Source organism: Cheilinus undulatus, linkage group 20, assembly GCF_018320785.1.
Source record: "Cheilinus undulatus linkage group 20, ASM1832078v1, whole genome shotgun sequence".
NCBI lineage: Eukaryota > Metazoa > Chordata > Actinopteri > Labriformes > Labridae > Cheilinus > Cheilinus undulatus.
In genome coordinates, this window is record NC_054884.1 from 25387745 (window position 1) to 25521407 (window position 133663).

The 133663-nt window shown below is 40.2% G+C and overlaps 3 protein-coding genes across 4 annotated transcripts; 2 read left to right on the forward strand and 1 right to left on the reverse strand.

Moving 5' to 3' along the window:
• The first annotated feature begins 14146 nt into the window (after positions 1-14146).
• On the forward strand, positions 14147-98430 carry ctbp2l (C-terminal binding protein 2, like). The gene is made up of 9 exons (XM_041815601.1): positions 14147-15947; positions 62796-62950; positions 72981-73125; positions 76672-76878; positions 83965-84179; positions 85411-85541; positions 89625-89752; positions 90226-90343; positions 96681-98430. Exons 1-9 carry the CDS (start codon positions 14147-14149, stop codon positions 96859-96861), a joined length of 3081 nt encoding a protein of 1026 aa, XP_041671535.1. The 3' UTR covers positions 96862-98430.
• Positions 98431-102673: 4243 nt separating this feature from the next.
• zranb1a (zinc finger, RAN-binding domain containing 1a) lies at positions 102674-123463 on the reverse strand. 2 transcript variants are annotated; one of them, XM_041816441.1, is made up of 10 exons: positions 123341-123463; positions 121844-122699; positions 113059-113246; positions 111844-111997; positions 110879-110950; positions 110307-110505; positions 109152-109272; positions 106632-106761; positions 105238-105467; positions 102674-103462 (listed from the first exon to the last, which is right to left on the reverse strand). In XM_041816441.1, the coding sequence occupies exons 2-10, from the start codon at positions 122673-122675 to the stop codon at positions 103247-103249; spliced, it is 2142 nt and encodes a 713-aa protein (XP_041672375.1). In that variant the 5' UTR covers positions 122676-122699; positions 123341-123463; the 3' UTR covers positions 102674-103246. The 2 variants fall into 2 exon arrangements, with proteins under 2 accessions (XP_041672375.1, XP_041672374.1); XM_041816440.1 differs by having other exon boundaries at positions 123165-123445.
• Positions 123464-124931: 1468 nt separating this feature from the next.
• Positions 124932-128446, forward strand: hpdl (4-hydroxyphenylpyruvate dioxygenase-like). The gene is made up of 5 exons (XM_041816035.1): positions 124932-125626; positions 125709-125875; positions 125969-126120; positions 127486-127613; positions 127810-128446. The coding sequence occupies exons 1-5, from the start codon at positions 124932-124934 to the stop codon at positions 128009-128011; spliced, it is 1344 nt and encodes a 447-aa protein (XP_041671969.1). The 3' UTR covers positions 128012-128446.
• The last annotated feature ends 5217 nt before the right edge of the window (positions 128447-133663 follow it).

A 133663-nucleotide genomic window follows, 5' to 3' on the forward strand; every position in this document is an offset into this window, starting at 1 on the left:
TTTTACTAAGATATGCTCATTTGAATGTTAATTCTAGTTCCTGTTTGTTCTGAGTAAAACAGGCTCAAAGTTTCAGGACTTCTTCTACTTTCAGGCAGGCCGGGAGATGTGCGTGAGCAATAGGGCCACATTTACATAAAGTCCACCCAAACCAAGCTTCTGAATCGGACTGATGATGCTCATCAAAATATTCCCAAAGGAAATCCGGCGTCATCAAACTTGCCCTGTCGAGTGATCTTGAAGTTGTCCGAAGTCTGTTGATAATTCTTGCTGCTTCTTCATCGTCTCTTCTACTTTTCTTCGCTGCAGGGTGCATCTTGAGGCTTGTTGTTAAAGGTGATAACTAGCAGCTGTATACGTGCCGAGGGGGGTGACGTGTGAGCCATGCAGTGTTTGTTGTTGTCCATCTCAATGGGTGAAACTGGGAACAATGGCAGACTGAGTGGCCAATTATCACCCCGCAGTTTCGCTTTCCCCTCCCTTCAATATCCTTGCAGCAACTGCGAGAATAGAGCATTTTAAAACACAAAATTAATGCTTTTAAATATCACATTTGTGTTACTTTTTTCATCGAATGTCGGACTTGCATAAAATGAGAAAAAACGGAAAATGATCATTTTGAAGAAAACGACTTTGTATCCATTTTTCTCAACCACTGGAATGCCGACTTGCAGGAACTTTATCTGGCTTCAGTCATATATGATGAAAAACCTGTGCAAGAAACTGGTCTTTAGATTTGATTTTCAAAAATCAATCAATCAAAAATAGAAAATTATCATGTTTTACCCTCTGGGAGGGCACCCTAGTGCAGTGTTTCCCAACTATTTCCCCCCTGAAGCCCCCCTACATATACCTAAGAAAAGCTGAGCCTCCAAAGAGCCACACACAAAAAGAAAAAGTGATACATTACTGTCAAAAATCAACATCCATTTTAATGCTTTCATTGATAAAACCCTAAAAAAGACCTTTGCACATTTTTCTTTCATAAAAGTATGCTCACTTTTTTGCACTAGAGTAGGATAATGCCATGGTCATGTCTGCATGGTTGACATGTTTCTACCAACAGCAGCTGGTTGGCTTAGCTTAGCTTAGCTTGTGTTAGCACAAAGGCTTGGATGCAGCTAGCTTAGCTTTGTCCAAAGATCAACTTACCTCCAGTTCAAAGCTCATGGCTATGTTTTGGCCTGGATCAGTTGCCAGGCAACCAACAGAGACTTCAGGAAGTCACTGGTCCAAGCCAAGGAAAGGCTTACTTCATGTCATGCAACAACAACTCCACTCCAGCCCCCACTGACACTGTTAAAGTCTTTGCTTTTTAATAATTTTGATTCAAAATTGGTACAATAATAAACATGGCATAAATACTGTAGCTGATGATGATTTCTGTACTTATTTCAAGTATAGAAATTGGAAAGCTTTATAAACAAAAATGTTACAAGATAAAAAAAAAAGAGAAACACAAAACAAATCTTATGGAGTCTCTTAAATTCTTCTAATATGTAAAATGATTGTAATCATTAGGGATGCACAATACTGTATTTATGCCCATTTCCAAAATGCTGATATTTTCAAAGTAATGAGGAAAACCAAGTGTCTCCTACGAAGAGAGTGTGAGTTCAGTGCAGCTAAGAGAGGAGTAAGGAAGTAGACAGTCTAGTAGTTATTTTATGTATTAAAATGTTCAGGGCTGATGGTGGGCCTTCTTAAGTATGTGGCACCATAGGTAATCACCTATACCTGATGGTACAGTGGTGCATTCTGCCAATATTTAAGGCTGATATAAAATATAAACTGCCGATATATATGGCAAATATATGGGCTGTAAATATCTGCAGGAATTTTCATATCTGCTGATGTTGATAGTTAAATTTTTTAGCTATCTGTTGATAGTAATATCATGCTGAAATCTTGCCTCCCTAGTAGTGTGGCACAATTAGTCAAATGCAACGTTAATGTCAAGCTGTGCCATTACATAATTGCATAAAAGGCTGCAATTTTTTCATTCTTTAGTACTTGAAAGGTTTACAAAAATGCCTTTTAGGGCGATTTCACATTAGGCCCAGTTGTTTCGAACTGCGCCGCAGCGCGATTCGTCCCCCTTCCCCCACTGGCTTGCTTTCACACTAGCAACATCAAACCGTGCCTGGGCCCACTTGTGTATTTACTCGGTCTGAAACAGCAGGTGGCGGTATACACGTAGTTGGTTTACAACCCCGCAAAGGAGGAGAAAGAAGAAGAAGCTACCATGGCAACCACTGGGGTCATGACCTGAGGGAAGAGTGTTTTTGTTTTGACCTGGCAAAAGGTCCATCCTGCAGCCATGGATGATTTAAAATCACTTTTTAAGATTCCAGCAACTTCACTCTTTGTATCTGCGTATCTACGTGCAGCTCAGATGATTAAATGGGCTTTTTTGAGGTGAAAAGAGACTTTTATTGTCTTTGCACCTCCTCTGACTGACTCTAACTTGTGTTCATCTGTAAGGTGAGTCACAACAGATCATTTATTGACTAGATTCTGATGACTTCTACCCTTTATCGAGGAAAAAGTGAACAAACTGCCGTGCTGTTAAAAGAAGTTTCACTTTTACGATGTCATAAAGCTGATATGGCGCTCTGTCCCATATCCGGGCATGGTTGCATTCACATCTCATCCGAACCGAGCCCGAGTCCACTTGAATCGCGCCTGAGACCACCTCCCCAAGTGGGCCCGGGGCCGGGCATTCACACTACCAAAACGAACTGTACTTTGGGCTCAGGTGCACTCGGATGCGGGCCCCTAGTGTGAAAGCACCCTAAGTTTACAACAGTGCCACCGCTGCACTTGCAGAAGTGCGTTTATTTCAAAAAGGAAAAACTGTTATTTTTAGGAAAACATCATATAAGTATATAAGAGCCGCATTGTAAAAACATCAGGATTGTATTTTTTTATGCTTCTTAATATTTGGTAAAAAATACACTCTTCAAAACTAGCATTTTTCTTGATAACTAAACAAGAAGACTGATACCATAAGTGTATTATACCCTAAACACAATTACAATTACAAATGGGCAAGATAAAACAAAACAGATACAGAAAGACATGAATTGATGCTGAATGTCTGATCTGAATGTCTTTAAATGGTCTTTAAAGCAAAAATGAAACTGTTTCTCTGATCAAAGATCAAACTGACATTGCCATTCGTTGCTCTTTTCCCATTGACTCTCTCTCCTCTTCTTTCTCTCTCTCTTTCTGCAATCAATAACCAAATAATAATTCATCCTAATCATCAAGAACAGAGATTTTTCTTACATAGAACTCAAAGACTAGTCTTCTAAGGATTTATTTTTTTAGTCTTTATCATAGAGGAAAATTAATGAAATAATGTTTTTGCATTGGGCAATTCAAACTGCATGCTTTACTAGTGCCAATAAATTAATATAACTCATTGGCTTCCACGTCAACAAAAGGCTGCCTCTATCATAGGCTAAATATTTCAAACATGTCCAGCAATACCTTTAAAACAGTAGACTTCAGAATGGACAGTTTAAGTTTGATATAAATAGGCCCATCCAAAATCCATATTTTTGTGGGCCCATCCAAAGTTGTAATCCTGGCGCTGCGCCTGTTTATGTGAAGACTTTAATCTAGGGAAGCGTGCGGCCAGATGGCTAAACTCAGAAATTCTGATATCAAATTGACTGAGTCAACTAAACACATTTTTCTCATTTTTTAATAATCACAGGCCTGAAATTCCAGTCAAATAATCTTTCAAACTGTAATGAATCCTCCTGCCACTATAGCCACTGTAGCCTCAGTTTACCAGACATAAGCATGAGAAGCTTAGCAGTTAGCATGTCATAGGAACAGTGCCGTTCAAGGGTTTTTGAACTACAAAATGGAAATTAAGTTGTATGCATGTTTAGAGCTACAGTCACTTACAACCACTTAAAAGAAGTGACAAGTAACCTCATTAAACATGTCTGTGTATGTTCTCATTCATCCAGGTCATGGAAATCTGATTCTTCATTAAAAAGGGCAACTGGACTTGCTAGAGGTTCTTGAAGTTCTTGACTCTAGCAAGTCCAGTTGCCCTTTTAAAGAAGAATCGGATACTCATTAAACATGATATTAAAACGAAAGAGTCAGCCAGTGAAGGCTGGCAGAGCTATCTGCTAGCTTTAACCACACTATACTGAGCATGCATCACTCTGTGATAAATCTGACTGCTTTTTAAGCCCTTTCTCCCCTCTTGACTAGTCAGTTAAACACAGTTTTAAGGGGCATTAAGCTGAACAGGGAAATTGATGCCTGGGAACATCTAAGCCAAGCTAAACTGCAGGAATCTGCTCGCTATAATACAAACTTGAGAGTTGTTTTAGTCTTCTCATCAAACTCTTTTCAAAAAGCTTATTAATGATTGAAATGACTCATTTATTTGGACCACTTAATTTTACACCAATGTAACAGGATAATATCACAGCAATAAAAGTTAACTGTGAGCCCATAACAGATTAAATTGAATTATAACTCTAAGTCGAGGTCATATTTCATATCACAGGTGGGTCGTTCAGTGGAGGAAATCCTTCCTGATTAGAGCGGCGGTCCACATCCAGCTGTTGCGTTTGTGTGACTCAGACAGCTGAGGTAGTTAGTCACTCCTGAGGGAGCGACACTTTGTCTGCTCTGCTGGGCACGCGCTCAAAGCCCACAGGAGACGGTAACAGGTGTTGCTGTGATGCGTGCAGTGCTGCCTCGTGGCGAGCCTACCTGCAGACGTTCCTTCTGAAGCACATACACATTACACGCGCTCGCTCTCCAGATGGCCATCATACAGGATCAGTGAATCAGTCCTCTGGCGGCCATTGTGAGGGCGTGAAGAAAAAAAAACAGCTTGTGATTTGTGATTTGTTCACGAGCCAACGACCAGGCAAAGTTGTCCCACTGATTGCATGTAGCAGCGTGATAAGGCTGCCATGGCGATTGTCTCGGCGAGGAGAAAACACACATGAATAAAGCGCAGGTAAAATCCTCACAGGGCTTATTTGGCTACTGTCGGGAGTAACTCATCTTAATCCAGGTTCACACTTCAACCGAGGCCGCTGTTGGCAAACAGATACAGAGCAGATGACGCCGTGATTCGTGCTGTCTCCCTTCAATCTCTTTCAACTGAAAATCTGGGAATAAAACGTCTGCTGATACCACACTCTCTCTGCTGTGTCCAACGGAGCCTTTGCCTTTGTTTCGATTGTTTCCCCAACACTGAAAACAACTCTTCCCATCCAAGCCAGTTTCCAAGGTGTAAATTTGGATTTGCGTATCTTATATCGCCCGAATAGCTCGATCTGGCTGCTTAACGTTGGCATTTCTGACTGTGGGATCAGAAATGCAGTATCTAAGGAAGCCTGGTGGGTAGATGACAAGGCTGATTAAGCCATTAAAGTCCTTGATATGTGTTTAGCATAATCTGGCCTGTCTGCAAATAAGGTGGCGGGGAGCTGGTTGCGAAGGTTTCCATCAAAAGCTGTTAGTTAGCTCAATCAAAGCAGCTGCTGGGAAGCATCACCATTATGAGGAATAGAGGGGAGCCTTTTCTCTTTTACGTTTTTTTTTTCTTTGTGTATCTGTCTCTCTCTCTCAGGGGTGAAGAGATTCATTTCTGTCATGTGCAGCGATGACGAGTGATCTGCCATTTGAGCCCCAGGTCCTTTCATGTTCTCAGCTTAATTTGAGATGAACCAATGTTAATCATTCTGCAGAGACCGGGCAGAGTTGCTTAAAGGGAGGACCCTTTTTTCCCCGCTTGTTGCTAAGATTTTTGTTTTTTTTTTCTACTGTAATACTGTTTCCCCTCTGGGTCTGATTTGAGCCGTGCTAATCTAGTCAGATAATGTTTTAATCAACATCTGCATTTATTCATGTGCTGTTACACGAACACACATTATGGCTGCATAATTAGGAATCTCATTTATCTGTATTAGTCGCTAAACAAACAATGAAGTCGCTCGGTAGCCAATTGTTCTCTCTAATGATGATTATATTTGCTTATAACTGATACGTTCTTTAATTTTTGTTGCGTAAACTTTAAACTGGAGTTAAAACACTGGAGGATAAACAGGATAATCTCATTTTGATTGGCTCCGAGTCTTAACATGCTGTTGCTTAGAGGAAATGAGAACGAAACAACACAGATGGGGAAGTAAAACATCATGTCTGGTGAAATTAGAAATCTCAGGCAGGTGTCTCGTATAAAATGCAGCTCTGAATAAGGCCTGATTTATAAGTTTGAATTGTTTCATTGCAGATGATGTCACGGAGCAGCAGAGAACACCCTTGGGGGCAAAAGATGATTTCTACATAGAGGAACCCCCAAAACTGCCATTTTTTAAGCCGTTCATGTCTATTCATCCCTCCTGACCCCCAGTGGACACTCGGGACCACATGATTGCAGAGAACCTACTGTATTTCCTCTAATACAGACGGGGAGTCAACCTGCGCTCAGGCCCAATTTTACATCCAGGGTCGTGGTACACACAGGCAAAGAAGGGTCAACCTCCATTGATGGGCAGGGGTATTATAAAGGTTTACATGCTAATTTGTGTTCTCATTTAAAGCAGGGCAGCTTTCACAAGACCAGCTTTCTCAGGGTTAGTGAAGCCAGGTAACCATAAGTTACCAAAAATACCCTGGATATGCTGATCTGGCTTGCCGTACAGGCCTCGTGTCTGGTTCTGATTTTAGTCTGGTGTGGCTTGCCTTGGTCTGGTTTGGTTTATGGTTTGGTTGGTTTTCTCGTGTTTGGTTTTTATGGGGCATGGTTTGGTTTCTTCTGATGTGACTTGCTCTGAATGACTGAACGTTTTTATTTCAGTTACAGACAATAACAGACAAAACCAGCATCAAATCAGATCATTTTACATCAAATTTATCGATTAGTGCCGTAGAAGGAATAAGCCATAGCCGGTGGCTTATTTATGCCTACTCTCTACCATCCAAGGAATAAACTAGAAAATCAGCAGTACAAAGAAAAACTTAATACGTAATACTTTAAATCAGAACTTTTCAGCTGTCATTTCGGATCACATTATTTTACATTTCAAAATCCTTTTAAATCCCACCAGGGAGTTGGAAGATTCCAGTTCATCATTAAATCTGTTACATAACTGATACACATCTGTATTTAACATTTGTTCTCACCTTGCAAGTTTCGAACATTCACATTCCCCTAAGATTATAATCCCCCTAGTTTTAATAGATTTTGAATTTTATTCACCACACAAAACACAATTTCTAGTGTTTTCAAATATGTAATGTCCAGAAATTTTAATGTGGTAGGACCAACAAAAGGATGATCTTTTTTGGCAGTCTAAATTTATTTTATATGCCTTTCCCCAAATTTCTGTGCAGTGGGTCATATAAGGCATTCAATTATCAGTACAATATATGAAGGCAGCTCTTGTTTAGTACACCCTTGTTATATAAAGAACTGAAATAGACTCATAAACTCTTGCTGTTTCAGCATTGTTTAAATTTATTTTTACGTTGGAAACGACATAAATTTAGTTTTGCTTTTATTTAGTTACAGATCATTAAAATGCAAACCATTCATTTGACTTGATCAATTCTATTTCTACTGTTTTCTACAATTCCTTGATGTTCCCTCCAGAACCAAATACATTAGTTTCATCTGCAAAAATTACTAACTGTACAGATATATCCAAATAAATGATAATGATAATACATTTTAGCTGTAAAGCACTATGAATCAAAGGGCTGTGCATAGAAATGAAAAGAATTACCTCAGCCCACAGGAGGGCTGTGTGACTTTGAGAAGCCTGGAATGAAAAGTGTGTTTTTATGGGGGAAATAATAGAAGTAAATTTAATTTAATCATGGTAACAATATTTCTTATTAGTATAGGGAAATTATAGTTAAAAAGGTACACTAAAATGCATAGCTGTTCATCAAACGACAGGGGGGCCCTGTGTTATTTCCTGTCTTGGGTCCCAAAATCACTAACCGTGCCCCTGCTAGTGATAATCTAAGTATCACTCTCATGTAGGATGATTGAAACTATTGTTTTTGTACAACTTATATTGTATCACATGCAAAATTCAACTGGAATAGGCAGAAACCCCAATATCATGTTTTATAAGGGTGCTGTGATGTTGTTATTAACATGGTTAAATTTGACTTGGCTTATTTTATTAGATGAAAATGGAGAACATAGCTGTCTCTAGTTTGTAAAATAAGAAATGGAAGAGGACGTTGTGACCTTTGTAGAACTCTGCACTAACAACACTGGAGATGTACATAAATGCCATATAATATTTTTAGTATGTCATGCAATTACCCTCCTCTACATCTCCAGCGCTGTTGAACATATTGTAAAAGTGTCCTTTGGTTTAACTACACTCCATATCTTTTTTTTTTTTTTTTTTTTTTTTATCAGTGACGTGAAAGCAAATTACATTTTCAGCCCTCTCCTTTCTTCTCCCTCTCCTCTCACTCAGCTGCACACTCCTCGTCTCTCCAAAAAGCACGCGGGCTGTCGTCTCTCCCTTCTGTCTGCCCCATCTGTGATGCAGTATGGGCCACTGGCTTGATAATGATAGGCAGGCTGAGCGCAGGGCTGCGCACGAGGCAAAAACAGGGAACAAACCAACCTGTTAAGATGGGAGACAAAACTCGAATTCCTCCGAGTCTACCAGAGGTCTCGACTCGCTCATAAAAAAGGTTCGCTGTAGTGGCTCTCCCTCTCATTCCTCCCACCCATGTGAATGTGTGACACGCTGTATCATAACGTGCGGGGACGCGAGGTGGTAAAGAGGCGGAGGATGGTGGCTTGATAACACAACAGATGTGAACCCCTTTCCAAAGCCATCGGCCTAGAATTGGTACCATGTGTTTTTCCTTTCCTCCTTGCCCCCCCACCCACCCCTTCCTTGTGCTCCAGCGAGGAAAAGCCCAGAGGCTCGTTAAAACTTTAATATACTGTACAATCACAGTAATTGAGTAGAATTTTCAAGTTCTTCCAGTCATGCTTTTAATTTATGAAGTCCCCATGAAAGTTTAATGGATCAGCAGTTGTAGGGTTGCAGCTATCTAAATCATTCTGCAGCTATCTCTGCCTGCTCGGCCTGCCAAGTCCCCGCCGTTAGCGTCCTGTGCCCCAGAAAGATGGCCAGATTGCTCCAAAGGCACGACTGTTGCTGGACGTCTGTTGAACACATTGTACCTAGAGGTCTTTTACAGAGCCGTGTGATTGGCTGCGAGCTAGCAAGCAGAGTCTTGGCACAGATTCTGATGCTGTTGACCAAATATCCGCTGTGTAAGTTTGGCGTTTTGTTTCTTTTTCTGTTGTATTATTCATGCTAGCAAGTACAGAGTCCCTGTTGCTTGATGAGTGTAATATAGCATGCTCACTTAATTATGGAGCAGCTCTCGTGAGAGGCATATCATAGAAAGTAGACAAGATGAATATGGTTCCCCAGCTTCTCCTGCTTATGAATACTGGGAAATGCAGCAATTTGCATGGCTAGAGATATGATGCTCCATATCCCTGTTTCAGTTTTAGCAACGCGAGCGCGGCTGCACTTGAGATGTTTATTATTGTTATTAATATTTTGTCAGGAAGCGGGGATCTGAGTGACACTTGGGCCTGGAAGGGGCTTATTAAAAGAAGTTATTGTCGACGATCGCCGCAGAGAGATACAACACAGTGATTAATGGTGTGTTTTACAGCTGACAAAAAAGCGCAGGGAGACTCAGACCTGGGAGGACAGCGCTGAGAAATCACTGCAAGGAAATTGCTAGGTATGCTTTAGCTCTAATGAAAGACACCATCTTTCAGATGTGCATCATCCTGGACTGCCAGGGGCCATCGAGAAAATGAAAGTGTTCTGATTTATTTTTGTTTTGACCTACTTAATGTTCTCAAATTAGGGTGTTCCATTATGAAACAATCTGATTTCTGTTTTTTGATATTATATCATGATTGCATCACTTAGGCTCTAAAATGAAAACAAGCTTGTTATTGCATTTCCCTCCGTGACTTGACAGGTAGTGGCAACACCATAAAGAGACACTCTTCTGTAGCAGTCTCTTGTCACTCCTAAACTGTAATAAATTTAGCCCGTAGCAGTCACGCTGTCTCTGTGTCTCAGCTTCAGGAGCGCACCAAATAATGCAGCGAAAACTCCTCTTTCAACCTCCTGTTTCCAACAGGAATAACTCAGAGTATAAACAGGCCTGTAGCCATCTAGTTGTCACAGTCCAGTGCAGTCCAATCATAGCCTCTTCCTCTCCTGTCTCGTCCTATCCAACACTGTCTGTCTCAGAGGTGAAGTCAAAGCAGGCAGCCCACGCGTTATCAGCTTTTTTCCCATCACACACTTATCAAAGCGCCCTTTTCTTCTCCTCCTGTCGCCGCTTTTTTTTGTTTACATTGCTCTTGTCACGGCAAGTAAACACCTGCAGTTATCTCTCTGATGCCAGCGTTTCAGATAAGCTACATCTGGTCTATTGTGCATCTGGTGTTTGAGCGTAGCATGGTGAAAGCTTTGTGAGAGGAAATAAGACTCAACTGGTAAAGGTGTCTGAAGGCTGTTTCAGTTTATGGACTTATTATGACAGTGTTCAATTAAAATGAGTGGGTGTCTGGAAGATGTTTGTTTAAAGGTATAGTGTGCAAAAGTGACAACAAGAGTAACATCTAAAGATCAGATCAGGCCGAAAAATGCAAATGCAACGAAACAATTAGAGAACATTACTGTGGACTGCTGGAGCTGTGTGAACAGAGTCAGCATCTCCTCTGCTGGACCTTGCCCCTTGTAGTACACCCCGAGATGGCCATCGGTTTCAGGCCTTGGACATCCGCAGCACTACCAGGGGCTCGTGGCAGCCCTTCTTCCCACCTGGACAGTACCCTAGGCTGAGCTTAGTTGCCACATCCACCCTTTACTCCTCCGTAAAGGTGTGAACTTTGATAATTTTCCACAGATTATTTTCCCATGCCCCTGGTAATACGTAAAGACATCTAGAGCACAGCAGAGGTTGTGTCAATTCTTCTTCCTGCCCAGTCTCAGGCAGCTTATTCGCTACATCTATGCCTTGCTTTAGCCTCAATTTTTACCAAAACCATGCCTTAAAATTTCTGCACAGTTCTGTATGTATTTTCTAACTTTTCACAGAAGAACTTCAGCATGATAAACACTTCTGTCCCCTTCTTCAGCTTTGCACATAAGCAGGAGGTGCTGCACTATACTGGCTGATACTTGAGAAATTCAAGGCTGTAGTAGCTAAATTATCCATGTAAAACATTTTTCTTCATAGGCGTCTTAGTAATAACAAGACTGAGCTCTCAAGGGAGGACAGAGGAATTGTTGATGATAAGTACACAGGAAAAAAACAGCAAATGTACTATAATGTCTGTCTTGTTGATATGCATTGATAGTGTAGTAATGTATGAAATTAATCACTTTAAATTGAGTGACTGTAGGAATGATTGCCAAGGAGTGATGCATTATCTCCTCTAGTTGCAGGGATGTGACCTGACAGGCTTCTAGAACATTGCAGAGAGGACTGCAACAAACAAGTCGTTGAATCTGTGGTCTGAAAACATTGATTAAATCGCGATATGGCCTGCTGCAATTCTCAAATTACTGAAGGTGCAACATCTCTTCAACCTTAAATGTGTTTGTAAAACAACTTTTTTTGCAGCAGAGATGTTATGCTCTTCATCATCATGATCATTCATAGTTTGTTTGTTTTTTTTTTTTTTTGAATAGTTGACAAAAATCCTACTTTCCTCATTTTGTACATTTTGCTTAACCAATATGAGAATGACTAAAAAAATGACCAAAGTTAATTGAGCCCTAGTCTGACTGGGCTTAACAGTCAGGTTCTAGATTGTTATGCACACTTCTGGCAAGCACTGCAACTTAAAAATTGTGTTATTGTTATTTTGTCCCTTCTGTGATACTGTAGAAACATGGACTTGAAGATGGCAAAGTCTGTGGAGGAGGACCATCCTTTTGTTTGAATAAAAGGCTTATTCTAAGTTAATAATAATAAAACATTTTTATTTTGCAGGTGATTACAAGCTTATTTAAAACATACTGTATACTGTATAATGTTCCTTTTGTACCTTTTTTTCTGCTAAATGCTATGAAGTATTACACTCTGATATGGTCAAACAAAAAATTACCATATATTTTTGACTTGGTCAAAAATGGTTACAGGTATTTTTCCTTTATGCTGTAATGCTTTTTTACTTAAGAAATCAATTAAAATGGTTACCTTTACAGTTACTTAAGGGTACTGTATTCACTTGAGGGAGCAAAAATATCTTTAGTATGCGGAAAAGAAGTATGAAAAAAACAAAATTTCATTTTTTTTGTTTAACTATTATCTGTTCGAGGAAAAACATGGCTGTTTTATTTTTGTGATTTGATTTTTTTATTGAATCCCTTGTATTAAGAGTACACAAAAAAATCCTCAAGTGTATGCAATATAGGGCTGAACGATTTGGAAAAATAATCTAATTGCGATTTTTTTCCCCCACTATTGTGATTGTGATCTGATATGCAATTATTGCTTAAGTACCTTGTTGTGTGTTTTTTACCAACAAACACAAGCAATAAATAATTCTATATTATAACCAACATAATATTAGATAAAACTGGAGCTGAATCATTTTGAAAAATAAATAATTGTGATGATTTTGACTCATATTGCAAATTGAATAGACATTGATGTATTGAAGGGAGTTATGTTTTTGTCATTCTCATATTTTATAAGAAACATACGAAAAAGCAGGATTATTGTAGACTATCTGGTATTTTGACACAAATTTCAGGTAAAGAAATATTGCAGCTTCTGCGATTTGAAAATTGCAGCGAGCTAAATTGCGATTTAATCTAATTTTCAATTAATTGCCCAGTCCTAATGCAATATGCTTTAGTACATTTGCTCAAAGCATTAAAAAATGATGTTGTGGCATAAAGACTAAAATATAGTTTTTTTCTTGTTTCCTGATAATCAGCTCTGTGTATGATCCTAATCCCGCTTTTTGTAGCAAGAAAATTGAATCTGTTTTGTGTGTTTTTCGCAAAGCTTCACGCTGTAAGTGATGTATGGAAGTATGAAAGAACAAAACAATTTATGCAGTGATGAGTGTTTGAGAGTGTTTATACAATATTGTATCTCCACTAATGTGAATCTGTTGTTGCCCAGTAGAGGAGGCTGCGAGTTCTCCATGATCCAAGTGGAGCGTCTCCTGGCCTCCTTCTAGTAGCCATCGGATTAAACCTGACCCTCATTAATACTTGTGTGAGCTGCCTTTCCAACCGCTCCCCCTCTGCCCCTGTCTCCAGAGACTCATTCAACAAGCCAGTCCCCAACTTCCCCTGGTCCCCCCTGGGAAGACCCACTCATGCTAGGAGGAATGCCGGCTGCACACAATTGAAGGTTCTGTAGTAGGAACTGAGGATTGTAAAAACTGTAGCTGCACAGTCCCTGAACACATTTGGTGGCCTCAGCAGCGTGCTGGCAGTGTGCACTATCTGGTTCAAGTGATGTCACAGGGGGCAGTGGATTTAAGCAGGTTTTAGTTTGACGCTAATCCCCTTGTGGCAAACGCTGTGGAGGAGAGGACCATCCCTGCCAATGGCGTGCGTCAACCCCATTGGATTATTCCGTCTCGTCCCCTCCTCCATTCTGTTGGCATTGTCAGGCATGTGTTTTTACCCCAATTTCTTTAACCGCGTGTAGTTTGGAATGTAAGCGTGATGGCCAGCACAAGCATGATCCCTGCAGTAGAAAGGAGTAGAGCCTCGCCTTAAAGGTGTGTTGTTTTTTCTCTGTTTGTGCTTTTCTATGTGTTTGTCATGATGTGCATCTCTCCTCGTGGATTTCTAATGTTTCCAGGGCTGAATTATTTAGATAGGCCACCAGTAGAGAGCTACATGATAGCACAGACTTAAGAGTGAAGGGAGGGGGAGATCTACAGCTGCAGATCAGGTAAAAGGGTACCTCATGCCTCACCTTTTCTCCTCTCCTCTCCGCTCCTCCCTTTTGATTGGGGGTGAGTGTAACAGGAGAGTTGAAACACAATACCCAGCTCTATTTTCTGCCTTTATAGCTGGCGGACTTTTTGTCTTCACTCATGCCTAATACAAGTGAGCAGTCGCATTTTGGAGGCTCTCTGGGCCAGCACGGTCCTGAATGGACAGAGGTCCAGACCAACAGGATTGCAGGTCGCTGTCACTACTGTGGCAACCTAGCAGGGCGCAGGAATTCTTTACCAGGAGGAGACGGCAGAGTTTGGTTTTCCCATCACTTAGATCTTGGTGGGAAACAGGATCCAGGGTCCCTGTATAGCCAGATCCAGCAGGACCAGCATGTGCTAAGGAAGAACTCAGTCCCTGATCTAAGCAGCAGTCTCTACCTCAGGGAAGTGATGGCAGGAAGGGCTTCTGTACCACCTCAGGATTACTACTTGGCAGACGCTACCCTCTCTGGTGAAGATTCTGGGTTTTATAGGGATAACCAACACCTGCTCAACAGATCAGCCCAGCATTATGGGCCTAGCACCGAAGGGGGGAGGCCTACCTGGGATCAAGGACAAGGAAGGGCCACACCTTCCGTGCTGGCTTCCGCCTCAACACCTACCCCCGCACCTCCTCCACCTCCACCTCCTCCTCCCCCGCCTCCTCCGCCCCCTCCTCCCCCTCCCGTTCATGAGCTGAGCCGTTTGTACAGAGAAACTCTGGCATCTAAGATGATCCCAGACGTCCAGCGTATTGGTGGCAGATCTCCGTCTCCTGCGGTCTACGGGGTCCAGCCCCCTCTTCCTATTTACGCTGCTGAGCCTTCAACTCTCACTGCGCGCCAGGCTTATAACAACATCAACAACTTATCTCTGGACACCTGCCCGCCAGCTGCCACCAATTCAGCGGTGGATCCAGCTTCTCAGGGAATGGACGGATTTCCCCCTCGTGCTTACGGAGCTGTCGCTTCCCAGAGGCTACCTTATGACCCAAACTATGATCCCAGCTCAGCCATGATTGCTGCCACAGCTGGAATGCCCTCTGGTTTGCCTCATCATCATCCCAGTGCTGCAGACCCCAAAAGAATGGTGGACCCTGCCTTTTTGGCTTTCCTACGGGCTGAAGGTTTAGCTGAGAGTACTATCACTCTCCTGCTTCAACATGGCTTTGATTCCACTCCAACGCTTGGAATGATGGAGGACCATGATGTCCGCTCTGTAGCCCCTAACCTGGCCCAGGCTCGTATTTTGTCCCGTGTTGTGCTTAGTTGCAAGGCAGGTGCGCCTGCCGCACGTGCCCGATCCAACAGCTTCAGCCACCGTAACGATCTTTACATGCAGCCTCAAGGTTTGACCATGGACCCCGGGCTCATGCAGCAACCTCCCACCACTATCCAGACCGTATCCCCAAGGATGGGAGAGTTTCTTGGTAGAAGACCCAGCAGTGCTCCCTCCCAACACCTCTTGGAGACCACCACCTTCCCAGGAGCACGGCCCCTGGGGGCTGGAGCTTTCCCAGTTAGTCCAGGAGCATATGGTGGTGCTATGACTCAAGGAAGACCCCTCTCCATGTATAATGCCCACACCGGTCTTGCTATGTCTGCTCTTGGACAACAGCCTCCTCCTGCTCCAGGAACCCCTGGAGCAGCGCCCAAAACCTTCTCTGGCTCCTATTCTCCAATGGAGTTGATGAAGAGAGCCCCCAACCTTCCTCCAGCATCACCGGTAGCAGCATCGAGCCCCCTTCACAGCCCCCAACTTCTCCGGAAGGGGATTAATGCTGCCCCTGAGAGCACCATTGTTCCTGCAACGTCGACATCTACTCTCCAAGTCCAAAACCTTAACAACAACAAGCTGGTCGGACGTCGCACTGGTCCACCTGTCATAGTCTCAACAATGGCCACCACACCTGACACAAGTAAACCTCCAATTTCTCACCCATTTCTTCAAAACCTCTCTGCTATCATCATTATTATTTATCTTTTTATAGATTAGATTAATATTATGATTTAATTCTGTATTTGATTAATCAAGTGCTACAAAAATTCCCTCTGACAGCCCTTTTGAATGGAGGAGTAGCATGTAAGATGCTTCTGACAAGTTAAGCAGCTTAGCGCTGAGAGTTTTTCCTTTCTTTTAATTATGCAACTGTTTATACGTGAATTTCAACATAGTTGTGTCATTTGCCAGAGGGGATCCTGTCTCATCACTGAGATGAAATATTTTGAAATACTTCTTTCTAGCAGCAACACTATTAGTTATTGAGGTCAGCCTATTTTTGAGTGCTTCTTGTATTTAGTTTTACGGTCAGAATAATTGGGGAGCAACAGTGTGCTTTTGAAGTCATTCTTGAGCTTTTCAAGGTTTCTTCTACGTGCTTTCATTTGACAGAAATTAAAAAATAATTCCGTATTATCTTTGCAAAAATAGCTGAAAAATAGAGTTAGTTGCTTTTAATTTAGGACACTTATTCAGCTTTTTTGAGCTATAAAGAGTTTTTACATTAAAAAAAACTCATATCTATCTTGTCTATAGTTTGTTAAAGTTATTTACTTGATTCAGAGTGGCTGTCATTCTATTTTACACTGTACTCTCTCCTAATCAGGGGCTTAACTACGTCAAAGCCAGTTATACTAATTGGATGTTTGTTGGTGACAACTAATGGGTGGCTGTTTTTTATAGGAACCCTGTTGTCACTTGAAATTCAGGTTGCAATCTGGTTTTGCTAAAGGTTTGTTTGTTTCATATTGTACTTTTTTGGTGAAAATTATGTACAGATATAACATTGATATTGGTCAGTAGTTTGGCCCTGTTGACAAGCTTTGCAAATAATGAGGCACGATATATCAGTAGCCAGTGTCTATCTGTTGTGTGTTTATTTTGACTGCTATTTTCATATTTAAACATTGTCTCAATGATGGGGATGTTCAGTGCCCCGGATTTATATTGTATTCATCCCCTGACTTATGCTTTTCAATAACCTTTTCTCAGAGTTGCTTCGAGTTTTCTTTTGTCTTCATGGTGTAATGGTAGCCACTGATACTGATTAACCAGTGACTGGACTGTCCAGACTCAGGTGTCTTTATACTAAAATCAGTAAATGTGAGAATACTTACACCACTTGTCTGGACCTCTGTTGAATAACGCCAGTCACTCTAAAGGGGTGAATGTTTTTGCAATCACTTATTTTATTTCATTAGTTTGCTCACATTTTAGTCATTTCTACTCTTTATAGTTTATCTAGTCATCGTCAACAAAGTAAAAAAATATATTTTCATCCAGTTTTAGTTGATACCTATCAGTCTTTCAGTCAAAGCTTTATTACTTTTAATTTTTTAAGTAACCTAGTGCCAGTCATACATGTATGTTTTCTATACACTGCCACACCCAGGATCCCCGTTTTCTACAGCTGAGAAGCAAAGGAGCTAGAAGCATACATTGTGTTTTGACAGTTTGATTCGCAGTGGAGAATAATATAGATTTTGAATGCCCAAAAAATTAGGCTTTGGACTCATTTTAGTCTCTTTAATGAAAACTTTACTTACTTTTCATCAGTTTTTGTCACCAAATATTATTTTTTAGTTATTCTTACTTCTATCTGTCTTATAGATAGGTAGATAGATACCTTATGAATATAGTAAGTCATGCTATTAATTAATTAATCATTAATACTTTGAGTCTACAAAATTCACATTAGTGTCCAATTACTTTAATGCTAACATCTGATAAACTATCTGCTGATAAAAAGAGAAGATTCCTTACAGGCTGTAAGCTACAAAGCTACATTAGCTACATAGCTATGCAATTTAGCTTAGTTAGTTTTAGCAACGTGAACTTTAGCAACATAGGCTTTTGCAAGCTTTAGCAAATGTAGCTAAAGCTAACTTAGCTACTCGGATAACGTAGATAGGTAGTTTATGTAGCTGCTTTGTGAGTTAAGCTTTAGCTGTTATCTTTTTTCTTCAGTCTGTAATTTTTATTCAGGTTTTGCAAAAATACACGTAAAGCTACAGAGAAGATGGCTATGAAAACAGAAATATTGCCACAGATTTCAGCCATTTGTTGAAATACATGCATATAAAGAAAAAAAACTAATAGATGATGATGATTTTTTTAAAAAGCTCAGTTATCTACGCAGCGACATACCGCCGTTATCTATAGCTTAGTTGGTTTTAGTAAATCAAGCTATAGCAGTTTGATCTTTAAAAACATTAGCTCAAGAAAGCATAGCTGATGCTAACTTAGCTATGCATATAACTTGGATATGTAGCTTACTAGCAGCTCTGTGACCTTAGCTTTAGCTATGTTGCTCTTTTAGCTATGTAAGCTATGCTCTCTGAGTTAGAATGTTCGCTCTCCTCCTGCTCTTCCCAAACGCTTTCTTGGGAGGTTTCCCTGATGAATGTGAAACATATACCATGCATTAGATGTATTCAATGGTCTATCTGGATGTCAGTTTAATTTTTAATATGACTTCTAATAATGCAAGAGGTTTTTTGTATTCAGTGTGCCAAGAGAAGAAACCCTTTAGCAAGGCAGCACCAAAGTTTATTATCATACATTAAGGCTTTGATTCAGCTCTTAATGAATTGATATATTTCCCTGTTGACACTTGCTGATGAGCTTAGGGAAGAGTTAAATCCTTGAACCCTGCTTTTAGCCATGTAACTCTATGTCTTTCCTGCCTCTCTAATGGGTCCGTGGGCTGCTGCTCTCATTGTAAAGTAATGACTTCTACGAAGTGGCTCACCGCCATGTGTTGTCAAGGAAATAAGATGTAAGGTGTGAGATCGAGGGTAGGAGGAAGGAGCATTTGGGGGTGGGAGGGCAGGGTTGCACTTTTAGCACAACAAAATCATTTGCATGTAGCTGACATTTGTTGCTTCAGTAACTTCATCTGATAATGGCCCTCGCTGCCGATCAGAAAGCATACTTCTTAATTGTGTGTTGCTAGGCAACCCAGGTTTCATTGGTAATCAGAGATAGATAATCTTCATGTTTAAGGAAAGGAAACGAGCAGAGCCCTGTGTGCAGTGTTGCACATTTATTCTGTGCACTTGTTACCCTTTTTTACGTCCATTTTCAGTTTTGAGCTGAAGGAAATTGAGTGAAAAAAATAAGATGTTGCAGAGCACTTAATGAAAACATTACTCTAAGTCACTTTCACTTTCCCGCTCGCTCTCTCTCTGAACATCTCAAGAGATTGCTTCTCATTTTTGTGCAAAGGCTCAAGCACACGAGTAAAGAGGCTCTCCTTATTACATGCATGGTGTTGTATGTTCTAACATGCATATTGATGCAAAGTTGACACATCATTTCTTTTGCACCTTCTGAATAAATCGGTTGTTCCTTCAACACAAACCAGCTTTCTCTTATCATCTTACATCAAAGAGTAAGCCACTGACTGAATAATCTGCATTTCCATGTTGTTGAGATGGTATTTATTCTCAAAGTAGATTCTTGAGAGCTAAGATGTACTGCACCTATAAAAAGCAATCTGATTGTTCAATTAATCATGGCCAATGTAGTTTGGCTTTTTGAAAAAAAACATCATAAATGGCAAATTGTAAACAGATTTCTACAAAATAATGCCAATTAAACAAAAAATATGTAAGGTAAAATAAGTGACTGAATAAATATTCACCCCCTTTAAAGTGACTGACCTTATTCAACAGATGTCCAGTCACCTGTATCTGGAAGGTTCAGTCACTGATTAACCAGTATTCCTGGCTACCATTACACCATGAAGTCAACAGAACACTCCAAGCAACTCAGAGAAAAGGTTATTGAAAGGTATTAGTTGAGATTGGATAGAAAAAAAATCCAAGGTTTCAGTTTTCAAGCTTTATGGGAGAGTGGCAAAGAGAAAGCTATTGCTGAAGAAAACTCATTGAACCTTTACTTAGAGTTTGCAAAAGCCATGTGGGGGACTCCATGGTCAAGTTGGGTCTAATGAGACCAAAATGGTGGGTTTTTTTTTCTTTTTTTTTTAAGATTTATTTTTGGCCTTTTTGCCTTTATTGGATAGGACAGTGGATAGAGTCAGAAACAGGGAAGAGAGCGGGGAGAGACATGCAGGAAATAGTGCCACAGGCCGGATTTGAACCCTGGTCGCCTGCGTATATGGCGCGCGCCTTACCCACTCGACTACCGGCGCACCCAAAATGGTGCTTTTTGGCCGTCAGACAAGAGGCTATGTTCGGCAAACACTGCACATCACCTCAAACAAACCATCCCAACTGTGAAGCATGGTGGTGGCAGCATCATGCTGTGGGGATGCTGGGGAGGCAGCCGGCCCTGGAAGGCTTGTAAATGTGGGTAAAATGAATGTGGCAAAATACTTGAGGACAACCTTGTTCAGTCTGCAGGAGAACTACAGTTTGGAAGAAGATTTATTTAGCTGAAGCTACACAGAAATGGTTTAAAGACAACAAGGTGAAAGCTCTGGAGTAGCTGAGTCAAAGCTGAGACCTCAATCAAATAGAGAATTTCTGGACTTGAGACGGGCTGTTCATGCCTGATCCCTGTGCAACCTGGTACACTGAGCTGCAAAGAAAAATGGAGTAAAAGTTCAGTGTAGAGATGTGCAAGACTGAGACCTATCCACACAGACTCATTGCTTTGATTGCAGCCAAAGGTGCATCTACTTAATACTGACTTGAGGGGGGTGAATATTTATGCTGTCTTTTATTGTGGCATACATGCTTGTATTTTATTGCCATTACTTTGTAGAAATCTGTCTTTACTTCGGCATTAAAGAAGGTTTTTGTAGTTTTTTTTGTCAAACAAAGCTGGATTATATTGATCATGTTTGATTTATAAAATCAATAAAGAGTAAAACCTCCATGAGGGTGAGTACTTTTAATAGGAACTATAAGCATTTATTTATTTTAAAGGTGCAGGTGGGAGGGCCCTGTAGTCCTCTCTGCTGGGCGCTGTCTTGGTTGGCTAAAGCCATAAGTAGTGTTAATAATGGCATTAAACGGTCGAGTCGAGCTTAGTTGCAACAGTTCCCTTCCACTCAAAGTAGAGAGAGCGCCGTGCAGCACTCGCATTGGCCATGGAGTTGTCCATCAGTGGCATCCCACAGAGCACCACAGGTGGGTAAACCTAACTTCGATGTCACGTGAGGCAGAAGAGCCAACCCTGTTAGCTAGAGGTGTGATTGGTTAGCCGCCGTGCTTGTGTCCATGCTCAGTAGATTGATCAAGGTGGACACTTGCATGTCGTCTATAAATGCCAGCACGTGGTTTCTTTGTGGAGATAATCCAGGGAACATCTTCAGCTGTGCTTTTCTGGGCTGCAGAATTAGGAGTTGAAGTGTTGGGGGCAGGGCTTAGAGGAAGGAGGGTGACAAGAACTTGGCAGCAGCTCCCTTGTAGCCATATTGGATTGTCAGTTCACCTGTTTAAGTCTACTTTCTCTGGTTGTATCCACTCATTCTTGGCAGACCCCGTTTTTCCCCCTTTTTCTGACAGGAAGCCATCAGTGTTGCGGCTGACAGTTATGTAACCTTCGAGTGCATTGCTCCCATGGGGGCCTGAATGGGATTTTAATTTCCCCGGCCTGTATTTGGAAGGACATCCACGAGGATGCATGCCTAATGTGCTCTCAGCTGTCCTTGGCTAAACTGCTTTGTTCAGGTGTCTGACATTGATTTCAGTGTGTATGTTTGCCTGTTTTCCACCAGCTACTCGGGAAGAAAACATCCCCTTTGACACAGTTAGGGCCTTAATCTCTGAGACAGGACACCACCTATTTTTAAAACGTCTGTTTTTTTGCATCCAGCTCAGAGCGCCAAAGTTGTGTCTTGTGATATATGAACTTTTGTGCATGTTTTTGTATAGCACGGTGTACAATGCTGCAGCCCCCCACTATCCTGCCACAGATGTCCCTCTCTCAGCAGCAGGAAGTGTTTGTCTTCATCACAGACCGGCTGGATGTGACAGCAGGACATGGGGACATGACCTTAAATTTCCTCTATCTGTCTCTTTCTTCCTTTGACTAGCACTATTCACAGTGCATATGCGGTGCAGACATAGTATGAGGACAGTGATAGGATAATGATACTAATGCTTCATTTCCATATGGGGTATATACTACTAAACTGATGGTACCTCTTAAGGGTAAGCTAGGTCATCAGTGCTGTGCAAGAATGTCCAACACAACAACAATGGAGGACATCAAGGTGATAGTGCACCTGGTTCCTAGTCTGTAGCTTTTTGTCACAGGAAGGAGACAAGTCCAGAAATGTTTGCAAGTAGTGAGACAAAAACTGTTGAAAGACTGTTGAAAGTTGCAGGAGAATTTGGGAATTTATACAGCAGTGCAAAGCGGATTCTCAATACTTATTGTTGTGTTTAATCAAGGACTCTGTTCAACAAAAATGACACCTCATAAAGTGCATTTATTTTATGGAAAACCAACATTTTGTTTTCAATTAATTTCTCACAGTGAGTGAGAAATGCACTTACTTGTGTTCCCTGGAAGCAGTCCCAGGATGCGCATGCACTCTTGCGTCCCTTCCAGTGCAAACGCGCATTCTGGGATCCCTTCCAGCGCAAACGTTGAAGTGCCTTTTTAAGTGTAGTTCTCCCTCATGATGAGAAATTTATGAATGGAAACAAAACTTGTTCCATAAATGCGCCTTATGAGGTGATCATTTTGAACAGAGTCCTCAATTCAAAACAAGAAGTAGCAGTTGAGATCAGCAGAGCCAGTCTGTACTTGTCTTATTGTGTTGGTTGAGAGCACCCTGGTGTTGGATTTTTACATACTGTGTTTAGTGTAGGAAATAATCAGTGGAAATTTCCTTTACTGTGACTATTTTGGAGTCTTTGGCCTGTACCTTCTTCAGGTTTAATCCTGACTGTCTCACAAATATTGAAATTAGGACCCAAAGGCTACATGACAGTCATCATTTTGTGTTTGTTAAAACCCTTCCAGGCTGGCGTTGTTGTATACACCAATAAGTTACACAGATTATTAAAAGTTCAATTAAGTCTTGAACCATTAATTATAGCCTCTTTGTTTTTGCCTCCTGATTCTTGTTAAATCTCTAACAGGAGCATTTCTAATGAGCCTGGCACTCAGGTGGTTTTTCAGCGACTTTAAAGATAAAATCTTCACCAGTGGAGCCAATATTTAACATCTTTTAATCAATTTTTTACCCATTTTCAATCATTTTTTTTATAACTATCTTAATGCTAATGAATGCTATTGGCGCTTACCATTCATTTTTTGCAGCTAGCTTGAACTTAATGAATGCTAACGGCAGTTGCCAATAATTTTTTTGCCGTTTTAGATCCAAATAGTGCTCAGCTCCCATGAGATGCTCTCTGTTCACTGTGCTTGTTTAAGTCCAGGTGGTAGAGCAGGGAGAGCAATCCCATTAACCAGCGCTACAGACGGTCTATAAATGGCTACAGCCCTGGCTAGTTGCAGGCGGATGTGCCGCAGTTTGTGCATAAAATTTGACCAATATCCAAGGCCAGAATGTTCATAGTTAATTTTACAGGCATCACCAAGTTTTACTTTCAAACAAACTTATTCAAATACCAAATAATATTAAAAATGCAAGGACCTTCATCCTTGTAAGAAAGGCTCTTTGATCATTTTCAAGATCAAAAGGTTGAGATTTTAGAAAAACTTAACCTCAAAGAAAACCTGAGATCATAGCTGAAACATGGCTGACTGTTGGTGTAACCATTTATAAATTCTACAGCTCTTTCTGTGTTTTCCTTACATGATGTTAACACTACATTATAAAAAAGTGAAAGTGTAAACTTAAATTTCATAATCATCTTTTCTTTTAACTCAAATGTCCTGAAGTGAAGACACAGCCCAGTCCTACTATTTCCTGACTGTGCTGCGTATCGACCCTGTCCTCTCTTGTTGTTATTGATGCAGTAATGAGTTAAAGGTTCTTATTGTGGAGGACTAATGGCTTACATTACCTGTCTAGGAATAGGCTGAGAATTAGAGGAGTGAAATCCTACTAGCCATCTGTGTGTTTGTGCGTGTGGCATGGATCTGTGGCTTCGTGTTTGTGTGTTTTAGTGTGTGTGGAGGCTACTATTGAGGTGTCACGTGTCAGTGGGAGTGTGTGTCATCCTCTGTAATCCCTCTGATATGAATGAGTGGAAGCAGACAAGAGGTTTCAGATCACATGGCATTGGTCAGGGGTTATTATAAGGGAAGTAGCTGTTTGCTGGAGTAGTCAGTCATAACTTTATCTCTTGTTTAATATTGAATAATGCCACTTTTATTTAACAAAATCTTGTCTTACAATATAGAGGCCTTACGGGTGTGGATGTACCATAATGCTTCAGCTTATAAGGAACAAGAAGTTTGAGGAGTTTAAACCGAACCTACAGGTCTGCCTTAGCATAAGCATAAGAAGAAGACTTCAACTGATGTCAAGCCCATCCATAAGGGAGGATAAAGGGGAAAAGCCTTCCGGGGCCCAGTCAAATAGGGGGCCCATGGATGTGGAATATCATGAACCAATGTAAAGTTAAGCTGTGATAACCATATTTGATATTTAATAATAACCACTTCTATCAAAGATGTAGTACAGTATAGCATTTTCAAAATGTAAACTCATTTTCCTAAAAGAGAATTACCTTTCTTTGGTAGTGTTAACAATGCAGATGTGCACATTAAACTAACCCATATGAAAGTATGGTCAGACTTTCAAGCGAAGCCATGGTGTGCACAAACGTCAGGATACCAGAGAATGAAGCAGAAGGAGCTAAAAGTGTCAAAACGGGTGGTAAAATGGTGAAAAGCAGTTAAAAATGGGTTAGAAGTGGGAAAAAATGTTGGACGTAAGTGGTGAAATGTTAAAGAATGGCAAAAAAAAGTTAATTGTGACAAAAAGAGGTTAAAAGGGGAGAGCAGCAAATAAAAGAGTGGAGGAGAAATGAAAAAAGTGGCAGAAGTGCAAAGTAAAAAGGTGAAGGGTGGTTAAAAAGTGGAGGGTTATAAGTACCAAAAATTGGCCAAAGGTGGTTTGAAACAAATGTGGGAAAATAGGCAGAAACAGTGATGAAAAGGGGTTAAAAAGTGACTTCAAAGCTTCAACCCTTGACTTGTACCTTCAATAATTGTTCTTAATGTTCATCAACATTTTTGTTGAAATCATCTGTTCACATTTAAATATTCAGCATCCTCCTCCCCTTAAAAAGATGTGTCTCATCCACTGAGCCTTGGCTAGTGGGTCCAGTGGGTTGTCGTCAGATTCAGTGTTTTTCAGTAATTCTGTTTTATTTATTTATTTATTTATTGTCCTAGTTGCCTTCCATATGTGTATTTTATTGAGGAAGTTGCATCAGGTCTTGATGGGTTCAGACTCCTGTACATCAGAGTTTTGACCTTTTTACCAGGTGCACATTTCTGACCCACTCAAGGAGGCTCTGCGACCTACATTTGGATCTAAACTCACCAATTCAGAAGCACAGCCTTAAACTTAGATAATTTTAGGGTCTGGACTGCACCGTTTGATTTAGTGTTTCTTATTTTATTCAAGCACTCTTGCAGGATTGTGTCAGGGAAACAACCTGAAAACTTCTTGTTTAATCAGGAAAATCAATTTTATTTTGAAAGTTTAAGCTCCATGAAATCAACAAAAATCCAAATATTGTCATCTCCATGTTAAAGCTCCTGTGAGGTCTTATATTAAATCAGACTAATTCTTACAGATGCATCTACATGACCTAAAAAAGAGATCAAGACCATCAGCAGCATGGTTGATTATCTTAAAGGGATATTTCATACTCCTTACATCATCCCTGCTGTGAGGTGGGTGTCAAACAAGGTGATTAACAGAGCCATGCATTTTTAAAAGCTTCATTGTGAAGACATTTGAAATAATAAAAGATGGTATAAAACAGTAAGAGGCACCACATTATCCACTGGGGTTGCCATAACTATCATAGTCCCTAAGTTTTATACAGGTGCTTCAGCTGTATGACGTGTTACGAGCTGAAACTCACCACTGTAATTTAAAGTTAAAAAGGAGCAGTTCTGGTGCGAGTATTTTTCTGATTTTCATGTGCAAATTGAAAATATTGAAAAGCATTTTGCTACTGCTCTGTCTAAACCTGTAATCACTGTGCCATTCCTGCTTATCTGTGCACAGCCCCTCTGTCATGTGTCTCAGTTTCCCGAGGAACCTGGTAAATGTTACATGAACTATCTGCTGCTCCATCTCCACTCGGCCTCTGTATTGTTTGTGTCTCAGGGGAAATAAAGCCAGGAAAATCTATTTTTCCACTGTGGTAGTTGTTTTTTTCTCTCTGAGGAAGGAAAAAAAAAAAAACAAGTAAAAGAAAAAAATATGTAGCAGAGCCCCGTCTCAGCTCCTTCCCCCTCCCTCACTGCTTTCTCATGGTTGATCTTTCCAAACCATTGGTTGTGTTCACAGAGGGATTAATGGTTCTGCGAAGCCAGCCAACCCATGGAGGGAACAGAGCCTTGAAGCGAATGAGGAACAGCTGGTCTCCTCCTGCTTGTGACAGCTTGAGTGTTTCAGTGTGTTTGGTGTGATGGTAGCAGCTGACCTCTGCACGGGGTCAGAGGTGTCACAGAAAGTGGACCTTCAGTCGTCGTGTTTCCTTTTATTTAGTAGGCTACTGCTAATTTCACTGTTAATTGGGCTGCAACATGTTGGAGTTTGCAACAGCTGAATCTGTTTGATAGCATGAGTTAACACTGTTTTAATAACTGTTTTTATGAGGTGTGGCTGTTTACATTTTTATTAGGTCTGAATTGTCAATAAATCTTTCTGAATTTCTTAAAATCATTTCAGAGGAGCTCGGTCTGTCGTATACTCAAAGTTTCCAAGGCAGTGGAAACTAGAGTGCTGAATCAGTCCTCTTATTTGAGAACAAGAGGGAAAAAAGGGGAACAAGGTTTGATTAATTGATTGTACATTATTTATGTGTCATGCACAAAAAGGGCCCGATTTTCTCGGGTTATAAGACACCAAAAATACCATTACAGTGTTCCAAAAAAACCTCAATTCATCACAAGCCATTATAAAGTTGCATGATCCTCCCTCTGCTCCGTATTAAACAGTACATTCTGCTTTTTCTCCCAGGTTTGCAGATGTAATCTGCTATTTAAAGACTCCTTTTCTGAAGCAAAACTCACGTTTTTCATAATCATTCAACCAGAACGTCAGCATTAATCAAAGACATTTTCCTAAAAAGTGCATCACTTAAATGACCAAAGGTTGACAGTAAAACAGAAAATGTTGTTGTAACTTTCTAAAAGAGTCCGTAATATAGATGGCAGTCAGAGCTTAGACCCATGACTTGACAAAGACTCGTTTGAGTCAAAACACATTGATATCCATTTTTAATAAAGGAATTTTATCACATCAGTGCCTCAGATTCTCAGTTCTGACTGCCATCTATACTCTGGACCACTGTTAATTTTGTCTGTGACTGTGACTAAAAATGTGACTGTGACAAAACTGTGACTAAAAATGTTCGTCAACAGCCTTTTTTTCCATGACGAAAACTAGACTAACAAAATTAGATATTTGATGACTAAAACTAGACTAAAATGTAATGTAGTTTTCGTCGGACATTGAAAATCCATGATATTTCTCCTCTGTGGGGGAATCGGTCAAAATAAAATGCAGCTGTAGGTGTTCTGTCTCTCAGCTGGAGAGAGCAGGGACCCCAGGTTTGGCAAAGTGCAGAGAACACACTACCATGATTTGGTATCAGATTAAGGCAAGAAAATAATTACTTGGACTAAAAGTAAAGACTAAAATGTAGAAATTACCAAAATGTGAAAAAAACTAAAAGACATTTCATCCAAAGACTAGGACTGAAATTAAAAATAGCTGCCAAAATTAACACTGCTGTGAACTGTTTTTGAAAGTTAACAGGCAAGTTAACTTAATATCCTTGTCCTCTTATCCTGAAGAGCAGCTGATCCTGGCTACAAAGTTTTGGATACTTTTGACCCCATGTAGCGCTCACCCACCTGTTTTTCTACAAAAATACAAAATAAACTAAAAAAGCTTATTTGAAAGTTTGATTTGGACACAGGTTGAGCTTCTGAGAAGCAAAAGCAGGCTGCAGTCTTGGTAAATGCATCATTGCACACATGCTGGCTTTTTCACTACATGGTAAGGATAAAGTGAAAGTTTGATTTTAAAAAAGAGAACTCGCTTGTGTGTGGATTCACAGGACTTTGGGACTGACGGCAACCACACTGAGCTACATCCTCCTTGACATTTGGTAGGACATGTAAAGCCAATCATATAGCCGTGCTTGGATCATAAGGTGGTGCTTTCATGTGCTCCTTTGGATTTCAGTGTTTTCAACTAAACGTTTGTGTACCAGATAGCCCAATTACACACACGCTCCTTGTTGGTGGGGACAATTTAATGTAGTTGCCTCGTCATATAGAGGTAATGGCAATGATCTGAGTCTGTGCTTTATGCAGATAAAAATGTTTTTTTTTTTGTTGTGTGTTTGTTTTCAGAAGAAATACACTTTAAGTTTCAGTATGTGTTTCTTCTAGGGATGGGCAATTAGTTGAGTTTTATTCTCAATGACAATTTTGGATCCCCACAATAATAAAAACCTCTCTAATCCATAGATTTTTTCATAACTCGTGTGGTAAATGGAGCACATCCTTGTTTCTTCAGGATAGTGTGTGCCCTGCCCCCCCATCAAAATAGCTCTCACTTTAATTTAAGTGAGTGAGCAGAAGGAGCCACTGCTATGATTTTCTGTTAGTCTGGTTTTTATTAATTGGACCTGAAACAGTGCAAAATAACTGTAAGAATGTGTCAAACAGCTGTTGCTGCTTTATTTGAACTTCAAGCACAGATACAGATGTTATGAAGTCAGTGAGTATTCGTGTTTGATCACAGTGTCATTGTGGTTGGGATTTTTGCCATAATAGAGCAGCCCTAGTTTGTTTTGCATGCACTACTTATGGGAGCTTGTTGTTGTCTGAGTTCATATTTTTAGAGTTAATAGGTCCCACGTTTGTTTTTAAATGGCCAAAATTCTTCTGAAAAAGTCATAAATTCAAAACAAAGGAGGCAGATTTCCTTTCAAGTGGAGGATTTAAATGACACGGTTTGTTTTGCTTTGTGTCAGAGACAGCTGATGAGAATTTTGCTGCTAGCACCTCCACAAACCTAAAGTTCACAGCTTACTGCTAATAGCTTGTAAGGCCATCTAAATTTTATGTTTCGATGCTTTTTGACACCGCTGTGTAGTTAAACAATCCAATCTCTGTTACTGTATCACAGTGGTTCCCTAAGTGGCGGTCGGGACCTTCTTCGGTGTCGCGGGACACTAAGAGTGGGGTCACGTAATGCCTTCCAACAAATTTTTTATTTTATTTATTTTTTTCCCCAAGATTTTTTGTGGGGCATTTTATGCCTTTATTTATAGAGGACAGTGGATAGAGCCAGAAGCAGGGATGAGAGAGTGGGGGGTGACATGTGGGATGCTTACATGGGGCACGCCTTAACTACTAGACTCTCTGTCCATTTATTCCTTAACTGCTTAAAGGGACAGACTCTGGCACTGTTAATTTGGGGTTCCCAAGCTGAGAAATTTGGGTATTGAAAAGTGCTGAAGCTTTACAACAAACCATATCTATTTAACCCTCAGCAGGTAGAGGCACAGGTTTTAAAAAGCTAAGTAACTTTTAAACCACAAATTGTAACCTTTTACTTTTTTCTCCTCCAGAAGCCCTCAGTTTTGCTGTTTTAATGATGCTGTCCATTCCTTAATAGCCCTTCTAGAGGCTTCTATAGGGAGCCCGGAACTAGGGCGATTAAATACACAGCAGTACCTCTGATTTCAAATGTCTTTTTATCAATTTTTAATTCATTTGTCAGTCTATGCTGCTAGCAGCTAATGCTGTCTGCCATATTGTCTTTTTTTGTATCCCAGAATGCATTGTGACTAGCCTGGTACCACAAATGGCAGGCTGTTCTGTCATCATGTCATGTCAAACTGTGTGTATCATCCGAGAGGAGACGGCCTGAATAGCTCATAATGGAGAGAAAGAGAGACAGAGAGCCTGTGATGTGGCCCTCTGTGTCACTGCAGACAAGAACTGCTATAATTAATGGCACAAATAGAGCAGATACAAAGAAGTGCAGGGACTTTATTGTAAATATGTGAATATTTTTAAGACTTTTTATCAGAGTTATTATTATCTTTTTTTTTTTTTTTTTCTTTTTGCACTTTTTGGTCCCCAAGAGATGGGAGAACATTTTTGCGCAAAAAAAGTCTGTCATTATTGTTTACTGTAGGTCACACCTAAAAAATCAAGAGGCAACTGGCTGTAGACCTCTGTGGTGGGGCATTCGACCTCTACAATGGGGCAACTTCGACTGTGAGGTGTAAAGAGACATACATTACTCAAGCAGGAGCCAGAATGACTTACTGAATGATGTATATTTTCCACTGTCTTTTAGAGGATAGGATAAGTGGCTATTTTTCCCAACAGAAGAATTTTATGACAAAAAATCGTAAATTTCCCAAATCTTAATTTACACCACAAACTAAGGAAAACCCAAGGAGGGTTAGGGATAGGCCCCTAAGCCGTAAAGGTTAGGATTAGGATAAGGATTAGGAAGGGAGGACAAAAAGTGAGAGGCATCTGGCTGCAGACCACTATGGTGGGGTGACCTCCAAAGCCTTGGTAGGTTTTCCCTTAGTTTTTGGTGTTTAATTTTCAATTTTATTCTGCTCCTCCTTACCCTAATTCTAACCTTTAGAGTTTAGGGCCCTAACCCTAACCCTCTTTGTGTTTTCCATGGTTGGTGGTGTGTTAAATATGAATTTATCCCCCTTGGGGATTTTCGATTTTTATTCATACAATTCTGTTTTGAAAAATAGCCTCTGGCAGCGAGTGGAAATATACACCATTCTGGTTCCAGCTTGGGTCATGTATGTCACTTCCTTCCCCACGGCTGAGGTCGCCTTATTGTAGAGGTCTGCAGCTCTCATAGTCTCAAAGCTTTTTAAGCTTGGCTGTCCACCAAAAGGTTGACTTTGAGAGGAACCATCTGATTGAAATTTGCAGGGAAAGTATCTTAAATCTGATTTTGCTTGCAATAAATAATAATTAGAATAAAGAAATAACCCACTATTGGGTGGCTTGGACCTCCATTTTTGTTGCTGTGTTTTTAAAACAGGTATAATAATTTATTTATTTTTTTACGAGCATCAAATCAAAGTTTAAACTCCTGGTATCCTTACAACCCTGATAGCCTGGTGTTAGTGTTTGTGTTTGTGTACCTGAGACCCTTGTTGAGCATGTGTGCCGTCATCTTCTGATACTATGATTGTTGAGAAAAATCTTCCTGCTGTTTCAGGGGATCACATTGTCATGTTTATTCTACTAGTCTCCCTATCCTGGTCTGTTTTGTTTACAGAAAAGCAATGATAGCGCTTGCCGCTCGCTTGCTGTAAGAATGGCAGCACTTTGATATAATCTCCCCAATTATCCGTCGTCAGTTCTGCCGCGCATTATTTCGCTCTCCATGGCAGCTGGGGAGGAGATTGGTTTTGTGCACGTCTAACGGCAACAGCTGCATCCACTAAAAACAGACAACTACCTCTGCACACCTCCCTGGTCCGTCTTTTTTTGTGTGCGTCTCTCTCTCTCTCTCTCTCTCACACACACACTCAGTGGTGGGCAGGTCACCCTGAATTATTCATCAGTGTGAAATGAAAAAGCTCATGGATATTGAATATCCCCTCTGAAGTGGTGGCCAACCTTGTGTGTGTGTTTTTTTCTCCTTCTTCTTTTTTTCTGTGAGGCTGAAAAGAGTAAAGAGCGGCGGATCTCATTGCCAGGGTATTTCAAAGGTTAACCGATTGCTTTACCTCGCGCACATATTTACTTTCTTCATGGTCTGCGGCCAGGAAGGGAGGGGGAAAAGAAGAAGATGGAGATGAAAAGAATAGGAGTGAAAAGTAGAACTGTAACCTGTGTTCCTGTGGTTATTTCTCTCTCCTGTAGACGCTGCTGATTCGCCGTCCTCCCTGGTCGCATGTTGTGAGGCTTGTTCCTTCCTGGAACGAGTGCGATTGTGGATGTTTGTGGTCGTCCCGATCGACCGGTTGTCATTCGTTTCCCTCGCGGCCCACTGTGTTCCTCCATTGTCCTCATGCCTAGTCTTTTGTCCTGTGGTTTGATCTGCGGCCCGTGCTGCAAATCAATGCTACTGGGTGCCATTCACTCGGCGCGGCAGCCAGCGAACACAGCAGGGACTCTCAGAACGTTTCCCATGTGAGAACATATAAAACAGGCAGGCAGGATAAGGGGGAAAAATCCTTCAAGCTTCAGAGCTCTGTGTTGTTTTATGACGTCTTTAGGACATTTTAGTCGCATCAGAATATTTCTGTGTCATTAGCGTCTTTATTTGTCTAACGAGCACGCTCACGACGGTTTCCCTGAAGGGTAAAGACTTAAAAGAGCCTCAGTTATGCCAGAGAGCAAATTCTGAGATAATGAATAAATAAAATACCAAAAAACTACTCAAGGGGCGACCCCTCCTCCCCTGTTTTGTATGTTGAACATGTTAATAGGACAGTGTGTTTTATTAGCTCAATAATAACCAAGAGAACAGCGCTGCATTAACCTCAAGTCGCCCCCGTTGCTGATTATGTTCCCACTACCCTGTACCCTTTCAGTCTTTTCCAGTCCATTTTCCTCCATTCCCGATTTCTACTGCAGCACAGACAATTACTTAGGAATCCTTTTAGGAGTATTCCCAAGCTGTGTAAAGAGCAAATGTGCCTGCAGGAAGCAGTCAAAGGGTTTAACCAGCTAACCTTTTCCAAAAGTATTCTTAACACATCGGAATGACTGACAATCAGAGAGAGGGGAGGAACTTTTTTTTCCTATGAATGAAAAAGTCAATTTATTTCTTTTCCAGGAAACAGAGGGATTTTTTCTTCACTCATTTGAGAACATTTTGTTACTTATTGGTAATCTCACTTGAGCTTTAGTAAGAATGCATCAGTGTAGAGATGTTCTGATACCAGTATTTTCCTCACACTACTGATCCTGATAGACTTGGTTAATGGTCAAGACTGAGCTCCTCTCCTGTACTCCGGCCTTGTCGTTATGAATAGACTGGTGCATTGGCAGGCATAGTCACGAAAAGTCAGAGCTGCATTATAATCTGTAACAGTGGCTAATACCAGCACAGGGGTGGCTCTGGTAAAAGTTCTGACACTGGCAATGATACCGTGACTGGAATTGGCATTGGCACAGATTCAAATATAGCAGAGACACTGGTATAATGTGTTGTTAGAGATCCTGACATAGACACTGATACAAGCATTGATACCAATTCTGGCATAGATTCCAGTACTGATATTGCCACTGATACTGGCATTTACAATGGCACTGGAATTGAAACTGGTATTGACACAGATACTGGTACTGGTATTATTACACATGTACCAGTATTGGCATTGTTATAGATACTGATATTATAGTGGTATCAGTACTCGATACTTATGTATTGCTGTCATGAGGCAAAACCTTCCATCTCTAAACTCACCACTTTGCAGGGAATGAAAAAACTTTTTTTTTTTCAGATTAATTCTATTACTGAATGGTGCATAGTCACCATCTTTTTGACACTTTTTATTGATTTAGAATTCGTAAAACTGCCTGAAAGGAGAAAAGGGTGACCTATAGCACTGATTGTATCAAAGCCGTCCTCTGTGTCATGATTGGTCATTTAATTTCAAGAAAACCTTTGCAAACTGTCCAACTTTCAACGAAAAAGGTACTTATTTGCAACATTTAAGTCCTAGACCTCCATAAGTCAAACCTGCTTTGTGCAGGAGTTGGCTTTGAGTTATTTGTTGGGTAGCTCGCCCTCTGATACACCTGTATAATGAAAAAGATGTGTAGCAATTCTTCCATTATGATTGATAACTCAGCAAAACTGTATCAGTATTGGTATCTGTACCACGTTTGGTAACAATACCACAAACTAGAGATGCACCAGTTTTGAAAATACGGGCCAATGCAAATAAAAAATTAAAAGCTGATGCTGATGCCAAAGTTTTTTCAAGACTCCTTTTTGAGTAAGCCTCCCACTATAACATCGGTTACTCTGATGGTTGACCATGGATATGGATCCGAGTTTGTCCAACAGGTCATATCTTCTGCCCAAGAACTAATTTCTTCTCTAAATGCTCACATCAACTTGATACAACACAACAGTGTAATAACCATATTGCAAACATTACAGACTAAGCAACATTTCATGAAAAAAAATAGAGAAAAAGGTCAGAGGTCTGATCTTGGATTAAATTATGTATTGATCCATTTTAAAAGTAGCTACACGAACGGTGACTCACTTTAGCTTTATTAGCTCTAGCTAAAGCTAACATTGCTACGTCGATAATGTTGACACGTAGCTTACATAGCTGCTTTATGAGCTTAGCCTTAGCTACAAAGCTACGTTAGCTACCTAGCTACACAGCTTACGCACCTACATAAGCCATACTTGCTGCGTTAGATGTATACAAATAGTCGTTTTCCAACCGATTTTGTTACTGAAATGGATGCAAACATTGATCCTTATACTGGTAGACTCACTGATAGTGACACTGATACAGGAAGTGATAATGATCCTACTACAGTGTGTTGATACAGGCACAGGTACACACCAATCACGATACTGACACTGGCAAAAATACACATAACACTTTGATACTGACACTGATAACAGTGCTGGAATCCTGGCACAAATACCAAAATGGATATTGGATACAGGTATTGGTATCAGTCCTGACCTGGAAATACTGGAATTGATGGAGATGCTAATACAGATGTTGATGCAGATGCTCGTGTTAAACACTACTCGACCTTCAGGCAGGTAAACTTAGGCTTAAAGGCCAGTGCAAGGTAATTATATCTGTGTCAAAGGTTTTGGGTGTCATATCATGTGACCACATTACAAACTCCAGTTACAGTAACTTTGGGGTTATGGTGGGTTGTGAGGAATGGGTCTGCTTTCCCCAGGAAGTGTGAAATATCATCTGCCAATATGGAGTGAGGCTGGATAAGTAAGGGGTCAGACAGTTGAGAACAGGAGGTTATAATGATGAAAATGGTCATAACTCTTTAGCAAAGTGAGCTTTAAAAGGCTGTAAGTGGACACCTCCTGGTATCTGATGGCTGACAGGACCTCGTGACCCTGCTGTATTTATTGTAATAGAGCACAGCTGGGCTGCAGCTTCTTTGGGTTAATAGCCATGTGACAGCTTTGGGGTTGTGGGGGTAAATGTGTGCGCATGCATTTTATGTACCCGTGCGCTCTGCTGAGTGGTACGCAGGGGCCACACTTGGGAGGGTGGGACCCGCTGCTGTTCCTCTGCTCTCTCTGCCAGGCCAGATGGCTCCTGTCACCGAGGGAGGAGGAGGAGCGATGGAAGGAAAAGGAGGGGAAGGAGGGAGATCTGAGTCGCCCCTTAACAGCGCCAGAGTGGCCTGTCCCCAGAGTCCACACATCTGGAGACCACCTGCAGCTGGCTCAGGCCTCTTCCTCTATCCTCGTCCCTTTCCTTCTCGCAAACGCGCACTCTTTGCTCTGTTTTTCCAGATGGGGGAGGCGGCGGGGGTGTGTTTGGTCAGACTGTGATTTGTGCCCATATTTCAGCAAGGAGAAAGCAAATGAAGGAAGAAGTGATGGAGGTGGAGTGAAAGTATAGCAAAATATCATTTTATTTTATGGCCGCAGCAGCCTCCCAAAGTTGTGGCTTTTTGGCGCTTGTTATATTTCTTCTTTTATTCGTCCCTGAGTGAAAAAGCAGAGTGAGAATGTTTCGCTTTTCTTTCCTTTCACTGTTGCTGCAACTGATCCAGAGGCCACAGGGGGGCTGTTCCTGCCTGGAAAATAAAGCCTGCTTGCCCTCCATGGCTCCCCCCAAATAAAATACTCTCATTTGCATTCCCATGCTGTAATTTAGCCCTCCTCTTTTTCTTTCATTTTCTCTTTTTTTTCACTATCTCCCCGTCCCTCATCCCTGCATCTTTTCAGCCGTGGTCCTTGCGGTTCTGCAGGGATTGGAACGTGGGAGGGAAACAGAGGAGGGGAGGCAGAGAAAACAAAAGCATAGAGGCAGTGTTGACTCAGGGTTGTTATCTGGACCACTGCTGAGGGGGTGGGGGCTCTTGTGTGCATATGTGTGTGTTTCCACATACATGCCTGGGGGGGGGTTATTTACCCTGGCTGCTGCTGCCATGGCAGGTGCCTCTCTGTGGATAAACCTGGGCCTCCTAAATAAATATTCACAACGGGGAAATTAGACTTGCATCACCAAATATTACAATACTGCTGCTCCTTTTTTTCCTCTAAGTCTACTCACATTAATAGTGTCTAGCCGACTGAACATTGGCAATCTTGCCTGACTCTCCAGACTTTTCTAAGGTTATATGAACTATAGTTGTTTCTTTGGAAGTTTAAGCTTTAAATCTAACTTGTAGAGCAAACAAATATGACCTTTGGCTAACATAATACTGCATTATTTATAAATGTGCACAAGCCATAGAGATGGAATAGAGTTTGCTGCCTCTAAGGAAGCCTTTCCAGTAAGCAACTTTGGGCAATTTCAAGCTATAGCTCAGAATAAGTGGATGTTTTTGTGAAGTTAATACTTCTGTTTCTTGCATAAAAATAAATCCAAATACCATCACTCCAGTCACTTGTGCATTGTCAACAGACAGAGAACAGAACTTTGAAAATATAAAATATAAGTTTTTCTGCAAGAAACTCTCAATTTTACTCATCCCAGTATGCAAAGCTTATCTGACTACAAGGGCTATTAAGGTTGAAAATGCAGAGTAAGCGTATCAAGGTCAGATCGAGGCCACATGCTGTTCTTACCCAACAAACAGCTCTAAAATTTCCCTGCTGGTGCATCGATTCTGTGTCGTTTTGTTGAGCAGCAATCGTTGTGTTCAAATTTGCTCAAACAAATCACACCAAGGGTAGAAAATGTCCTGATTTAACCAAACATCAGAGGCTTAAATTGTCTATGTACTTTACATGCCTTAATTAGCGGAGTCAGAGGACGGTAAAACATGTCCTAGAGCAGACGTTTACTTGAATGATTGTATGTAACCCAGAAAAACCAGCAGGTTCCAGTACTCCCAGAAGTGAAAGCTGACAATCAGGGACGTTTAGCTTAATCTGAGTGATGTCATTGGTTTCTGAAACTGCCTTATGGTCTCAGTGGTAGTGGTCATCATGATGGAAATACTTTTCCAACCTAACCTTTGATTGATGTAGCAACAGGCAAAGAGCAAAGGGGGGCTTTAAGTCTTCTAGAAAAGCCAGAAATGTGCAAACCTGTTGAGCACAGACATCAATCAATCAATCAAGAGCTTTATTTGTTCCCAATGGGGTCGAATCAGTGTGCAAAATATGGGGAGCACAGGAGTAGACGAGACACATAAAACACATAAGAGACAAATTAAAACCCAACAAGGAAATTGATTCAGTAATCACATTGGGCTGTGCAAAAGTTTCCTGAGTAAGTGTGTTTTTTTAAAGACTCATGTTTTAGTACTGGATCAGCACATCGGATATCGGCAATATCATGCTTTCATAGGTTTCAACCTTTTCTGCCCAAGGCAGACCTGAAATCAAGCCAAAACCTCAAGGCACACCATGTCCATGTCCATTCATAATAGCCACAATGTTACAGTAACATAAGTTATTTTATAGTAGTAATTACTCATGGTTGCATAAATTTCAACAATACATCAAGACTTGCCTAAAGGCACACCAGTACGTCTGGCCATATCATTTGAGTAAAAACCATTTTTAAGTATGAGGTATTGGAAAAGTATCAAAACTTTTGACAACCTTAGTCCTTACAAGTAAAGAAATGCTCTTACAAGATCAAGACTGCTTTGAACCAGGCTGCAAACATGAATATCTGTGGTAAAAACTGACATTTTTATATGAAACATTTTTAAAGATATATTATTGAACCTTTTTGCCTTTATTGATAGAGGAAGAAAGTGGATAGAATCTGAAACAGACGAGAGAGTGAGAGAGAGAGGTGCAGGGAAGGAGCCACAGGTCGGACTTGAACCCCGCGTACATTGGGCACGACTTAACCACTAGACTATATGCGCCCCATTTAATAGAAACCTTAATGTAAATTCAGTGGCTTTTCCAGGCAGCTTCAAGTGGACACTAACAACTTTTGCACTTCACATTGGTTCCACAACAGAAATTATTTCCTTTTATATCACATGCGAAATAAAAAAAATATGAGTACAGAGAGACCAGTCACTCTCAAGGGTCTTGGTTTGGTTGGGCTGAGCATGAATGTGTTGGTTTTGTTGATGATGAAGCAGATGATGAATCGTGCTAAGGGGGAAAAGTAAGCTATCACTGAACCAAACAAAGGAGGCTGAAAAATGTCTTGACATATGAGTAAACCACATAGAAGATAAAGTAAACATGACTCACAGGGACCAGTTCTCTGGTAGAAATGAGGGCTGTTGGACGGATTCACAATCAGATCTATGAAAATGTATTTGTGCAGATATTTTTATTATATTTAAACCAGCAGTTTCAGATGAAAATAACTCTTTATGAAGAACATTAGCATTTAAGACGTGCTTTTGGCATGCTTGATACAAGATAAAGCGATCCTAATACACCACGAGAAAGAGGCTATGAATAGGGAAAATTCAAAGCAATAAAACTCAGCTATCAAAGCAGGTGGGGTTATTCTACAGGGTCTGTTTGCTCCTAAGCCGAACCCCCTGCTGACTGGAGTACAGCATCTGAAACAGACCCCTGAACCTCTGGTCTTAATGTGGTCAGTGGAAGCCTCGTCTCTTAACGGCAGGTTGGTCTCCCTCCACCATTCGCTTTCTTAAAATCCCTTTAAGTGCTTTAGGGGGATTTAACAAGCCTCTACATCCAGCGTCCTCTCAGCAGCAGAGTTCCAGCGCTCACAGGAAAAGGGCGCTTACAGTATAATTAGGCCGGTTAAAGAAGAGGGCTCCCTCTCAACGCTAAATCCACACGGGCTGTAAGGAGGTTCGGGGCCATTTGTCGGGTCCTCCAGAGCGTGACCGCCTGCTCTTGATGTCTCACTGTGCTAAAGGTCAGAGCTGTGAGGAGAAAGAGAGTGGAAAGTCTTTGGATTTGAAATAAAAAATGTATTTTTATGCTTCAAAAAGGAAAATGCATCAAAGGAAGATATGAACCATGGGTTTATTGCCTGTAAACATGGAACTGAAATGGTGTCAAGGATCATCATATTTCACTTTATTTACAGTTGTACTTTTTATGAAGAAAAACAGTGATTTTTCTTTTAGATGAGGTAGGATGGTTGAAAAACATATCAACATGTCGTTGTGGGTGTCAAAAGCGCCGAAGAAAAGGCAGAAAAGTTAAAAAGTGAATCCAAAATGAGAAAGGAAGAGAGGATAATAGAAATACGATGATCCCTCTCGTGCATCAGGTCGTGCAGCGATAAACGGGTGTTTGTTAGAGCTTCGAGGTGTGGTCGTGGCTTTGCTAAAGGCTGAACAGATGTAGCCTTCAGTGCTGGTTTACACCCAGCCCTGGCTGCTCTACATCTGAAAGAGGAGGTGAGTGTTTGTATGTGTGTGGGGGGACCTGCTGTGCCAATCTGTTCTCATTAGTGTTTACTCGCCCCCTCCAAACATGTAACGACACGCACGTCAACTGCTGGAGTCAGAGGAGTATAGCTGTTTGTTCACACCAGGCCTGTGGCTGCGCGAAACCATCCTCTCCAACCTGATGGCCTGCAGCCCTCATTAGCTCATGACAGGAAGAAATAGCTGAAGCTTGAAGGATTACATGAAAATCAATTGGGAGCGAGATCCTCCGGAAACTTTGCAAACTCGTAGTCGCAAGAATTCAACCAGTCCTTTTTGCTTTGAGGGGGCAGATCTCCTCAAATGCTGCACAAAATTGGTCAAAACTTTTTTTGTACTGAACAGTGAAATTATCTACAGAGGTCTGAGTAGACAGATGGGCTGCTGGAATAAAAATGCTAAACGCTAAATAAAGCAAGATTCATTTTAAGTAGGAGTGTCTGATAGGCCTTATGGCATTGCTTTCAGGGATGCTGCTGTCTTTATCTCAGCTTTTATTTCTCTTAACTTCCAGACATCTAATGACCAAAATCTATCAGATTTAGATTGTTAAAATAACCAAGATTTAGAAAGTGGCTCTGATTTGAGTAGAATTCAATAACTATTATCTGTTCTTACAGCAAAGCAACAATAAAAACGCACCCTATGTAGGCTTGTCTCCATACATAAGCACTTGAAACTATACCTTTGTGTCTTTTATATGTAGCAGCGTTTGGTTAAATATGACTGAAGATGAACTGTTTTCTAAAAGCTTCAAGACTGCAGATTTCTCCGCCTTAAACCCATAATCATTTTATGAATTTTTAAAGTGAACCTAAGAGCTGTTTGACTTCAACTGCTGTAATCACCGCTATCAGTCCTCTCACTTTTCATTATCATCTGAATGCTAATATTATAATATTCAGTCTTATATCAAACATTGCTACAACTCTGTATTTTTCAAATATTGCTACAATGATAACTGATATTATGGCCTTACCTATGAAAAAATGTAAAAGAGTCATGGCCAGGGACGCCAAAGATTAATATGATTTATTGTAGGATGCATGTTATTGGATTTAAGCTGATACTGATATTTAAATGTAGCTCAGACCTAAGGCTTATCTGTTCAAACAGCCAATATTTACAGCTGATACAGGCAGATTTTATCACCAAGATTGGTTGTAAATATCGGCAGAAATTTTCTGATACCGGCAATTCACTTTTTAAGCTAATATCTGCCAAGAAGATATACCAATAATATTGTGCAACCCTAATTTATTTTTGTTGCTTTGATTTCTTTCAGTCTTTCTTCATTTCTCTTTTTGCTTTCTCTGCATCTTTATTGTTCTTTTTTCAGCTTTTCATTCTGTTTTTGCAGCCTGCATTGCCCTCTTCTCTCCCTCTGTATCGCCTTTTCTCCGTTTTTTGTCTGCATTTTCTTTTTCCTGCATCTTCCTCTTCTCTCTTATTGCATATCTCTATCCTATTTTTTTCTGCATCCCTCCTCTGTCTTTCTGCATCTCCCTCTTCTCTCTCTCTAAAACCACCTCTTCTTTACTGCCCTCTTCTCTGATTGTATTTTCCCCCTCTTTCTGTCTTCATTTTTCTTTAATTTTCTTTCTTTCTCTGCATCTTCCTTCTTCTCTTTTATTGCATCTCCTTCTGTTCTCTTTTTCTGCATCCTCCTCTTCTTTCTTACTGAATATCCCTCTTCTCTCTTATTGCATCTCCCTTTTCTCTTTTTTCTGCATCGCTCTTCTGTCATTCTGCATCTCTCTCTTCTCTCTAAAACTACCTCTTCTTCTTTTCTGCACTGCCTTCTTCTCTCTGATAGTATTTCCCTTCTCTCTTTGTATCTTTACTTTTCAGCTTTTCTTTAATTTTCTTAATTTTTCAGTATCTTCTGTCTTGTCTCATTGCAATTCCCTCTTCTCCCTTTCTGCACCTCCCATTTTTTTTTTACTGCATTTCCTTCTATTTTCTGCATCTTCCTCTTCACTTTTTCTGCATCTCCTTCTTCTCTCTTTCTGCATCTTTCTGTATCACCTGCTTTTCTGATAATGCACCCCCTGCTTCTCTCTTTTTGCATCTCCCTTTCCTCTTTTCTGTTTCTCCCCCTTCACTTTCTCTAGATCATCTTTGTTCTCTTTTTTTTCTGCACCCCCTCTTTGTTCTTACTGTATATCCCTCTTTTCTCTTTCAATATTGCATCTCTCTTCTCTTTCTCTGCATCTGCATTGCTCTCTATCTCTTGTCCTCTATCCTGTTAAAACTCACTTACAGCTTCGACAGACCGGTACAACACAATGATTTTGCTTGAGGTTTCTGCCTGTTTAAGGGAGATTTTCTTTGTCACTTACTCTGTTAATTTTTTTAGTTGTGTTGGAAGAAGCACAGAGGTGACGGATCTGAGGTAAAGCAAAAGTTTAGGGAGGTCATCATAATTCCAACAAGTGCAAACAAGCATATGACTCAGTTTTTTTTCTATGAACTGAACATCTTCACATAGTTCATTAGTTTTATCAGGCAGGCTCTTACTTAAAAGGAATGAAAACATGATGATTCAGCTAAAGTGGCATTTTTTTGTGCCAGCAACTCCAGTACCAGTTTCTAAAACAGTACAAGATTGCTGAGCTCTTTCCTTTCTTCTTCCTCTTTCTAAAAAAACTCCTTTGTGATCATAATTTTGTATTTTAATGTCTTATTTTTAGCTTAATGTTGGTCTTGATAATTTGTTCTAACTTCATAAAAACCTGCTGGATATTTAAATAGCACTCTATGAATAAACTCACATTGCCTTGCTGTAAAACTGCACCTTTGTTTGGGCAGTTATGTGTGGATTTTTGTTGCAAATTGATGCAAAAATAGATGCATGATTCATCATCTAAAATTTAGGTTCCAGGAGGATAGAGAAGCAGGGCAGCGGACTACTATTTGACCTTTTTGACCCATGGAGTTGGCAGCCATTAGTGCCCATTCACAGAAACTCAGGTGTTGTTTTGATACTCCTTCCCCTTATTCTCCGTAGAATATCCCTTACCTTACAGACTGCTGTGTTTTTTTTTTTTGCAAAGCTGTGATCTAACTCACTCTATATTAACATATTGCTGTCAGTCAGCCCCCCCCACATCCTGCACATCCTCTAATGTTATTGAAGAAAGAAAGATCAGAGGGGCAGGCGTATCCCCACACTGTACGTCTGGCCGGCTGGCAGGAAGTGGGGGCTGCTGCCTTTGATGGTCACACTCCCTCAGATGTGTCAGTGGTGCAGACGGCGGCTCGGCCGACATGCCGCGTCTCCTCTCGTTTTGGCTGAGACAAAACAGCGCTGATGGTCCCCTAAAGTGGATTCACGATCACGATGCAGAAACACAGAGAAGTGGCATCACACTGGGCTGTTCCACCTTTCCACTTTACTGTCAGTGATAATCGGCTGTGGCGTGTGACCGTGCTGACTCTTTGTCTATTGGTCTCGCTTGTCATGCAGCCCGTTAGGTGTGTGTGTTTGTGTGTGTTTTTGCATCGCCGTGCTCTGGCCGTGCTGCAGAATTGCAGGGAGGCTCCGGTTACATTGTTATTCTAAACAGGGGTGTTTTCATTCGCTCGTCCTCGCACTCGTTCAGCAGAGCGATCTGTCAGTTTGCTGCTGCCCCCCCTCCTCCTCCTCCTTCCCCCCCTCTTCTTCCCTCCAGGGACCAAACTGTGAACTTAACACACTCAGCTCTGATGACTTCCCTGATGGTGCGAAAAAAAACAGCCAAGTCTACAGCTGTAATGTTATTGCTGGAGCGGCTTGAATGTTGCATTGTTCTTCTGCTTTAAAATGTGTGTGTATGATAAATTCCCAGCAAGGGAGGGGAGAGTGAGAGAGTGTGTCACTGTTCCAATCTCTAACCTGCGAAATGCCGGAGTAGGGTGTGTAAAAAATAGAAGAACAGGAAAACCATGGGGGTGAGGTAGTGCTGGGCAATTAATCCAGTTTCTTTTTCAGTTACAATTTTGTAAAAACATACTGTACTGCATGCCATGGTCTACTTATTTCGCCCACAGGTTTGTTGTTTGTTAAATGTGTCAATGCTTGTTGTGATATTTTGACCATGAAAGTAATTCATTCGTCATTATTCTGTGTCATTATTTTTTTAGACTTAGTAGGGCTGTCTACATCAGTCGTGCTAATTGCAAGTCATGCACTTAAATAAGGTACACAATAGAGCTCAACAGTGTGGTTCCGGAAGTTAAATTCACGCTCATTTTCTCCATCGGGGATTTGGTTATCAGCATTTTGTCGGTAGGTAGACTTACCACGAGCTGACTGAGTGTGGAACAACGGTATGTGCCAAAAATACTACAATACCCACAATCCTGAAGTGTCACAGCAACTTCTGTGATTGGTGGAGTCTCTGTTAACCATAGAAATGCTCACCGTGCCCATGATTGAGGGCTGCAACAAGCCTTTCTGTATAAACTTCACATGTCTAAAAACTGTCTCACAAGTGACTCATCCTAAATCATCACAAAATACTGTTTTTTTTTTTTTTAAAGGTTGATTCAAATTAGATGCTAAAAAGTTGTTCAGGTTCTGGTCCATTGTGAACTGTAAAGCCATGACTTAAGTTCCTCATTCCAGCCATCATTTTCCTCTAACATTCCTTATAAGCAGACTCCATGTCCACTTACTTAGCTAGTTTTCATGCCTCATTTTTAAGAACTGTTTCTGCTTTATTCTCATGCTCTAGATCCTCATGGATGCGAATATTGATGACAACAATAAATTCCACAGTAGTATAAAGTAAAATAAAAGCAAAACTACAACACATTAGAACATTATCATTTAAAAATGTGAACACTACAATAACGCATTCATAAAAGGTACCGATTATGGTTTTAACAGCAAACAAAATGAATCATAATGGACTCTGGGATATGTAGTTCCTTCAGTCTTGTAAAATAAATATGCACACACCCTTGCACCTTTGACTTTACTTGATTTTTTTTTTAATGCAATTTTGCACCAAATCGAGTGTTTTAATTTCACAAGCTACCTGATTAGCTTCATTCATGCATTAAAACTGGTGTGGGGGTTTTACAAAATGTCTATGGGGGATTTGAAAGGTGAATTTTACTTCCGGAAGCAGAGCCACCGAAAAAGTAGACAGGCACTGTCAAGCTCTAATAGTGCACTGTTTTCTTAAAATTCTGCTGTTCTGTTGCTGTATCTCAGTCATGTTTTGTGCTGCTTTCTTATGATGGACCACAATTATTCTCTGCAGGTTGCACTCTCTGTTGTGACCTCTGAAACCAAACCCACTAGACTTTCAAAGCCTAGTAGAGATGTGCTTCTGAGTGCCAACAACCTCCACAGCTTACTTGTGGTTCGATAAAAACTGCACTGTATATGACAAATTTACAAAGCCTGTCAGCTTTTAGTTGTGATGTGATTAAGGTCCATTATTAGTGCATGCAGTTTTTAAACTACATTAATCACATGCATTATTGTCCTTTTCATAACACTTTGGTTAAGCCACTGTAGCGTCTCCCTGCAGCCACAGTGATGATAAATAAGTCCACCACTGCTCCTTAATGATTCATTTCACTTAAAAAAAAAAAAAAAAAAAACTCTCACACAGCTTCCAGGATGAGTCACAAGTCATCTGCACCCTCTGTTGTCAAACACTGACCTTATTACAGTTCCCTTATTTCCTTTTCAATCTATAAAAAGTCCCTTTTTCTGCGGTTAAATTCATGTTAAAAGCAGGTCTGTATCCAAACAGGAAGTCGACTACTCTTAGTTAAGACAGCAGAAAAATACAAAATGACAAAAACAGTTTTAAATGCATGATAGTGGCATTTTAAAATGGGATGAAAAGGATGTGATAGATTGTGATTAACTACAGAAATTATCAGATTCATCAAGATTAAAATTGTTATCTTTTTCACTCATTTCTATTCATTTATTGCTTGTTTCTCAGAGTGTTAAGAGTGTTTAAGTTCAATAAATGCATGCAATGCAGATTTTGCATAATCAATGATCAATCATGTTCAATAATCATGATCTGATTTTCAATCAAAATGATCGTTATATTGATTTTTGCCATACTCAGGCAGCTCTGGGCTGAGGGGGGTGACGCAGCAAGCAAATGAAGGCAAAGAGTGTTTGTTTGAGAGAGGAAGGGGGGAAAAAGGGGGCAGGCGTTCTTAAAACAGAGTGGAGTCCACATCAGAAATAAAACATGAAAAAAGGGGAGTAGAAGAAGAAGAAGGAGGAGTAGGAGGGAAAAAGGGAGGAGGGATTGTGCTGGAGTGTGTTGTGTGTGCGGATCCTATGAAGTGATCGCAGCCGGGGAGTAAATTGTGCGAGCTCAGAGAGCTCAGCGCTGCGTGTTCGAGCTGGCACTTTTGATTTAGACAGGATTTTTTTCCTGCCGCAAGATTTTTTTTTTTTTCCTGCCCCTCCTGGTTTATTAACAGCAAAGACAAAGGCAGGAGAAAAAGAGCAAAAGAGAGAGAGTGAAAAAGAGAGAGAGGGACGTGTGAATAGATGTTGTGCAGCTGACAGCAGTGGAAGCAGCAGAGAGAGAGTTTCCAGCCATCGCTGCCTTTTCTTCCTGGGAGATTTTTTTTTTCCTACATAAAAAGGGGGACAAAAGCGTCCCCCTCCCTCTCTCCACTTTCTCCAACCAGGCTACCATTCGATCACCAGCCTGCACGCCGCTGCGAGTGTGCACAGAAGGACGCCACGAGTGTATGGTGCTTTTCTTGCAGCCCCTCAAAGGCATGGACTGAAGATGATGCAGCCGGGAGCTTAGTGAGAGCTCAAAAAAAAAAAAAAAAAAAAAACTACCCCTCACCAACAGGGCCAGACCGAGAGGAGCAACTCCAGGGGAGGGGGGAGGGGGGTCGAAGGAAGGAGGAGAAGAGACAAGGGGGGTGTACCCTCCTTCTTGGATTATCGTGGAGGGTCTTCCACTTCTTTTTTTCATATTTTTTTGCTCCCCCCCTCTCCGCTTGCCTCAATCATCTTGTGTTTTTTGCGGCGATGTGTAGATTTTAAGCCGAAGAATGTGGAGGCAACATTTTCCAGGCAAGCAGCATGTTTCCTGTTTTCTTTTCTGGATGTCTAATAAAGTCTGGCATGTGGGAGGTGGGAGGGAGGGTGGGAGGGAGGTGAACAGGGAGGGGGGGTGGGTAGGGTGCTTGTGGGTGGGTGTGTTGTGTGGTCGCTAAGGTAGGGGCGAGTAGTTGTCATTTTTCCAGGTCTGTCCGAGCTGCACTGCTGCTGCCACTGCACTTGGCTCCTTGCTTTTTGTACTTCCTCTGCGTATTTTTGGGATCTGAGCGCGCTCCGTAGCTCGGGGCAACGCCGGAGAATAAAAGAGCGGGAAACAGAGAGAGAGAGGCAGAGGGGTGGGAGGTCAGTGCCATGGATGCTGTTGACACCCGCTTTTGTCCCGCGGTGGGGTGCAAGCCCGGCCCGCCCATGCACATACACATAGAGGGTACCATTTAAAAGCAGGCGTGCGCTCGTTTTCTTGGCAGGGGACGGGTTGGTGTGGCAGGCAGCCGGGTGGTGACAGGGGTGGGGCACTGGCAGTGCAGGACAAGTAGTCTTTGTGTGCTACTTTTTTGGGGGAAAGTGAAGGGCTGCCAACAAAGGGTGCTTACACCCGCTCCCCCTCCTCCCCCATTCTCCTCTGCTGCTACAACTCATGCAGTGACCTCGTGCTGTCACTGGCAGATGAAGCGTCTGTGTGCGTGTTTGTGGCAGGTTTTGTAGTAAAGTAGTAAATGAGTAATTCAGCCTCAGTAAAGTAGAAGTACGACTCTGGCAGGGCGCCACATGAGGAGGGAGGAAACTCCAGCAAGGAAAACAAAGTGTTGTTTGACCCAACGGCACATCTGTGCATTATGCCAAGTCCTCTCCGTTACTCCACAGTCAGAGCTGCTGGCGGTACGCCAAGGCCGAGTGTACGTGTGTGGGTTTCTATTCATTCGTTGCCACATCTATGCTTGTGCGTTCCTGTTGTGTACATGCAGATTTGTCTTTGCAGCTTGTGCCTCTAGCAGACACTTTTTGCATGCATGATTGCACAAATCAGTGCCCAAGTTTCATGGCACTTTGCTGAATCTGCTACCAGCGTAGAGTTATCATTTCAAGAACTGAAGTATATCTAGTCTTTCTGATATTTCTCCACCAAAAACTTAAACAAGATGCAATCAGCTAGCTCATGTCTCATGATAAAACATACCACCATTGCTTAACTGCCAAATACACGCAAATCTAAATAGTGTCGGCAAGCTTTTTTTCCCTATTCCGACAAATTATCTTTGGCCGAGCACAGATGCCAAATTGCAGGGAGCACATTAGCAACGCAGCAGCCAAGTTGGAGTTTGGGCTTTGGGCGAGTTATTTGGAGAATTATCATTAATTAGCTACAGCTGATATGATCAACTGCCAGGGCTGTTTCGAAACGGCAAAAATCAGCGTTCAGCAACTGAAACCCTGAGTGTTTTTTGCTAATAAACAGATTAAAGATAGATCTGTTGGTGAATTTTTCCATCAAAATGATGATTTGGAAGCTGTTCCAAAGTGAAACTACCCCTACCACAGATGAACAGGCCACCCTTTAATAATAACCCCCACTCTCCTGCACCCGCTCACTCCTGTGTGACTGGCTGCCTGCATTAACCAGAGGATGTGGGTCATGTTTCAGTGCTGCTCACAGTGGCACAGTAAATGGCTGTAACTGTCAGCGGTCAGCAGCAGCAGCGGCCTTGTTGTCAAGAAGACGCCACCTGCAAACAGCAGCTTGGGGTTGCTAGGTAACCGGTGGCAGAAGATGATGATAGTATTGTGTGTCTGGTCTCCCATTACCACTAAAGTGACTTCTCTCGCCATTTTTTCATGTCCTTTTTTCTGACCACAACACCGCCGCGTTTCCCTTCCTCTCTCCTTTCTTTCCCTTCTTTTCTTCACTGAGGCAACATAACACCAGCAGCAGAGGCCAGCGGTAGGAAGAAAACTCCCTACTCTCTTCCCCACATAATGGAAACTCTGGCCTCATCCTCCCCGTGCGGCGCTCTGCTGCATCCTACTGCCAGACTCTGACTAAGTGTTGCTGGCTCAGGAACCGCAGCATCCAGCCCAGGCCCAGTCCTGGTTCCACAAGTATTTGTCTACAGGAATGATTAGAATTAAAATACTGATGACGGCGAGAGATTGAGACAAAAAAGAAGAAGCGGAAAAGTGATCTCATAGATGCCACTTATCTAAATCAAGTAAGCCTTTTTAAGCAAGACCTAGATTTCTAAAATAAATTTCATTCTGACCCAGTTCTTATTTTGGAAGAGCGATGTGCGTTCTAATTGTGAAAAATGGTCTCCTTTTAGATGTCAATCTGAGCTCATTGCCTTTTATCACAGACACTTGAAAGATTTTTATAACATTATATTGAGCAGGCATGGATGGTGGTTTAAAATTTCTAGGCCCATTAAAATTATTTTTAAACTCACATGATAAATTCTCTGAGCTTTGTGGAAAATGCAAGTATTGCTTTAGAAATCATCATGCAGCATTTTTCCTCCTTTACACAGCAATGAGGGAGGTGTGCTTGAAGGTCGCACATAATGAATGTGTTAATGTATAGAGCCGTGGAGGATGCAGAGGTGCTATGACTTGCAGAGGCATTGGTTTTATTTCATTCCAACAAGTGCTGATACGATTATTTATTTGATAAATTATTAATCATGGGAATATTTCAGGTTGGGCACCTCACATGATATAGGGCTACACTACAAATCAAAACTGAATTCTCATTACAATGTGTCAGTAAACATATCCAAAAAACCTGAGCATTTTACCTGTTGATTGGTGACCTAAAGTCTTGTCCACATGTGGTCTTTCTTTTGCCTTTCATACACACAAATCAGCATTTTCAGTCACTTACAGTACACTTTTTTTTGGAAAATTCCTGACAGTGAGAAGATTTTTGGAAATTTGAAGCGTTAATGTAGCATTGCAAAGCAGTGTTAATTTCGTCGACTAAAACTGACTAGAAATGTTCGTCGACAGCCGTTTTTCCATGAGAAAGACTAGACTAAGACTAACCAAAAATAGATCTTTGATGACTAAAACGGACTAAAATTAAGTTAAGATGTTGTCAAGATGACTAACATTCGACTAAAATGTAATATAGTTTTCGTCAGACATTCAAAATCACTGATATGTCTCCACTGTGGGTAAATTGTTAAAATACAGTGCACAGGTAGCTATAGAATACACTACCATGACTTGGTACCAGATTTAGGCAAGAGAATAAACATTTGGACAAAAAGTAAAGACTCAGATGTGAGGACTTTTTATGGACTAAAACTAGACTTAAATGTTTTTGAGTTTTCGTCGACTAAAAGTTGACTAAAACTGTAAAGGACAGAAATGACATAAATGGGATCAAAACTAATAGGCATTTAATCTAAAGACTAAGGCTGAGACTAAAGTAAATATAGCTGTCAAAATTAACACTGTTGCAAAGCAGATGGATTGGCCTGATTTCATGTCTGTCATCAGCCAAATCTTTCTTGCACAGCTCCAGTCTAAAATGATTGTGCCATTAGTCAGGTCTGAAAACAGACCTGACTAATCCGCGTCATTTGATGAGAACAAGGCAGTAGCTACGGGCAGAATTTACTGAAGATAATTGTAATGGCTGCCGCCGGTGTAGCATGGATGTAGCTATAGTATAGTGGCAGTTTTGTCACACCTGGAACTCATTCCTTTGGTAAAACAAGAGCAAAGTGCCACATTGAAAGTCTCTCTTGGCAGAGAAGATGTTTTCACACTTCTCCTGGCAGGCCTTAGCAGGAATTTTATCCACAAACAAGCTCCAGCTCTCAACTACTGCAGTTCCCAACTGTCAAGCACAGGTTACTACCAGAGCTGCACATGCCTGCTACCTCATTTTTGTCTTATTGCTCTGATTGGCCTCTAAGTGTGACAGACAGAATGTTTGTCCAAACCTTTTCCAAGATTTTTTTTTAAAGTCCTGCCCTTGCCAAATGCTTTTTAAGGTAAATTCACCAGGTACATGTGACTTATCTCCAATGCAATGGGTTTATGTAAACGTCTATCCAGAGTTATTGTTTAGATGGGGACAACAGCGTTAGACTTATAACATCAAACTGTTTGCCCGTTTCTCTTCTGCATGATGTCACATGCAGCTTTATCACTTTTGTTTCCGTCCAGACTTACACTAGTATTAATGTTGCTATCCGGACTGTTGACATGCTAACAAGTACATACACATTTGCTCTCCTACTGTGTTGATGAGATGCCTGAGTGAGCTAAGGAGGTTATGGCTACTTCATACAACACTGAAGGGACAAACCTTGCACCCAACAATGATCATTTTGGGCCAGCTCTGGTTGTTTAGACCATTTTTAAAATGAAATGGCCATTGCAGAGGAATTTCAAATGAAAATAAAAGAACATTAAGTGTTTGCCGGGATCCATAAGAATTGCATTTTACATTTACATGACATAAAACTAAAAATTATACAAACATATTCTTAAAAAAACCTTATGAAATATTTTACCTAACACCTTTGTTTAACATAATTTACTCACAGCTTTGCCTGCCTGATGCCTCTTATTGGATGGCAGCAGATTGACCTCAGAGCGTGGTTTGTCCCTCTGAGCATGCTGAAACTGTTAAATAGTCCCCAATTAAACAAAGCCAACCCACGAAAGCTACAAAAACCAACCCAGGTTATTTACGAAAGCCAACCCATAAAAGTTACAAAAGCCAACCCATGGAAGTTACGAAAGCCAACCCATAAAAGTTACGAAAGCCAACCCACAAAAGTTACGAAAGCCAACCCACGAAAATTACAAAAGCCAACCCACGAAAGTTACGAAAGCCAACTCATGGAAGTTACAAAAGCCAACCCACGGAAGTTACGAAAGCCAACCCATAAAAGTTACGAAAGCCAACCCACAAAAGTTACGAAAGCCAACCCATGGAAGTTACGAAAGCCAACCCATAAAAGTTACGAAAGCCAACCCACAAAAGTTACGAAAGCCAACCCACAAAAGTTACGAAAGCCAACCCATGGAAGTTACGAAAGCCAACCCATAAAAGTTACGAAAGCCAACCCACAAAAGTTACGAAAGCCAACCCACAAAAGTTACGAAAGCCAACCCATGGAAGTGACAAAAGCCAACCTATAAAAGTTACGAAAGCCAACCCACAAAAGTTACGAAAGCCAACCCACAAAAGTTACGAAAGCCAACCCACGAAAATAACGAAAGCCAACCCACAAAAGTTACGAAAGCCAACCCACAAAAGTTACGAAAGCCAACCCACAAAAGTTACGAAAGCCAACCCATGGAAGTGACAAAAGCCAACCTATAAAAGTTACGAAAGCCAACCCACAAAAGTTACAAAAGCCAACCCACAAAAGTTACGAAAGCCAACCCACAAAAGTTACAAAAGCCAACCCACAAAGTTACGAAAGCCAACCCGTGAAAATTACAAAAGCCAACCCACAGAAGTTACGAAAGCCAACCAATGAAAGTTACGAAAGCCAACCTTTGAGGCTGTGAATCTGAGCGTGACAGGTTTTTGTCTCCATGTTGCCACTTTCAAACGTGCATCCCTGACATTTCAAAACAGCAACTGTACCACCAGTCTGCTTCTGACATTTCAAGAGTTGCCTTTCTGGTATTCAAAGGATGTTATTAAGTCACACTGTGTTAATTTACAGTCAAGATGGTGGATAAGTACTGTAGCACGATGCTGTGATGATATTATTATTATCAAGTAGCAGCTTAAAGATCCCACCAGTCACTTAGTGATTGCTTGATATAAACTTGGTCAACCCCAACTGTTTGTGAAAGGACTTTTCTTGAATATTACCTATTGCATTCATACTTATCCTGACTTTGAGGAACTATTAGGTTTGTAGATGACAGGAAAAAATTTAGAATTAGTTACAGATGAATAATGTAGCTTCTTGTGTACAAATATGCTGATCAGCAGGAAAATTTTGGATTATCTTTCAGACAGGAGTGCAGCCCACTGTCTTATGTCATACCCATAATTCACTGACCTACTGGCCAGGGTCAACCCCTCTCTCTGACAGCTAGGATTGGCCCAAGCCTCCAAGTTAAATGGGATAAGCAGTAAAGATGTATGAATTTTTTTGTGCCATCCAACCTAACATTAATTTTTTCCCCTGCATTCTAAAGGCAATACACTAAATTAATAGGCTGAAAAATTATGGATATATCACTAATGAACAAAATATGAGCTGCTGCCCAGATCTGACGGAGCATATCATTACCCAAACCCAGCAAGGGTGCGTAAATGTGTGCTACATGTGTGCGTGTATTCCCTTGGCAGGTAAACCCACGACAGCAGCTGCCTCCCCCAGTAAAAACCTCCCAAATCATCTTCTCCCTCACACACTGGCAGCCTGGCAACAGTTTAGCAACAAGCAGAGGAAGCGAGCGCACACAGGAAAGGAAATGAGGGGAATTAATTAATAGAGAAGTGAAATTAAGAGCACTCTGCCTCCTGCTGTTCTAACATGACCCCTGCAACACTCCACGCTGCCCCCTCCAGCTCTCGATGTGCACATTTGTTGACATTTGATGCACTGTAGTATATGTCATCCTCTCTCGTCTCTGTGTCTCGGGGTGTTTGTCGTCAGACAGCTTCAGACGGTCGAGCAGCAGCCTGCAGAGAACATGGAAGAGCTGCTGAATGCTCTGTTTTATTTCTGTGTTGAACAAGCTGCTGCAGAGCTGTTCATATAAGAGAGAGGGGGATTTTGTCACAGTGGAGGGGGTTTCAAAGCAATATAATACAGAAAGTGATATTGATCTTTATTGTGTCTTTTATTTCTGTGCTCTGCGGGGTGATCTCTAAGATTGTAAGAGTGTGGAAAAAGATAAAAAGATCAATTTCAAGGTGTTAATAGGAAAAATTTTAATGGACAGTAAATGTAGAAAGCATCTGATTGTGCAATTGCAAAAAGATATACTTTAGAAATTCTATGGCAAACATATCATTATTAGTTCTGGTTTGATCATTTACAGGTAAAAACAACTGTATTTGAACAATGAGTAAGATTAGAAACCTTGGCTGGGAATTCAGATTGCCTCCTGAGTTGTTTTTCAAAATTCACCCACAATTTGCAGGTCAACACTTCCTTAAAATTCCAGAAAAACATTGGACATTTTTGCAGAAATGTATTTAAATGTCTAGGTTAATTCAAAAGCTCTTTTTTAAATTCCACTTTAATTCCAATCCCTTCAAATATGTTAGCATTACTGTTACTACAATTAAAAAAACATTTCCCTTATTTATGCGGCTACAACTAAAGAGCCAAGAGGAAAAAGAGCTGCAAATTCTTGTAAAAACTGAAAAAATTCCAGGTTATGTAGGTTAATTTAACTGCTTTTAAATATAGATTTTAATGCACCTACTTCAAACTGATCTAATATATTTATTTCCTGCTGTTGTTACAGTCAAAACAATATGTATGCATTCTGAATGCCCAAATAAAATTAAAACATTTTGACCAAATTGTGTCAGTGTAAAGCAATTTAGTGAGATCTCCATCACCTGTAAATTAAGAATGCAATAAGAAAAAAAAAACAATAAAATCAATATTATCATCCACAGAAGAATTTAGGGGAATGAGTCAAACCCACTTTGAATTGTCAATAACTATGAAATTCATTGGACCTTGAATTTAGAGTTTAGAATTAAAGCCATTTGAGTCAGACTGAGTGTGTGGTGGCTGTGTAAGTGCTGCGTCATGGCTTGCTTTTCATTTTGGAATCGAGTTAATAAATGGTGGCTTTTCCTGCGATTATTATATAACTAAGGAGCCAAGAGGAAATAAATCTTCAAATTCTGGAAGAACTTTAAAAAAACCTAGGTTATTTAGATTTTATATATATTTTTACATCTTTTAAATCAGGCTTGTATGCACCTACTTTTAACTGGTCAAAGATATTAAATTATTGCTGTTATTACAGTTAAAATGATAATTATGCAACCTGACTTGGACTTTAAATTTTCAACTATATTGCGCCAATGTGGAGCAAGTTGTCGACATTTCCTTCACATGTCAATAGAGGACTACAAGTAAAACAGTTAATAAAACACATGTTATTTACTATAAATGTGGAGGGATGGATTATTCTGGTTTTGAGTCTTTATTAACAAGAAGTCAAATTCGTTTGGCTTTGGATGTTAATGTTGAGGTTATGGATGCTTCAGATTGGGTGCTCATTGGTCACGTACCGGCTGTGTCACAGTTTAATTTTCATTTCAGTGTGCACGGTAACAAGTCATGAGCAAATTAGAGAATAGAAGAGCTACCTATTTTTACTGCAAACGCCAGGTCTCTTGGCCAGTACTGGTGGGAAAGTCGTGAATAGAGAGCCATGTATACCTTATTTTATCAAATATCTTTATGTCCACACTGTAAGAACATGTTTGCAATAAGGATGTAACAATAAATACCACCACTGAACAAAGCTGCATGTATTTGCAGTACTTTGGCTCCTTAAATTGCTACACAAATTATTTGACATTCTAGGTAACTAAATCCATTTTTCCGTTCTATTTTGAACAGAAAAAGGTGGTGAAAAGGTGTCATGCATTCATCAGATCAGGGTGTGGTTGTATTGTGCAGCTGACAAACCCAGCAGTCCTGGTTTAGTCTGGTTTGATGTACATGCTGTCAATTTAGCGCAGAGGGAGTGTTGCCTGTCACCTCCTTGCTTTCTTTGCTCGAATAAATCATCTCCTCTCCATCAAAATCAGAATCAATCCGTCACAGAGGAGGACAAATACACACTCTGGTTCCTGGAAAAGATGGAGCAAGAGGGGAAGAAAGGAAAGAAGAGGTTGAGGTGCAAGGATGGCAGAGAGACGAGGGGCTGTGATTTCTTGAAGACAGCTGAGGAATGATGGGGAGGTGGGGGGAAAAGAGAGATAAAGGATGGAGAAACAGATACATGGCAGGCAAACAGAGATACAGAGAAGAAGGGAGCTGTCAGAAGATGCTATCATGTAGACGCAGATCTGTGAGAATACAACACTGCGGACGATATGCAGCAGTGGAAGAGTCAGCGAGAGGCAGATTGAAAGAGTGAGAGACTGAAAGGTCAGAGAGAAACCCGAGCGGATGATTCATAGAGTTCAGCCTGTCTAACTTCTGCCTGAGGGCTCCACGCTGCCTCTCTTCCCTGCTGCCTCACCCACAGCTCCTCTCACCTGCTCACCCACTGCTGTCTGTAATCTGTGTAAGCCTCTAACTAGCAGCTTAAATGAAGCGGGGAGAAGGTTACAGGTGTTGTTGCGCCTTTTCTAGTGGTCCAGAACAGTCTCAGCAAGGCCTTCATTAACATTCTCGATATGATTGAATAAAGCAGACAGTTTGATCTGTAAGAGGCCTTTCAACTGCAGCGGTCAAAACAATCTAATATGCAGTTGTCTTTCTCAACTCTAACCATTTTAAGTTTAGTAGTTAGGCTTTACTGAACATTAACAAGAGATTGTGAGTAAGTGACTAATGCAATTTTTCATTTTTAATATTTCAGGTCTATTTTTGATTAATTTCTGCTATTAAAAGCCTATGCATGGAGACTTTAACTGTGTAAGAAAGGGCTGAAATCAAAATGAGGGTCTTTTATGTGTTGAAAAAGCCAAAGAGACCATAAATGACAAGGTAGATGTTTTTCTGTGTAGTTATTCTAATGCCTTTATCTGCTCTCTTGAGCTCAAGTTAGAGTATTTAAAACAGCTTTGTTTACATTTAACATAGCAAACATAGCAGGAATGACATGACCATGACAAAATCTGCAAAGAGAGGAGAGGTAGAGCTTGGATCAGGCCCAAACATTCCCTAACCGAGCCTGTGCATGTTCTCCTATACCATACCATCCAATTAATTGTATTTATCAACCTGAGCTGGATTTTATCCCGACATTTTTGATAAATTGGCTTTTAAAAGTTGGCTGAGTATTCTTAGTGACAGAAATCTAACAGACTGGCAGTAGCTTTAATTGATCTGTTATTTTGGTCTACAAATGGCAGAAAATGGTGGAGGAAAGCGGTCAAAGTTAAAGGCCTAACATATTGTATATTCAGAATAATGGGATGTAATTGAAGAAAATTGTCCTTAAGAGTAACTAAACCCCAGTTTCAGTGGAGATGCATCAACTGCTGACTTTAAAAAATGCCTTTAGAACGTCATGAACAGGACTGGGAAGGGAGGGGGATAGGATAGGCCCACTCCCCTTTACATTGTTTAGTCTTTCTTGCTTTTCAGGTATGATTATTAGCTATAACGTCGTAACCATTCAAAATAGACTTACAGTGAGCTACCTAAGTGTGAAACGATTATATCTGGTCATGTCAACGACACACGTCTCTATTATAACCACTTCATTTGAGGAACTTATACGGCTCAACAGGGTGATTCCAAAAGTAAAAATCCCATTCATTTTCTCCATAGCCAAATTGATTATTAGTCATATTATCAGAAGTACCTAAGTTAGACTTACCACAAGCTACCTGAGAGTGAAGCAATGGGATATGCTCTTTAGAAAACAAAACGTCCAAAGATATAAACCTCATTTTAATAAAACATCATTTGTGCTCTCAGCCTAAGACACTACAATACCCACAATCCTTAAGTTTCACAGCCATGTCTGTCATTGGTGGGGTTTTCGGCTACCATGGAAATGTCTGCCGAGCCCACAAATGAAGGCTGTTGACTGCCACAGAGCACTGCCATATATTTTCAGATCATTGGATCTTAAACAAGCCCTCATCGGCTAATGGCCAGCTGATTTGCTCTAAGCATTCTATTGGCTAATTGCACTCATACTGCTTTATTTAAACTGCTCTAGCCTGGCTTTGCTTTGCTGCTCCCTCTACCAGCTGCTTTTTGCAACCTTCCTCCACCCCAGCTCCTCCTTTAAGCTATATCTGACCTAATTAATGTCATTCTTTTGCCATTGATGTCAGCTCTGCTCTGAGTTTATTGCTGCTTCTCTCCCAACTAGTAGGCAGTGCTTGAGGTCTCTGACTCTGAATGTTAGGTGCCTTTTCTACCAACTGAACAATACAGTGCTCACAAGTGATGAATTTACTATCAGAACTATTGTTTGATTTTACACTGATCAGTTAATCAGCTTATTGTTTCGGGCCCTTAGCACACAAGCTGCCTCTCTCACACCCTTCACCAGTTTCCGTAATGGAGTCGCTCTTTACCACCCAGCTGTCTCCATTAATATTCAACATGCTGTCAGTCGCAGATGTGGCACAGACAGCCGAGTCGCCACGCCTCACCTTTCTCCGCCGTCATGTCATCCGTCTCAAACCAAGAGTGTGATAAGCAGGCATGAAGCCGTGTCGCCTGTTGGTGTTGTTTGTTGGCAGCTGGGGAGGCGGCTGACTTTCTTTCTGTTTGTCTGTTTGTCAGGAGAGAAAACACGTCCTCCACCCGTTGCACCGAGAGCCTGTGCCATTGACCTCGACTTAAAAAATACGGTGCACTAAAACGTCAGCCTGCTAAGTGATCGCCATGGATAGCACAAGCAGATGACCTCCATTTTTGTGCCCTGAAAGCTGGACTTTTAGTCGTTTATGTGCTCTCCTTCTCATCTTCTTCTTTTGATATGCCTCCAGGGAGCTCTTCAAACTAACAGGCGGTGTTTAGTGTGTTTTTATGCTTGCTCATTTTACATTTTAATTCCACTCTTGCTATTTTTTTCCTTCCCTTTCCACCTGTTTGTTTTCCCTTTGCACATGTCAGCTTGTTTGTGCACCGGCCACACGCACAACTTTCTCGATCTTAAATCTCTTAATCTCACCTTTATCTGCCTTAATCAGCCTCCTCTGCTGCTCTAATCCCACGGAGCATGTCCCTAATGGGCCTCTCCTCTCATTTCCTCTCCCTCCACCCTGCTCCTTATCTCGACCCGGGTGGCTGACGTCACCCTAATCTTTGGGATCACTTAAGATGTGCACACCTTTTTGATGAGTGATGTAATACAAACATCCACAGGGGATCCTGCTGGTTTGGAGTGACTTTTCTGGCCTGTTTTGTCAGCTTGAAGAGATCCATATCTGCAGATAGAAAGAAGAGATCACGACCTGTGCGGCATTAAGGCTCTGGTTCTCAGCAGGAAACAGTTTCCCATCCTCTCGCTGGCTTCTGAGCTGCACGCCGCTTTGCTCCGAAGCAGCATGAATATTGATGCTCCTCGCTTGTTAACATTGTATGAAGCAGCACTCATAATTGTCTGTCTTCTCAGCGCGACACGTCTCCTTCAGCGGGGTTGTGTGAGAAGGTCGGCCCGCTGGGGAGCTCGCATCGGCTCGGCTCTTCTCAGCTCTCTCTTCGCTCTGAGTGAGAAAAAGTGGCGAGAGGAGAAGGAGAAAGAGTCGAGCGCGGGGAAAAAATAAAGCAGAATTGCGACACGCACTTTGTTAAGTGCGTTCAAGTGCTGGTGTGAGTTGGCTGTGGGTTTGTTTCAGGCTTTCTCTAACGCTCTCTATTTCAATGATACATGGCGCTTTTGAGGCAGGGCATGATTTCTAAAGGTGTATCTTGCAAGTTTTATTCTTTTTTCCTGCTTTTATTCCAGGTTTGCACAAGTAGGATCCTTTACCTTGAACTGAGAAATGAAAACAACCAAAGTGTGCTAGCATTAGTTGTACACACAAGGGAATACACCTCTTTCGTATGATAGAGCACGTTTGTGAAGCTATATCGTGTTCTTTTTCACATTTCTGTATGTGATGTAAGAGTTTGGGACTCTGAGAGGATTCCTGTAAGTGAGGCTGAGGTCTAATCCACTCTTAAGTAGGTGCATTGATTTATTGAGCAGCACTCTGTTGTTGGGAGAAGCCTTTTTCTCTGCTACATCCCAATCAGTACATCTAAATACACACACAGGCTGCAGGTGAATAACCATCTTTAGTTTTCAAGGTAACAGTGAATTGATCTAAGCTGCCGGAGAATATAAAGTTCTGATTCTTGGTTTGCAAAGTGCTTCATTTTTCCATTAGAACGTGTTTGTACAATATCTTCAATATTCTTATAAGGTAGTTAGGGCCTGGGCACCAACCTCTGTACGAGGACCCTGTCCGGCAAATAAATTGCTAATTTGAGGGCCTTAACATGCAAAACCTCTATGTCTTTGAGTTTCAATCTGTGATTTAATTGAGTGCTACCATGGTGTGCATGACAGTGACTCAATGTAGATAACTGTTGGTGTTACAACTGTAGAAAACATGGTTATATGTCACTGTGACAGGGGTGATCTAAGGGCAAGTCTAACTGGCCACCACAAAATCTTTAACATTAGTTTGCTTTTTACCTCATTATGGATATAAAAATCACTGTACTAGGGCATGTTGCAGGCTGCCAGAACTTTCATTGCATCAAGTGTAGCACATTTAGTTTGCTTTCTTAAAATGTTGACTTTCCACATATTTTTAAGAATCAAGTCATTAGGACTTAAATGCATTGCATTACTCTTTCATGTTAAATGTCTTCTTTTGATAGGAATGTGACATTGTATGGATGGGGTGAAAAAAAATTAGTGTGCAACTGAACTTTACACACCTAGCTGCTATATTTGTAATTGATTGCAATTTTATTTGACAATCAGATAAATAGTCTTTGTTATTTTTAGAGATAATTTTATTGTTATTAGTTTTACATAATTATTAGTATAGAGCACTAGTCATACACAGAGCAATTCCGAGGGCTTTTCTTGAGCTAATGACAGCTATTTTAACATTAAAAGCATTAATACAGTGAGTCTCAGCTGCTAGGGTCACAATTGTCTGCCTGCATGGGGGAAAAAACTCAATAAAGTGGCAGAAGTGAACTAGAAGAGCACTCGGAGAGCGCAGACCTCCGCCATTAGCCCTACCTCCCAATAGTGAAGAATCCTTTTAAAAATTCCTGGATCCGTCCCCATGTGCCCCCCACCACAGCATTCGCTGATTACTCCCTCCCGGTGGGGTGGACACACAGTGAGGCAAAGCATTGGCTTCGCTATGGGTGGACTGTCATGGTGGAAGCATTGCCTGCTGGTGCCAACAGATGCACTGACAGTCTCACCCATGGTCTCACTGGACGACTGGAAGTCATGGCAGAGCGTGAATATTCCTCTATTCCTTCCAGCATTGCGAGTATTCTCGCTACAATTCGCTGTCTCTCTGTTACGCTCCGACTCGTCTCCTCGACCAGGCGTGTGTCTTTCAAACTCTATAAACTCCAAAACTTTGAATAGAAACACACCCAAAATGCTGCTGGGATTGAAGTATTCATGTCCACCATCTCCTGGTGTAAAGTGGCAACAGCGCAGACCTCTGCCATTAGCCCCATTTCACAATCGTACAGAATCCTTAAAAAAATCCTGAATCCAGACTGTGATCCAGACAGTCCCAAAATCTACTCAGTTCTTCCTTATGCCATTTCTGACATTTTCTGAAAATTTTATCAAAATCTGTCCACAACTTTTTGAGTTATGTTGCTAACAAACAAACAAACTAACAAACCCACCCGATCACATAACCTCCTTGGCGGAGGTAATAGAGTACCGAAGCCCTTAGTGGGCATAGAGCCATGTTCATAAGTTTTAGGCATGTAGGGCACTAAGGTCCACACACATGCCAAGATCAGGCTCGATGGCATCTCTTTTGTGGGGGCCTTTTCACCCCTGCTAATGGGTGTGCAGACCGCTGGCAGTTTTGGAACCCATGGGACATCTACAGCACGACCAGGGGCTCATGGCAGCCCTAACATACAAGGGCATCCAGAGCATGACCAGGGTTGTATCAATCCTCCCTGCCCGATGGAGCCCTCAGACCACATCTTCGCCTTACTTGGCCTCAATTTTTTTGGCCCAGACATGCCTATAGGTTCTGCACAGTAATGTTTATCCAAACGTTTTGTTATACTCTTTAACTTTGATAATGGGCCAATTTAAATGTTTTCTCAGCATTTGAGCTCAGTTACCTCCTTTTCTTGGGATATCAAAGCTGCTTTTCTCATGAAAATGAGGAAATTCTTCAAGATTTGGGGGAAATTGTATGCATTATGGTAGGGAAATGCAGTGTAAAATGTGTTTGCTTTATTCAGTCTCTTCTATCAGTCATAGATTTTGTTTTATTCAAAATCAAAACTCAAATATTTTTCATTCAATGAATATGACCTTTTTGAAAATCTTTGGACAATTGGGTCCCAATTTTTTTTTAAAGACCGTGGTGGGTTGCATTAAAAGACAGCAGAGGGACATTGAAGTTGACCATGAAAAATATAAAATAAGAAAAGACCAATTAAAAATCAAAATTAAATAAACTAGAAGTTCTTTAAAAGAAGCCGAGAAAAGATTGAAGTTATAGGAATAGCAGTAAATACAAATGTTTTCAGGCCTGTTTTAAAAGAGCTAACAAATGTAGAAAGCCTCAGGTTCCCTGGTAGTTTTTTTCAAAGGTGAGTAGTGTAGAAATGAAAAGCTGCCTCTTCCTGCTTGGTTATGATTCAGGGATCAGTGAGTAGACCTGTCCAAGAGGACCTGAGGGGTCTGGACCTTCAAGTACTGAGATAATTATCAGATAATCTGTAAATAATTGTTGTTGATTGTTTTCAATTTTTGCTCAGTTGTTACCAGTCATGCCAATAAAGCATCTTGGTCCCTGTACCCACACATTCTTGCCAACCTTGAATAAGTCAGTGTCAGAGTCTCTGATCCTGTACTGTAATGCCAACAAGCAGGCCATTTCTAACCAAATTAAGCCAAATTAGATCTTAAAATCAGAGTTGAAATAAGCAAAATCCCATTAGTAAAACTTAATCATCATTACTGTTTCAGTTAAGGCAGATAAAGGCAGGATTGTCTGCCCAAACTTATCAACATGTCATGATGGTGTCAAGGAGGATACAGAAGTGTTTCTATTTTTACTCCGATTTTGAGACAGGAATGTTCCAACACCAGGTTGGAGGAATAAGTCAGATATTCTCTCTTAAATAAATGTTCTTTTCTTCCTTGTTTTCTCTCCAGGTATTCGGCCCCAAATCATGAACGGGCCAATGCATCCCCGCCCCCTGGTGGCGCTGCTGGACGGGCGCGACTGCACCGTGGAGATGCCCATCCTGAAAGACTTGGCGACTGTCGCCTTCTGTGATGCCCAGTCCACACAGGAAATACACGAGAAGGTAGAAAACACACAAGTTCAAGCACACATGAGCACGACAAATTGCTTCCTCGGAGCAGCAGAAAGTTTATGGAGAGGTGTCACTCACTCATGTTGGCCTCTTTCTCTTTCTATCACAGCGCTGAAATGTGAACTGTGTTTTATTGGCTCCATATACACATGCCAGTTAAAATATAGTGGCTTCATTATGATTTAATGTCACTTTGCGGTACAGAGTGCAATGCCGACATCAGTGCCATTGTTCTAATAGAAAGCCTTGTATGGCGGGGATGCAGTGTAATTACATTGGCTTGTCGAGGCTCTTTTATTGCTTTTTATGCAGCACCATGGCTGCAAAACAATATACAGCCACGGAGATGTGTATCACCAAAGTGCTATCTCTCCATCTGCAGACGGAGCGAGAGCCGCTACATCTTTCCTCTCGCTGTTTTTATGAAAATGGGACATATTAAAAACGCAGCATTTGCATAGAGATCAATTCAATCAAAGACCTTGGGCGGTGAGAAGAAGGGGGAGCAGGGAGCTTTTTGTTTGTTTTAACACTGCCTTATCAGGAGAAACATGATTGTAATGTTCACCTCGCCAGCATATTCAGCACTTCGCAGTAATAACTTGCTTTCTACATACCCAGAGGGGCGGTGAAGATTGAAAATGTCCAATCTCTTCTTACTGCTGCATGGGTGCAGAGATACTGCACTGATAGTTCAGGGAGTTTCGGTGTGATGTTCTCAGACCAGACAGCAGCTGCCTAACTCTCCTCCATCCACACCAGAAAATACAGAAACTCATAGGAAAGGCTTCTCAAGCGGAGAGTATGAAAGTAGCCTGAGGTTATGTCAGGTCTTCTACCTAGTAATCCCTTATTTCCCAGGTGACAGGGGCAGGATAGACATAACTGGCAAACAGTGATTAAGATTGCATTACAGTAGCACTTCCCCAAGACCAAATCCAGCACCTGCACTCCAACATCACTCGTGATCCCAAGTCTTTCTCACAGGGTTTGTGTCTCATAGTCACATGTGGCACCCTGGACGATGGCCCACATGGCAAAGAGTCAACATTGGCCTTTACCATCGCTCACTGCCTGATCATTCATCTTATGTGTTAAGGCCATGGATGAAACTGAGCTAAATACCTTTAAGTTGCTTGTCCTGTCCAAATAACCGAGGACTTTAACAAATCCCTACATGTGTAAAGGAGTATTTCTGCTTTGGCCATTTTAGTTGGTCAATATACTTTCAGGTGTTTGCAGAGCTTTGTGGGAATTAATCTTTATTATTGCTGTAAAAGGCTGGTTAGCCCCTGTTAGCATACAAACTGGGTTTCATTTACCATAGTAACACCTTTGGCCCTATTTTGATGGCCTATGACACACAAGCGCATGGTGTACATGGATTTGGGGCATAAGTCTACATTTTATGATCATTTTACATTTACTATCATCGAAGGCACACATTCCAGGTGTGAACCCAGGTGCAGAACACAAAGATATTGGATTAAGCAGCTTGATGATACATGGGTATGAATCAAACCAGCCCCTGTATTATCCCTAATTACCTTTAGGAACCAAGCACACATGCCAACTGGTATACAGTTGTATGAATATGAGTTGTGCTGATGGAGAATGAGCATAAAAAACTCAGAGCAGAGCAGGCATCAATAAAAACATAATGACACAGGTTAAGTCAGAATTAAGATAAAGGAGGAGCTGGGGTGGAGGAGGGTCGTGAAAAGCGGCTTGCAGAGGGAGCAGCAAAGCATGGCCAGGCTTAAATATGGCTGCATTAGTGTGAGTAGCCAATAGCGTGCTTAGAGTGCATCAGCTGATGAGAGCCTGGTGAAGATTTCCATTATATGGCAGAGCTCGACTCAGTGGCCTGCCTGAACTAATGCTATATGCTCCATTTATAACCGTTTCTGCCGCTAGAGGCTAATGTTAAGTGACATTTTATATCCCAAAATGCTTTGTCACATGCTGTTACAACCAATGGCAGGCTCCAGTTGCGTCATGATTTGTCAAACTATGCAACTCTTAATTGACCTGAAAAGCCTGAATAGCTCAAAATGGAGAGAAAGAGAAACAGAGTCTGTGATGTGCCCCTCTATGTCCCTACAGACAGGAACTGCTCTGATTGTGGCACAAATAGAGCAAATACAAAAAAGCGCAATGACTTTTTTTTAATATAAATATATCAATATTTTGAAGATTTTTTTTGGTCATTGAGTGATTTTTTTTTTTTTTTCAGTTGTTGGTCCCCAAAAGATGGGAGAACAAGTTTGTTAAGAAGAAAGTCTTAGTCACTATTGTTTACTGTGGGCACCACAAGGTTGATTTTTTACAAGAAGGGTTGGTGGTTAAAAAATAGCATATGGCTTGAAGGGTTAACTGAAGCATTCCCACAACATCAGAAAAGATTAAAAAAAAAGGTGAGGTGAAAACTTCTGCATGAGGAACAAAAGAAAAGCCTCACTATATATGAAAATGTCTTGACAGGATCAGACAGTTCTGTTTATTCAACATGAAATAAAAGTAGGCTTTAAACATTAATCAACTAATTTTCTCTACAGGAGTCCTTGGCTTTTTACTGTAATGAGCGAGTAAAGGGCACTGTTTGTAATAATATCTACAGGCCATAATTGTCAATGGCATTTATAAGATTTATTATAATTTACAGTAACTTTGTTGCATGAGAGCATGTAGGTGTGTAAGACTGAATGTGGGCCTTTGTGTATTAGACAGAACATCAGCTAGAGCGAGCAGGCACAAGTTTGCAAATAAACAGGAACAAAAGCTTACAGTCCGTCTGTCCCTTTAAAACTTTATTAGTAAATGCCCTGATATTAAACTGAGGAGAAGATGTGCTGTTGGGAATTCTATGTGTGCAACTTGCCAATATAAGTCATTTTTCTAATGCATACTCAAATTGTCAATGCAGGCCACAGACTTTAGACCAGGTTTTAGGTTGTTAAAGGTGCAGCTGTTGTCTCATTTTAAGGCAAACACATCCCTGGGTGCAAACACATCCTTGGGTGCAAATGGGAATGCATGTTAATTTGCTTAATTTGTTAAAGCAATGTGAGCACATTGTTTAAACCACGCCATGTGGAAAAGAGGAAGATATCAAATCTTTTTGCACCAGCTGTACAGTAGAGTCCTGTCACTTTCCATTTTTCAGTGTCATGCTCTGGTTGGGTAGCTCAGATGATTACTGAACAATCTACAGCAGTTTTTTAGGTATGCAAATAATGTAACTACTAAATAAATCTGAAAAAAATAGTTCTCATTCCACTACTCCTGCAATAATTAGCAGCTAATAAAGACAAATTTTGATTAAGAGCATGTGTGATATCAGGCTAGATTTTGAGATTAAGAAAGCCTAAATTAGATTTGAAAAATGTTGAACAAGATTTAACTTTGGCAACATACAAAAACTAAGATTCACATATGATAATGATGATGCAGTCATAGAAAAGAAGTAAAGATCATGCTAATAGCAAGTGTTGGTATATTGATCCTAAATCGAGCGTATTAGCAGCAGTAGTTCGGGCAGGCCATGGAGTCAAGCGCTATCATATAATTGAGATCAGCTGATCTAAAGCAAGCCCTCATCAGGTGACAGACAGCTGACTCGTGCTAAGCATGCTATTGGCTTATCGCACTCATGCTGCCCTATTTAAACTGCTCTAGCCTTGCTTTGCTTTTTGCTGCTCGCTCTGCAAGCTACTTTCTACAACCCTCCTCCACCCCAGCTCCTCCTTTATTCTGCTTCTAACTTAATCAGTGCCATTCTGTTGTCACTGATCCCTGCTCTTCTCTGGGTTTTTTTGCTGCTTCTCTCCCTGCCTCAGGCTTTACTTTGAGGCACAGGAAAGCCAGGAATATGTACATGTTTCTTGACAGCAAGCCAACTGACAGGCAGAATGAAATGATTAATGCAATCTATTGTGGTAGCTGAAACATGGCCCCAAAATTTCACTGGAAAAGAGACAGGAAAGAAAGTGAATGATTACATCTGAAAACAGTCCTACTGTGCTTCTAAGTCCATGTTCACAAAGGTGCTTTTACTATCTAAGCTTTATTCCCCCATGTTAGCCTTTTCTTCCCTTTTACTAAAATCTCTATATGACTGTTTCCACCATAAGATCAATAAAGGATCATATTCTCTTTATTATATACTCTGCTTCAATGTGGAGCTTTTCTGCAGTCTTTAGTGCTTTCTTTTATTACCATGTACCCCTTTAGGGAAATGCCAAAAAGCACCATTTAAAGAGTTTTTTCTTTTTACTTCCAGGTGGAGAAAGTCTGTTTTGAGCATTACAACCACCTCTCATCTCCAATACATTCACACTCACTCACTCATGGGATGACCTCATAGACATTAAATCCCTCTGCAGTAAGCCATGGGTAAAAACCACGCACACATCAACTATACAGCACACGATTTCACCAAATTGAAACTCTGTCTCTCACGCACACGTCTTCCAAAAAGTAAGGCCTGGCTGCTTTGTAAGAGAAGCCTAGGCATCAGCGGAAATGATAGACTTTAAAAAGCAATAAGGCTTTGGTTACAGTGGAGAGGGGGGTATAGATTAGGTCAGAGTTTCCATTCAGATAATTCATAGCTCGTACTAAAAGACTCCCTCTCCAACTCAGAAACAACAGAGTGTTTGTGCATGTTATGATCGCTGGTGTATGGAGTGTTTTAACCTTGGACAAGTATCTGGAAGGCCTGTACTGTAATAAAAACAGGATGGAAATTCAGGGCTAATCTGCTAATCAAAGGGGAGCTAATGCAGTTTGACTGGAGGTGAATTCATAGCTGTTATTTAGCAGTGCTGACAGGGGCTGTAGCTGATACTAAAGGGGAATAATGTAGATCTACATCCGCCGGAATCACAGCCCAGGTCACCTTGTGCACATCAAGTAGCAGAGAAGCAGTGTTAAACATTAATGCCCCTCTGAGGTGACTAAATTCAGACTTTTTCACTCTGTGGATAAAGTTTGAAGTGGTTTTCTGACCTATTTTTTTAAGCAACAGATTTAAGTTGAACTCTTACAAAGGTTGAATCAGAAGGAGACTCTGGACGATTGTTGAACCTCAGATACAGAAGGAACAATGGATTATGTCTGGGTCATAGGACAGTGAACCATGGGCTTCTAAAGGGACCGTGGGAGTTTCTTCATCCAGTCTACATGTGTTTTGTGGCCCTGAAGAAGGCTTACAATCATGTCCCTCGGGGGTCATGTGGGGGATACTGCAGGAATATGGGGTCCTGGGGCTGCCGGACAAGCCATCAGATCCCTGTATAACCAAAGTGAGAACTGTGTCCACAGTCAGACATGTTCCTAGTGCATGTTGGCTTCCAGCAGCACTGCCCCTTACCTTCGATTGTGTTTAGGATTTTCATGGACAGGATCTCGAGGCGCAGTTGGGGTCTGATGACCTCAGAATTTTAGTGCGACAAGGTTGGAATAGGGGTCATCTCGGGATCTCAATATACCAGTCCATCTTTTTCCAACCCTCACCTATGGTCATGACCTCTGGGTATGGCCAAAAGAATAAGATTGTGGGTTTAAGCAGTTGAAATAAGATTCCTGGGATTCTTGGAAATCTCATTTTAACCTTGGACATCCAGAGGGAGCTCGAGATTCAGCTTTTGCTCCTTTGACTCAAAAGCCAGTTGAGATGATTCGGGCATCTGTTTAGGATGCCTCCTGGACGCCTCCCTGTGGAGGTCTTCCAGGTGCATCCACCTGGTGGGAGAACCTGGGGTAGTGCCAGAACTTGCTGGAGGGTTTACATATTGCATCTTTAAGTAAATATCTTAACTTAAGGTAATATCAAGGTATTTTTAATGAAATATTCTATATAAAGGTTTTGCAAACTACTTCCTATGAAGAGGAGTGATATACAGCCAATCACAATGTTCCAGTCTTCATGCAAGTCATCATACCGACCTACAGCCAGTCAGATTGTATAACGTCACTAGCAGACACAGGACAGCCCCAGCAGATACGGTGCTCACACTGTCATTTTTGTCTTCCTAACACAAGGCTATCTTTCACATTTAAGCTCCCAAGTACCATTTCCTAAACCTTCCTGTTTTCTCAGCTGTATTTTTCCTTGAAGCCTTCTCTCGAACAAAACCTTTCCTTGTCTTGTAATAAACAGCAACATTCTGAAAAACAGAACACAAAATACTGGATGAGCAAAAAATGTGAAAGGAGCAAAAAAAAAAAAAAAGGTGTATTTGAGGTGCTTTTTGGTGTTGAATTCATGTAATCATACAGTTAAACAAGCAAAAAACTCCAAAGCATTCTGTTAAATGGTCAAAATGCCCATCTTTTCACAGCAGGGTCAAGTAGACCTTAAAAGCACACTCAGATGCCAATAACACATGAAAGTATGCATTGTCAAGATCTACTTGGCCCTGCACATGAAAAAGAAAGGCATTTGAGCCATTGAAGAGGGCACCTTGGCGTTTTCACTTGTTTAAATCTTTGACTAAATGCCTGATGCCCACCACTGTTGCCCTTGATTGACTGTGTCACATTTGTCTTCTTTAAGTACTGGCAGACAACATTGTGTGGTGTGGCCACATGTCATGCTGTGAGCTGGCTGATGCAGCTATTGCCATCCAGCTCACACCCTGCTCACAAAGTATAGGCATGGTTGGCTGTAAAAAACAGAAGCAAGATCAGGGTTTATTGAGCCAAACCTGACCGCTTGGTGGAAACGTACAATATGCTTACCTTGGGAGGTCTGCTGACATTATTTGGTTATGTATCACAATTTTGGCTTTGGAATTTATTTTGAGTTTAATGACTTTTGGTCAGGACCACTTTGTCAAGACATGCATGATTTGCAGATATAAATTTAGTTTTTTTTATTAGTAGTTATTAATTTGCATTTATTGCTGTTCCTATTTGGTGGTGTGCCTGTTCCAGGAAAGCCTGAGCCAGTGAGAAAAGCAGCAAAAACTCAGAGCAGAGAAAGCATCAATGAGAACAGAAAGATGCTGATTAAGACAGAAGCAGAGCAAAGGAGGAGCTGGGGTGGAGGAGGGTTGCAAAAAGTGGCTTCCAGAGCATAGCCAGGCTTGAGCAGTTTAAATATGTCAGCATGAGTGTGATTGGCCAATAGCGTGCTTAGAGTGAATCGGCTTGCTGTCAGCTGATGAGGATTTGCTTGAGATCAGCTGATCTCCATTGTATGGCAGTGCTTGACTCTGTGGCCAGCCTGAACTAACGCTATACACTCCATTTTCAGTTGTTTCTGCCTCTAGCAGCTAATGCTAAGTGACATTTTATATCCCAGAATGCCTTGTGACAGGCTGTGACAACCAATAGCAGGCTCCAGTTGCTTTGTCAAGCTGCTGAATGACACACATGTATGACATGACAACATGTGTACAGCTTGACTCTGGCTGCCCTTATACCCTTCTCCAGGCCTGGGTTTTGACACATTGGGCCCCATGATGAATCCTTGGGCCCTTCAGACCTAAAACTTTTGCACATAACTGTATACATCACATTCTTACATTTTGGTCCGCTCACTCATTTTAGAAAATGTAACCTAAAAGATGAAGGTGAAAACAGTGCAGTAGAGAAGGTACTGCTTAAGAAACAAAACAGGAGTAACACTTTAAGAATAGCAATGTAGAGAAACGCAACACAAGGCAGTTAGGTTTTCCTTTCTCTTTGGTGAATTGCTGTCTCAATTGGTTTAATGCCACCTAAGAGGCACTTAAAGGGTTAAAAGGGTTTACTTCTAGTCTTTAGTTCCCCGACTCATCTCTTGCTATCACATCTTAGCGTTTATCCAGTGATCAGCAGCAACCTTGACCTCTCTGTCCAGTCAGTTGCTGAGACCCTTTGTCCATAAACACCCTCGGGTTCTGAGTGCGATTGTGATGACCATGCAGCTCCTCGGAGATAATGTAATGACTTGTTCTGCCTCAGCGCAGGTCTGATGGTGCTGGCGACCATGTGATGTGTGTACTTCCCCTTGCTGTGAAATCTTAAATGTTTTTCCAAGTGTCTCCCGAAGTTAAAGCGGACATAATCATAATGGCTCCTCTGGAAGAAATGTGATCTTGTGATTGTCATGGGTTCTTCTTATGAACTCAAATGGACTAATAGCCATTTTATGTGGGCCGCGTAAAGGAGTGGACATAATGATCCACAAAACAAAGGCAGATTGATTATTGATTTTCTTGAAAATTAGATCAGGAACTAAAGAAGGCATATAGAAAACAAAAAATAATAAATAACAAATAAAGCATCCTGATGTTTCTCCACAGATTTAGAGAATAGAATGAAGAAAACCCTCTTTATCTCTTTAATCAAATGGTTGGAGTTCATAAGTTTGATGAAACAATATTTTGTTGATTCTTTTGAAAATCATTTCATTTTCTTTACATTATGAAGCTGCAACAATTAGATTTGAATTGATGGATATGAGGTTATAATACAATATTGAAGCAATCATTGGTAAAAGTTAATATTCATTGTCAGTTTAATGAGAAGTAAATGATTTTGTTCATGTCATTATGTTAACTTGTGTTGAAATTACAGCCTGTGATCCCCAAAAAAACAATTTCAGAGACCCAGGACCACCACCTTCCCAGGAGGTGGCTAAAGCATACGATGTTACACAAAGCAGCATGTACAAAACTACATTTTAAGGAGTTTTAGTACATTTTATTAAAAATAGCATGCAATATATTGTCAAAAATATATATTTCGTCACTTTTTGAAGTTTTGGTTATTTAAACATAACCAAAAAAGAAACCACAAATCCAAAGTTGAACAAAGGTTCTTTTTTCTTTGAGTAAATTGTCATGTGTTATGAAGATTAACATGGAAATTTAGTATTGCATAGCTCTGATGTCATTTGGTTACCAGATGTCAATTTACATTCCCCAAATGGAGATTTCCATACAAAAGACATTGCTTAACAGGCACTTTAAACTGTTTTATACATCACAACAGAAGAAGGACTTTCTGGGCGCAGGTGGCCTAGTGGTTTGAGGTGCGCACTATGTACGCAGACGGCCCTGGTTCAAATCCGGCCTAAGGCCCTTTACAGCATGTCTGTCTCCTGTTCTCGTCCCTGTTTCTGACTCTATCCACTGTCCTCCTCTATCAAATAAAGGCACAAAAATGCCCAAAATAAACCTTAAAGAACAAAAAAAAAGAAGAAGAAGGACTTTCTTTGATGAATAAGAAATTAAAAGGGGAAAAACAATGGATGCGGAGGGCTTAATGCCAGTGTTCCCCTTGAGCCCAAAAATTGCTAAATCCCCCTCTGTTTGAAAAAAACAGCAGTTGGCCCTGTTGGCCCTTTCTGTTTTATGAGGACTGTACATATACTGTACTTAAAGGACATCACACAGTCAGCTGCCAGCTAACAACGTGGCCTTCAGTACATGAAATAAATGCCAAGAGTGGTGATGAGAGATGTTAAGGCTCTGACTGGGCTCTGTGTCTGCTTTAAATTATATAAGGTTGTGTTCCACCTCCTTTAACAAAGCATCTGACCTCATTACTAAGTAAATACTGATGCAGAGCTAACAAAGTTACCTAAATATACTTGTGTTCATTATGTCTTCATATTGTCTTCCCATCCCTTGATAGAAAGAGGCAGAGGAATAATCACATTATCCTATTTGAGGTGTAACAGATGACGTTCATACATTTTAATCTTTGAATCGCTGAAATAATCAGGATTAGAGTCTTGTTACAATGGAAGATGCTGGTTTTGTGTTGAGTGACAAAAAACTGCAGAAGTAACACCCAGACTGCACGTAAGCTACCATGGAGGCTGGGAATAAAGTGGTATATTTTTTAAAGATGGAACATTTTTCTTCTTCTTTGTGTCTGTACTTTTTCACTGAGCATATCTAAATGGCATATTAGCAGTTTATAAAACAGTGAAAGCACCTTCAAAGTGAAGATGAAATTTTGACCTTTGATTACTGGCGTATAATTACACCCTGAATTGATACACAATTTTTTTTTTCTGCAGGTTCTAAATGAAGCCGTGGGAGCCATGATGTACCACACCATCACCTTGACCAGAGAGGACCTGGAAAAGTTTAAAGCTCTACGCATCATCATCCGCATCGGCAGCGGCTATGACAACATCGACATCAAGGCTGCAGGAGAGCTGGGTATGAACTAACAACACTTCCTGCTTGGATATTATCAGTGCTACTATAATCTACACACCAGAAACATTTTATCAATGAAGTTATGTTTAACTTCAGAAACTGAAGCTGCTCTCTGCAGATTTTTGTGTCATTTATCTTAGGAAGACCTGAAATGACTGTAAAGCTCCTGTGAGGAGTTTACCTCTGGTTATGAAATAAACTGAAATTAATATTAATGCCTCTTAATGACCTATAAAAGCAAACAAGATCATAACATTAAGATTTGTAGTTTCCTTGGAAGTTGGTTTGAGTTTGAATTCATTGCTTTGTAGAGGTAGTTGAAAGATATTTGATATTTTTTGTTTTCCATGTCTCAAGCAAGAAGTAGATGTTATAAGGCTTGCCCTCTGTATTGATTTCTTTGGTAGTAGAATGAGTTATCATCTGCTTTCTAACTTTTTGAAATCATTAATAAAATGAATCACAGTGATCAGATGTGGGTGAATTTTAGGGGAAGATTCCTCACACTCCTGCAGTGAGACATGTTGCCTTTAGAGGTCAAAACAACATCACACTGTGCTGATCAGGATTTTGCCTTAAGGGGGATTTCATCATTGTTTACCGTTTCCTTGTTTTTCAACTGTATGGATTTTCAGACCTGTATCAAAGGCTGAATTAAAGAGTCAGATGAATGGAGGACATCCCTCTGAGAGCCAGGATGTTCAAAGAGCCAGAAAGAGAAAGGCGCACATACACACAGAGGAGAGTTCAGTCTTGTCTCTGAACCTCCACGCCGGCTCCTATCATCGGGCTGGTGGCTCAAACAGCCCTTACAGTTGACAAAGCTGCCATTTCCCTGCCAATACAAGATACTGTGTCTAACTGCCACCCACTCACCCAAGGCGCTCTGCCTCGCAGCAGCACAGGAGTCAAAAGCTATCGTGCCTGGAGAAGGCGGCGCTGATATGACGGCTGTTCTCGGGGAAAAGAAAAGGGGCCATTGATTGAGCAGGATCTGGCTATTTTTTGCTGTCCACAGACGGCTGTGCTGTTTCTGTGAGATACAGAGTGGGTGAGGACATTAGAGGAGAGTGAGGGCAGGCAGAAGTGCTTAAGTGTTAATAATGGAAATCTTTGTGGTGTTGGAGGAAAGGCAAGGTAATAGCAAAGGGTAAGGAAGATAAATTCTTCATGAGCAACAAATTTTTAGCATTTAACTGAGAGAGATTTTGGCAGAAAGTTTCTTTAAGTTGCTTTATTACATAAGCACAAAAGTTTTGAAAGAACCCAGCCTTCTTTTATCCTGTCTTAGGCCCCGTATAAGCGGTTACTAGCTGCTTGTGACAAAATTGAAATTGATATTGATGCCTCTAAATGACTTCAGAAGCAAATCAGACCGAAATATAAGAAAAATTATCCCCATTTTGCCTGGATTGACTTCAACTGGGTAAAGCCAGATGACATAATGAATAGCTTGCCTTCAAAAAAGTCTCTCTTTACGTCTTATGCTGCAAAATTTCACTGGGAGTGGTGCATTCGCCTGTTAAAAGAAATCAGGATAAGATTTTTGCGAAGACACGTACAAGGGCGCAATCAGTTAAGGGATATGACATTGTTTTGTCCACAGGGGGGCACCAGAATTGACAAAAACCAAACCTTGTTACAGGAGCTTTACTCAGACCACTTTTGGTCCCACTTGGTGTCATTTTGTTGTTGAACACAAATCATTTGCTCAAATAAGGGATTCTAGGATTGAAGCATTTAAATATGTTGCATCAAGGCCTTATAACTGTATTTAAATTCCCGTCTGTACATGTGTTTTTTGAGCCCGACATATTAACCTGGGCTGATATTATCTTTTGAGAAATGTTGGCACCTTTGCCAGTATGAAACCAGAAAATATAGTATTGAAAACAATGCTTTGGTTATTTATGGTGAAATCCAGTTCATCTTAGCGAGATGCCTTTCAGATTCACAACTCTGACTCTGAAACTTGGAAGTAACCTTGAGTTTGAAATCTAATATAGCTTCTCTGTGCATCATCAATAACTAAAAGCTGTACATTACAGAATTTATCTGATACCAAGTCTTCTCTTTGTGTTAATAAATCAGTCACACTGATGGTGTGTCCAAAGATCCAGGTATCTGGGGATGCCTTGGATGCAGCCGTCGAATCTCTGTCTGTGAATAATGGGAGTGTGGAAGTTGTAGAACGGCTCACCTACCTTGGCAGCGTAATCCATCAATCTGCTAACTGTGAGGCTGAGATCGACTGCAGACTTGCACTCCCCACTACATGGGGTACTGAGCAAGACACTGGTGGCTTTTCCGGTATCTGGGCAAAAGTCAGAGTCTTTCAGTCCCTGGTCCTTCTGGTCTTAATATACTCTTGTTAGGTCTGGACTTTGACTGATAGCCAGAGGCACCAACTGGACTCCTTTGTGACAGCTTCTCCTTGGCTCATCTTTGGGTATTGCTGGCGAGACCATGTGTCTAATGCTGGCGTACTCAGGAGAGCGGGGATGGTAAGGGTCAGCTGCCTGGTACAGGAATGGCAGCTGCACTTTTATGGGAACCTGGCACACTTCCCCAGCCCTGATCCAGCTCATCATATAGTGGGACCTGGTAGGCTGGTCCAGATACTGGGAGACCAGAGCAGTACACGGCCAAGGTTGATGCAGCAAAGTGCTAGACTGGCATATGCTTAAAAACCTGACCTGACCTGATGTTAATGGTATAGACCAGTGGTTCTCATTTGGTCTAGCCTTGGGACCTGCAGCAGGTTCCTTAATGACATAAATTTCTGGTATATTTGTCAATCAGTTGGATTCTTTTTTTTTAATCAAGATGGTGCTGTTGGGATCTCAGATAAAAATGTAATAGAACAAATAGACTGAATAAAAAGAGATATAGTATAAAGAATGAAGGATTCCATTTCTGAAAAAGTAGCACAGAAGATTCCTGAAAGTTTCTGGAAAAAATCCTTGATTAAAAAAACTTTCTATGAAAATTCCCCAAATTTTCAAATGTTTTCATTGAAAATTCCTAAAATATAACTGAAGATTTTTGGTAAAAGTCCTTAAAGTTCCTTGTGAAGTTTTCTTAGATTTTGAAGAGAAGTCCCAGAGAAGGGGACCAAAAGGTTGAGAGTACCAAAGGTTTCTAGGAAAACGCCAAAAGAAAAATCCCCCGTAATTCTAGTAAAACTCCTTAACCTTTTGGGGGAAATTACCTTAAGTTTCCTTGAAAAATTATAAAGAAAATCACCTATGAGTTGGGGTAAAAAACAAGATAACGCATTTAAAATCTTCACAATCATTTTAAAACAAAAAATAATATCAAAAAAGGAACAAAACAGACACAACAGACTTGCATTTAAGCAATTTAACAAGGTTACAAGAAGATTAACTGATCTAACAGCCTACAGCACACAGTCTTTTTATCTCTGATTTATCAGGACGAAATAGTATAAATTTTCTTGAAAACCAATGTTGAATTTCTTGGGCTCTTTCCTATCTTCCAGCTGGATTCATTTTTAACCTCCCTGCCTTGTTTTTGTCCCCTCAGGCATTGCAGTGTGTAACATTCCCTCGGCAGCTGTGGAGGAGACAGCAGACTCCACCCTTTGCCACATCCTCAACCTTTACCGGCGAAACACGTGGCTGTACCAGGCTCTCCGGGAGGGCACGCGGGTCCAGAGTGTGGAGCAGATTCGTGAGGTGGCTTCTGGAGCCGCTCGTATCCGGGGCGAAACTCTTGGCCTCATCGGCTTCGGTTAGTCAAATGTTTTCCTGTTTTACACTCTTATTGCTGTTGTTTTTCACTCTCTTTCCTCTCCGTGTTTTCATATCCTCTAACCGCCTTCTGTTTTCCTGCCCTGATAAGGTTATTTTTCTCCCTCTGCCCGTCCCGCAGATTATCTCAAGGTTGTCTGTTTCACCTCCCTCCGGGCTCACTTCCTCTCCAACTGCACTGTTCCCTCATCCCGCCACTAATACTCTCCGTTATATCTCCATTATTCCCCTCTTTTTTGTCTTCCTCTCTTCTTCCCTGTCACTGTGCCCTGCTGTAAACGGACTCCTCATGGTAGGCTGGATCCTGCCTGTGTGTTTTTGTTACTGTGTCTTTCCTCTCCCTGCACCTGTTTTAACACTGATTATGTGTGCGTGTGCGTCACCTGCCCTGTCTTAACATCAGTGAAGCTCTTGTCTTCTCTCAAGCCTTTCCAGAGTGTCACCTTATCTCTGTGTCCACGTACACTCCCCACATACACATTAACACCCTCCAGGTCCCAGACAGCTTCCTACACGATCTGGTCCAAACAGAAGGTCCTGGCAGCATTGTCCCTCTCTTCCTTTACCCAATCCTCCCTGTCTCTCTGGCTCTGGACATCTCCAAAACAATGTCTTTTGTCAACGGGAGGTTGGGGAGAGCGAAGGTCTCCTGGTGCTTGATTGCTGCATGTACAACCAGCTGCACAACTCTGCAGGCTGCAAACGCAGAGAAAAAAGAAAACCTTTAACTCTTGTTTAACAGTAGACTAGAGGCACTTTAAGTGCCAGACATATTGACCTTTTGGGCCTGAACACTATTAAAATCTGTTGTACTACTTTACCTATTTATAATAGTAGCTCTGTTATGGCCAACACTCCCTGCGTTATCTTACATACGTGTTCTCAAGTGTGTTCTCCTGCCTTCCATGACATCAGTTCTGCTGAATTTCTCTCCATACCTAGCAGTCACAGATGTAAACTAACCAAATGGGAAAGCTAATATACGATGATGAAGTTGATGCTGTGAGATGAAACTAGAAGACAGAGTAAAGTCTAGCTCTGACTACAAAATCCCTGCATTTATGATGTGTCTACCAAAGCAGAGTAAAAAAGAGAGAAATGTTGGCAAGAAATGTTGGCTGGTGAGTCACTGCAATTAGCATTAATATCAAGAAAGTGTATCATTCATGCATTTGGATAGACAAATTCAGTATAGTACAGTAAATGCAGTATGTTTACAGTCTTCTAGCCCCTTATAATCAAATTGCAATGACTGATCATGTACCTTCCTCTAGTCTGTCATGTCTGTTGGTCAAATCACACATTTTTGGCTCTGTGATCACTTAATCTCACACAGTGATCATTGTAACAGATAAGAAATATCATGTAGTCTGACCTCAGCTTTAGTGGCTGGTCGCGCTTCATGTCAGAAGACTAAGATAAGATAAGATGGGATAAGACGAGATAAGATCAGATAAACCTTAATTATTCCACAATGAATAAAGTGAGTGTTTGCAGCAGCAAAGAGCAAGAATAGATAACAAAGAAGAGCACACAGTACAAAAATATATATACTTGAAGAGAGCAGAAACAAAGCTGCAGTTTTTACACATCTAGTTTGGGTATTCACAGGGATACAGACAGAAAGTAAACATGCACACAGCACAAATAAAAGTTGAACATGTTACTGAATCTTGTATATTCTGTATGTTAGTGCACTCAGTATCAGAATTCATTTCAATTTGATAGCTATCGATTGAGCAATATGATAATATTAGATAAAAGCCTGGGTTCAGGCTTTTTGAAGAGTCTGCAGCAAAAAGGGAGAATCTGTGGTGTATATTTCAGACTTCTTCTGTACCTCTACATTCTACATTAAGCACAGTTATGAATTTAATATGTTCAGTCACCTCCAACATATTTCTCTGCCAGCTCCACAAATGAGCACTGACTAAGCTTTTTTACAGTATCTTTTCCTAACGATGACCTTGACCAGCTGCCATCACTTCTGCCTCACTACTACAGAGATGACTTGACAAATGCTGAGCTTTGTGGCCTCACACAGTGTCTTCCTCGTCTTTTGACTGTGGATGAAACGAACGGCACAAAGCTAAAGTCTGCCACCGAGAGACGAGAGTGAGGTGACAGCGATCAACATGAGTGTATTTGCTCTCTTTAAGCAGCATTGATCCGTGTGGGAAGAAAGGAAAAGAGGGGAGAGAGACTTAGAAGTACTTGATTCTAGGTTTTCCACACTAAAGTACCGCTCAGTCTTTTCATATCCCACCATCAGACCAGCCCACAGAATTAGCCGGGCCGCTGAAAACCCAGTGAATGGGCCCTCCCCAGTCATGATTTATTGATAGTATCAATTCATATGTGTTGAATCAATTCATTAGCATTGATGCTAGCATCCTTGCTAACTTACTTTCATTTGGAGCTGAAAAGTGTCTCAGGTTATTATTGGGTTGTGATGTTCAAATAATTTAATTGTGCAAATTTTTAACACATTTTCATCATTGTTTTTGCCCATTTTGCAGTATTTGTTTCCACATTAAGCCCATTTTTGCCACTTTAAGCCCATTTTTGATACTCTTAACCCTTTTCAATACTTAAGCAGATTTTTTTGGCCAGTCTTATCCATTTTTGCCACTTTTAACTGATTTTTGTTACTTCTAACCCATTTTTGCCACTTTTTAACGGCTTTTTCCATTCTTGCATCCCATTTTTGCCACTTTTTCCTTTCATAACTTGTATTTGCTCTTCCTTTTTTTTCTACCTCTTTTAACCTATTTTTGCCACTGCTAACCACTTTGCAACACTTATTTTGACAAGTTTTGCCACTAATAACCCATTTTTGCCACTATTTAACCACCTTTTATCATTTATTTTTGCCAAATTTTGCCACTCAAAAACCATTTTTGCCACTCTTAACCCACTTTTGCCACTTTATAACTGACTTTCAGGCTTTTTATCATCTATTTCTGCCACTTTTTTCCTCTTTAACTCATATTTTCTACTTGATCATTTTTTTGCCTCTTTTAGTTTATCTTGCCACACTTTAACCACTTTCCGACACTTATTTTTGCCAAATTTTGTCCCTTTCATCATGTATTTTTCCACTTTTAACCCATTGTTGCCACTCAAAACCCCTTTTCACCATTTTTACCACCCATTGTTAACACTTTTTCCTTTCTTAACCCATGTTTGCTACTCTAGCCCTTTGTTTGCCTCTTTTAACCTGTATTTGCCCCTCTTAACCACTTTTCAAGACTTATTTTGCCACTTTAACCCATTTTCACCACCTATAACCTATTTTTGCCCATTTTTAACAGCTTTTCACCATATTTATTGCCCGTTTTTGCCACTAATATATGGTACATATGGTTATCACAGATTAATTTTACTATGCACCATGATTTTTCGGACCTCTTTGGGCCCCCTGTTTGCCTGGACCGCAGAAAGCTTTCCCCTTTATCCCTCCTTTTGGGCAGTCTTGCACACCACAGAGCACATCTTAGATCTTTTTTTGTAAAGCGATCAAAATCAAAGGTAAATTGTTGCAGAAGAAGCAAAGACACCACTTTGACTCCTAGTAGCCCGTTTATCAGTCCACCTGGTCTATCTCAAACTTAAACTTCTGCTTCCACTGCTCTTGCTGGCTTGGTTCCTTCAGTCTCTTCTCTCTCTTCTTGAAAAAGCTGATAAATGAATCAAGTTCTTTTGGTTCTGCTTTCTGCTTTTTTGTAACCTTGCAAAGCAGATGGATACGCCCGTTTCCTTGTTTTTCACTGGCGAATCCATCTTGCAAAGCTCCCACCTGAACCGTTTGGGCCCGGTTAGAAAGTGACAGGACCAATCAGCGACAAGGGGCAGTACTTTCAGGCACAGCAGAGTCCTGACATAAACAAGCAGCAGCCAGAGCTGGTGCAGTTATGGAGGAAGACATTAGCGTGGATGCTGCTAAGGTGCCAGTTTTATCAGAACTTGACAACATTTCTTCGTTAAAAGAAGAACAAAGAACAGCAGTGAGTTGTTTTCTTTTCAAAAACAACAAAGTTGAGTACTTACATGTCTATAGTCGCCATGTTTCGTGTTATTCCTCACTAGCTGCACACGTGCAGCTCAATAGCAGCTACACGTGTTTTGTTGCTCTGATTGGCCCGTAGAGATGTGATAGACAGAACGTTCATCCAATCACACTCCTAGACACTCAATCACATTTCCTAAATGGATGTGTGAAACAAATCCATCTGGCGTGTTAGGTTAGCTTTTTTTGAAGGTATACAGGGAAAGAAATGGGGGGTAAAGTAGCAAGAGATATGCGGGGCTAGTTGAGGGAAAAATAGATGCCTTTTAAACATTTCACTCCCCCTAAAAGGTTGATCTCCAAAAGCAACCATGCTGAAAACAAACATTGTGAGTGATTGCAAACAGTCCATAATTCTACAAGGCTGCTGTCTTTATGCCTCTGTCACTCATTGCCTGGAAAAAGAGAGCGAATAATTCTCCTCGAACTGTGCAGCCTGAGAGCGAGACATAATGCTCCATCACAAAGAGAAGATCTTGAGAGTGTAAAGGACCTTATCGATCTTTTTTTTTTCCAAGAGCAACAACATCCAACTCTCCATCACTCTCTCTCTCCCTCAGTGCTGCTGCTGCTGCTGCTGCTGAACAGAGGCTCTCAGCCCACACAACAAATGGCTGTGAGAGACGGAGGGAGAGGCTGATATACTACACGGTCGCTTTTTTATTCACCGTCTCTCAAGCTGGACGAAAGAGCAGCAGCCTCGCATTGTCCGCCTCCTGCTAAATCATGACTTATCCCCCATGAATCATTTTCTCTCATGCTGCAACAAATCTCTTTTTAATCTCTCGTAGACACCAAAAATGACGTCTACCTCCTTAATGTGATGCAGTTTATTTCTTCAAACAGATGCTGCAGTAGTATAATTACTGGGATTACAGAGTCAGACTGTTTGATTTGGTAGAAGAGTTCAGTTACATGAAAATATTCAGTATCTCCATGCTTAGGTATTTTAATTGTCTCTGGATTTGATAAACAATGGGGACTTGCATCTTCTTATAACTTACTTTCAATTTATTGCAAAACACTGCGTTAATCATCATTATTTGTGGAAAATATTTGGATTCTTTTTTAAAATGCAGAACAGATTCATTTGTGACAGTAGTAGCTGAAAACATGATCTGCTACCATTCAGTATAATATGTTGTAACATAAACCAGTATGATAAGATGTTATATGAACTGTGAGGGAAACAAAGAGCAGAACAAATGTCAAACAAAGATTTGTTTAAGTTCAGGGAGTCAATCTGTGGAGCAGGTTAGAAACTGAAATGAAAGAATGTCAAACACAGGTTTAAAAAAATCAATTAAACAGCAGATTATTATAAAATATAAACATGTAGTACACACACATACTGTGTCTGAGATTTTCGATGGACAATAAGTGTATATGTAATGAATCTATGTTAAGTTGTTTACTTTCTTTAATGATTTAAATAAATTCAAAAGGGAGCTGTTAAAAAATGAATGTGAAATGCAATAAGCGATGGCCTCAGCCTACACCTTTTTCAGTCCTGTTTTGTTTTTGCTGAATTGACATTAACTAATTGTTATTTATTGTCATCTGACCAGTGTAATTGAGTTGTGTATGGTAAAAGTGACCCAAATAAACTAAAGATAAACTACAGTTCACTACTTGATAAAATATGATACAACACAAACCATATGATTCCATGCGATATGATACGAAATGAAACGACACAATATGATATGAAACGATATGATACAATTCCATATGTTGCAATACAACGCAAAATGATTTCGAAAACCACAATTCACTGTATGATATGATATAATACAATACAATATACTCCAAAAAGATACAATTTGATATGATATGATACAATTCAATATGCTGCATTACAATACGATACGATAAGGTTTGATTCACTGTATCATTAATAGGATACAACTCGATACAATTCAGTATATTCCAAAAAGATACAATACATTATGGTAGTGGCTTTCAACTGATCGACTCTTTCCCTGGCACACATTTCAGGACCCACTTGAAAGAGCTTTGCGACCTACTTTTGGGTCCTGAACCATCAGTTGAGAAACACTGCATTATGGTATAGTACAGTAGGTTACAATACAATATGATACAGTTCAATATGTTGCAATACAATACAATATGATAAGGTAGACTAAGATATGATATAACACGATATGATGTACTACGAAAAGATACAGTACAATATGTTACGATATAATAAGATTAAAGGTATGATACAATTCAGTGTACCATAGGATTCAATACTATATGCTCCAATCCAATTCACCATAAAATGGCACACTGCTAGACAATACAATACATTACATATGGTGGGATGCAAAACAGTTCAGTATGATAATAAACAATACACTCTGATGTAATGCAATACAATTTAACATGATATAATTCAGTATGTTACAATAGGATATAATTTACAGATACAACACAGTACAAATGATATGATATGTAACGACATAATACAATACAATACTCTATTTATCCTCTAATAAGATTAATTTAGTTGTTACAGCAGCTTCAGGACAAGGGCAGATGTGATCAAGTGATAAACAACAAAATGCAAAGGAAACGCTACTGATAGGGGAAAAATATATTAATCATGAGAAAAGTTAGTGTACAGAAATAATGACACAATGTGTAATTATATGCAGAAAAAAATGCCAAATTGTACCAATATTTTCTCTTACTGAAACAAAACCCAAAACCCTTGATTATTAGATACACTGTAAAATGCCCTAATACCCTGTGTTTGTGTGTACAAACAATTTTAGATTTGATTAGATATGCTTTTATGTCCTGAGGGCAAATTTGCAACGGACAAGAGTTCAAAAAAAAGCAGACAGTTCAGCCAAACATCATGAACACAAAATATGAGATTGGCAATCATAAGTACAAATCAATTAGAGCGCAAAGATGCAAGATATGAATGAGATTCTTAGATTTAAAGTCAGTAACTTAGCCATTCCCTTTGTGTGTCTGTGTCTGCAGGTCGTTCGGGCCAGGCAGTGGCGGTCCGAGCCAAGGTTTTCGGCTTCAACGTCATCTTCTATGACCCGTACCTGCAGGACGGGCTGGAGCGGTCGCTGGGCGTGCAGCGCGTTTACACCCTACAGGACCTGCTCTACCAGAGCGACTGTGTGTCCCTGCACTGCAACCTGAACGAACACAACCACCACCTCATCAACGACTTCACCATCAAACAGGTGCACAGAGATAACACACACATTTATAGCAGACCTGACCTGGGCTTCTAATGCAGCGCTATCTAGCAGGTAGACAAGCAGAGCTGCTGGTGTATTATTACTGTGTCAGCCTGGAGGCCGTCCTGAAGAGCATTATAGTCTGCAGAGAGAAAGAGAGAGAGAGTAAAAAGAGAGCGAGAGCAGCCTTCCTGCCTGCACATTCCCCACTCTTTATCTTAAGCTCTACCAAAGCTGGACACAAATTCATTCCTTTGCTCTGTCAAATGCAATTAGCGCCAGCCCACGGCTACAGCAAATATATCGACTAGGCTGCACAACAGGGGGGCTGAGAGCACTGTGAGGGGAAAGTGCTGCTCTCCGAGGCGATAGCTGCACTCCGAGGTGCTGCCTGGGGAGACACCTGCAGGGAAAAAGAGGAACTGCATGGCCTCAAGAAGCATCTCCTCTTTTGTCAAAATTGGCATGTTGCCACTAAATGTTTTCTATCTTTCCAGTTTGTGAGGAGACAAACTGAAGCGTGTTTGGCGTAATAGCCTAACCTAGTTAACTCTGTGTCTTCTCAGCAGCTTAAGATTCTCAGCTGCCTCTTAAGTGCTGCAGTGAAAGCACACTTTCCTCTCTCCCCTCACCCAAAAATCTTGGCAGTCGCACTCCGCTTCTAAAGTGGAAAACGTGTGTGAATGTTTGTGCGTCAAAACCAGCAATGTCTAATAAAAGACTGCCTGCCTGCCAGCGTAAAGGCTTTTCATGCCCCTGGATTTCAGCTTTTGTCAAGATTAAGGGATTACTTTCTTCTGAGCATATTCATTTGATTTTTTTTCTTCTTCCTTCCTCTTAGACTTTTTTTGTTGTGCCTTTTTTTCCTGCACAAGCAGCGACGTTTTTGTGGCACTGCCTCATCTGTCAGCTCATCCTTCATTTAATCTATCGCTTTTTGGATAAAGACTGCTTCTCTATCATACATCTGAAGGTATTTTTTCCGGTGCTGTCTGTCTGCTAGATCTGTCAGGTGTCAGGGATGACAAAGGTGTTGCTGATTTTTATTCTTCTCAATTTCTGTCCCATATTTTATCTTTCAAGAGCCTTAAATGCTGACATCAAATCCAGATTGATGTTCCACTTAAGATCAAACAGATTAATTTTTCCACCGTGCTGACAGATATATATTTTAAAAACTCTAAATAAACCTCCGTATCTATTGTGTGGATTTGTTTGTGTTTGTGCACCACAGATGCGTCAGGGTGCGTTCCTGGTAAACACCGCGCGGGGAGGCCTGGTGGACGAGAAGGCCCTGGCCCAGGCCTTAAAGGAGGGAAGAATACGTGGCGCCGCGTTGGATGTACACGAGACGGAGCCCTTCACGTAAGAACACTAAAAATCCTGCTTAAAGACAGAAAAACACATAAATGCCTCACTTAGAGATACAGATACAGACAGGAAAATAGATGGGTGTGCAGAAAGAGAAAGATAGCAACACATTACACAGAGAAAAGCTTTAAACAGCTCAAGAGAGAAGCAGTCAGACAGAAACAATGGCAGAAGTGACGACTTGAAGACAGGTCATACTCCTCTAAAAGCCTCCCTCAGGGCTCTGCAGGTAATGGAATATACGAGACAGAGGGCTTGCTTTATTCCCATCAGAGGATATAAAATAGAGTTAAAGCTGCAGGAGGATGTTTGAGAAGCAGTGAAGAGGAATGTATCCTCTTTAAATGTCCAATCCTATAAGACTCGCTGTTTTCTGAAGGGAAAATGTTTGTGTGACATGGTTAAGTTAGAAATTTGCTTCGAGTTCTAGTGAAAGTGCTTACAAAGTACTGTTCAAACCATGTATTTATATGAAATATCAAGTAAAGAACTGTGGTGGTTAGCGATTGACAATTGCCAATAGTGCTTAAGTGTAAAACTAGTAAACCGTCATAGCCTTCACAAGACATCACGCTCATGGATCCACAAAAACGGCTTCCTACTGTTGTGCACTATAGATTAGTTGATGGTCTCAGTACATGTTATAGCTTTTTTTTAATGACAGAAAGTTATTTCAGGCAGGAGCACTCTCATCATACATTGTACCATTTTATTGCAAAATGAATAAACAGTTTAACTTGGTGGAAAAGGCTCTGCTCAAAAGATGCTCCCTGGGTTAGTCTTTTGACTTTCAAGGGAGTGCATGGCTAGAAACCCCCATATGGATGGATACATTAATGACAATGCATATTTAATACAATAGATTTTGTTCAAAAGCAATTAATCAATAGTAGCATGAATCTCAATATGGGAGTGTAACAAGCTTTATGCTATAAAGGAGGAGGCTGGGGTGGAAGAAGTCAAACTTTGCCAGCAGCAGCAAAAGCGTGGTGTATCAGCATTAATGCAAGCAGAGATTAGTGAGCAGTATGTCATATATTAAATACACCACTGTGTTGAGAGAAAGCTGTGATTGGCTGTGGGATCTGGGAGGCTCAGGTCCAGGGGAGACACAGTGGTTAAAAACGCTTAGAGCTCAGAGGGTTAAAGAGGCTCTAGTACACCTTGTAATGATGGGTAGTTTAAACATAGATCTTTCAGCAAGAATGTGTATGAAGGCTTATTGTGTAGGGATTTTGTAAATAAAAACTATCAAAATGTATTTTTAATTTTACCCAGTGGCTCCTGTGGCGCTTTTTGATAAATGCTGTGAGACACTCTGCTGTTCCCTAAAGAAATACTACAGTAGTGTTAAAAAGACCTTCTAATCTCCTAACAAATAGTTTTTTATTTAATTGTTTTCCTGGAGGTTATAAGGGGCCAAAGCGACAAATCTTAAAGTTTGCATAAATATCTTTATTTTTCTTTGGTTAGGTCATATGAGCGTGCATCATTTTATAAAGATGGATGATAAAATGCCTGCTGCAGCTCTACATAGTGTTCAAAATTCACTGCTATTATTGCAAGCTCTGTTTGCCCTCCAGGCCTTCGCATGTTTGCATGACTGAAAGCTATAAATAGCAGGTGGGCTGATTTAAAATTTTAAAAAGAAATAAGTGAGGATGATCAGTTGTTAGCAAGACAAGATGATTCTTCTCCAAATGTAGTGATAATTAATTTAAACTGTTTAAAATCAATTAGGCATGTAAATTATTGATCACACATGAACTTACATGATTTCATGCTGAACAGACAAACATCTCAGAGTGCATTTAGGCTCCTACATGATTTGTTTTGAGAATTTATTCAAATTTAAGTCCATAACAGGCTAAAAGCTACCTGTAAACGGAGTGTTTACCATGGCAGTATTTATCCTGCTGTCCCTCCACTTCATCACACCTGAGCTACAGTCTCCATTTCCACTTCCACTCCCGCTCTCACCAGAGGGCATACAGCTCGACACGCCTCCTAGTTTTCCACCTTTCTAAACGCCGTGTTCCCCGTCTCGGGGGCCTAACTGGTGTTGATGTGTTGTTCACGCATCACGCAGCACTCAGAGAGTTTGGAGGCTGCTCAGCTGACTGCCTGTTTCAGAAAACCAAAGCTCAGCCTGACAGAGCCGGACTGGAGTTCATGCTCGACTGACCCAGTGTGTCAACAGGGGGAGTGTTTCATAACCGTGGCCCTCCATCCCACGCGACATGACACTGATTCAGACACACAACCAGGCGAGGTGTTACACAGATGGAGGAGAGGGGGTCGATTTGTTTTTTTTGCCTCATGAGAGGAAACAGAAGAGGAAGAAAGTTTTGGAAACGGAGGACAAAGATTTAGAATCTGACATTTTTTCTTTTGGACATGTCAGCAGACATTGTTGAGCAGATATTGCTCAAACATTGATGTTTTTTAAAGAAAATAAATGTTAATTGGGCGTGAGCTCGTTTTCAAACTACCGTATTCACAGTACTATTCAAAAAGACTCTTTGACATACGGCTGATTGAACTAGAGGTCAAAACCCTGACATTCCAATTTAGAAACAACCAGTTCCAGCCCAAAATTAAGCCAAATAGTGTGGCACTGCATGTGATTCAACCTTTAGAGCACCCCAAAACAACATGATGCCCAATTCAGCACCAACGTGCTCTGCAACAAATATCGCTGCTTGATAGCAGGTGGTGTTGTGGCACTCAGTTTGGAGAAAAATCTCACATATCCAGTGTCTCTGCTCAGCTGTCAGATGTAGCTCAGCAACTGGTGGTTTGATGGTGCTACACAAGTGTCATTTATTTGACTAATGCGCTTTGTTTGATTCTTGTCAGAGCTTGGATATTTTTGCTAATTTTTTATTAAAGAGTGCAAGTTTTGCATACACTCACTGTTTACATTCTGTTCTTCTTGACATTTGGTTTTACATAAATAACCCAACATAGCAGAGGGAGAAATAAACATCAGTACTCCCATTCTTTATTAGTTCTAATTTGTTTTTTTTTTGCTAGTCTCCCTCCCTTCCCATGGTCTATGGAGGATATACATAGAAATCTATATAATCATTTTACTCGAGCATAATATAATACAATTTAACAGTACCTTTAAATTTAATTTAATGAGTAAGCGCTGGGGGAAAAAGAAAAAACACTGCAAATATAGAGCTTGAATATTTGTAAGTGATTTTTTTCACCATGTATTTTTCTGCTGAGTTAACTTTTGCAGAGCTCATTTGCCTTTCCTGCACAACTTTAGAATCAGAATCAGCTTTATTGTCCAAGTATGCTTGTGCAACAAGTGATTCCCAGTTAATTTGCTCCCAGTGTAAAGGAATCAAACATTATAATAGAATAAATAAAACTGAAAAAAGTATATACTGTATACAGTGCCGTGAAAGAGTATTTGCCCTCTTTCTGATTGCTTGTTTTTTTTTTTTTTTTGCATATTAATCACACTTAAATTATTTGGATTATCAAACCAATTTTAAAACCTCACAAAGACAACCCAAGTAAATACAAAAAAAATCATTTTCTAAAAGATTATTTTATTTATTAAGGGAAAAAAATCCAACCCTATCTGGCCCTATGTGAAAAAGTATTTGCCCCCTGAACCTTATAACTGGTTGTGCAGAATTGCATTATGTATTTACTTGGGTTATCTTTGTGTGATATTAAAATTGGTTTGATGATCCGAAACATTTAAGCACGATAAATATGCAAAAAAAAAAAAAAAATCAGGAATCAGAAAGGGGGCAGACTCATCTGGGTTATAAGTACTTTATATTTGCATAGAGAAAATTTCCCATAACACATAAAGTGTTTGTTTCTTTATTATTTTTTCAACTATTTTGTGAAGCACTGAATAAACAACCTCCTGCACAGTGAATATCAAACATCTAAATTATAAAACTACACAGAAAACACATTAAAAAGAGGGTTTTAGGTACATCTGTTATTTAATTTCTCCTTTCCTTTATTTCCTTTACTTATTTAGATGTACTGTATGAATGTTCGTTCTTTTCTGACTTTGCCTCCCCTGTCTGGTTCTTCCAGATTTGCTCAGGGCCCCCTGAAAGACGCTCCTAACCTGATCTGCACACCGCACACAGCCTGGTACAGCGAACAGGCCTCCCTGGAGATGAGGGAGGCAGCAGCCACTGAGATTCGAAGAGCCATCACCGGTATGATACTACATTATGAAAATTAAAAATGTGTTTCAGCTCATTTTAACATCTAAGAAAGAAAACATCACTGCTCTGTAGTCAGACTCCCCAAACCCACGTTAGCTTACTATGTGACCTGTTGCATGTCTTTCTTTCCCAGATGTCACATTTCCACTCCACTAGGCCCCGAGCAGCCTTATTATTAAATCTGGACCTCTTAATAGATGTCATCATTAGCTCCCTGATGCAGAGCAGAGCACAGAGAGGGAGGGAGGAGGGTACAAGCTCACAGAAAACATCCAGATTGTTAAATGATCTTAATTTGTGTTTGTGTATCCAAGCCTGTTACGTTTGTCAGCCTGAACTCATTAACACTTTGCCGTCGTCTGGTTGATCGCCCTCAGAAACAAGTCATAACCTTTAAAGAGTCAGTGATTCATGTCCGAGTGACTCTCTGATTAGAAGACTGCTTTTTTGTGTTCATGTGACAGGCCGTATCCCCGACAGCCTAAGAAACTGTGTCAACAAGGAGTTCTTTGTGACCACGGCACCGTGGGCAGTTATGGACCAGCCAGGTGTTCACCCTGAGCTCAACGGCGCCGCCTACAGGTAGAGACTGAATATGTAGATTCGTATGTTGTTTTTGTGTACAGCTTAATGAAAGAATTTGACTTTTTTATTACCATTACACTCCAACTTGCTCCATTAAAGAGATCATACATGTTAGTTTAATTTTCCATTATGTTAACAGAGCCTGACTGATTATAGAGATTTTAGGCTGCACCTATGCTCATTAAAAAAGATGGAATATAAGTTAATAAATAAGGTGCTAATTGAATTTTTAGATGATACCCAAAAGTACTGCCCCTCGTCGCTGATTGGTCCTGTCACTTTCTAACCGGCCCCAAACGGTTCAGACAGCAGCACCATCCAAGATGGATTCGCCAGTGAGAAACACGGAAACAGGCGAATCCATCTGCTTTGCAAGGCTACAATTTTTGTACTTCTATATAATTTCCTCCACATTTTTTGCATAAATATTCTCCCTGTGAATTTAGTCTTGGATGTTAGAAAAATCTCCTGGGGAGGACCTCCAGACCTCTGTCTTATTTCATAGTGTGATTAACTAGACTTAAAAAGGACAAAACACTTGCTTAGTTCTCTAACCCCTGGTCTAACAAGTTGCTCAAGTTTGTGTAGCACATCCTTATTTTAACAGGTCTTGACAAAAAAAAAAAAAAAAAACTCTATTCTACTCTTGATAATTAAACTGTTTGGAATCAGTTTAAAACTCCTGGAAAAAAAAAAAAACATGATCGATATGATTATACAGAATATTGATAGAATGGAGGCATAAATTGCGCCAGAAATATGGGTAAAAAATTTGCCAGTTTTTTCTGTAATAATAAAATAAGTACTTTTTCATTGCCAACAATTTAAGCCATTTTTTCAACTTGTTGCACTTTGGTGATGTTGTCCAAACTGCGTGTAGCCTACTGTGGGTCTACCTTGGAATTTAACAGCCTAGTTCATGGCCCATAATCTGAAACTTTGCTGCCCAATGATGGGAATAAAAGAGGTTATATAACAATACAGCTATGATCCTAATATCACGCAAGCAACAGATATTGCTGCACACATTGGAAATAAATACATCAATATCTCCAGCTTACAACACAAGCTAACGAGTATACAAATACAAAGTATTCACCCCTTTGGATGTTTCACCCTTTTATTGATTTTATAAATGAATCATGTTAAATGTCATTTGGATTTTTGAAAAACAAAAAAATCTATTCAATGTCAAAAGTAATGTCAATTTGTCAAAAACTAGAAAAGCACTCAGAGAGCGCAGACCTCCACCAGTAGCCCTATCTCCCAATAGTGAAGAATCCTTTAAAAACCTTCCTGGATCTAGACGGTGATCCGGATCACTCCCAAAATCTAATTCGCCGATTACTCCCTCCCCAGTGGGGTGGAGACACGGTGAGGCAAAGCATTGGTTTCGCTACGTATGAAAGTCATGGCAGAGGGTGAATATTCCTCTGTTCCTCCCAGCATTGTGAGTATTCTCGCTACAATTCGCTGTCTTTCTCTCTGTCACGCTTGGACTCGTCTCCTCGACCGGGCGTGCGTCTTTCAAACTCTATAAACTCCAAAACTTTGGATAAGTTACTCATGTCCGCCATCTCCTTGTGTAAAGTAGTAACAGCGCAGCCCTATCTCCCAGTAGTACAGAATCCTTTAAAAAAATTCCTGGATCCAGACAGTGATCCGGATCAGTCCCAAAATTTAATCAGTTCTTCCTTATGCCATTTCTGACATTTCCTGAAAATCCATCCCTGACTTTTTGAGTTATGTTGCTAACAAACAAACAAACAAACCCACCCGATCACATAACCTCCTTGGCGGAGGTAATAATAAGTGACTGTATAAATATTCACCCCCTTTAATGTGACCAACCTAATTCTACAGAGGTCCAGACAATTGGTGCTAGTAGTCTCACATTTTGTGAAATGGGGATCACATGAGGGCAGTAAATGCATCTTAAGTGATTGTAATATAAAGACCCCTGTGTCTGAGAGGTCCAGTCACTGGTTAATTAGTATTTACGGCTACCATTACACCATGAAGACAAGGTTATTGAAATAAGTCAGACAAGACACTATGTTTTGTGGACACCGAACACTGCACATCACCTGAAACACACCATCTGCACTGTGAAGGGTGGTGGTGGTTGCATCATGCTGTGGGGATGCTTCTCAGCAGCAGGCCCTGAAAGGCTTGTAAAAGTAGAGGGTAAAATGAATGTAGCAAAATAGAAGACAATACTGGAGAACAGTCTCATTCGGTCTGCAATAGAACTACGGCTTGGGAGAAGATTAATTTTCCAGCAAGACAAATATCCAAAGCAACCAGTGAAAGCTACACCACAGTTTAAATACAGCAAGGTGACTATTCTGGAGTGGCTGAGTCAAAGCCCAGACCTTAACCCAATAGAGAATTTGTGGCTGGACGTGAAAGGGGATGTTCATGCTTGATCCACGTGCAACTGAGCTAGGGCAGTTTTGAAAGAACAGTGGAGTAAGATTCCAGTGTCCAGATGTGCAAACCTGACTGAGACCTATCCACACAGACTCAGTGCTGTGATTGCAGCCAAAGGTGAATCTACTAAATTCTGACTTAAAGGGGTGAATATTTATGCACTTATTTGACATTGCATATTTTTATTTAATTGACATTACTTTGTAGAAGTCTGTTTTCTCTTTGACATATAAGAGGTGTATTTGCTTTGTTTTTTTTTTGTTTTGTTTTGTTTTTTTTTTGCCAAAAGCCAAATTATATTGACCATGATTGACTTATAAAACAAACATCCAAGGGGAGGAACACTTTTCATAGGCACTGTAAGCGAAAAAAGGGAAAAGAATTCAAGGAAACTGTCCTATGGGACCCTCATAGCACCTTGTCAAGCTCTCTTGTTCCTTGTTCATCTCTACACAAGCAACAGAAAAGAAAATAGAGAGCAGAGCATCGGGGTGAAAACGACAAATTGCACAGCACTGTTTCATTCATAGGCTGATTGCACACTCCAACAGGAAGCAGATGAATCTGATATTCTGGGCTGAGTTTATACCAGCTCAGTGATATTGACTTACAGATGTATCAGTCAGGCTCTCATGTTTACTGTTGTCTTTTTTTGTTCCTTAATTGCTTCATAACACAATATTATTTTTTTCCATGAATCAATGAATTGACTCCTCTGCTTTAGATCTTAGATAGATCTAGGACCCAACCCCTGACTAACAGTCCTCTCTAGTATTAGAAATCTAACTCCATGCCCCCCCCGTCCCTCTGTGGACTCCTCTTGATCTCAGCATGTCCGCCTCCATGTGCTTTCTTTCACGCAGCCAAGCTCTCCCGGCCGTAACAACCGGTGTCCCCCAAGACAAAATTAATGCCTAGATCAGGAGCAGGTAAATATAAATTCAATCATCTGGGGCCAACAGGTCCTGGATAGAAGACCCTACTCATCAGACCCCACTATAACCCCTCCACCCACCCCCCCAGTACTCACCTGTTTGACTGAGCACAGACTAGAGATGGATGGTAGTGCTTGTGGGGGTTTGAGTGTCCCAGTAAGCATGAGAACTGGAAGCCATTCAGATCAATGTTCTGCTTTGTAGTTTTTCTTCTTCTGGGATTTTGGCTTCTTTTCCCCTCTCTGGTTGAATGGTGTTACTCTAAGGAAACTCAGAGGTGTCACACTGGGAACTTGTGATTATTTTTCCATTTCTCACATTTGTTTTAAAATTCTCATAATTTTCCATTCTTAATTATAATCAATAGGACTTGGTTTTGCTGGATTCAAGTCTTCAACTGCAACAAGAAACCCTGCTGTGCTTAATTAGAAATGACAGGAGTGTTCATAGAAGTGTTAGATTGTGAAGTAATGCAAAATAGTCAAAATAAGTTCCCACATGACCCTTTGGGGCATCCATACTATTGTTGTTTTCCCTTTTTTCATAATATTCTCAATAATGGCTCTTTTCCATCAAGTCTAGGGACTTAAGCATTAGCATTTTGTTTATTATGTCCACAAAAGGTTGTTTTTTCCATTTGTTACAGAAAAATCTCTCAGTTAAAGAAGCACCATTATCATTTCTAGTATAACCTTGGTATTTTTATGGATTAGAAGAGAAAATCAAATTAACTTGTGTTTTTTTACAATTGATGTGCAAATCAAATCAGCAGCAAAAGTTAAAAATAAAGTTTTTTTTAATTGAACTGACAGGAATTTCATGATTATGATTTTTTTTTTTTATCTACAATAGATGACATGGAAAACTTTCTTTTTGTTAATTAAAAAAAAAAGATTTAAAAATAACAGTTAATTTCTCATAGTATTATTATTTCTCTGTATGTGTGAACTGCTTCAGGTGTTCTGAAAAAAAGAATGTTACATCACCAGTGTTATTTTCTTGATTTGTCTTTTCTGATCAGATCATAAGCACATTAAGATAAAAAATTAATTGTTTCTTATTTTTTCAATTCTTCTTGGAAAACTCATAGATTCTTATTGAAAACACACAGTTAACAATAGTGACTAAGCATTTTCTTTGCACAGACTTGTTCTCCCATCTCTTGGGGACAAAACAGTGAAAAATTTAAACACTCTGTGACTAACAATTTTCAAAATATCTAATACATATATAGAAAGAAAATGTCCATGCGCTTTTTTGCAGTTAGACTTTTCGTGCAATGGCACTAGAGACACAACTGGTCGACTGCCCCTCCCACAATGCATTGCATGTCAACAAACATGGCGCTGCCCACTGAAGAAAGCCAAAGTACATGATCGAATATGGATTAAAAATGGATAAAAAGATGCTTTTTATTGGATATAATCCTGTGGATTTAATCTCCAAAGACCCCAAAAAGTCACTGAAGTGCCGGGTTTGCTACAACAACGTCCTTTAGAGCTACGGAGACATCGATGGTAGCAAACGAACGGCAAAATGGTCAGCTTTCAGAGGAAAAAAAAAGAGTGTCTATGACTTACTGTTCAAAAGTTATCAAGGTTTTTATATACTGTGTCACTTATTGTTGTACAAGACAATGCTGTCCTCAGAGACCCCGGAAAGTCAGCCAAATTCCAGGCTCACTAGAGAATACTCTGTAAGAGCAAATGCATGAAAGACATGATTAGAATTGTAAAATAAATATGTAATATGTGAATGTTTTAGGATGTGAAACACTCACATTAATGTCCTATTAATATTTGAATTAGTTTAAAAGATACTGATTGAAGCACTTTATGTGAAGAGGGGAGAAACAATGGATTTTGAATGCCTGTCAGTCCAGCACTAGCATTTTAGTCTTGTTTTAGGCGCCTTGACAGAAACTAAATGTAATTTTCATCAAAGATTTTACAACCTAAGATCAAACATCTCATCTTAGTCTAGTCAGTAAAAACTACTGGTCAATGGAGTTAACACTGTCTGGTGCGTGTGGCCACACTTGGCATTTCCAAGCCACTCAGCTCTGCCCACCTTTGCCCCTTACTAATGTTTATTTTAGTTTCATGGGTGAATTCCACGACATGAGGGGGGGGAAGCTGTAGCTTTCGTGCTTTCATGCTGAGTGATCTGAGAATTTTTTGCAAATTGCTCACTGCGAAGCAGGAAAGCGTTTTCTCTTTTAAACAGTTTTCTCCCTCAATGTGTGAAACTCCCCCACAAAAAAGGTAGTGAAGTTTCTCTTGAAAAGATTCCTTAGTTTTGACAGAAAAAAATAATTGTAAGCAGAAATGGAGGGTGAGGATGAGCAGAGCGTCTAGGAAATGTCTAGTGGGGCAACACTGTAACAGGTAGGTGTGTGGTTACGTCCTGCAAGGGGCGTTAGAGCAACAGAAGACAGAGATTGTGATCCGTTACAGGTGAGATACAGCAACAGAACAGCAGCTTCCAGTATAGTGCATACTTCCTTCTGTAGCAGTCTTTGAAATAACATCTATCATCATGTCCAACTTAAAATACACATAATATACTGTAGGTTTAGTCAGTTTTAAACTGAGTTAGATTTTTCTGCATGAAAAAGCCACGTATTGTACCTTTAGTTTCTTTCATTTATAGCTTTAACACACAGGGAGTGCCATCACGGTTTGTTGTGTTGTCCTCTTGTACATCAGTAAAAATGCCATTAAAGCAGTGTAGCAGTACTTTTATTGGTGTTCACATCCAATAAAGCTCTACTTCAATGAAATCTCACAGCTGGAAACATTTAGTTGCTGGTAGAAAAGACTGAAAATAATGTTTTGGTGGAAAAGAGCCAGAGGAATCACTAGAGGTGTTTATTCTTCACAGTGTTGGGATTGAGGGCTTGTAAGCTACAATCCAACCACATCAACTTCCTCTCATACTAACATTTGTTCATAATTTTCCCTCAGATACCCACCGGGCGTAGTTGGAGTGGCTCCGGGTGGCATCCCAGGGGCATTAGAGGGCATGGTGCCAGGTGGGGTGCCCATCGCCCACACCCTGCCCTCTGGTACACACCCCTCCCAGGCTCCATCGCCCAACCAGCCCTCCAAACACGGCGAGACCAGAGAGCACCTCACCGAGCAATAGCAGCAGAAAGGGACCGAACAGCAACAACTACATCTGACCTGTCCACACTTACAACCCAACCAATCACAACACAAAATGACCAACTGGGACCAAGAGACAGTGAAACTACACGACGAGCCAGTCGGCAACTGGGAACAAAAGAAGTGTTCCGGGGAAATTTGTACTTTTAACGTTTTAGTTTTTACTCTCTCTGTCTCTTTGGGTTCAGTACCGACTTTACTCTTTGATGATTTTGGTTTTGTTTTTTCTTCGGGACATGCTTATGATTGTGGACACAGAGTCCAGTGTTTTTAGCGCTCTGGGATTCGCCGATGAGACTCTGCCCCGCCCCTTCCATCCACACCTCAGAGCTCATGGGAAACGTCGGCACACATCTCAACACAACAACGAGCGAACAAGAGAGACAAACGTTGGCATCATGTGCTACTGGACCTTTTACCCCCTCCTCCTCTTCCTCTTCCTCCCTAAGACTCCCCCCTCCTCCCCTTTCTCCAGCCCTCCTTATGTAACTAATGTGTGTTGTTTAGGCCCCCCATTATGCCTCAGAAGAGAATTATTCTTATTTTTTTTTCGATCTTCAGTGTGAATGACTTAAAATGGATTATTACTTATATATATTTATCATCGTCAAACAAGAGGAAAAGATTGCTCATCAATTTTAGTAATCTAGAGTGGCTTTTAACCCTTTCCTGGCTGGATACATATGGCAGCTGGCATGGTTGCAGTAAGAAGATTTCACCACATGGGGGCGCCTCTGTACAGTGAGCTCCCAGCATGAAACACTAAACCAACTTCTCACTTTATACATGTGATTGTAGCCGACTTTTGAGGTTGTATGAATTCAGGAGTAAACTTTTTGTTAAAGTTAGTGATGCATGAGCAGCGAAACAGGATTTATATCTCACAAATCCTCCTGAATGATGATGAAGGAATCTGATCTTAGTGTCAGCAAACGGACATTTCTGATCACAGCTTATGGTTCATACTTTCCTTTCTTTGAGCACATTTCCCACTGAAGACAGGAAAGGGTTAAAGCAAACTTCTTTTCTTAATGACTCAGGAAAAACACTTTTTTGCAGATATTGTTTATTCCCAGATTTTTGTCTTTGAGGAAGAAAAAAGATGAGACTAATGCGCTTAGTCCAGATATTTCCTCTCCTCCCTCATCCTCTCCATTGTGGTATTTTTATATACAAGGCGCATCCCACGTTTTTTGGTGTTTAAAAGAGTTTTGAAGAGTCCTGTTAGATTTGTAATGCCTAGTTAAATGTTCCTATAACCATAGTCCTTTGTGATCCGCCCCTCTCTCTCTCTCTCTCTCTCTCTCTTCTCTCCTATTTTCTTTGTTCGATTTGAAGGCCAGGTTCTTTTTGGGGCATCCTGTACTCTGTAAGAGCAATAGCAGAAAACTCCTACTTTAGTGTCCCAACAATAGCAGAAGAGGCAGCCAGCAGTATGTTTTTTGTTTTTAGTGTGAGTATTTGTATTTGTTTCTTGTACAAGGTGAACATTTAGCATTCAGTGCAGTTCAAATAAAAGATACGATTCTGAGAAAATTGTCGCCTCTACGGATGCTTTTTGTTTAAAAATGTTCTAAGATTATGAGCTTCTTGTTCTTATCCTTAATGATCTGTGTTGGCCAAAATACAAACAAGTTCTAGAAACCAGTTATGAGATGCAGCAAAAATGGTTCTAATAACTCAGAAATTAAGCCAAACTGAAAAAAAGTTGGCTCACGAGGGTTAAAAATAATCTTTTAAGCTGTAATTTTGATACCATTTCTTGCCAATGAAAAGCTCTCAGCAGTCTTTGTAACTTAATCTTTACTTTAGTTGGAAATATTCTGTTTCTTCTGAGAACCTCAGACAAAGAAGGAAAATTTCTACTTATGCAAATTATTCAGATGTTTTCACATCTCAAGCTTTTGTTTTTCTTCACACTACTTTTTTGTACTTTCCAATTCTACTGATTATTATAAAAAGTATCCACTCCTCTGGATGTTTTTCCCTTTCATTGATTTTATACATCAATCATGGTCAATATAATTTTGAATTTTTTGATAAAGAATCTCACAAAAACTCTCTTCTACAGATTTCTACAAAGTATATGTAAGTATATGTAAGGTCAAATAAGTGACTGCACAAGTGTTAACCCCCTTTAAAGTGACTGACTTAATTCAACAGAGGTCCAGCCAGCAATGAGTGAAATGGGGATCACCTGAGTGCAGTGAACGTGTCTCAGGTGACTGTAGTGTAAAAACACCTGTGTATGGAAGGTCCAGTAACAATGGCTACCATTACACCATAAAGGCAAAAGAGCACTCCAAGCAACTCACGTTATTGAAAAGAACAAGTCAGTGGATGGATACAAAGAAAAATTTCTAAGGCACTGAACATCCCCCCGAGTTCAGTTAAATCCATCATCAGATGTGTAAATCTACCCAGATCAAGCCGTCCTCACAAACTGAGTGACCATGCAAGAAGGAGACTAGAGAGAGAAGTCACCAAAACACCTATGACTACTCCGAAGGAGTTTCAAGCTTCAGCAGCTGAGAACTGCTGCCCAGGTTCTCCACCAGTCAAAGCTTTATGGGAGAGTTGCAAAGAGAAAGAAACTGTTGAAGAAAACGGATTCAATCTGGACTAGAGTTTGCCTAAAGGCATGTGGGAGACTCCATGGTCAAGTGGAAGAAAATTCTTTGGTCTGTTGAGACCAAAATGGTGCTTTTTCACCACCAGACAAGATGTTAAACACTGCACATCATCACAAGAGTTAAGAGTGCAAGAATGTTACACTCAAGTAAAAGTAAAGTTGCAATTGTTGGAATTTTTCTGAAGTTAAAGCAAAGATACTGATCTAAATATTTACTCAAGCAAAATTAAAAAGTAAAGGACTATGCAGTAAGTAGATCCTTTTATACCTGAAGACGTTGGGTCATAAGGTAAAATATGATCCTTCCTTCATGTGCAGGACACAGGAAACAATAGTACACGATCTCTAAACAGGGTGTGTATAATTAAAGGAACACCTTTGGTACATCATTCTGGATGTTATGTGAAATCATTCTCTGGCTTTTTGCCACAGACTGTTATGTGGTTGCAGACGCCAAACAACCGGTTTCAGACTTTCAGTAGTTGATGGAAAGCTTGTAGTGCGCTTCCAACAAGTGGTCTGCTTCAGTTCAGTATGGTGCACTGTTTCTTGCCTTTTCACTGTCAAAAGTTGGGAAAGACATAAAAATAACAGATCCATGATGTCCTACGTTGATAGCAACCTTCTGATAGGGCACAGCGTACCGATTGGACTGTAAAAAGTGGAGCTACACAATGGAATCAAATAAGGGCCATGTATTTTTTTAACTTGTCAAAAGATTTTGTATACATATAAGCATTTTGTGCATGAAGTTAAAGTTTGATGCATGCAAAAAATATTTGTTACTGCAGAAATATGTTGAGCAATTGGTGAAACAAATCTGCGCATGTAAAAAATTAAATTATTGTGTGCTCACAGTTCAAATTTGCATCTGTGCAAAAAGAAAAAAAAAATTTGTGTCCTTAAAATTTGTGCCTGAGTATTTTCGTTTTGCATGTTTTACAAAGTCTGAGTTAGACACAAATTTTCTGTTCTCAAATGCAACCCTAAACGTACAAACACCAGCTTAGATTTATGGCAATCAAATTTCACAAGTTACAAGAGTGAACCTTAACATTTTGTACAACTGCAAAATGTTTTCAAATATTTCTGCAGTGACAAATGTATTTTGCATTTGTGCAAACCTTAACTTTGTTCACAAAATATTTTGACCAGTTCAAAATACTTACAACCCTTATTTGATCCCATAATAGACACACTGCTTGCTTACACCCAGCCTGTAGAAATGCAAGTATGATCACTGTTGACTAAACCAAACAGTACTGAACCAAACCATGTTGCTTGGTGGGCATACACCATTAAACCTCCTCTTTTTGCCATTTAGTTTAGCAAAAGTAAAATTACAGATTATAAAATTTGCTCAAGAAAGTACAAAAAAAGCTACACAATTAGAGTAATGTGAGTATAAGTAGTTATTAGTTCATTTCTATCCCTGGCATTTCTTAATCCCAGTCATACACTCACACATTAGTAATACAGGAACAACTTGTGGTACAGGGTCTTGCTGAGGACACTTGTCTATAGGCGCTTGGGATTGAACCCCTGATCTTCCAGTTGAGAGACGACAGACTACCACTGACCCAAATCCACCCAGATTACTTTTAAATATCAAATGTAGCCTAGAATGACTTAGAAGTAAAAATTGTTGGCTTTAAACACTGCAGCGTCTATGAATCTGCTGAAAATCCGGCAGCAACCTCCAGTTTAAAAAATGAAGCCAATGCAGAAGTTAAGAACACTCCAGTCCTCAAGTGTCCACTTAAACTATCAGTAATGGACGCCCTCCTGAAGTCAGTTTTTAAAATGAAGAGGAAATAAGCATGTCTAGTTAGAAAAAAATTTTGTGTTATAAATTCATTTCATTATCCCTTCACACTGTACAGGTGAGAATTTTTAGATTCTCATTTAGATTGTATTAGGGGAAGACTTTTGCATACATTTTGCATAATTCAGTCAATCAATCTTTGTTATAACTTAAGTTATATTAAGACTTTTTACAAAGAGGGCAGATCATTAGAGGTATGATGATGCTATTGGGTGTCAGAAATTCCAAATGGTGAAAAACTGCTGATGCTGTTAAAAACTGTTGTGGTGAAGAGGGAGCTGAGGGCAAAGCTCTCAATTTACTGGTCGATCTTTGATCCAACCCTCACCTATGGTCATGAGCTTTGGGTAATGAGAAGAAGGAGATTGCCGGTTCAAGTAGTTGAAATGAGATTCCTCAGTAGGGTGTCTGGGCTCAGCCTTAAAGATAGGGTGAAGAGCTTAAACATCTGGAGGGAGCCCGAAGTAGCTCCTTCGCCTCAAAAAGGTATCTGGCATCTTGTTAGGCTTCCTCCTGGTCACTTCCCTGTGGAGGTCTTCTGGGCACATCCAACTGGGAGGAGACCCCAGGGTAGACCCAGGACTCGCTGGAGGGATTATATATCGTATCAGCCAGGGAATCCCCATGGAAGAGATGGAAAATGTCGCTGCTGAGAGGGATGTCTGGGTTGGCTTAGCCTGCTGCCGCCACGACCCGTCCCGGGATAAGCAGAAGAACACAGATGGATGCATGGATCCTGCTAACAGTTTCAATGATGATGAAAAGTTGAAAGTATTACTGAGCATGGGGGAATTTAACATCATGCATCATGGTCCTTCTAAACATAAAAACAACGCGCAACTGGCTTTGAGGTTCTTTTTTTAGAGAGCATGTCAAAGGTTTTTTACCAAATCAGCTGCAACGTGTTTACAAATTCTGTTGTCTTCTAACAGCCAGTGCACTTGTAAAACACAACAGACACAAAAGGAAGTTCAGTTAGGCTCTACTTGTGTCTAAATAAATGTTTAGCTGCAATTTGTTAAGGCTGAATGCACCCCTGAGCTTTGTTGACTTTGTCCTTGAGTGCAATCAAACAGTACATCTCCCTCTTCACATTCTGAAAATGAACCAGTTTATCTTAGGTTAACAAGAGTATTTCTAATCTTAATATAATACTCAGACAACAGGAAGGATGCAAGTGAGTCAAATTTAATATGAATGCACTCTATGGAAAGAGGCAGAGTGTTTGGTTTTTCTCTTTTCCCCACCAGCATCACCACCACCCACTCCAACATGACCATGAGCCGCTAAATCACACGTAAAAATGTCAGTAAACTTCCACATCCTTCCCACCTCTCAGAATGTAGGTTTAATCTGTGCAAAATAAAATACTTAATGACCAAAAAGGGATCCAACAGAACACAGATAAAACAAAGCAGGACAAATAAGGTAGCGCATCTCCTAAACGAATAAATAAATCCAAACATCGGAGGAGGGGAAAGGGGGCTCTTTTTAAACTTTAACACACAAACAAGGGTTAGCACGTCTCAGTTTTAAGCTAAATTTCTGTCAGGCAATTCTGTAAATCAAATTTCCCATCTAGAGCAGCTTCAGGGTTTACTTCAATATATGTTTCTATACTTCCTGGTGTTTCTCTCAGGTGGAGATAATTACTTTGATAACAAATAAGGGGAATTCTGGGTAGAGGAGTTCAAACTAAGCAGAGTTGATGTGCTTTCATAGGAGCAGTAATCAGGATTCGGTTTGTGGTGCTGGTTTGTTTTTTCTATCACAGAGCTCACAGAACACATGCATTATAACAAGTTAAAGATTTTACTTCTGGAGTAAAGAAAAAAACAGAAATGTAGATCTTAAAGGTCTCTCCCCGAGCCCAAAGTGTCCAGTCTCAAATGTAAGAGCTCTTTCTTCTCACTCATCATCGTCCTCCTCCTCCTCGCCGTCAGACAGAGAGGCACAGGGGCGGATCTGTCGATATCTGTCCAACCACTTCTCCACCATCTGGGTGACCAGGGGGTGGTTACGGCGGCGGGAGCTTTTCTGCATAGCTGCCAGCATGCCTCCTTCTGTCACACAGCAGTCCAGCCATTCCCTCAGCAGCTTCTCCTGCTGCTCCTCGTTCCCCATCTGGGTAGGACATGAAAACATGCAGTTATGTGTTACGCATTATAATGTGGTGTGTTTATGATGTGAAACCACTGGTGAGGACAGTCAGCAGAGTCCTACATCTATAGAGAGGTTCAAAGCTTTGTAGAATAATGTTTGACCTTGGAATCAAATACACAACCAAGTTAACAACAGAAGGAAAAAGTCACTCAATTAAAACAATGCATGTTTGGTAAAAAGGCAGCTGGCAGAGAAATGAAGCTTAGCGTTAGTCCGTGCAGGACACAGGACACCTCCTCCACCACAGCATCCTCCTTTTTAGCACAAGCTTGTTTCAGCCTCATTCAGATTTATGCTACTATGGATTAACTGCTTCTCAACTAATTGCAATGGATTCAATACACTGTCATAAATGTGTGTGTTCATATGAGCATTTCTAGCAATGTGCATGCTGCTTCACTAACACAGTAAAACTGTGTATAATGTGCACAGAAAATTTGAGCAATCCAGCAAAGGTTTGCCAAAAAATATCTTTGTTAACAACCACTTTTCTTTAAATTTCTGTAACCCTATGTTGTAAAAGCTAGCTAGCAGACAGCAGATCAGTGGTTCCAAACTTTGCCATACCGAGGACACAGATACAGCTTTAGCCTTTAGCAAGGAACCCCCAAAATGTCTTATATAACGTACATTTCAGTGGTAAAAAGTAAGTGTACAACTTCTTGATGTTTCCTCACTATCATTTTGAAAATCTGTTGTTGTTTAATTGCTATTGTTTCTTCACTGAGTGCTGATCCTTTTTGTAGGCCACAAGAATCTCGTGTTTATTCAGAAGTTAAATTCAATCATTTAAAAGTGTCTATATTGGACCATAATACATAGAGTTAAAGTGCACTGTTTAAGTGTTAAATACTAAACAACTTGATAGAGCTGCAGGAACTCCTGAAAATCTGTGACAAGGTGGGTCTCCTCTGAGAAGAACAAAGTAGAAAGTCAACCTTATAGCAAGGAGAAAGAACACACACTATGCGTTCTTTAGGATCCCCAAAAGTCACCGGCAGGAACACTAACTCAGTGAATAATTTCATTCATGGTGCATATATGTCTAACAAAAAATGACAACCTCTGTTATGATATTTGGCAACCCTTTTTAGATCATCTTCCGAGAGATCTAGTTGGGATATTGCAAAAAAGACACCTGCATTATATTTTCACAAATAAGCCATAGTCATATTTCCCCCTTTGGTATGTAATCAGTGTAAATGAGACTGTAACTTATATGATCCATTCTTAAATGTGTTTACATATATGTAAATATATACATGAATATTACCATGACCCATGTAAGCTTTAAAAAATTCCTTTTCGTTATTTAGCAAGATCTGTGACTTGTTCTGTGTTTGTTTTGTAAATAAATAAATAACAATCCGCCAGAAACATGAGCAAAAGAACCCCAGCAGGGATCACGGTACAACAGGCAACATCCAAACACAACTAAACATCTAAACACTCTGGCCAAAGGCATGATGGGGAACCTTGCCCTCACATCCCCCAAGATTCTAAAGACAGGGAGCAGAGCTTAGATCAGCTGACTCTCTTAAACTAACACTGGTGGATCAACACTGTCAAAAAACCCCAACACTGAAGACCATTTCTCTCAGAATTGGGGCATCTACGAATTAACCAATCATAGTGTTCCCACAGATTTTTTAATCCTAAAATAATGTTAGATCGATAAAACTCATAAATATTGACAAATTATTTCAGATAAATCCTAAACAAAAGCTCACACTTACCTCTTGTGCAGACAGGAAGTGAATGTGCAGCAACTTCCTCTCACTGTCCACCAGTGGAAGGAAAGTGACCGTGACGTCATCGTCAGTATTGAGGTTGGCGCCCGCACCGCGATTGTCGTAGCCATCGTTCTCCATGGCCACCAGGGCCGAAAAGTGTCCCCGCGTGTAACCCAAAGCGATGGGGCTCTTCCAGCAGAAACTCTGCTCCCATAACAGAGGCAGGTACACACCTAAACAGACAGGCACAGATCAAGTCAGACCAGCTGGAAGCCAACGCGCACAACCACACTGGAGTCTCTGGGACAAACAGGCCCTACAGCTGAGCACTCACATTACAGAGAGTGTGGATGTCATTCAGGGCCAAGCAGGATCTCAAATCTGAGTCCACATCAGGACAGAAGCATGTCAGACAACAATCATCTCTTTGTGAGCAGAGACGGGCTGTGTGGTGCAGCCTGGTGCCTCGTTTCCTCAGGACTACACCTTCTCCCTAATCCCTCACCCTTAAACACAATCTACCAATCAGGAGACACTAAAAATGTTGCTTTAGCTAGTAAATTATAACCAGTTATTCTCTGGTTATAATTAAAATACCAAACTGCATACTGGCTTAAATTGGTATGTGCTGACTCATCAGGCCTTATTTAACAGAACTACAGGCAGTACAGCTGACTGACTGAGGTCAACACCATCTGTGTTTAAAGCGTTTAGGCTACTTTGAACACAAAATCCTAACGAATTTTCCTGCAGAGTTTTAGCGTGGCTGTGAGAAAGACTCAGGGATCTTATTTTATATCTTTTTTTCAATAGTTGAGTTAAAATTCAAACTCAAAAGTAAAACAAATTTCAATCCTTTAGTTCAATAGGCAACAACTCAGGGTTAAGCTCATTCTAAAACACAAAAGTGTGTATTTCATTAGAGAACATGCACCTTGGTCATTTGTATTTGTGTGTGAGAATTTTCTGCCTAATTTAATAGGTCATCTGGTAGTGTCTGGATAAATTTGTCACAGAGCTGACAGCACATAGAAAGTACTGACTGATTGTTTTCATGAGACCATGATGATGTGATGTGTAGGTAAGCATACTGACCGACTCTAGATACACATGCTTATCTGAAATAATTTTGTCTCTTTCTTGCAGCCTCTATGGACAGTATTATCGTTTACCAATAGTTTCCATTGTGTTTTACATATTAGTTAGTTATCAGTATACTTAAATCTAGAATATTTCATGAACCACAGCAGGTTAAACTTGTTAATCACATAGTGAGGTTTTAGAGTTCCCTTTTGTTCGCAGGCTTTCAGAAACAATCGTTTAAGAGGTACATATTTGCAAATTTCTTACACCAGTTTCTATGAGTTTCACCCATGTTTATCCAAAATTTTCCTCACCTTGAAAACGCGTGTATCCTAATGTTTCCCCACGGAAACTTTTGTAGTATTTCACTCCGTAGACTATGATGGGTCTCCGAAGAATGTGTGCGAGAACGAAAATGTGGGTCTGCTCCAGGCTGGCCCCAGGCTGAGAAGAGGACAAAAGAAACACCAAGATGAAACATTATACAGTAGTTGTACTTGTATTGACTTCCCCATAGTATTACAGTCAATATTAAAAGATCTAAAAATAGTGAACAGGGCTGTGGAGTGGAGTACTGTGATCATGTTGCCAACAGAGTGTCTTTCACACTGTGACGCTTTGAATATGACTGCATGATACCTTCTCTATTCCTCTAATAAAGCTGACAGATTTTAAATATACTACAGCTGCAACAACTCTCTTGTGTTAAAGAGGGTTCAAAGTCATTCACTCTTATTGGACAGGATACAAAAGGTGGACCTTATCCTTTGGATCTCTCTAGTACAGTCAAAGCCTGAGACAAGGTTGTCACATGGTAGCTTTGGTTGTGTTTGTTTGTACTGCCTGTGGAGTGGCGCTCTGAGCTCAATGCCCATAATCCTGAGGTCACATGTTGGGAAGGAGTGCAACTTCAGCAGGCATGCCAGCCAAGCAGATGAGCTGTCTGTCAATCTACAACTCATCTTAGAGGATTTACGATTATTGCTTATGTCCTCCCTGTCATTCACACATGGTACACCTTGCGTAGTAAGTGCATCTTTTCCAACTGTGTCTCCTGAGTCTGAGGTCACTGAAACTCAATCCACATTTAAGTTAATAAATAACTTCCAAAGGGCAGTGAGGATACATAATAAGTATTTTTGCATTTATGGGTGTGTATATATTTGAATGTGAGTGAGCTGACAGTGGATGACCCCAGCTGTTGGACTCTTTCCATCTGTGTATAAGGGTTAAAATGCATAAACCACATGTGAAATGCACCTCATCCATGCTGTTTATTTCATTTCATTTCAGAGAATGATGCTATAGATTGGGGCTTGTGAAAACTGAAGTGAAAGGACATGACAGAAATGTAAATCAATATCCATGAGGAAATCCCAACCCCGGCAACAGCTGCTGTGAGCTTATAGCGAGTGAAATAGAGATTTGACCTTGAGTGGGGTTGTGAACCCATGTGTTATGTTCTCATGCTCTGCTAGAAAGCAAATAAGGACGTGCATACAGTCTATTAAGAAAGTATTCAGACCCCATTCTCTTTGTTCAATTTTGTTGTAGACTGATACAACTGCTTAAATTCTCTGTTTTCTTATTAATCTACGATCAGTACCCCATAATGACGAGGTGAAAACAGAACTTTTTGCAAATTCATTAAAAATAAAAAACTGAAATATCACATTGACATAAGCATTTAGACCTTTTACAACGAGACTTTAAATTTAGCACAACATAACAACATTGAAAAAGTAAAGGGGGTCTGAATACTTTCTGAATGCACTGTTGAGTAAGCACCAAATAAAGCCAGTGTAGTTGAAATTCTGCAGAGAGTAATCATAAGCTACTTTCACACTGCCTCTCTTTTCCGTGTCCGTTACGCCTTCATTCCGCAACGCCATTCTGTATGAAAGCAATGGGGGGTCGATCTCGCCCCACTTTCTGATCCAGATCGAGAGGTAGTATCAGAGCCGTAACAGACTTTTCCGCAACTAGTGTAAAAGGACATCACGGCATTCCGCAACGGCAAGTATGCTGCTGTCTCCATAAACGGGAGTTTTAAAAACCAGCACGGTTTAATCGAGTGGCATTTCATCGGAGAAAACAACAGCAGATAAAACAAAGAATGATGTGGATTAACTGGAGAGACTGTGAGGTTAGAGAGCTGATCACACTCTGTACAGGAGAGGAGAGAGCAGACATATCTCTGCTCACAGCAGCATCTGAAAAGTTCCATGATGTGTTCAAGTGAGCTCGGTACTCTTAAGTTTCTGACCTCTGACGTAAATATGTGCTCTGTGACACTGCTTAAAGTCGGACCTCCAACTCAGAAACATGGAGGAAAAAAGTCTATTGGATCTAATCGATAGGATGCCTTTAACATGAGAAGAAAGATGTTTTCATGCAAAAGCATAAAGGAGAAATAAAACCACCGAGTTTCCCTCTCCAAACCCAAAAGAGAAACTGGGATGAATGGTCTTTTTGTGGTGGGATGAGAAGAGAACATGGGAATTTTTCTGCAATTTGAAATATATCTTATCGTATGTAATACATTTCTAGAAATTTTTTCCATCATATCAAATTATAACATAACATGTTATCGTTTATTATTGTAAGTAATCGTATCTTATTTTTATCACAGGATTTATCCAAATTTTCATGTTCAGAGTCTGCCTTTTTTGCTGGGAAAGTGCAACCATTAATGTATCTAATTCCTAAGTTCACATGCTGTCTTGTACAGATTGAACACACCACAATCCGCTATGTTTTTTTTTCCTTTTTTTATGCTGTTCAATTGACTGTGAACCAGGGGGAAAGTATGGCAACTGGAACCACAAGATTACCTGGCTGGCCAAAGACAAAATGAATGCCCAGTCCTCCTGCCACTGCTCCTCTCTGAGGGAGAAATGCAAACCGAAGCTCTGCGAGTACCACGACTCCCACTCTTTCCAGCGAGTGTAAAACCTGAAAGAAATAACTCATATTAGACTACTCTCAACGCTTACTTGAAGCACTTTTGGACTATTGTTACACTGCTTTTATTGCAGTAGTTACTACTTGTGAACACTTTTTATTTGAGGCGTACTCCAACTTAACATGAAGCTTTAACGTGAAGTTCTAAAAAGTCTGAATTCTGCCGACTCATTACATTTCATGCGGAGTAAAAGGAAATCTTATAAAATGAAGGACATCAAACACATACTTACTGCAATACAAATAAAAAGGGAACAACTCTGTTACATCTTACCTTTAATAAGTAACCAAAGCTCTTGTATTTGATTGTGTAAAGTATGCATATTTCCTGATATAATGCTTGTATACAGAGCAACCTAGGAAAATATTTCAAACTAATGAACAGCCAGCAGGGTATGACAGCAAAGGCAGTCCACTTGGAAACATTTTTCAAATCATCATGAAATTTTTATAACATCTATGAAAAGCAGGTCAAGCAATTACTACACTGAGAGCTAAGCAAGGAAGTGTAACAAAATCTTTGAGTTAAATATGTTTTCATCATCAGGTCATGGGGTGAGCAACAACTTTCGTGCTTGTAAGTAAAATTTAAGAAACTCCTACTTTTGTTGTATTTGTATGTCACTATGCAGATGATGCACTGCTTTTTGCCTAAATAAGTGTTTTTTTTATGCAAATAAGACACTGATCTGTGTCTGAAAGTATCCTTTTATGCAGATGACAAACTCATCTGTATCTTAATGTGTTTATACACAGATGACACACCTATCTGTATGTTTTTTTTTTGAAGATGATACACTGATGTGTCTAAAATCTTTGCTCCACATATCTGTATTTCAACATGGCTTCTATTCAGATGGCATACTGATCAGTAACTAAATGCATTTTTCACATAGTTGACTTCCTGTCCTGTGCAAGTGTGTGAAATTTCTACAGGACAAAAAAAAAGGAAAGGTGTCACAATCACTTCTGTTTTTTTAATTAATAAAGGGTGTTAGCATTTAAGTCTTTATTTACTGTCTCACCAATGAGAGCAGTCGTGCAGGCTATCATGAAGGGTCTTGCGGAGAACAGAGTCCTTGTCGTAGATGCCCCAAGTAGCCTGCAGAACAGAGTCCAACAGACAGTCTCCGGCAGTGCGGTTCCATAAGGCATACAGACGACTGTCCAGGCGTGTGCCAAGCTCCAGTGACCAGTTGATAACTGGAGACTCCTCTTCTAACTCTACAGACAGACAAACAGAGAGACATTTTAAATATAGTGTGTGTTGGAGAGAATTACACTGCTATTATCACAGATAGTGGAGTTAAAATAAAGGCACACATATATCAGTCAATAATATTGATTTATTTTGGCTTCTTGCCAATATCTACCCCGTGGTTAGGTGGAAATAGTAAAATAGATAAGCCATGTGAATTTGAATAGGGTCTATCTTGAGCTTTATGGAAAAGGATATGATCATTTTATATCGAACCAACAAGGCATTTAAGTATCGATCCGTGTTAATGTCTAGCGCCCACCCCTGTCTTCACACATGTATTTGTAAGATCTTCCACCTCCTGCCTTCGTTGACCTAACATGAAAGAAGCTTTTGTACCTTTCTGCACATCTCGATCCAACACCTCATCAAACAGCTTCTCTTGGACTGCAGGCGGCAAATCTTCAATATCTGCAAAGACACAGGGATAAGATATCATATTTGTGTTCTCTTTATAAACTAGCACTGGGAGCAACAGAAACACTACAGTAATGACACACAGAGGGGACGTTCTTTGCAATTCCATTCATTGGCTGACATTTTGTCAATGGCAAACTGTAAACACAAGCTCTGTACAGCATGATGTGTTTCTGTGTGTATTGAACTGTGCATACACAAAGCCAGAACACTGGTGGCTATTCTCTGGCTCAATAGTGAATGGCAGGCTCTTTGTTTGATAGAGAGAGAGAGAAACAGAGGGGGAGCGTCCTGAAGCTGGCCTCAGGCCAAATTCAGTCTGCAGTGAAATGCATGGCATAATGTCATAAAAAAAAAAAAAAAAGAAAGAAAGAAATCTATCAGTGAAGCCTGCGTAATCTTTCATCCCGACGGCACTGCCAGCTCTAAATCTGAACACAGCTGGTAGCTCTGAAAAGAAAAGAGGATGTCATCTGAAGACATGATGCCACAGGGACGAGACAGTCAGTTGCTGTTTCTCTGAGCAATGCTGCAAAACAAGGTTAGTTGTCATTCTTCCAATGCTCAAGTGAGAGGGGGGAAACATCAGCCCTTACTAATCCATGATCCCACAATGGAGTGCTGTACTTCTAGACAATCTAGAGAAAGTCTTTAGATGTGCAAGAAAATAAGGCCTCACAAGGAGCCCTTAATTATTTCAGCATATGTTTCATGCTATTCTTTCAGAGTACAGGTGCTCTGCAGCATCTTTTATAAAGGACCCCAAAAAGATCATGTGTTAATACAGTTTGGTGCACTGATATTTAATTGTAGGTGTTTATTTAGTCTCGTGTGTATAATAAAAACAAAAACTTAAAAGGATAAGATCATTATGATGTTCTGGGTACCTGCAGGGAGGGTAAATGTGACCAGGTCAGTGAGGAAGTAACAGGCGAAATCTCCTTTGCGTTGATGTAGTGAGGCTGCGATCTCTCTGCGGATCTGCTCCGTCAGCTCAGGACAAACCAGAGAGGGGATGCACTTAGCTGCCTGCTGATTAACCTTTGAAAAGCACACAAATGAATCAAAAGTTGAAGGTAAATACACCAACACTGGCATGCTCCATGACTTGTGAAAATATTTTTGCAAGTGTTTAATCGTTTCTTGTGGAATATAAGCCTTACAGTGCATTTTAATTTTGTTACAAAGTGAGAGATTTTTGGTCGAGTTAGATCATTTACATTGATTCAGGCATGAAACTGCACTATTCATTTTCTGAAAGAACTGTTCTTCAGTTCAGTAATGGCAGAAGAATTACCATAATACAGTAATTGTTTCTAAGCCATCCTACTGATATACAATCAGTTGCCAGTTTTACTAATATCAATTAAAGCAAACTAACATTACAGCCTTATTGTACTTCCAAATTCCTGTCAAAAGTGTTTTTTCCAAAGTTGTTTACAAAGAGGTTTTGAATCAAACAGTCATTACTGAGTTTCTCTTAAATAGGCTGATTTAGTCTTGAGACTGTGAAGTGTTTAAAGATGACTGGGTCTACCCTTGTTTCTTTTTGAATGCCTAAAATAGTGACCACCTGATGCATGAAACCAAATTACCATATAAAACTCAAAAAGTGTTTTTTATTAAAGATAACATCCAGCAAAATCCACTGAAGAGGCCATCTATGACTTCAAACCTCAGCTCAACCCTCTCTGGGCCTCTCCTAATCGTCACTCGCCCTCCTTGCAAACCGCAGCAGCTCTGTGGCATCACGTCCATTAGAAACCAGTGAGAGGACTGCAGCCAGGCTAATCCTCCACCTAATCCTCACAGTGCACTTCGGCTGTAATTATAGGCATCACGGGCATCTGCTATATATCCTCTACTTTGGCACAGAACAATCATAGACTGATGTGGGTTACAAGGAATAAAGTACAGAACAGCATCAAAGTTACTGGAACATTTTTGGCATTTTTTTTGTGTAAAATAATTCATATTATTGTAAAGACGTTTAATGATGCAATCCTGAGAAAGAAAGTCACAAACTTCATACATGTTTAAAATATATTTGTATAGCTTTAATGTCATTGGCGGTGAGAGGAAAACTCTATAAGCAGATGTACCTCTGTGAGCAGGATGGCTAGCATGTCCTGCCTCTGGAAGCGGATGGCCAGGTGCACCAAGGTGAAGCCGACGTCAAATGCAGAAGAGCGACTGAGGAGTTGCACCTCATCTGCAGTGAGCTGCCGGGCGATGTCGCCACCGGACGACTTGTAGGCTTCCACTGCCGCCAGGTCTCCCTCCACCACGCCTGCAGCAGGAGGGGAGGAAGGAAGGTCAGAAAATAGGAAACAAAAGCTGGAACTGAAATGTAAAAATGGATCAGTGGTGCCTAAGTTAAATGGTCTGGTTTCTTTTCCAGGAATTCATGTACAAAGTCTTCTAATGTTGCATGAAGGTAACACATTTTTACAATGTTTAATCTAACCGTAAGGATGAAGTAAGAATACAAATTAAGAAGAAAATTGAACGTTTAACACATCATACATTTCATTTGCAAGCTTGGACATTTAACACTGCAGTAGGGTTAAACTTTGTCATGCTACTCATAAAAGCCCAGCATTATCAGTACCAGTTTTGGCACCACATTAATACAGAAAGAAGTCAAAGGCACCCAGATTTGGGTAAATTCTTGTTTTTAACTGTAACTTCAGACAGATTCATCCCTCTCCTACAAGTGTCTTGTGAAATAGATGGGGTTAAGGGACACGTCTGCAAAGAAAGCAAGGAAATTTTCTGAGTTGGTTATCCTGAAAGTTTCTAGAATATATCAGGATCTGAAAAGGACATATGCCTACCTTGATTTCACGTTTTTTTTTTGCAAACAGTTCAAAGGTAACACCCGCACACTGTCCAACTTGCAAAAAAGGATGTATTTATTTAAAACGTTTCGGTACTAGACCTTCATCAGGCAAACGTTTTTTTTTTTTGCCTCATGAGGTGTACCTAATTAAATGACAACTGGGTGTTGCTTTTGCAAGTGCTGTTGTTTCCTGTTTAAACACATCTGCAGGAAAATAAATTAATGTGGAAAGACACGGGAATCCTTTTATAACTGGCTGATTCTTTATAAATGGATTAGACTGGCTTTTGGAGCAGCTCCAAATCCATGTCCTTGCTTGTAAAGCAAGATGTAACAGACAGCTTGCCATGTTCAATGAAAGAGCTACGGAAATAATCAAACTGAGCTAACACATCACACTGTTTGCAGTCACAACCAATTAATATTAAAACCTGCAAGGAATTTACATAACAAATTCAACCAGAGGAAAAGAGTTTAAATATGCAAGAATGTTTCAGAGTGAACTGAGCTCTCTAGCGCTTGACGTCAGCTTACTATTCAGATGACCTCTAGACGTAGCCACTAGCTAACCCAGTGTGAGAACAGTTGTCATCCTGTCAGGCTCCGACGCAGCAGAACAGACAGAGCAGTGTAGCTTTTTAGTGCAAAGCTATCAGAGAGCTGTGTCACACAGAGGACAGTCTGTGCAGATTAGCGTCCCGAATGTCATAGTCTCAACATCTGTTCTGACTGAAATGAGCAGCGGCTAGGTAGCACGGTGAACATGGAGTGCTGGTTAATTTTAATAGGCAGACTGGTGTGAGGATGTTCTTTCTGGCAGGGAAAGGGACGGTTACCTCGAGAGAATCTGGACTGGAACATGCCAATAACACCAAGTTTCTGTTTACACATGCTGGGTGATATTTTGCAAACACAGATACATAAATAGATGCTCATGCTTTTGGCTGCAGAGATGCCTGTTCTTCAGGTGTATGAAAAAATAACACATTCAAGTTGCTAGGATTAGCCATAAGTTGTAGTGATCACAATAAAACTTCAGTTTTTGCCCATGATAACCTTTTCTTTAAAGCACCAGCATTACAAGCGAGATGCAAGCGTTTTATATCAAAACACAATAGTGAATTGAAAAGATTCTTTTAGTGATTCAGCCTCTGTTGCTGAGGTGATTTCTATGTTTGATCTTTTGTCAGCCATGCACCTGTTTGGCTGTGAAAGCAGCAAAAGCAAACAGAGAGTTCACTCTAAACGAGAGAACACAGTGCATAATAACAACAGCAGGGTTTTTTCTAATAGCCTTAGGATTAATACAACATGAACCCAATGACTGCAGATCAATTCAAGCTTAAAAAAACATTGTAGAAACCTTTTCCCTCTCAACTTTTTCTACTTTAATGTGTCCAATTTGCAAGAGAATTCCTGCTCATTTAGAAGAAGATTATTTGCGGATATATCGATATCAACAAAATTAATGCGATTTAAAAATAGCTTTAAAATGCTTTAAAATGTTAACTCTTCTAATCCAAAGACAATTTTTGCAACTTTTGGTCCACCTATATTTTGAATGCAAAAATGTATTTGGAATCTCGACTGTTTTGAGCACAATCAAGTTTTAGATATCTATTTTTCAGGGCAAACTAGACTATCAGAGTATGTGTGCTGCAAGGATGCAGAGGAATGTATCAAAAGTTGCATGTCAGAAAGACCAAGTAAATTAAAAAAAAAAAAAAAAAAAAAACAGAAATTGAAACTCACTGAACTAAATCAACAATTAACAACTTTTCAGATCTTCATTACGCTCCCAAAGGCCTGGCCTATCAGAAGAAAATATATAACTTTCACACAATAGGAACCATCACTTTCATTTCGCTCTGTAAAAACCAATCCACAATTTGTGTTCATGTGCATAAAATGCCCATGACTCCAAATTTAGGAACGCAAATGTCCTCCTTTCCTTGTTTGGGCTATTTTCCAAACTGGCAGATTATGCTCTTTACCCTTGTTTATCTTTGGCTAGCACTGATTGGCTGCTACAACCAAGAGAACAATAGAATAAAAAAATTGGAGCTTCCTGATTGACTGATAGACAAGTTGTCAAGAAGGACTGATTGCAAAACTGCCAGGTTTTGTGAAAATTTGATAAAACAGTCACATTATAATGGATTTGGCAGTGTGGATTTGTAGTATCAAAGCTCTGATAAACACCTCGCTTCACACCTGGATTGAAAATGTTCTAACCTGCACGCCACATCTGGAAAACCTTCCATAGACAGAGTTTGGGAAAGGGCACAGCCTTTGAAAGGGTGAGCATGATTGGATGAAAATTCTGTCTGTCACATCTTTACGAGGCCAATCAGAGCAACAAAACACGTGACAACGTAGCCCCAAACCGAGGGGTAAACTCCATAGAGCTGCATAATGCTAACCATGGCGACAGTAGACATACTATAGGAGTGCACGACTTTCGTCATTTCTGAAAAGAAAACAACCTAATGCTGATCTTTGTTCCTCTTTTAAAGAAGAAATGACGTCAAGTTCTGATAAAACCAACGCTTTAGCAGCATCCACGCTAATATCTTCCGCCATAATTGCACCGGCCTCTTCTCGCTGTTTGCATACGTCACGACCCTGCCGCGCTCGAAAGTACTGCCCCCTGTCACTGATTGGTCCTGTCACTTTCTAACCGGGCCTAAATGGTTCAGATGGGAACTTTGCAAGATGGATTTGCCAGTAAGAAACACGGAAATGGGGGTATCCATCTGCTTTGCGAAGTTAAAAATGTTCTGGACAGGACAGAAATGCCAGAAACTGTCTGTAGGTTGGCAAAAAAGTAGATTCCAGTCAAAATGTACGTCAGTGAGATCCATCTCATGGTTCCTGAGATATTGTAAACAATGCATGCAGTACTGTTGGGGATCGCTGATGATCCAGCTGGGCATGGAGGGTTATTGAGGACTTATACACAGCTTTAAACACACAGCTTACACACAGCAGATGCTGTAAGGAGCAGATGTGGCCATAAGGATGTAATCTGATAATCTAAATACATAAACACAGGTATTCCTTCAGAAAGAATTTGGGGTTCAGTCTCTTGACAAGGGACACTAACATTGGAAAGGTGCCTCTTCTTACCATTCCAGTAAGAACTGGGAATTTTGAACTGAGGCGTGATACAGGTAAGAATCAAACAATGTTGATAGCCGTTTTTTAACAAAACAACAAAAATAGAAGTCCTAAGCCCCCAGTATTGGGTCATTTCTTGTTTTAAATTAACAAAAACTGTGGGGAACTCCTCCACACAGTCTAAAGTGCACCAAGGCATTGGTACAGTTTCAGTACCAGTCATTATCAATATGTTTGTGCGCTTCAGACAGTCCTCTCCAACTTCCCTTTCTAACATTTGGTTAAGAATGTGTGTAGTGTTCAAAGCTCTAGTATGTTTATTACCATCCATCTTTAAATAACAGCAACTGCAACATTTAAAAATGTGGCACTGCAAAGTATCAAAGTGTCAGAGCTGATAAATGTACTAACTTTCTGGTTGAAGAACACCAGAAAGGGTGTGACCCATGCAGCTATTTGAGAAATTTACTTAATCACTCCTTTATAAACACACACAAACATGGTTAAAAATAGTTGCCAAACATGTCTACCCTCTGATGTTCCTATTTTAGGCAGGATTTTGTAGTCATGAGTGGATGACATTCCACTGAGCCGATTAGATAAAAAATTCAGCTGATCAACAACATCACTTCCAGTGCTTTTAGGCAAAGAAACACAGCTTCTCCACAAAGTTTTGCTTGTGATCACATTAATCAAATAAAGTGTAAAAAACATCATCATGAGCAACATCAACTGTAGCTTAGTGTGCTCAGCTCATACAGGAAAAACATTATCCGCCTCTGAAAGTCTCGCCGGTTTTAGTCTTTGAGGGAAACAAAAGAACAATATTACACAAACAGAGCCTACTTCCTTTTGTGGGAGAGTAGAATCAAATAGGATCAAATACAGAGCTTTGGGAAAACATTAGACAAGAAATGTGGGAAAACGGTAAAGCAAAGTGAGATCAAGTTGTGAGACCTGAGGAAGTGCTTAGCTTTGCTGTAATGTGCTGCTGCGACTCAGGCACTTCCTCCACTGACAAACCCTTTCAAGAGCTCAACTGTAGCACAAGCAGTTTAACTGAAAAAGGCAGGGACAAAAAATAGGCAAAATGGTATTTGGGATTAAGTAAAAAGATTGAAAATGTTAATATCAGGCAGATACAGGTCTATCTGTGACCTAAGAGGGATGTTGTCTACTCCAAAACAACAAGCTGCAGAGGGCAGTCAGTGCAAAGGTCAAGAGGACACAGATCATGTGCTGCCTCCATGCCTTTTTTTCGTTTTTTTTTTTTTGCTATTTTTTTTGTTGACGGGTGTTCATGTCTTGTCAAGGCTATTTTTGCCTCCTCAGGGGCCCCTGCTCAGCACATAAGCACCTCTGTTTACAGGCTCTGTTGACAGCGCGCCAGGAGAGCCTGTGGTCCACGGACTCCACTCTTGCTGCGCTGGCCAGACGGCCCATTCATCCCCACCGGCTGGGAAGCACTCACACCCTCTCACTTTCTCAAAGACACTCTCAGTGGCACCAGCAAGGGCAGCGACGGGGTCCAGAGATGAGATGGATCACATTACTACTAGCTGTAGTTGCTGATTTTGATTATGTGGCCTTTCAGTATCATCAATGCATAAGACACAATAATATACAAAAAAAATTCAATACAATACATTACTATACCTAAATCTAAATACAATACAACACGAAATGACACGTAACTGACAAAACAATACATTTTATAGTCCCTTTAGGGAAAACAGTCTTTGGGTCAAGTACTGCTAATATTCAGTTCCCACCTAAAAAAAAAATATTAAAAAATATTGATACTAAAGCTGTCAAAATTCTTGTTACTTTGTTACTTTCAGATACTGAGAGCTATTAGTTTAACAATCAATAACATTGAAAGTACAAAAGATTAACAAAAAACTAAAGATCCCCATAAATAGAGCTAATACTGACACTGATGTATCAAAATAGATTTAGTTGATTGCCAATACAGAAGTTTTTTTTCTAGGGATGCACAAGATTATTGGCATGACATCTATAATGGCAGATATTAGTACAAAAGATAAATTATCGGTATCAGCAGATCTGAACATTTCTGCCAATATTTAGACTATAAAAATTGGCCTATATCAGCTGTAAATGTCAGCCACACTAACAAATTAGTTAGTGGAGCTCTGGGTTGGATTGAGAAAGAAAACTTGACTTTTTACAAAAAATATTTTCATTTCAGCTGCTGTGTGATTTGATTTAAATTGTTTCAATATAAACATAAATTGATCATCTGTGCATACCTTTCTGTTATCCGTTTTAAAATTATACAAGTATTTTCATAACATACAGAGTAGGACGTTGGGGATGTAAAAATCATTCATTAATAATAATCAAGGCAAAAGGTTCAATTAATCGTGATTTTGATTTTTGCCATACCGTAAAACACCAAATAATCGCTGGGTCCCAATTAACCGCCGGGTGTGGCAGGACATTTTGACAAATAAACGCCTGTTCCAAATAAATGCCGGGTGTAATTTATTTACACCTGCGATATGTGACTGAGATGAGATGAGAACCGTATAGAATCAACTCCCAACTCCCCCTCTCTTCCTGTTCTTCTCCCTGTTTGAGCTCCGTAGCTCCGCCCCTCTCTTTACGTGCCTTCTCGCAGATGAGAATGTCCGCTGAATTGAATACTCACGGTGGCAAAGCGCTCGTGGAGTGATTTTGCTCTGCTTTTCCACTGAAATCAATGGCTGAATCACAGGCAAGAAAACACTTCATCTCATCATGAGCAAATTCTACACGGGACCGGACACCGCTGTAATTCCGCCATTGAATCAACTTCTCACTGAGCTGAGATACGGAAGCTACAGCGGCCAATAGGAACGCTCCCTCTGACCTGAGCCTGATTGGCTGCGAGTACTAGCCTCCTCATTTGCTGGGGCACCCCCGTCCCTTGCTTGTTCTCTCAAGTGAGATAGCAGTGCCATGCCCCAGTGCAGCCAAAAAATAAAAGTATGACATTAACTTTAAACTGTCTGTTGTCAACTTTGTGTTTGTTTAGTTCCTTACCAGTATTTAAAGTGTTTAGAGAGTGCTGAGTTGACAGAAGACAAAAGTATAACTATGGTACTGTAATCTTGTCTTAAAAATGTAAAGGTGATATTCATACTGGTGTAAATAAATATTTTGATTAAATTTACCATATTTTTCCAATTTTTGTTCAGCAAGATTTTTGTGAGAAAGGAATTAAATGCCTGTTCCAAATAGCCGCCTGGTCCCAAATAAACGCCTGGTCTGCTCAGTGACTGTGACAAATAAACGCCCGGGCTATTATTTGGTGTTTTACGGTAATTGCCCAGCCCTACCTACTCATTATTTTATTCATATATTCCACTACTTTTGTGAAGTTAAGACTTTGGTTTGTCCTCATGAGTGAAGCTGTGTTTGCACAAGAGATTCAAGAGTTGTTTAAGGACTGAAGTTCTAGACCTGATCTATTGGATATCAATACTAATATCATGCACCCTTACTTAGCACTCCCACTATGCCAACATTTTCTCCTGTGTTTGACCATGAAAACAGATCAGGGTTTTCCAGCAGGTGACTTCTACTGCCCAGTAAAACATCTAATTTTTGATTCAGCCTCTTAGTATACCAGATGGCAGCATTAAAACAATTGGACACAGATAACCACTGGCTATTGATATCTTTTCATGAAACTCTTCGCCAACGGGAGATGTATGTCAACAAACACGGTATTGCTCAATACCGATCATGAACCCTAATCTTAAACTAGCCAAAATAAAAAAAATGGCTAATTGCCCAAATACATTGGCAGTTTTTGCTCACAATGTTTCCAGTGCATTTATGCAATTAACAAAGTGTGCAAGAATTTGTATGAATTTTGTGGTATTAATAAAGAAGAAATTACCCCAGACTATCTGCCAAGAACTTTCATTTTAGTTGCCCTGTATCAAAACAGGCGTCCATATATTTGAATTTTCCAAGAATCATATTAAAGTTGCCTTGGTATCCTATCATGACGACCCTAATAGAAGCAATCTACGTGTAAATTGGCAAGTACACCAAAGTCAACCACAACAACATATTTATTCACATTACCCAGTTTACATTGCATTTTGAAGGCGATAACTATCAGCTCTCTGCAGCAGCCGAAAGCTCTACCTTGTGAGATTAAACCCTTCCCACAATGCTTGCCAGGTTCTTGTTTTCCTAAATTCCTCCTGTACTATAATATTTGTAGTCAAAACAATGAAACATGTTGTTCATTCATTAATAAAATACCAAGGGGATAACAATACTATGCAGCCTTGGCCTCCCTGGGGTGAGGATAATCTGTACTGTAATAAAACAGACTTAAACCAACCTAAATATGTTGTGATTAGGACAATAACATTCACACTGCTGCCTCTGTCTAGAGAACCTCACTCTGTCATATCTAAGCATGACACCACTGGAAGAAACAAAAAGCTGCTGTGACAATAGAAGTGTTGTTATGAGGGGAAAACTGGGATCAGAGTGTGGAGTCTTTGTATAAATAAGACTGTTCTAGCAAGGTGAAGGGGGAAATGAGGGCAGAAGTATTCTCACACACATTATCAGAGCATGATAAACACTTTGTAATCAGCATCATGAATGCATACCTGAGACTATAAGCAGGAATGCAAATCTAAGCAGTGTCTATCTGTTGTTTTCATACCCACTATTTCCATGGACTACTCCTTTTGATGAATTGAAAGGGAATTACTTCCAAATATGGCCAAATATGAAATAAAAGGTCCTAAAAGGGGCCTAAAAAAACTTTAAAGGAGAAAATAAGCATACCAAAGGAACTGTGATAGGATGTTTAGGCTCTGTGAGTTACCTTATTGCTTATTTGCATGAGCCTTTTCAGGAATGATGTGTAATAATGCGCTAAAACTCACCAGCACACGCACTTAGGAACAGCCAGTCTGTTTTCCTCATTCGGTTTCTAATCTGCTTTAGTTTCTTGAAGTCGACCTCTTGCTCCTCTTTGCTGCTCATGGCTCCAGCTGCAAGCTCTATCCTCTGGAAATCCATTTTCACTCTGTCTTCCCTCTTGGGTGTAGGAGGGGACCTTCTCTGGCCCTGGCCTCCGCTGCAACTGCTCCTCCAACGAGCCCTGTCCTGCTCATTGATCATTGGTGCCGGCTCCGCAGACTCAGCCAGCTCTATGGTTTCCTGGTTGTTGGGTTTGGGGTGGTCACACACCACACACTTTGTAGTTTTTGGCCAGTTCTGGTAAGTGCAAGCTGTACATGTCCAGTGCTGATGATGGGTATTAAGTCTGTTTCTGTCATTGTATTCCTCACAGGTATCCACAGGGGAGTGGGGAGCAGGACGACAGCCTGCATTAGATCCTGAAGTCTGGGGAGACTCTGTCGGGCTGCTGGTCCTCGGGCGCTGACACAGGCACTGTGTGCAGCGGATTGCCCGTGGCCAGTTCAGATAGGTGCACATGTGACAAGACCACTTATTGGCAATCTCAGCCACACTGGTTGGCCTGACTCTCGGCCTAGCACTGGAGTCGGGACAGATGAGGAGGCTGCTGCCACTCTCAGTTCTGGGGGAGTCCCATTCCAAGCTGGCATCCAGTGCAGGGGTGTTTTTGTAAGGTTCCTCTGTGATGATGGGACCCCTGGATCTCTGAGCCCGGCACATAGTGCACTTGATTGCAGATGGCCAGTTTTCATAGGTGCAGTAGTCACAGACCCACTTTATCCTCTGATCCGTCATTGTGGCTTAATTTGGATGGTAAACCTGTGGTGAGATACTTCATTAGAATTTAGAAACAACTGAAACATCATGTTTAGAGTGTAAAATTAATAGTTTTGCTTCTTAAGTATAAATGAAGAACCACAAAGTTACCTTTAATATATACCCCAGTAGTTATTAAACTAACTTAGATATGTTAGGACATCTTCATTGAAGCTAGAAGCCTAATATTTAGGTGTTATTAAAACACTGAAATATCTCGCCAGCTGTTCTTTATCAGTTACAGTATGTGGTGTGGATAACAACCTGGGTTTGTTTCACATGACTCTTGTCGTTATTGTATTACCATGTAATAATATCTTTGTTTAGTGTTAGCTCGCTAGCTTGAAGCTAAACACCTAGCATAAATAGCTAACGTCAGCTCTAACCGTTAACGGACATTACATATGAACTGCGTCGACAAAAGTGTCACTGTCCACATATTTGAGGAAAAATATGCCAAACTCTTACCGTATCACGGCTACGCTCGTTTCTCAAGTGCTGCTGAAAACCACAACAAACCCTTCTTGTACAGTCCTCCTCCTCCTGCTCTGTCAAACCTTTCCCAAACCGAGATATTTCGACCCCTTCTGTCTCTCACATGTTTACCTTTATAGATACATTAACGTCTTCCACATAAACCACACCTTGACAAAATCTTGTTCTCCTCGAATCATGGTATAAATCCGCGACACTCCATGGTTTACATTGCCACTGTGCTGTTTAATGGCGGCGACACTGAGACAAATGAGTAGCAGGGCCAAAATAAACGCTCTGTTGCCTTCGTCACCAATCATCTGGCTCAGCGCTCGATGCCATTGGACAAAAGGAAAGCACTGTGTTGCTTTCATGAAAAACCGGAAACATAACACCGCCCCATTTAAATCTCCCCGAGTTAAAATAATCTTTAGTTCTCATTTTAGAGGGCTGAAGCATCCATTATTTAACAGAATCTCTTTGTTTTGCTCCAGCATGTTTCACTTTTACTCAAGGTTAATTTTTCTAAATATATTATTCGAAAATAACAGAATGTAGGGCGAAGAATTGAATAATTTAGAAATATTCGAGGCTATAAGAAACTATGAACACACCGTCTCTCACGTTGTTTGTGGATGCAAATAATGTGGTCTTATTTATGTCTAACTCTATGTCATTGATGTATGGAGAAATCTTTCGTCTAACAGTCTTTTGGTCATTTTGTCCTTACAGATGTACGCCTGTCAAAATTTGTTAATTATTTATTTCATATACAAAAAAGGTATAATGATCATGTAAGTTAAGCTATAAAAATTAGATCCACACGCAGGTATGTCCACAGCATTGGCTGGGCCCCTGAAAATCCCAGAGAATGGGCCTTCTCAAGGTTTGATTTATTTATGGTAACAACGCATGTGTGTTGGATCCATAGATTGGTTCTTTTTGCCACTTTCAACCCATTTTTGCCACATTTCCCCCATTTATGCCATATTTAACCTAATTTTGCCACTTTATATCCTGTTTCACAAAATTTCTGTCCATTTTTGACACTTTTAACCCATTTTGCCATTTATAATTCTATTTACCAACATTTCTGCAAATTTTAGCCATTTCCACCTGTTTCTTGTCATTTTGTTATCCCATTTTTGTGACTTTTTAATCTCAATCCACCACCTCGCTGCCAATTTTTTGCCACTTGTAAGCCATATTTGCCACTGATTAAACCCTTTTTGCCACATTTTTCAGCCCGTTTTTGCCTTATTGTAACCAATTTTTTGACACTTTTCTGCCCGTTCTAGACTGATGTGGGGCACGAATACGTTTAGAAATATATGCATTGTTTAGGTAGCGTTATTACTCAGGTAAGAAGGAATATGGTTATCACAGCTTAACTTTACAGTGGGCGATAATTTTGCTGACTTTCAAAGGCCCCCGATCTGGCTGGGCCCCAGAAAGCTTTCCCTTTTATTTTTCCCCTTTGAGCGGCTTTGTCTACATGTATTATCATTGCAAATCTATTATTTTTAAACGGTTCCAAAGAGTGTTTTTGTCGTTCACATCCTTTAAAAGACCTTTAAGTCACAGCAACATCTAAATCAGTGGTTGATAAAATTATATATTATTTAAGTATTAAGTCTATTATTGTGAAAAAGTCAAATTTAGGCGTTTAAAATATTCGACATATCCAGTAAATAGAGGATAAAATAAAACAGTGTTCAGTTCATTTCGGACACGCCCCCTGTCAATGCGTCATCTCTAAACATGGCAGCTTACTTGAGCCGGTTACACCACATTTCGCTCCATGTTTCTAACGTTGAAAAAATTGCTAACGACCTCGTGTCCAAGTTCAGATTTAATTTATTCGCTACGAGACTAACCGACAAGTCCAGGCAGCTCGCTTTCAGAAAAGGAAAGGCGGTTTTCGTCGTGAATGAGAGACCAAACCAGATTGATGTAAGGTTGAATGAGGAACTAGACGGCATCACAAACAGATACTCAGTTTACCCACATCGGGTAAACGCTGGAAAACACAACCAGGTTAACGCTGCGAAATGTCTGTACGATGTGAGCCCGCATTTCCCGGTGGATACTGTAAGTAACGTGTGTTTCGAAGTGGAGGATGTGGAAAGGTCATTCAAAACTCTACGCCATATGGGCTGCAATTTCCTGGTTCCTCCCACCACAGTGCAGGACGAGAGTGGTCATGTCACCTACTCTGTGGTTAAATCTATTGTGGGAAATGTATGTCACACACTCATTGACAGGACAAAATATGAGGGGAGCTTCCTGCCTGGGTTTGATGTCATTGAACAAGACAGCAACTTGGCTGGAGAAGATGCATCTTGCCCAATCACTCATTTTGATCACGTAACTTATGCCTGCCCGAGGAAAACAACCCACCAGGTGATGAGGTGGTACGAGAAGCTCTTTGGTTTTCAAAGGTTTTTGATTGATAGGTGAGAAAATATTTTTATTTTTTTGTCTTAAATTTTCTCAGCTTGATATCAGAAATAATCTCATAACTTTTATTTGTACCAGCAATGAAGATGCAGATGAAGGTTTTGTTATAGACCAGGATGGTATTGGTCTACGTCTCACCGCCATGGAGTATTGGAAATGCAGCAAGGCAGGCATCGCTCTCCCCTCTGTGGACAAAAAAGAGCCTGACTGCAAGTTTGTCATTGCAGAATCACTGCCTGAACAAGGTAACATCAGCCGTCACACCCTTGCTAAATCCATGTAATGATAATTAATGATATTAAAGCTTCTGCACTGCTTGTGCTTGCCTTTGATTTCAGGCAGGAATCAGGTGGACACCTTCTTGGAGAAGCACAGGGCACCAGGGATCCAACACATTGGGCTGTACACAAAAAACATTGTCTCCACTGCACATGTGATGGCTGAAGCTGGGGTCCAGTTCTTCTCACCACCTTTCGCCTACTACACTGAGGTCTGAGTTACTCCTGTAAAACTCTGCAAGACATAACATAACATCTAAGTCAATGAGGTGGGAAAAAATAGACAGCTATGACTGCTTCAATGCTTGTCAGACACCGATGTTAAGCAGTGAAAATTCTTGTATGGAGGTCAGCAAAATCGGGGTCCATTGTAAAGATAAGATGTTTTTACCATATTTTATTTTTTACCTGACTTATCACTCTTATCAAAGCAACAAAAATTAATTAGATTTATTTATGCTGTCATGCAAATATAACATTTCTCAAGATGTAAACCCCTTTTCTTAAAACAGAATGACCTTTTTATTGGTGATGTAATCAATGTAGATAAGCAAAATGAACTAAGCCATTTGAAAAGTAACAACAGCATAAATGGTTGCAAAGTGGCAAAATGGGTAAAAAAAAAACACACTGGCAAAAAGGGCAAGAAACAGCATAAATTGGTTTAAAGTAGCAAAAATGGTTTAAAAGTGTAAAAAAGTGGCAAAAATTGGTGTATATTGGCAAACTTTGGCACAAAAGTGTAAGAAAACAGTTTAACCCATTTTTCCCTTTTTACATCCATTTAAAGTGGCATAAAGGAGTGGCAAAAATGGATGGAAAACATGTTGGCAAGGGGTTTGAATGTAGAATGAATAAATAATTCCTACATCAGAACCCAGTAGTAGTACAACACACTTTTCAGGTCCAAAATGAGGTAACTGTTAGCCAGGATGCTAAAGCACAAATGCTGCGGATCCAATAACATATTGATATCAATAAATCACAACTGGGGAGCTTTTGGCTTTTCAGGGACCCAGCCAACTCTGTGGACAGCCCTGCTCTTCATAGTGCATTGTGGGATAAAATGAATGCACAATATTGGAGATAATGATGCTCACTCAGAAATCAGACACCACTACAAAATTCCATACTCACTATATAGTTAGTGCATTATAAATTGATTTGGGAGTGATCTTGGACACAGCCAGTACCTCGATAATGCTGTGAGGGATTGTTACTTTATGAAAACACCCACAACATTAAAAAAGAAGATTTCTACCAGTCACACTACCACATAAAAGCAGCTTCTTCTTGACCCACCACTGAACTTTAACTGTGTGACAGTTTTATACCTTACAAAAGCATAAAACTCCCAGGTAGTAGTTTTAGTTTTTAAGTCCATCAGAAAGCTCAACAATCACTTTTTCTTTTTTATGATAAAGTGACTATTTATGATTTTCTCAAAGAATGATCTTTTGGAAAAGAACCCTTTTATGACCAATTGTTATGTCAGATAAATATCACTATCATGTCAAATATTTTATTATCAAGCACCGTTAGCAACTACATTAGCTTTATTCTTTATGCTGTGACAGGTGGGAAAACAACAAGAGATAGAGGAGGCAGAACACAACCCCAAGATGCTTTCACAGTATGGCATCCTCCTGGACACTGACCTCCACCCGAATCCCTCATCAGAGACAACATCCAGTGAAAGCAAAAGGTGAGGCGCAATCAGAAACTGTAATTTTGCAGTAATTTTAGGATAGTTTCTGTTTCAGACAGTGTTATCCCCCCCCCGCCTTTCGACACAGACACACTTTGCCCCATTACGACTCTGGATAGCCTTTTTCTCTAGTAGATTCAACAATAACATTTATAAAAGTGTTATTGAATCATTTTTTTGTTCCTCTTTCCAGGTACCTTCTCCAGGTGTTCACCAAACCCATCTTTTCAGAGGACACCTTCTTCCTGGAGCTGATCGAGCGAAGAGGAGCAACGGGTTTCGGTGAGGGGAACATCAGGGCGCTGTGGAGGTCGGTGCAGGCGCACATGGAGAGAGAGAAGGGTGAAATTCAAGTAGCGGGATCCTCAAAAACTGTGCAAACTGCTCAATATTAGCCACTCCGACTACTTTTAACAAAGGTTATTTAATTTCATGTTTTTTTACATAACTTGAGAGCACTTAAACAAGAAAATGATCTAGAATGTAAAAATGATTCAACTTATTTGCTAAAAAGTTTACCACAAGTGCTCTGAATTTCAGTTGTTGATTTAGTGATACACAACCTACATGTTGCACTGCAAAGCAAACAACAAACTGTTATAATATATATAATCAAAGCTATAATCCATCCATTTATAATAGCTATAGTATTATATAGCTTTGAACAGATAAACATTTAATCGCACTGTGAACAAGCTGGTGCTTACCAGACATATAACTGTACTTGAAATGTTAACTCAAAAATACTCTGTAAACAGCAGAAAGAGTGTCTTTGTTTTGTAACTGTGTCAAAGTAAAGCGACTGACTGACTCCTGAGCAACTGTTCTTAATAAATGTGTTACTCACAGTTGACTGTGAAGAACAATTACTGCTCTTTATTACTGTGAGCTGTGTTTTTTAAAATGTGGGTGGACTAGTTTTGAGAAGTAGAGCTCTTTAAATCTCTTAGTTCATCTTAGGTTAACATGACTGCTAGCAAGAGAGGAAAAGTAATGACATTTGAAAATGGGAGGCACTGCCACCTTATGTCAGGCGATTCTAATGTTACTTTGCATGTATACTTCAATATATTTACATATCTAACTCATGTTCATGTGATCCTGTTTGTACCTCCAGATGTGACAGTATTTTCATTTTATTGCAAGGAGAGAAAATCTCTTTCAGCTGCTCCTCACTCAAAAAACACTCATATTACAGCATCATTTAAAAGCAAAACATGCGATTTCAGAGACTTTGACTTCACTTAACATTGATTTGGAATTAAGACACAACAAAATGACACATTTTGCAAGAAAACAAAAGATAAACTAGTTAACCTTCACTTCTATTCAAGAGTAACAATGATAGAATAAAAATATAAATATTAAAAGACAACCAAAATAGGCTGATAAAAGGGAATCCTACATGTTAAGAATTATTGACTTTATTTGATTAAAACTTGTGTCTTTTATATGTTGTATACGTTTTATAAAGAATCACACGAGTTTTTTTAATTTGAAGAAAATGTTATAAATAGTCACATGTAGGCTGCCATTCTTGTGCAATGCAACCAGATGCTGATGTAATTTTTCATTTTATTTCATATATTTATTCATTCTTTATTTTACCAGGGAGAAACCACTAAGACCAAGGACTCATTTCCAGGGGCACCCTGCAGCAAGAAAGAATAGGGAAAAAACATCCATAAAATGGTTAAAATAATTATAAATCCATTGCAGTCACCTTCCTTATATAGTTCAGAGACAAGCTCTTTTAATGGGTGCAGCAATACTAAAAGCAGCCCTTTCCCACTCAAATCTAAACTTTGGGGTTTTTAAAGGGATCCAGATCTGAGATCTGGTTGTATGGGTTGAGATTTTTAGGTGAAAAGGGAGTTTACCAATGAGTGCTCTGTACATAAACAGAATACCGTGCTGCTTTCTACGCTGATCTAATGAGGGCCAGCCCACAGAGCAATGCAGGTCACAATGATGAGTAGCAAAACTGTCACTAGTAACAAGGCAAAGAGAACAGTGGTATATGGCATCCAATGGCTTCAAAACAAAAGCAGCTGCATGCATATAGAGCAGTGTTTCTAAAATGGTGTGGTGAGGCAGACTGGTGTGCCTTGAGCATTTTTACAACCATATGATGCTTTGACAACTATACAACAACTGAAGTTGCTGTAACATGAATTAAAGAGGCTATTTTGTATTGATATTGATGTGGTGTGCCCTGAGATTTCGGCTTGATCTTCGGTGTGCCTTGGGAAAAAAGGTGAAATTCTACTGATATAGAGTATGTCTCCATCATCTCAAACTGACAGTATTGTCGCCTGGACAATCGTTCTTCTGTTTCTCGTTGACAGGCAGGACTTATTCCTGTACAGAAAACCAAGATGCTGTCTTGGTTTCCTAATTACATCTGAAATGTGAGGTCTAAAATAAAGATCTTGATCTAGCCATACCCAGAAGCTTGAATTGCTGAACACATTCAGTTTTTACATTATTTAATGCATACAAGGTGGCATCAGGATGGCCAATGACCTGCCTTGACAAAATCATATATTTGGTCTTAATCGGGTTTAGCATTAGTTTAAGATCAATTAGAGCCTGTTGGAATGCATTAGAATAAACTGTAACTGAGTCAAAGCTTGACTTTGTGGGGGTCTTGAGGGATATATTAATTGTATCATCTGCGTAAAGATAAACTTTACAGAACTTTCATTTTTCTGCAATGCTATTGATATATAATGAAGTATAAGCAAACCCAAAATTGTACTCCTTTGCTAATCACCTTGAAGCTAGACCTTACATTTGTTTGTGTTGGTCGTGTCCTATTTGTCAAATAATTTTGAAACTGAGTACATGCAGTCCTATCAGCAGAATAGAATGGTCAACCTCGTTCTGTTGCTTTTCCAGTATCTTTCCAATTGTATTTACTTTGATCAGCATTACAGTAACTTCTTCCTCTTCACTAAAACTCCACCTGTTTTAGAATTAGATGACTATGGCTTACATTATATTTGAAGAACCAATGCTTAATGTTCTCCAGATGGACAAATCTAGTGTGTTTACAGCATGGATATAAAGGCAATAATGTCTAATGAAGATAACATGTCTTAATGTGCTGCATTTTTTTAAACTGCCAAACGGCAACAGATTTTGACATTAAAAGGAAGAAATAAAGAGGTTGATTTATGTATGCAATCCAGTATTGCTGGATTAAACCACAAAACACTGGTTAACATTCCTGTGACTGATTATAATACATGAAATATTCTATGTAACAACATATGAAACAGAGAAGTAGTTTTCTTCTGCTTATATCTTGGTATATATAGAGAATGTTTTGGTATTCAGTAGTAGTTGTTCTGCAGCTTTGTCAATATTGCATTTTTACTTGAAGCCCCTGTGCAAAGTTATGGTTTGATTTTGGCGACCCCCTGTGGACAAAGTGGTACCTCCTTGTTAAACTACTTTTGCCTTCTTTGTGCAAAAGTTTGACCAAAAAAATCTCATACTTTCTTTCAATATCAAAAGCATTACTCTTTGAATATTTGTTTTGAAAAATTTATAAATGCAGAGATTTATTTTTTTTACTGTTCTAATAATCATCTCCTCTGGCATCTACCTAGCAGGAGTGTCTGTTGGTTTGGTTTCCTCATTTTGACTTTACATAAGCATCGTTATTAATTTCAGTCAGTTTCAGAGGAGGTTTAAAACTTCTAACAGGAGCTTTAAGGATCAAAATACCAAACACTGCTTTCATCTGAGAATTAGCATCAGCTTAACCTGCAGCAACATTAAAAGAGCTGCCCATACAGTATGAAATATTTATAAGATTTCATAAAATATATATGCCTTCAATGTGACACTTCTAATAAATTAATGTATGCCTCTTACTAACGCTGACCTTATGTTTCGATTTTAATGCACTTTTTTCAGTGTTCTTCTACGCATTTTTATTTCTCTTAAAGATATTTTTACCACCACAGGTTTCGGTCAGCTTAAATGATCCAGATTTATGTGTCATTTTACTTTTCCTGTACACATCAAAATGATGGAAAACAAATCTGTTCTGAGCTCTAGGCCCATGAACCTTACTGGAAGAACAGCTGCACGCCTCTCAGATGGTGCAGAGGATTTAGGGATGTGCATGCTTTGGCAAACACACTGCTTTTGAGCCTCTTAGAAGGAATCTTCAAAAACCCACATGGGATGTGCCAGTTCAATTAAGTTGGCTATAAACATTATAGGTGAAGATTAGTGGAATAGATGAGAAGCAATGAAACTTAGATGAATTTCCATGAAAAGCATATGCTCTTAGTTTTTTGATATTCTGATTGTAGTTACCATCATTTCTACAAAAAAAAGGGGAAAAAAAGGGTTGCATGTACTTCTGAGTTTTGACAAATGGTGTCAGTATTTTTCTTTTCCACAAGTGTCACCATCATGGCCTGACTAAACTTTGAAACAGATGAGTATGCATTTATGATTGTGATCTGTTATATAAATCCTATGTATTCCCAAAAATATTTACAATAACCACTGCTACTTTCAAATATAAGCACTCCATTTTCAAACTAACATCACGTAAAGTTTGAGCAGAATTGAATTCTTTGGCTGCATTTGGTTAAAAGGGTGAATTAAAACATTCCAATCTTTGCTCAAAAATAGTGGTATTTTGTTTGGGATGGAAAGGATTAACTGTTCATTAAAGTTGATAATGGAGGCTCCTGTAACAGGAGCCGGTAACAGCCATCTGTCTGCAGCCAGTGTGAACCACAGATGGCATTCAGCATTCTGCATGGGGTCTCAGTGCTGGGAGTTGGACGCTCACTTCCTATTTTCTGTTTACCATATGCTTGCTACAGTAACATTAAAAGTGTCAATGAGTAATGGCAATAAAAGCACCAAAATCACACTTTGTTAGTTCTCAAACTTACAAAAAGCTCTAATGTTTCTCTTTAATCCTGCTGCACCATGACTGGTGGATACTGCCCCCTATGGTTTTGACAGTCACAGTACACACTAAAAAACTTGAACTGTCAGAGTCCTACTTCACATTTTGTTCATCTGTTTCCTGAAGACTCATCTTCGCCGTTTAGGACTATTAAACATGCTAGGTTGACTCTATCTTATCCTGTATTTGTTTGCTAAATCTCTCCCCCTTCAGACAGCTAAAGAGGTTTTAGCAAAAAAAGAAAAAAAGTGTCGCCCCCACACTGTAGCCCACACATTGGAGGAGACAAATCCTCTGTGCCCTTTAACACAAAAGGCAGACAGTCTTAAACCGAGGAGGACAGTCTGGGGGAGATTAGTGGCACACAACAGATGTTACTCCTTGATTAACAATAGTGTCTGCCAGGGGTGAGATTCTGCTCCCCACCCATTTGAGGCCCAGTATGTTCGATACAGCCCCTCATAAAATATATGAACTTAAAATTCTGCCTTTGAAATGATAGGAGAGAGATTATAAAATATGCTTGTATAACTATTTTTTCCATGTACAGCTTTTTGGATGTTACAACAATACCAAGTTGAAACTTTTCAAAAAAATTGCCCTCATGTAAATAAGCCTTTCTTTCCAGTTTTGGATATCGTGAGCTGCTAAATTTTAAAAAGAAAACAGAGACGTATCACTTGTTTACCTTTTGAGTGCTTCTAAAAAGAATAAAAACAACCAGAAGAAAACAAAGTGCAACTGTGTCTGCTGTGTGAGATTTTAAAATTAAATAAATTGTAATCACTCCCTTAGGTGAAATCGTGTGCAGGTGACCATGTGAGCACATATTTCACAGGCTATAAATAGACGACAAAACCAGAATCTTCCAATAAAAGCATATCACGGATGATTTATATCATGATAAAGCCAGATTTTACATCCTGGAAGGAGGACATCTGTTTTTCATAAAGTTTTTAAGGACTAACCCATATTGTACTGAAGGTGAAATTCAACAAAAGGAGCAATCAGTGTAAATTTATCATAAAGCCCTCTCTGTCTTCCTGAATGTGGCTCTTAAAGCCACACAGATGGCAAGTTATCAAGTTACACCAGTGTATAT

Bases quoted from the DNA above. Each gene is read 5' to 3' on its own strand.
- ctbp2l (XM_041815601.1), top strand. From the start codon at position 14,147: ATGCCTAATACAAGTGAGCAGTCGCATTTTGGAGGCTCTCTGGGCCAG. The intron at 73,126-76,671 runs GTATGAACTAAC...TTGTCCCCTCAG, and splicing joins CAAGGCTGCAGGAGAGCTGG to GCATTGCAGTGTGTAACATT. The intron at 84,180-85,410 runs GTGCACAGAGAT...TGTGCACCACAG, and splicing joins ACGACTTCACCATCAAACAG to ATGCGTCAGGGTGCGTTCCT.
- zranb1a (XM_041816441.1), bottom strand. From the start codon at position 122,675: ATGACGGATCAGAGGATAAAGTGGGTCTGTGACTACTGCACCTATGAA. The intron at 113,247-121,843 runs GTGAGTTTTAGC...CTCCTGCTGCAG, and splicing joins GTTCCTAAGTGCGTGTGCTG to GCGTGGTGGAGGGAGACCTG. The intron at 110,506-110,878 runs GTACAAAAGCTT...GTCTGTCTGTAG, and splicing joins GGATCGAGATGTGCAGAAAG to AGTTAGAAGAGGAGTCTCCA.
- hpdl (XM_041816035.1), top strand. From the start codon at position 124,932: ATGGCAGCTTACTTGAGCCGGTTACACCACATTTCGCTCCATGTTTCT. The intron at 125,876-125,968 runs GTAACATCAGCC...CTTTGATTTCAG, and splicing joins AGAATCACTGCCTGAACAAG to GCAGGAATCAGGTGGACACC. The intron at 127,614-127,809 runs GTGAGGCGCAAT...TCCTCTTTCCAG, and splicing joins ACATCCAGTGAAAGCAAAAG to GTACCTTCTCCAGGTGTTCA.